Source organism: Mytilus californianus, unplaced genomic scaffold (assembly GCF_021869535.1).
Source record: "Mytilus californianus isolate M0D057914Y unplaced genomic scaffold, xbMytCali1.0.p SCAF_12, whole genome shotgun sequence".
Classification (NCBI taxonomy): domain Eukaryota; kingdom Metazoa; phylum Mollusca; class Bivalvia; order Mytilida; family Mytilidae; genus Mytilus; species Mytilus californianus.
Window position 1 is genome coordinate 54,465,157 of NW_026262604.1, and position 106,846 is coordinate 54,572,002.

General features: G+C 35.3%; 2 protein-coding genes and 3 long non-coding RNA genes across 6 annotated transcripts; 4 read left to right on the forward strand and 1 right to left on the reverse strand.

Moving 5' to 3' along the window:
• Positions 1-9,370: 9,370 nt before the first annotated feature.
• Positions 9,371-48,935, forward strand: LOC127722025 (uncharacterized). The gene is made up of 4 exons (XM_052228878.1): positions 9,371-9,458; positions 24,649-24,752; positions 30,282-30,360; positions 38,069-48,935. The coding sequence occupies exon 4, from the start codon at positions 38,099-38,101 to the stop codon at positions 44,585-44,587; it is 6,489 nt and encodes a 2,162-aa protein (XP_052084838.1). The 5' UTR covers positions 9,371-9,458; positions 24,649-24,752; positions 30,282-30,360; positions 38,069-38,098; the 3' UTR covers positions 44,588-48,935.
• A 5,663-nt stretch (positions 48,936-54,598) lies between these two features.
• Positions 54,599-90,028, forward strand: LOC127722027 (collagen alpha-1(XII) chain-like). The gene is made up of 6 exons (XM_052228879.1): positions 54,599-54,689; positions 84,420-84,486; positions 85,971-86,269; positions 87,065-87,359; positions 88,416-88,481; positions 89,866-90,028. The coding sequence occupies exons 1-6, from the start codon at positions 54,660-54,662 to the stop codon at positions 90,021-90,023; spliced, it is 915 nt and encodes a 304-aa protein (XP_052084839.1). The 5' UTR covers positions 54,599-54,659; the 3' UTR covers positions 90,024-90,028.
• LOC127722028 (uncharacterized) lies at positions 56,340-60,046 on the forward strand. The gene is made up of 3 exons (XR_007991608.1): positions 56,340-56,352; positions 56,530-59,148; positions 59,531-60,046. It is a non-coding gene; the product is annotated as an uncharacterized LOC127722028 (long non-coding RNA).
• On the reverse strand, positions 73,478-78,303 carry LOC127722029 (uncharacterized). Its single transcript, XR_007991609.1, has 3 exons — positions 77,999-78,303; positions 77,432-77,622; positions 73,478-74,583 (listed from the first exon to the last, which is right to left on the reverse strand). It is a non-coding gene; the product is annotated as an uncharacterized LOC127722029 (long non-coding RNA).
• Positions 90,029-95,805: 5,777 nt separating the features above from the next.
• On the forward strand, positions 95,806-97,580 carry LOC127722462 (uncharacterized). 2 transcript variants are annotated; one of them, XR_007991745.1, is made up of 6 exons: positions 95,806-96,029; positions 96,197-96,222; positions 96,390-96,444; positions 96,612-96,746; positions 97,081-97,112; positions 97,280-97,580. It is a non-coding gene; the product is annotated as an uncharacterized LOC127722462 (long non-coding RNA). The 2 variants fall into 2 exon arrangements; XR_007991746.1 differs by having other exon boundaries at positions 95,806-95,863.
• Positions 97,581-106,846: the final 9,266 nt, after the last annotated feature.

The window sequence follows — 106,846 nt, forward strand, 5'->3', positions numbered from 1 at the left end:
GCTGGAATCGCACCATGAAAGAGAAAATGTTCAAATATTTCTCGGCCAACTCTACACGCACCTACATCAATGTTTTGGATAATCTTGTTCGCCAGTACAATACCACCAAGCACCGATCCATCAAAATGACCCCTGTCGCCGCAAGTCACAAGGAGCATGAAAACAAGGTGTATTGGAACCTTTACGGCAGCATACTTCCCATGAAACCACCACGATTTCGTGCTGGTGACAAAGTCCGAATCACCAAGAAGAAAGGTACATTCGAGAAGGGATACACACCCCGCTGGACCGAGGAAGTATTCACCATTTCCCTAGTGTTGAACACTCAGCCGCCCACCTATCATCTCAAGGATTTTAGTGGTGAGGAAATTCAGGGATCCTTCTATGAGCCCGAACTTCAAAAAACTGATCAAAACATCTACCGCATAGAGAAGATCCTCCGCAGGCGAACCAAGAACGGGATTAATGAGGTGTTTGTGAAGTGGAAGGGTTATCCTAAGAATTTTAACTCGTGGGTCCCACAATCAGATCTACAATAATCCTCAACAACCTTTCCGGTCTCAACCTTGAGACTGGAAAGATTTGGAAAACTAAGCATGCTTCAATTCGACAAAAACCCTCAATGCATCCAAATCCGACTGTAGACGATCGTAAAGGGCTTTGGTGACGGGTTCATTGTCAGTTTCTGGGAGTGGGAGATTCAGCACGTGAAACTTTTGCATATCCAGCTCAGCATTTATCTTACCCCCGTTAGTTAAGGCACATTTTGACTTATCGACTTTACTATCTTTTAGAGTCATCACTTTTTTTGTGAGTTCTCCGATTGATGAGTCATACTCCTTTTGCATTCGCTTGATGGTCCTCTGCATCTGTTTACACTCAGAATCTAATTTATCAATATCTTTCATACCATCTTTCAACTCTTGGGTTACCCACCGTTTTGTCACAGCATCCGAGCTGTCCTTGGGATGTCCTAGGCTAGTAATGCGATTGTCGTTCATATCCAAATCCTGCAGCATTCGCCAAAGGGATGCGCGCTTTCTTGCATGAGATCCAAACTTATCCATTTATTTATAGAGTGAGAAGACCGCGTCCTCTAGCGACTTCCCCGCCGACAGCATATTCAACACGTACAAACAAAAGTGGCCACACACCACCGAGCCTCGCTGCTGTAATTCATCCGTGCTATATCGAATTTCAGGCTGTAAGTAGTTCACCATCTCGTCAGGCGGTGGCAATCCATAGGAGTCAAAGTAATACTTTACCGGCCCACGTTTATACCAGCAGGTCCAATGCGTTCCAGGACCTTCCCAGCTATCGTGATTCAAGATTCCACATTCGATGCGGCGCGGGCTGGGTGGTAGGGTATCTCGCATGAATACCCCTCTGAAACATGGGATTCCTAGGTCCTTGGTGGCTTTCACAAGGTCTACATTCGAAAGAGGTTTATTGGGAAGGGTTATGTTGTGCACGCGAATGATGCTCATTTATCTAGGTATGGGCCAAGTGCGGGATGGGCATCCGCACCCGTCAGAGTCTGCTAAGTGCCCTCACCCGTGAGTGATTCGATAGTGGCCGTGCGAGAGGGTGCTGATGCCGTCGGGGAGGATGTGACGCTTATCATCTTTGGCGGAGAGAGCGATTTTGTTGATCTCCTGCGCGTAGATCTGATGGAGATGGCTCCGGAGGATATTCATCGGTCGATGGATCTCTTGCTGGGTGTCCAGGCATCGCTTGTAGTCCTCGAAGGCGATGCTGCGCTTGATGACGCTCTTCGTGACTCCCTTCGCCTTCTTGGTGGCCTTACCGTCATCCATCCTGAAGGCGTATAGCTTCGCCCGGAGCCCCACGAAATCGGTCATGGTCTTACCGCCGCACTCGTCCTTGAACATCCCGAGGACCTTCTTATTCTTGCCGGTGGGGATGCCAGAGGGATGCTCAGGAGGATAGTTGGAAGTGTCGAATTTAGCCTCAACGTGCGGGGTGATATCCTGGTAGAAATCGTCGGTCTGGATCTCATAGGCCAAGCTGTCGGTGTCAGTGAAAAGCAGCTGGGCCTTATCGCCGTATGTCTTCTTCACGAATCCGTAGTGGAAATCGTACATCAGGAGCTTCGAGATATCCAAGATGCACGCTCCAAGATAGACGGGCTTATCGAATTTCAGCTTGGTCTTCTTCATATGGACGGCTGCTAGATTCTCGGTGAAGACGACGCGGCGATCGAAGTTGGGCTTGGCCACGAGCTTCAGGGCCTGCTTCTCGGTGGTGACCAGCCGGACGTCGACGCGCTTCCGAATATTCTCCATGGTTTTGCCAAAGACCGAATTATTCATGAGCTTGAAGAAGTCTTTTTCGGAGTCGGTCTTGGCCTTGGCACGAAGAGCAGTATTCAGATCTATGTAGTGCTTGAGCCATGGGGATTGCTTGAACCTGATGATCCGTCGGCATTTGGCAAGCTTCATACCCATCTCCAAATACATCTTGAGATTTCGATAGTGGAGCGTATATTTTTCACGCTTACCCAGGTGAGGCACTAGCTTGCGCACTTTACCGATCTCCACGTTCTCAGGCGCGAGAGGGTAGTCATTGTGGATGTCGTGAAGCTCTTCAGGATATTCGAGATCGCATTCTACCATGGCGCCATATTCGTGGTCGTCGGGATAGCTCAGGATCTCGTTGATCTCCTCCGGCTCAACCCACTCAAAGTCTCCTGTGGGAAGAGGCTGCGCCATCGCCCACCCGTAAAGATTATTGGCATCGAGGTAGGTGAGATACTTGGTGGGTTGGGAGCTATCGTAGCTCTCCATGTATGGGTTGTTAGCCTTACCTTGACGATGAGAGATCATGGCCACCCCTCCCCTGGTCGCCTGCTCAAACATCATCAGCATATCTGAATCAGAAAGAAGCTCCAATCTTTGCCCAGTGGTTTTGAGGGCGGCATCGTAGGACAATCCGGGGGATGTGAAATAATGGGCGGGATCGAGCCCATAGTTGGTCAAGCAGATATCCCTGAAATTCTCAAAGATGTCGGTCAGCAGTAGCACGTCAGTCTCGAGATAGAGGTCGTGATAATCGCGTAGGGTCTTACACTCAAAGGTCTCCCAGACTCTCTGAGCGTGTGCGTAATCCTTATCACTGATATGCTCTCCAGAGAGCGTGCTGAAGAAGGCTTCTTTAGGTGGGAGCTGAGTCTCTTCCAGCTTGGCTGGCCCATCCATATAATCGTAGGGAAATACCCCCTTCCGAATCATCAGCTCGTGACGATCGCCGAATCTCGCCTTCACGGTTGTGAATTGGTCGGGGGTGAGATTCTTAGCTAGGGTATCCAGGCTGCTGAGCATAAACCTGCACGAGTCGATGAACCTCATCTCCAGATCGCCCACCTGCTTGGAGAAGCTGATATACTTCTCGTCGGTATTGGGGATGCAGTTGATCTTACCCTCGGTGTGACCAAGCTCCTTGACGAAGATGTGGGCGTCGTACCCGCTCAAATTATGGAAGAGGATGGGGACATGCTTCGGAAGCTGAAAATCTAGATTGCACTGATTGTGTGCTGCACCGCGATATTTCCCGGTGAGATGGTCGTGGTCCCGAACCTTATCCTCTCCCAATTCGTCTCCGCAAATGTAGCAGTGCGTGCTTTCTGCGAAGCTCACCTTATCATCGTCAGTCAGCTCCATGGGCTTATTCTCCTTGTATAGCTTGGCGATGGCCTGTACTTCTTCCTCCACGCACTGCACGAATTTCTTTGCCGCATCCTCCCCGCAGTAGACGAACGGATCCTTGTAGTCTCCGTGAGCATATTTCACGTGATAGCAGAATCCTGAGGGTCGCTGAATTTGGTAGGCCTTCGTGTAGGAGTGGGATGGATCCGGTTGGCAGGTGTCGAGCTTCTCTGTGAAGCACTCAAAATCCGCGTAGATCGCGAAGGGGACTCTCATCATCTTTTTGATGCTATGGAAGGCTATGGTGGACCCCTCTTCCGGCATATCGATCCTGACAGCTTCCTTCTGGCTGCAGTACTCCATATGCTCGTCCAAGATATCCTGTCTGGTAAAATGGCACAAGCACCTACGGCAAAAGTAAGCTTGCCCATCGTGATTTGTGACCTGCGCACTCAGAAGACGTGATAAGCTCTTAATCCAGCAGTAATGCTGCTTGCCTTCGCGGGTCAGGAAGAGGAGATCTACGTGGGTGGGACCTGTATTCTTAGATATCCTGAGGGGGTAGATCTGAAGATCTTCTTCCTCATCTTCACCCTTCTTTACGCCATCGAATCCATAGACGTTGACGTTGATGGTGGGATTCTGCCTCTCAAATTTATCGATCGCCTTGAGTGAGACTGGGAAGTCGATGCCTTCGAATTTTAGCTCTTCTTCCCATTTCTTGTACTGAGCTACGCGGTAGGCATGATTGCTATCTACCTCATCCTGATGAAGGGCCGCCAGCACCGCCCACTGAAAACAGCGATCATCCTCATTTTTCACATTGACGATCGCCTTCTTTTTCGCGAGAGCTGATGGGGTTGATATGAAGGAGCCCCCCTTGAGTGGTCTGAATTGGTTGAGGTGGATTTCTAGCTTCTCGACGCTGCTGAAAGTCCACCCGCTCCCTTCCCGCATGTACTTTGCCATATTTTCCTTGACCTTCTCCATCATGAAGGCAATCTCCAATTCGAGGTCGTCAGATTCCGTGATCATTGTCGTGCGTGATCTGAAGGTAGGGGTGATGTAGGTATTTTCTCCGGTCGCAAGGTTGGTCTTCACCAGCTCTGCTAGAAGCACTAAGTGCACCTTCAATCCCTTCTTTTGAACGAGTGCATTCGAGATGGCGCTGGTGATGGTGCTCCGACTTACCTTCAGAAAAGTGGTCATATCGTGCGGCTTCGCGGGTTCGATGACGACCGTGCCAAATACGCCATTCAGAGCTTCCCGCCTATCGATGACCTTGATCTCATCCTCGACTGGAGCGTTTTTGATGTCCTCTTCCACCAGCTGGATCAGATCGTCTCTCTTGAGCTGAGAGTACTTGGTGAGGCCACGATTCTTTGCTAGCGCTTTGAGCTGCTTCTTGCTGAAGACTTCCTGGCGGGCAAATTTATGGGTGGTTTTCTCCTCGATGAGCTTCACCAAGGCCTCCTTGTTCTTCCTACTGACCCCCCTCAGACCCTCATCCTTAGCTATTTGACGGAGGGTCTTCATGGTCTCTTTTACCACCATCTTACCCTCGACTGGGATGGTCTCCTCCTCCTCCTGCTGGCGTGGTTGCTTACTATGTCTCCAGCAGAGGCCATCCTTCCCAGGCTTGCTCTTGCACAACTGACCCTTCTTCCTCTTGAGTGGGAAGCCGCAGGTGGTCTTCTGCTCCCCTGGTTGATGATGCTCAAATCGTGGCTTGGTGGATTGTGAACCGCAATTTTGACACTGATCGGTATGCTCATCCATATGCACTATGTTTGGAGCATTGCAGCACTGCTGCTGCCTTTGGGGGGATGGGGTGTTATCTTCCAAATCTTCTTCATTCTCCAGAAAGAAATCCATCATATTTCTTTCAGATGTCATATCTTTATTTATTTTAATCTGTGACATCCTTCCCTTTAAGGTATCATGATCCCCACTATCCTCTGGATCGACTTTTCTACCATCGAATACATATGCCATTCTTATATTTACCCTATGCTCAATGGGGGTGCCGTCCGTTTGCATTTGGCCGTCGGGGTTGGGGGTCCTATGCAGGATTTTCCCTTGAAAAGTGTGGGTGGTGTAGAATTGTCATTTTCATACTACTCTAGTGATTGCTAATAAAAGGAATGTAATCGATCTTGTACATGTTGGTCATCCGTTCCTAAATGCAAACATTAGATATCATTGTCCGACATTCGGAATAATAAAAATTGAGAAACCTTCTCAAACGTGCTTTAAGCGTCGAATTTGGCTGTACGATAGAGGGGATCTTAATTTATTCCGAGAAAAATTGTCCGCAGTCGATTGGGAAAATTTCATAAAAGATGGAAATAACGATGTCGAGCTTCTTGTAGAGACTTTTACACAAATTCTATTGAAAACCGCAGCGGAATCGATTCCTAATAAAATCATAACAGTTAGGAAGACAAATCCGCCGTGGATTAACAATTCTATTCGTCGCGCAATCAGAAAGCGAAATAGGATGAACAAAAGAGCGAGGAAGTCTAATCTTCCAGAGCACTGGTCAAAATTTCGAAAGTTTCGAAACAAGACCGTAAATCTAGTCCGAAAACAAAAACAAGACTACATCGACGGTCTCGTTGCGAAATTACGGTCTGACTCATTGAGTATAAGAAGTTGGTGGATAACAGCATCACATCTAGCTGGATTTAAGTCCAGAGAATCTGATATCCCCCCACTTCTCGACAACAATGATTTTTTATATAACGACATTGATAAAGCTGAAGCTTTTAATGCTTTTTTTGCGTCGCAGTCAAACATTTCTGATAAAACATGTCTGTTCCTTCTGACGATAATCCCCCTGTCACGTGTCTTGACAATATAATTCTTCAGGAGCATGAGGTGAAAGACATTCTTCAAATAACCAATGTTAATAAAACATCTGGTCCTGATGGAATTAGCCCAAGACTTTTGAAAATTGCCTCAGATATTTTAGCAAAACCTTTGTGCTATATATTCAATCTAAGTTTGACTAAAATGTATTATCCAATAGCATGGAAGTTAGCTAATGTTATTCCTGTTTTTAAGAAGGACGAAAGAAATTATATTGGTAATTATCGACCCATCTCATTGTTGAGTGTTATAAGTAAAACTTTTGAAAGATGTATATATAAACATATTATGAACTTTATAAGGAATCTCTTGTCGGAACACCAGTCGGGGTTTATGTTAAAAGATTCAACTCGTAACCAGCTATTATACTTGACTCGTGTTTTTAGTAAGGCCTTAGATGAGGGGAAAGATATCAGAATTGTCTTCTTTGATATAAGTAAAGCCTTTGACCGCGTATGGCATAGAGGTTTATTATTTAAACTAAAAAAGATGGGCATAACTGGGAATCTTCTTCTTTGGCTCAAAAATTATTTGGCTGACCGTAAACAAAGGGTGGTTATAAATGGGAAAGTGTCCTCCTTGGCAGACATTAACTCTGGTGTTCCTCAAGGATCAATTTTGGGTCCATTGTTATTTTTAGTTTTTATTAATGATATTGTAAATGAGGTTAATTGTTATATTAAGCTATTTTCTGACGACACAAGCATATATGCAGTTGTCGAAAATCCTCTGGTTACTTCTATTACTCTAAATTATGATATGTATCGAATTCAAAAATGGGCAGATGAATGGTTAGTGAAGTTTAACCCGAAGAAAACTGAATCAATGATAATATCTAGAAAAAAAGACCCTGATCATCATCCGTCATTATTTATGAATAGTAATGTAATAAAAACTGTCGAGTCACACAAACACTTTGGTTTACATTTTTCGAGTGACGGCAGCTGGAAAATACAAATTGATGGCATCATAGCAAAAGCATCTGTCCGTCTGAATATGTTAAGAAGGCTTAAGTTCAAGGCGGACAGGAAAACGCTTGAAGTCATGTATTTTTCATATGTTCGACCTATTTTAGAGTATGCCGATGTTTTCTGGGATAATTGTCCAGAATATTTGAAAGATCGACTGGAACAAATTAATTATGAGGCAGCACGTATAGTTACTGGGGCTACTAAGTTAACAAGTCTACAAATTCTTCTAAAAGAGACCGGTGGGAAACTCTCAGGGAAAGGCGAAAAAATCACAAGCTTATTTTGTTTCATCAGATGGCTAACAATAACTCTCCAGCCTATCTTTCAAATCTAGTCCCTACCAACTTTGGCCAATCACATCCGTATGGGACACGCAACGCAGGAAATGTGCCTCACATGCCTGCACGAACGAATTATTATCATAACAGTTTTCTTCCTTCTACTGTCCGTCTTTGGAACGAGATTCCAATTAATATCAGAAATTCTTCTTTATATATATTTAAGAAGTATTTGAAGAAAACTTGGGTTGTCCCAAAATATTTTTATAGTGGTAGTAGACTAGGACAAATTTTGCACACCAGAATTAGAACTGACAGCAGTGGTCTGAATGATCATTTGTATAGAAAAAAATTAGTTACTGATCCTTTTTGCAAATGTAGACAGCTTGAAACATCTGAACACTTTTTATTGCGTTGTCCGCAATACCAATTACTTAGAGAGTTTATGCTGAGTAACTTGTCATGTCAGCCTAATATACATAACTTACTGTATGGTATAATCCTTTGATGTCCGACATTGAGAATTCTGATAACTTTGTCATTATTCAAGATTTTATTCTTAAAACAAAGAGATTCGTGTGAATTTCATATACATGTATTGAGATATATAATTATATGTCGTTAATTTATATTTATAGTTATACCTGTGTAGTTTGATAGCACTGTAGTTCAGTTGTGAATTTGGTCAACAAATGCTTCTTATTTCATTTAAAAAAATATTTTTGACGCCATCCATCTATTATTATATTATATGGGAGAGGAATTTGTAAAAGTGAAAATTCACTTGTTTTCTAATCCCCATAAAAATTGTCATTTTGTAATGTAAACGTTATTATTTTCAAAATAAAATATTGTTTACACTAAAAGACTCATCAGTGACGCTCGAATCAAAAAAGTTAATAAGGCCAAATAAAGTACGAAGTTGAAGAGCATTGAGGACCCAAAATTCCTAATAGTTTTGCCAAATACAGCTAAGGTAATATATTTCTGAGGTGGAAAAGCCTTAGTATTCCGAAAATTCAAAGTTTTGTAATTTAGAATGCTGATTAGATATGATTACGATGTCTTTGGTCTCACTGATTGTTGTAGTAATTGTTTTTGATGGCCCCTAGACAATAATGTATACTAGTTCAGCAAAAATGGTCATCACACTAAACTGCGAAACATATAAATGAACCAAATTTTAAAAAAAAAACATACAAGGCTAATAAAGGCCAGAGGTTCCTGACTTGGGACAGGCATAAAAAAATGCGGCGGGGTTAAACATTTTTTGTGATATTTCAACCCTCCACCTATACCTCTAGTCAATGTTGAATAAACAAACACACCTGTAGCAATACCTCGAGCAATACGCACAGTCCGAGTCCGATGTTAGAAAATGTAACAGAAGAAACTAAGCAAAATGACAATGATGAACATAAATTAACAAAGGACTACTAGCAGTTACTGACATGCCAGCTCCAGAGCTCAATTAAACTGATTGAAAGATAGATAGGCCAGATATATTTTCCTGATATTTCCGGAAAAATCTGATTTACACCGGATTTGGTTTTTTGTTAGTTTTTAATTTGAGTTATTTCCCTTGTCTCATTAGTTACACGCGAAAAAAAAATGAAAAGAAACAGTGCATTTGACCGTTTTGACGTGACTAGCATGCAGAAAGCTTTTGAAAAGTAAGTTTTCATTACAGTCACCATTTTAAACAATGTTGGTTTTTTTCTAAATGCTTGTCATGGTAATTTAGTGGGTTAAATAAACAGAAACTGATCATTGTTCATCATGTTCATGGTTCACTACTCGAGACCACAGGAATCGGAAATTCTATCAATAAAATTCTGTAAATAATAAAGTCGACTATCAATAGAGCTTCTCTCTGTGTCGAGACCGACGCGGAGCATATACTAGACACGGCTAGGCTACATTATTGTGTCGCATAGTAGTCCAAATAATTATGCATCTTGAAAAGGCAATTTTAATTTCGTTGTGACGCCTTCCTAAGTCATCTACTGATCTAGGAACAAAAGGATAAATCTACATTCTGTACATCAGATTTACAGATAACATATTGACATCCTCCAGGGGCGGGTCCAGGTAAGGGCGTAATGGGCGTACGCGTTTCTCAAATTGACATTTCACCTTTTCTTGAAAATGTAGAATAGAATGTTGCTTTAGTCTTTGTTAATTGAACTAAATTCATATCATTTGTTGATTTTTACTGTCTAAATTTACATTTTTTCGTTTTTTTCTAATGTTTTTATTTTTTTATGTTATTTTTTTTTTTTGCTTCTTATTCATGTTATTCTTTTAATTTTTTTGGGAAAGAATCTTGAGTAAAAATGACAAAAATTCAAAGATAAGTTATTGACTAGCATTTGAAAACAAAACAGAGAATCCTTTAAATAATTATTTTTTTCAGTAAAAAAAAGTTATTGTACATGATGTGCATGGAATTCTATTGTTTGTTTGCATTATAATATGAATTATTATTAATTATAACTTATAATCATGAACATGATATGTGTAAAGGAACCATCAAGCAAGTAATTTAACAAGCCTGTTTCTTAACAAATTAAAATTATCAATATCAAGAATATCAATCCATTTACAATAAATTTTGTTAATAAAGTTGACTTGTATAATCTAATATCATGATTATTATTCAGGAAAACTACAAACATCATTATATGGTATAGGAATAAACTATTTTTGTTTATCTTTTATATTTTTCAAATCTCAAAACTGGAGTTGTGCATGAAGAACCACTAAAGAGACTTAAATTTCCCAAATGGCTACCTAGTTATTATAAAATTTTGATAAATGCTAATCATAATGAAAAATGTTCTTATCTCTGAATAAAGTAAATCTTATGAAAAGAAATTGCATTTAAAGAAAAAATTGTCTTGCTTTTTGAAACCAGAGACATATATACACATATATAATATGTCTCTGTTGAAACAATTGTAAACTTATAAAGTATGTTATCTTCAGTTTGGCTAATTTTGTCAGTTAACAGGCAAAATTTGTCTCCAGAAAAAAATAAAGTACACTTCCATATAGATTGTGACATTTTTATGGTCCATTAATTAAATCATGTTTTGTTCTGTGTATTATATTGTCGGAAAGTGCAGGACTGGCATATGCATGATACTTATTCTTGGTATACAAATTGCAAAAAATATTTCACTCCACTCAGGCCTTTTAGATAAAGTTAATAATTGCAGGGACTTGAATGAATTAGATTCTTTAAAGCCCTTGATTAAAAATGAAATTTAAGAAAAAAAATAAAAACATTTTTGAAAATGAAATAAAAACTTATGATGAAAACAGTAAACTCAAATGCTTCACTAAGAACAGAATTAGTGGTCATAATTTAGAAATAGAAGATGGTGGATACAAATTCCTATAAAGGATATAATTGTTTGTAAAATAAACATAACAACTTAGAGATAATCAATTTGAAAATTGCTTACCTTCTCATAATAATGTCTCTGACCAGTTTATGAATAAAATCTTGAATCTAAGAATAAAATTTTAACCAAGAACAAAAAGTAAAAGAAATGCTAAACCTCTATAACATGGAACATGTTTAAAATATTGGCTCCTTTATAAAAAAAGTCATTAGAACTGAGGGCAGACACCTAATAATTTTTTTCCATGTGTTTTGATTTCTTATAGAATTGTTATTTCTTTGCATTATAATGTTTTTTTTTGTTTTTTTTGTCAGAAACTTGATTAAATTGTAAAATGTTTATATGACAATAAAAATATTGTCAAATTTTTCTGTATTGATAAACATGTATTTATTCAATAGAGATATAATGAATTGCCTAAATTTTATTTCGAATAAGTTCTAAAGATAATCTTAAACATTTGTTAAACAATGTTGAAAGCAGTTTACAAGTATAAACAATTTTGATTTTAGAAAATTAATTTGAGAACACCTTTTCAATAGAAAAAGGCAGGCGATGTGAAAGTTTGCATTATATTAGAAGATGATATTCATTTGTTATTCACTTGCCAAAAAATACATGTAACAAATAACTTAAATTAAGAGAATTATTTAAAAGGTATACATGTTATAATATCAAAACAAACAGTCATGAGAAAAATTTTACAAATAAAAGTTAGGAAGCTATATGTTCAACTAGTTTTATTATGTCATTTTATTTTAGAAATTTCTTGTCATTATCTGATTATCACAGTTATTAAATTTGACAAACACATATATTTCACCTGAGACACTTTACCTGTAAGTTATATAATTTTAACACTTAAATGCAGTCATGATTTCCCTTTATCCTTGACTAGTTTTTGATTAATACCTTGTGTATTAATTAAGCAACAGGAGGTACAATGATGGACATTTAGGGCCATCATGGTGACCATATTTTTTATGGCCACCATTAGTAAGATAATGTCACAGGTAGTACTGTACTCTGATTTCTTTTTATACTGATTCCCCCATCCGATGGTGTGACTTGGACACCTTTTTTAAACAACCAAAGCGGTAAGTAAATCTATACATGAAATGGTTGTTTTGTGTGACACTTCCCCAATGGCCATTCTACATCTACCAGCATTGACCAGGGGGATACTCGCTATATATATGATACCGGGTATGTTCTGACAAACTGGGTTGCATTTTCAGCTAAATTGTTTGAAATGTTTTTTTCGCCTTGCATTGGAAGGGGTCAGATTTGACTATCTAGAACGGGGTATTATAAATACAATGTTACACTATTGTTTCAGATAAGGGTGAATGTTTGGTATCATTAAAACGTTTAAACCCGCTGCAACTGTTTGCACCTGTCCTAAGTCAGGAATCTGATGTTCAGTAGTTGTCGTTTGTTGATGTGGTTCATAGGTGTTTCTCGTTTCTTATATAGATTACACCGTTGGTTTTCCCGATTGAATGGTTTTACACTAGTCATTTTTGGGGTCCTTTATAGCTTGCTGTTCGGTGTGAGCCAAGGCTCCGTGTTGAAGACCGTACTTTGACCTATAATAGTTTACTTTTATAAATTGTGACTTGGATGGAGAGTTGTCTCATTGGCACTCATACCACATCTTTTTATATCTACTAAATTGAAAACAACGTTCAAACCTATGATTGCGTTGGATAAAAACCGCAATTTTTAAACATGTGCATGCACAACAAATTTCTTGGTAAAGGGGTCTAAATACAGCACAAACAACATTTTCCAAAAGACCAAAACAGTGAAAAGTTATATTTTAACAAAACGGGTATATATATATATATTTTGAAGTTTACCTTCTGGTTTATATGATCCGTTCATCCTATTTCGACTCTTTAAAATTCAAGAGTCTTTCCTGAATTGAGGTAAATTATATGGCCTTCCAAATACCGTTTCGATCCCTAACATCACTGAAGAGACCAGTGCTCCAGCTAGAAATCAAAAGGGGCAGGGTGCCAGTGGAGGGCAGGGCACTTTTTTATGAAAGAAAAAGGCACTGCTCATTTCTTTTGTCTACGTTTCTGTGTATATCACGAGTTCACATTCTTTTTACTGTATATGTTGTTAATAAAGATGCATAAGTTGTTGTTTTGATTATTTATTCTATAAAATTTGCATTAGAAAATGTAATTCATACGACATGTTCATAAAACATGTCAATACACATTCATACATCACATCACTATAAATTGATAGAGGCAAATTAACTTACTATTCTCCCTCCCCCCCCCCCCCCCCTTTTCCAAAAAAAAAAAACAACATAAACTAAACATCTCATAGTTTAGCATACTTGTAACAGAGTTGTCTTATTTCAAAATTTTCAGCTAGAAAATCTTTTTTTCAATGTTTGTGTTAAAGAATTATTTAGTCAAGCTTCATCAAGTTTATGTTATGATAGTTTAACTTCACACAACCCATTTTTGTAGGATTGCAGCTAACATCATCATAACAACTTCACTTACAAATTTCTTATTTGAAAATGTATAGAACATGGAATGCTAAAAGTATGATTATGAAAAATAAATTGCAATATATTTTTTTTGGTATGTTCAAAGACAGTTAATATCCTTAAGGTAACATTCTTATATAATTTTGTATTCAATTGACAATTTATTCCTATTTTTAATACTAGATAATATTTAAGGAGCACAAATTTGTAATACGCTAAAACAGGGGAAGTAACTCCAAAATTAATTTCTAACACGTTTAACGTTTGCTTGTTGTTCACAAGTTGAGATGGACGGCGTTTCTGTGAAGGCATAGTTGTATTTTGATGACTTAAATTCTATTCTAAAGTCATGGAAGTCTTCATTTATACACTCTTCTTGGAGATCGAAAATGCCGACCCAAGCTAAAAACACTCGCTGACACATTCATCAAATTTATGGTGTCATATATGTAATTTAACTTTGCGATAAGAAATCGATGAAACAAAAGGTAATTTTACCGAATACGAATACTTTATTTCTCATAAAACTACAATTACATAGTTATAGAGAACATACATGAATATAACTATAAAGTACAATTTTTGCATGCATGTGCGAACAATACAATAAAATTAACTTGGAGGACTGACTTTCACATTTATAACTTTGATAAGTTTACATAGTTTTTCTAATATTACAATATTTGATGAATTAAACAGTTGATCAAATTTATAGATATTAGGGTTTGACAAACAGTATTTCGGTAAAAATTTCTTTCTTTCCAAATTAAATGTTCCACAATTCATGATGTAATGATACTCGTCACCAATGTCGTTTGAGTCACAGAGACGGCAGATTCTGTCTTCTCTCAGTATACCCTGCCACCTTCCAGACTCAATCGGCAAGTGGTGACTTCCACATCTATATTTGCAAAATGTATGAATAAATTTGTAAGGCAAAGAAGAAAAATATTTTTTCAAATTGAAAATTCTTTTTAAAAATACGATAACATATAGTTTTAGGCGAGTCTGCAACAAAAGCAAAGCATTCTTGTTGGAACTGGTCTTTGAGTTTTTGCTCAATACATTTTGTCACCCATTTATCAACAAACTGTGCATTCCATATATTTGACATACCACAATTATCAAAAATATTTTTAACATATGACATGTATGATATCCACTTAGTTTCTATTCCGTTATCATTATAATATAAAAATACAAGTTTGTATAATATAACACAAATTTTACTTTCTTTTCCATTAAGAAGTCTACTCCAGAAATTAACCATTCGCAATTTTACAGACACGGTAATGGGGTATCTGCCAAGCTCTGCATACACAATGAAATTTGGAGTAGACTGTTTTAAATGTAAAATCATTTTACAAAATTGTAAATGTACACGTTCAAGTATATCTATATTTTCAAAACCCCATATTTCTGATCCATATAACAGTATTGGTAAAACCATTTTGTCAAATAAATCAAGTTGACATTCTATTGACAAATTGTTTTCTCTACCTTTTTTTAAAACACTATACATAGCTTTTGTGGCTTGCTCTTTTAAATATTTTTTATTTGATAAAAAGGATCCACTTCTAGAAAATAAAATACCTAAATATTTGTATTCTTTTACAATTTCAATATCATTGCAATTTACTGTGAACTTGAGATTTGCTGGCATTCTGCCACTCGAAAAGATCAAAACTTCAGTTTTATTTGTATTTATTTTCATTTTCCATTCTTCACAATATTCGTAAAAGGTATTTAACATGTATTGTAGATCAGTGCTATTTTCTGCTAATAAAACAGTATAATCTGCATATAAAAGTAGAAATAATTTCAAAAATACTGACAGCTCATTTTCGATATCTTGTGATATAGATTTTAAGCCAGTTATATTTTTCTGTTCAAAAAAAGTTTGAAGATCATTTAAAAATATAGAAAACAAAGCAGGTGAAAGGTTTTCCCCTTGCCGTACCCCCATCTCACAAGGGAAGAAATCGGATTTTTTGCCCCCATGTATAATACGAGATTTGGCAAAATCATACATATTCTGAATAACAGGAAAAAATTTCCCATTTACTTCATTCTGCAATAATTTGAACAGAAGTAAATTTCGCTGTAAAGAGTCAAACGCTTTTTCAAAGTCGATAAAAGCACAATGTAACCTTTTCTTTCCCAATTTCAATAATTCAAATAAAATATGTATAGTAAAAATGTGTTCAGTCGTAGAATAATCCCTTCTGAAACCTGCTTGGTTTTCATTTAGTATACATAATTCATCAAGATAATTACATAATCTTGTGTTCAATATTGAGGTAAAAAGTTTACCCAGAGTAGATAATAACGTTATAGGCCTATAGTTTTGTGGATCATTTTCAGAGCCTTTGTTTTTAAACAATGGAATTACATTTCCTATTAACCATGCCTCAGGCAACAATCCTGTGTCAAAAATAAGATTAAATAGATACACATAAACATCAATAAAAAATTCAATTGACGAACATATATACTCATTTACAATAAGATCATCACCAGGTGTCTTATTATTTTTCAGGCTTTTTATGGCCTTCAATATTTCATCTTTAGTGATACAAGCATTAAGAAATACATTTGATGAATTTTCGTTAACATCATTTTCTAATATGTATCGGTTTTCTATTTCGTTATTACCAAAACGGCACAAGGGTTTTTAGGAAAAAGGCGTTAGGGCAGAAGGGCGCGGATGAAGGCACCCAAGGCGCGGCTGAGGGCACCCAGGGCGCGGCGCCCTTCTATTTTGGGCTAACAAGACCACTGGAGACGTTAATTGTCGAAATCCGGATATGGTGTACAAATTTTTGCACCTCATGTTTGTGGTATACCATCTTTTCCACAAGTTTATTGTTTTCTGTTTGGTATTAAGTTAATATTAAGATCCATTTTGTTAGATCTGGTGATCAATTTATTTGGCAATCGCCAATGGCAGTCAGCAGGGTTTAAGAAGATCAGTTGTTCGACCTGTTAGTCAAATGCGTTTTGTTAAAATAGACTTTTTCACTTTTTTTGGTCTTTTGGAAATTGTTGTTTGTGCTGTATTTAGACCCCTCTACCACGAAATTTGTTTTACATGCACAAGTATAAAAATTGCGATTTTTATCCAACGCAATCATAGGTTTGAACGTTGTTTTCAATTTAGACTTAGGCCAATTAAAATTAATTGATAGATTTTCATCCCCGCCCGCCCCTCTGAAATCGTTCCGCCCCAATTTTTTTTATTTTGAAAAATTTACGATTTCCGGATTTTGTTCATTTTCGTTACCGGTAACTGTCGATAATTTCGTTTCATTAATAACATCCTGTTTCAAATTTTGGTTTTTGCATTTCTTTGTATGTTTGATTCGTTATACATGTATATACATGATAGAACCTTATCATTACACTTGCATATATGAAGAACACGTCACAAGAGCGTTTCATATCTAATAAAAAATAAAAAATAAAATCCTCCCACCCACCCCATTTTTTTCAAAAATTTGGATGAAAATCTACTAATTAAATTTACTTGGCCTTATATATATATACATATCAAAAGTTCAGAAAAAGCTATCGTTAAAGATTTAATTTTCATTTTTCATGCCCATTTCATATAACCTTTTAACTGAATTTACAACTTCCTCCAAAGATTTGATATCCACATGTTAATCAATACATGATTTGAATGATCCGAAGTCAGACTATTTTCACCAATTTGTCTATCATAGAGTCTGTTATTTATATATAATACTTCAAAATTTGATGCTAAATTGTTGAAATCCAGGAGCTTCTGACATTCCCCATGGACCCTATACCAGGGCAACCGGAATTACGCCTCCCGTTCATAAAATCCTGGCCTAGGACTATTGATATGTAAAGTAACGCCCTATACCCTAGAATTTGGAATTTCTCGTTATTGGTCTACTGCTGTTAAGATCCATCCAATCATTTTAATATACCGTAGTCGATTAATGGAGAGAATTTGGCATAAAGAATATCAAACCCTGACACTTTAACTATAAAATATACATGCTCCAAGTCAGCTGGAACCGTTACATTAGTGCATTTCACAATTATTTTATGTTTTTTAGCCCAAAAAAGATCAAAATTTTTTTTCAAAAGATTGTATTCTACACCCTCTCTTTCAAATATCATGGAAACACCCCTGTCCTCAATCCTCAATCTTATGGTCTTATGGCACAACTGTTCCCATTGGTGCATATTACGCCCTATGTGAATCTTCCTCCATGTATTTTCCTCCATGTACTTTAATTATATTGACATGATTAATGAATTCAGTGTTTTATGATTTTAATTGGTGCATCTCTTTCCCTGTTTCATGCTTTACCTAAAAAATAGTCATGTCTCAGTAATCTCAAGTTAAATCATTTAAGTAAATAAGATAAATGTCTTGACAGGTCAGCTTTTGTTAACCCCAAAATGAAGCCACTGTTTTTACTGTCATCTGTGGATAGCTATGGCTCAACGACATACTCATAAGTCTCCCATTACTACAGCAAACCTTTATTTATGTACAGACAAGAGTTTAGTTTGTGACTGCATGCACTACTAGGGCAATATTGCCATGCACTTGTGATGAATGTAACTATTAGCATGATAGATGTCTGAGCAAAGGCTTTAACATGTTTAAAGTGATTTAGAGTAGCTGTGATAACATCCTTTAGTTACAAATGTATAACAGGTATATTTTTTCTGTAATAACACAGATGTAATATGCATGATTGACAAACTATATCATCATGCTCATGTATATCTTTCTAAAGTTTAGTATGCATATAGACAATAATAATATCAAAATTATAGAACTTGAATACATACCAGTTTTGGGATTTTTAGTCAACAATAACAAATGTATGTTATTTTTCTCTAATAACTTATTGAAGTTATACCCATGACTGATAAGTTGATTCCTTTAATTTTATGCTAAGAAAATGAGCAGACTTGTTGGACGAATGATACCATATATTGTATAGGAAGTTTAGCAAAGTTTTGTCTCTCAAATACAGATCAAGTAATTGTGTAATTAAGGATGTCCTTTTGGTGCTTTTGAATAACACATATAAATACATGTACATTTTGTAATAAGATATAGCTCATGTAGTCCAAAGATGTCATTCATCCATTAACTTTTACAAAAATCTTATCCTCTGCAACTATTGGGCCACTTTGAACCAAAATTGGCCACAATCATCCTTGGGGTATTTAAGTTTTGGTGTGAAATGTAAGGCTAAAAAGCATGTTACAAATGTAACATGTGTAAGCATAGTCTTTTATCTAAAGAAAAAAATGAATGTCTAAGGGATATAAATCTACCTCCAAAATTATTTACCAGTAAATAAAAAAACATAAGTATTATCCCTGACTGACTGCAGTGAATGTCACAAATTTTTACTATTTTTTCACATTTTTTGCTCTTTATCTTTCAAAGTATAATAGATTGCCAAAAGGTCGAAATCATGACATTTTTAACCCATTTTATGATTTTTACCAAAAAATTACAATGTATAGTATTCTGGTGAACCTATATCATGTATAGGATGATAAGAAACATGGTGTTATTGGTGACTTGTGTTCTGGATTCAGTGATTCATTTTGTTTTTATGCTTTCAATTACATGTTCAAAACTAAAAAAAAAGGTCTTATTTTTTATTTGTGTAATTTTTTTGCTTGCCTTTGAATAGAGAGTGCAGTAACAAGTTAGAGACATAAATTTTCAACCAAAAAATTACTTTACAGCCTCTTAGTTTGTTTATTGATTCAAAGTTCTATTTCTATATACATGAACAGTAAGCTATAAAGGGCCCCAAAAAATTACTGGTGTAAAACTTTATATGTATATAGATATAAGAAGATGTGGTATGAGTGCCAATGAGACAACTCTCCATCCAAGTCAAAATTTATAAAAGTAAACCATTATAGGTCACAGTACGGTTTTCAACACGGAGCCTTGGCTCACACCAAACAGTAAGCTATAAAGGGTCCCAAAAAATTACTAGTGTAAAACTATTCAAACAGGAAAACCAACGGTCTAATCTATATAAAAAACGAGAAACGAGAAACACTTATGAAGTTATGAACCACATCAACAAACGACAACTACTGAACATCAGATTCCTATATATACCACATGTACCAAAGCACGGACTTTGCAAGGAACAGCCTGGGATTATGTGTGGGTCTCATTGGGGTCTAAGCGTGACGCGGGATTGCCGATTTTTTGTAAGCGTGACACATGAAAGACAAATTATTGTTCCGTGAAAACGGGAAATGAAGTCTAGCGGGACACGGGAAATTACAAAAAAAAATGAGAATTGCTTACGTACATAGTGTAAGCGGGATACGGGAATCTGACAAAACAGTAAGCGGGATCCGGGATCAGAACCCCCCAATGAGACCCCCTTATTTGTGAGCGCTAACTGACAAGTGTCTTTTAATTTGTTCTTTGCCCTTCTTATATGCATCATGTGCATAGTTGTAGTGATTAAATGTGCAATAGCTAATGATCAAATCTTGTTTCTTTTCAAACCAATTAAATGGTAGTTTAAAAAAATATTGTGCATGTAACATGCATGATGTCAATGTTATTGAAACATTTTGCAGCGACTTTAAATATATGTCATACATTAAAAATAACTTTTAGCATGTTTAGTACAAAAGATTTTTTAAAGATATGAATAATTTATAAATTTCACCACGATTCAACAATTTCATGAATTTTAAACATTAGAGTATTAAAGAATTTTATTAAGATTTTAAAAATGACATAAATATGTTACTGTGTATGACTTTATTACCATGACACTGAATTGATTTTGTAGGAAAGTTGAATTATTGAATATAGTGTTTATAAATTTATAAGCACTTAAATCATGTAAGATAAAGCGCGACTTCAATTTTTAGCACAGTCAAGGACATGCTTGAAATGTCTCATTTTGTCGAGCCTGCGAAATTTATTTGTAAAAGCGAGACATAGCGATCCTTGATTCCGCCGTCATCGGCGGCATCAACATTAAGGTTCAGTCTGTGGTAAAAGGTTTTTGGGACATTAATAACTTTGTAAAACCTACATGGAATTAGATAAAATTTGGACAGAAGCTTGTTTATGACCAAAATACAGTATCCAGAGCAAAATCATGAAAATTAAATTGAAAATATTTATTTTCATTTTTCCGTATTTTATTTACTGATAAATGGACAGTTTATTTACAGTTAACATTCATATTCAGTCTAAGGTTAAACTTTTTCAGTCATCAATAACTTTGTCAAACCTTCATGGAATTTGACGAAATTTGGACAGAAGCTTGTTTATGACCAAAATACAGTATACGTAGTAAGAGCAAAATTTTGAAAATATTTATTTTAAATGGACTTAGTTTTTTTTACATTTAAAAACAAATAGATACTGGGGTTAAAGTTTGTTACACATCAAATACTTTGTCAAACCTTCATAGAATTTAATGAAACTTTTTTATGATTAAGAGATAATGTCTGAAGCACTCTTTTAAAAATATATTTTCATTTTCAGTATTTTTCTGATAGATGGACTTTTTTTACAGTTAACATTTACTGACAGTCTGGGATTAAATTTTTTTGACATGATATTTAGTTTGTTAACCTTCATGGATTGTTATAAAACTTGGACAGAAGCTAATCTTCAAGACAAAGAAATGGTATCTAAAGAGAAAGTTTGAATCTTTTTTAACATTCTGTATTTTACTGATAAATGGACTCACTTTTTAAGTCAACATTACACTTTTACACTGACAGCAGCAATCATAGGCGAGACACAGGGTTCAGAGAACCCCTTACAAATTTTTTATTAAATTATTCAGTCTTCGATATATATATCGATCACGCTTCATGCTCTTTGCTACAAGCCCACCTGGTGAAATTTCAATCTGTAATTTATTTTTCTTGTTTGAATTGTTTAACATTTGACGTTTGTCATGTCGGCGCCTCTTATAGCTTAATTGCTATATTAGTATATATGTGGTATCATCTTCGCTAGCCAAGGGTTACGATCCACTTCCCTCCTCTCCACCCTTGGCAGATTAAGCCAACATTTGTGATAACAATGTTGCACCATCTATCGGTAGATTTAAGTCACGCCCATTCCTAATACATCATTCTTGACCAATTGTAGCACTTGAACTCTTCAATTTGGAGGTAAAAACAAGGTAGCGTCTAGATTCTACACACTTGGTAAAGCAGGAAACGAAAATATACGTTGACATTAATCATGTTAATGCATTTGTGCAAGAAACATACACAGGAACTTCTATTAGTTGATTTAAAACATTCAAATTGTCACTAAATATAGTCGTATGTTTAGGGATGTAAAGACTTGTTGCACAATAAGCACGTGGCAATTGTTTACATACACTTTCTACATTTACATGTGATCATGTTATAGACGCTTTTTGATTGGATTCAGTGAGTTTCGACTGCAACCAATTAAAATCATTACTTTGTGTCTCCGAAATTCTATCTCAATCCGCCAAGGGTGGAGAGGAGGGAAGTGGATTGTAACCCTTGGCTAGCGAAGATGATGTGGTATTGGTTTAGCTCATTGTTAAAGGACTACAGTGACCTACTGTATATGTTCATGTATCTATAGTTGAATACTTATTGTCATTTGGTCTCTGGTGGAGAGTTGTTTTATTCATGTTATTGGCAATCGACTACAACATCTTGTTATTTCCATATGTTTTTATGATCATCAATGATCATGATGATGTAAGAATTTTTTCTACAGTCCAATAGAATCTTTAAAAAAAAATTCCCAAACAGTAGACAGCAAAATACATGTAATATGTTCATGATGTTAAAGTAAAGCTTCATTTCTCAGTGGTCTGCAACACAGATCGATGTTAATTCTGATTTTGATAAATAATAATTTTTTAATGTTAATGTGATTAATCTGACTGGTTTTACAGAAATAGTTAAAATTAATTAAGCTGGTAGTCTTTTTATTTCTAAACAGAACTAGTCATGAGTCATTTTAACTCTACAAGATAATTACAAGAAAGTTTTCCTGAATATGCCATGTATGCTGAAGTAGTACAATATTTAATCAGCTTTAATAGTTAAACATTTTATTTTTATACGACCGCAAAAATTTTTTGCGGTCGTATATTGGTGTCACGTCGTCGTCGTCGTCCGAAAAACAGTTGGTTTCCGGACAGTAACTTTAGTATAAGTGAATAGAAATTCATGAAATTTTAACACAAGGTTTATAACCACAAAAGAAAGGTTGGGATTGATTTTGGGGGTTATGGTCCCAACAGTTTAGGAATAAGGGCCCAAATAAGCATTTTTGTAGTTTCCAGACAATAATTGTGTTTTAGTGTATGAATCTCTCTGAAATTATACCACAAGTTTCCATGCCACTAAGGAATGGTTAGTATTAACTTTGGGGTGTTATGGCTCAAACATTTAAGGAATTAGGGGCAAAAAAGGGGGAAAAACAAGGGTTTCCTGGTTAATGGATAATTAATATAATTTTAAAGCAGTGTAAGGGAGGTAATCCAAATACATTTAAAGAACAATTTTGTGTTTGTTTGAGATTACCTCCCTTACACTGCTTGTAAATTATATATAAAGAAATAATGTATTGTCTCTAGTTGATTAGCTGTCAATTTATCATTAGAAGTTACATGTACTACTAATTAATATCAATTTTAGCTTTGGTTATGTATGTCATTTTCTATTTTAAGACTTTTATGATGTATTTAAATGGGTTATTATGGTTGCAAACTCCATTAAAAATTAGAATGGAGAATATGACCATATCTTGAGGGAAAGATTTTTTTTGGAAAAAAGGGAAAGGGGGGAGGTGAAACAAAATGGGGGCGGGATAAGGCCAATTAAAATTAACTGATAGATTTTCATCCCCGCCCGCCCCTCTGAAATCGTTCCGCCCCAATTTTTTTTATTTTGAAAAATTTACGATTTCCGGATTTTGTTCATTTTCGTTACTGGTAACTGTCGATAATTTCGTTTCATTAATAACATCCTGTTTCAAATTTTGGTTTTTGCATTTCTTTGTATGTTTGATTCGTTATACATGTATATACATGATAGAACCTTATTATTACACTTGCATATATGAAGAACACGTCACAAGAGCGTTTCATATCTAATAAAAAATAAAAAATAAAATCCTCCCACCCACCCCATTTTTTTCAAAAATTTGGATGAAAATCTACTAATTAAATTTACTTGGCCTAATATATAAGATCTATAAGAAATTGTGGGAGGGGACAATTTTTTCTCATTTCAAATTTCAGAAATTAAAAAGAAAATTTCTTCAAATATTTGTTTTTTTTTTTTTAAAAAAGGGCCCGGGGTGGGGGTCAATAGGAAACAGCATAGTGTATTGCACAAAAGCAAAACAAAGTGGGTAAATTTTTTTTTGGGGGGGGGGTGGGGTCAATTCGCAACAGCAAAGTGTATTGGCACTAAAGCAAAAAATTAAATATAAATTCAAAATTATATAACCAATTATAAGTTCTTTGACTACAGTTGTTCTGTGTCAGAAACCTATTATGTGTCAAATATTTCATGTTTTTAATTACAATCCAAATTCAGACATGACTATCAATATTGTGTCCATTTTTGCCCCAACTGTTCAGGGTTGGACCTCTGCGGTCGTATCCAGCTGTGCTCAAAGAAGCAATTTATTCATGTTGTGACAGTGATCCATTGATTTTTTTTGTAGTATACAATCTGATATAGTCATAATCATGATAAAAGTAGTTAAGATATAACAGGTGTATTTCATCTCTCATTATCTGATTATAGGAATTAACAAATGTACATGTATTAAAATATTGTGATTTAAGAGTTTTCAATTAAATATTAAATACATGTACATGCAACATGTGTATAGTGTATAACTGTGGTGTAATTAAATTTCAGATGATCAAGAGAAATGAACATTAACCAGCAAACATTAAGTTCATTGACATGATTGATCTGTGAGAAAATCAACAAAGAAATGATTTAAATGGACAATATTTGAGGTAAAGTTCTTTATGTCATGTATGTATTACATGTGTACTATGACACCTTTTTAGCTCACCTGACCCGAAGGGTCAAGTGAGCTTTTCTCATCACTTGGCGTCCGTCGTCGTCGTTAGCTTTTTACAAAAATCTTCTCCTCTGAAACCACTGGGCCAAATTTAACCAAACTTGGCCACAATCATCATCAGGGTATCTAGTTTAAAAAATGTGTCCGATGACCCCGCCAACCAACCAAGATGGCCACCATGGCTAAAAATAGAACATAGGGGTAAAATGTAGATTTTGGCTTATATCTCTGAAACCAAAGCATTTAGAATAAATCTGACATAGGGTAAAACTGATTATCAGGTCAAGATCTATCTGCCCTGAAATTTTCAGACAAATCTGACAACCTGTTGTTGGGTTGCTGCCCCTGAATTGGTAATTTTAAGGAAATTTTGCAGTTTTTGATTATTATCTTGAATATTATTATAGATAGAGATAAACTGTAAACAACAATAATGTTCAGTAAAGTAAGATCTACAAATAAGTTGTCATGACCAAAATTGTCAGTCGACCCCTTTAGGAGTTATTGCCCTTAATAGTCAATTTTTAACAATTTTCGTAAAATTTTGTAATCTTTTACAAAAATCTTCTTCTCTGAAACTACTGATACAAATTTAACCATACTTGGCCATAATCATTATTAGGGTATCTAGTGTAAAAAATTTGTCTGATGACCCCGCCTTCCAACCATCATGGCCAACTTAGTTAAAAATAGAACATAGGGGTAAAATGCAGTTTTTGGTTTATATCTCTGAAACTAAAGCATTTAGAGCAAATCTGACAAGTGGCAAAAATGTTTATCAGATTTAGAATTATCTGCCCTGAAATTTTCAGACAAATCCAACGACCCGTTGTTGGGTTTCTGCCCCTGAGTTAGTAATTTTACAAAAATTTTGCAGTTTTTTGTTATTATCTTAGATATCATTATAATATCTAATATCTAATACTATTAATTATGATTTTAACCTTATTTTACATGATTTCCAAAGCATCAGTAAATACAGGTGAGCGACACAGGCTCTTGAGAGCCTCTAGTTATTTTCTTCATACAATACAGTGTTTTTTACAAGCTTGTATGTTCTCTTTCCTTTACATATATTTTTTCTAAAATATTTAATGACCTTATACATGTTATGTGCAGTTAGATGTGAAAATCTTCAAAAGAAATATGAAGACATGATATAGTAGATGTACAATCGAGACATTTTTTTCTTTTTATTTGTGATTATCAGATTATTGTACATTTGTGTATTTGACACAAAATTTAATATCATCTGATTCATAATACAGTATTTTTTTTACAAGTGCATTTCCTTTCCTTTAAAATTATTATTTTATTTTAACATTTATGACATTTTTAATAAATGACTTTATGTGCTTAAAACTTCATAATGCTGTCAGAAAGATAAGACACGCATAACAAGTTTTTAAATTGGAGATTACCCATGTTCTCTCTTGTCTTTTGAACATGTCTTTGTTTATTAGAAATTATTAGAACATTTTTGAAAGATATTTATATATGTTCTCCATGAAACAAATATATTTTTGAGCTTACTAGTGACTTGATTGTAAGGTTTTGCATACTATCTTGAAAACTATACTAACTAGACAAGCAGAACCTGTAAACAGCAAACTCCTTAGCTATTTTACATAACAACACTGGTTATGTTCTTCTCATATATTTTATGATGGTATGATACTAAACCCCTAACAGGAGGGATTGTGCTTGATTTTCATATGTTTCATATGATGAAGACATAATCAGTTTAATTGAGGTCTGGAGCTGGCATGTCAGTAACTGCTAGTAGTCCTTTGTTAATTTATGTTGATCATTGTCATTTTGCTTAGTTACTTCTGTTACCTATTCTAACATCGGAATCAGACTTCCTTTGAAATGAGTTTTACTGTATGTATTGCTATGTGTTTGTTTATTCTACATTGGCTAGAGGTATAGGTGGAGGGTTAAGATCTCACAAAACATGTTTAACCCCGCTGCATTTTTGTGCCTATCCCAAGTCAGGAACCTCTGGCCTTTGTTAGTCTTGTATGTCAAAATGTATGTTTTTTTTTATTTTGATTCATCTATATGTTTCAGAGTTTAGTGTGACGTCCATTTTCTCTGAACTAGTATACATTTTTGTTTAGGGGCCAGCTGAAGCCTGCCTCCGGATGCAGGAATTTCTTGCTGTGTTGAAGACCCATTGGTGGCCTTGGGCTGTTTTCTGCTCTTTGGTCAGGTTGTAGTCTCTTTGACACATTCCCCCTTTCCATTCTCAATTTTAACATCTACCAAAACAGACAATATATTGAAACTTTTAATTGAGTCTTCATAATCATGATAATCTTCAATTAGTTCCCTTAAACATGTAGAATGACTCTTTTGAAACCCAAATTTATAGCTATATTTTAGTAATTATCTTTTAAAAACTATAGAAAAAAATAGAAAGAAAATGTAATCAGCAAAAAAATTATCAATATTACATATATCATGTATATATATAAAATCTACAAAAAACTGCAAATATGACTTATCATCAGTTTTGTCTTTTATCTAACAATCTATATACTATACATCATTGCTATATCATGTATATGGGACAGGCATGGGGTAATGCAAATTTGTAATTGTAATGCATGGTAAATTAATGCATTACATTTTTCGAAGTAATTGCATGTAATGTGTAATTCGGCAATTTTACATGTAATTGTAATTTAATGCATTACTTTAGCAAAAAAGTTGTGTAATTTCATGCATTACATTGCATTACATGGCATTACTTTTTCCCTGGTACTATATATATATCTTTTAACAGATTGTTTGATATTTAACAAAAGCAGAATATAAGATTTCTTGATTAACTAAAAAGTTCTCATTTGAATATTGATTTTCTATTTATTTTTCACACTTTACCCACTTGTACCTAATCATAAAGAATGGGATTATCATTCTCTTACTTAGTTTTTTATTTCAAATTATTTCATATATTTTCCTGCATAAAAAGATTGATATTTGAAAAGCATTACTGTAAAAGTGTTCCATTGTTGTCAAAAGATCAGAGAGTGCATTGTCATAATTAAATAACAGACAATTGAACATTGTCATAAAACACTAATTAGTTTGTTTTACAATCAACAACATTTGGTCATAAATTAAGTTCTGTGTTTATTTTATAATTAGGAAAGAATTTCTCAATAAATATTTTGATTGAAATTAAAACAAATACAAACATATGTTTATAAAAGAAAAGTTCACATTAAGTTAAAATGAAGATTAAACTTCATCTCTGTCACTTCTTTTCTGAGAAACACAGATATGTATTATATATATTAAAACTTTAAAATCAAAGATAGAAGAGCAACCAACTCTGATAAGTAGTCCGAAATATCATTGGGATGATCCTATGGAAAAGGAGGCTACAGATGCATTATTTCAGTGTATTGCTGGTGATTTACATCTGTTTGCTACAATTGATAGCCAAAACTTCAAGAACGTTGTAAAACCTTGACCCAAAATTTAACATTCCAAGCAGAAAACATCTCTCGTCTAAACTTATCCATACTAAAGCCAAGGATATGCTAGAATCTTTTGTGATTTCATGTTGTTTTTCAAAATGCTTGATTTTTCTTTTCACTTAATAATAAAATTTAAAAATGTAAGGTGTAATTCAATGCATTACTTTGCAAAAGTAATTGTAATTTAATGCATTACTTTGATAAATACATGTAATTGTAATTTAATGCATGGTTTTGTCAAAGTAATTGTAATGTAATGCATTACATTGCAATGTAATTCGTCCCATGCCTGATATGGGAAGATAATGAACATTAAAAATCATCAGCAATTATGTCATTATGAATACAAGAAACAAAAATACCAAATATGACTGCAACCCCAAATCATTTTATAGAAACTTTTCTATTAAATGATGATTTTTAGTAAAGTTGAAAACAGTGCAGGTATACATAGCTTGAAAACTACAATACATGTAGATTGACAGAAAACCACAAACATCTACAATATCTATCTACAAAAATGGAAATTATACAAAAACAATTGACACCTTATTCTAGTTGTTGACCTTACATAACAATTTTTGTACCAAAAATTAACTTCATTGTGGTTTTTATTGCCCCGCCTCAAAGTGGTCGAGGCCATATAGTTTTACCCTTATCCCTCGTTCCATCATTCCACAACGAACAGTTATACAGATTTTTTTCTTAACACCTTCACATATTGAGCTGATATGTGAGTCTACTATGATGAGTTACAGATTGAGTTTACATTTGGTTCCGCTCTGTTGATTTTTGAGGAAATTACAGGCTTTGGACTTTGAAAATTTCGTGAAAATAACAATTATACAGACTTTTTTTCTAAACGCCTTCACATGTTGAGCTGATTTATAGTATGTGAGTGTACATGTAGTTTGATGAGTTACAGATGGAGTGTACATAAGGTTCTGCTCCCCTGATTTTGCAGAAATTACAGGCTTTGGACTTTGAAAATTTTCATGAAAACAACAATTATAAAGACTTTCATTCTCAAATTTCAACTCCTAAAAATGGCTTCAAGCTTTTTTTGTGAGTGGGGCCATTCGTGTCATTCCAACACATCTAGTTTGTAAAATGTAATATATAAGACAATTTTGAATGAAACAAATGACAAAATACAATGCACCTTTTTTTTTTCTTTTAAAGGTTTTGTCAATTTATCAGTAAAAATAAGAATGAACTGAATCAGTTAACTACTCCATCCAGAAAATAAGTAAAAGTCAAAATTGGTGCCAGTACCTGTAGAATGAAACTACTAGAACCATTTTCTATTGGCCTAAACTTTTAAAAGCTCAATTATGAATATCACAAATGTTACAATTCTAAGCATTAATCAATTAAGATCTGCTCATGAACACATGTTAAAAAAAACCAACATTTGTAGTTTAAAGTTTAAATGTCAAGGTTACATGTAATAAAGTATCTTTGGTGTTCATTTTTGTTGAATTTTCACTAGCACTTTGCACCGGTTAATCCCAGTTTTCATGACAAAACTTATTTTGACGCATACATCTACATCATAATGAATTCCGTGAAATACGTGAAATGGGACATTCTTTTCTGCCACTTAATGTTGAGCTGGAATCAGTGTCATAGAGCTTTCATGTCACACTCAAGATGCGTTAAACAATGCGCATAAACAATAGGCTGTTTAGTCTTTAAGATTATAAGTTATCTGCAGAGATCACTGATTTGAAGCTCAACATGAAGCTAAGTCTTTCTTATTTTTGTTTAAAAGATTTAAATTTTACATTATTAATATACATGTACATGTATATGACATAAGCAACTAAAAATGATTACAACCGAGTTGAAATATATATAGAAGGTTGTAGACATCTGTTACAATCACCTTGAGAAATTGTCAGCAATGATGGAGATTATATGCTGTACAGTGAACTCAGAAATATTGAGACATCTGTTATCTTTGGCAGGTTGTAATGGGTGGTGAGGTGTTAAAAAGACTCAACGGAGGAGAAAACAATTGTCAGTAATTGTCAACATTTGAAAAAGGTTTGTTTTCAATAAGTAAGAAATTAACTGTAATATTTATTTAAGGGGACAAATAAGATAGACAAATGTGTTTCTTGTACCCCAGCTAAATTAGAAATGCTTATTGATGATTTGCAAACTAAGAAGAAATAGGTCATGTAGGTTAGTCATGTTAGTATGGAATTATAAAAAGAAAATGATAAAATATTTTTATACTATTGTATAGTATATGTCATTTGGATTGTTTATAATCTACAAGTTGTGCAAATATTTATGCCCCGCCTAAGCTAGTGGAGGGGCATTAAGTTAAAGTTTACTGGTCAGTGCATCCATCTGTCCCATAAAGGGCTAAAATTTTGGACTTTTGGTTTTGATCAGATCACTCATCAGGATAAAACTTATATTTTAGTACACTTGTTCATTATGTAGTGAACTTTTTTATATATATATTTAAGACTTAAGATTTTACACTTCACTGAGCATGGAAATGTGAAAGTGTGTATCAGGTTAAAATTTTTGTTGAAGGTCAGTTAAAGTTTTGGTTTCAGGTCTATAAAAGTTTTGTTTTAAGGTTGGTCAAAGTTTTTGTTTAGGTCTGTTAAAGTTTTGGTTTATGTTCAGTTAAAGTTATGGTTTAAGGTCAGTTAAAGTTTTGGTTTAAAGTTGGCTAAAGTTGCAGTTAACATGGTTAAGGGTCAATTAAAGTTTTGGCATAATGACTGTTAAAGTTTTGGTTGAAGGTTGTTTAAAATTTTGGATTAAGTTGTTTAATGACCACATCTACATGAAACTTAGTACACATGTTCAGTGTAGAGTGAACTGTGTAAAATATATGCAAAAATAGGGTTTAACCCAGATTTTTGAATTCACTAAAATTGAAATGTGATAGTCAGTGATAGTATGAACAGGGGCAATGACCTACATAGCCAGAAATTAGTAGTACTTTTGCTAATTAATATTCATAATATGAAAATGAGAATTGTACCACGTGATAATAGTTTGAACTGGACTGGCCTTTAAAACACGGATAATAGTTTGAACTGGACTGGCCTTTAAATCACGGATATTATAATTTGCCCATCACAGAGTCCTTGTTTATAATCACTCTGATATTTCGGTAAAGTTGTCAGGCGGTCAAAATCAAAACAATGAACGAGGATTTAGTGAATTTTTTGTGTTTTCGTGAGTTTATTCTTCTTGAAATAGGGGCATTTTAACTTTACGTGGGAACCTAGAGTTCAAGGACTACACATACAAGGTTTGGACTTGCTTATTCTTTGGACATTCAAGTTTCAAGTTTCATCCGGCAACCTGTTTTTGTAATGACCTTGTTTGCCAATTTTCAACACGAAGTTTGCAAATTTGACGTTTCAGCCATTTTAGCCTGTATTTTATACTGCAATGTTAGAAGCCTCTTGCTTCGATTTTTAAAATAGCTCAGGAACCTTGATTTTTGCAACGACAGTCATTATGTTTCGTTTAAATGGTGTATATTGTTGTGTATATTTATTTGCTGTCCCCGCAACCTGTCTATCACTGAAATTAAAGTTAAAACAGACATTTTTTTTCAAAATTCCCTATCATTTCAATATAATTTCCGTGACCCGTATCTGAATTTTTAGTATAATATTCAAATAGGCAAAGTGGCGTTGATTTCTGGATATGAGCTAGCTATGTAGATATATTATTGTTAAAGTATCATTATGATAATCAGGATAATGGACAAAAAACTGTGAAGTGGAAATAAATGAATTTGTATACTTTTGAAAATATTACAATTAATACAACTGCAGAGACAAAACAACCACTCTTATAATTCACGTCCCTATAGAAATAAGGAGATGTGGTACAGTTGCCAATTAGAAAACATAACTGTGGATTCCTTTTTATCGTTGGATATCAATTTTCGTCGATTTCCTGGATATAGATTGATTGATTGTTGGTTGTTTAACGTCCAGTGGCAAATATCCTGGATATAGATGAACCACAAATTTGAATGTTCAACTAAGTACAAATTTTTTTTGGCCTGTATGTAGACTGTTGGCAAAACCACAAAATTGAATATCCATGAAACTACATTTTTTAATTAATCCACGAAAATTGGTATTCACGAAAATAAATGAATCAGGAGTATCCACATGGTTTAAATGATTTGGACGTAAGCAATCATACTGCCTTCAATGACGGTTAAACTCATACTGTATAGTCAGCTATAAAAGGCCTAGACTTGACAGAATTGTTCTTGAGTATGAGCAAAAGTTTGCAGAACAAAATCATTTAAAGCTGGAGGAATCCTTAATTTTTTTGAAATTGAACACCATTAATAAAGGCAATATATATAGTAGTATTTCAAAAGTCAATAGTTCAATAGTCATAAAATGATTTAACTGAAACAAATCCTGGGCATAAACCAAAACCAAGGGAAACACATCAACTATAAGAGGAAACAAAACGGAACAACAGTCAGGTGAATTACTGAAATAAGTGATTTATAAATCACTCATTTAAGTAGCAAATCAGAAATTCTGTGATTTTGTAGTTTTACCAAAATTTTAAACATACAGGTTTAGATTATATCTAATTATTAGTAAAATTGAAAAAAAAGAACCTTTTGCTTCTTTAAGTAGCAAGGTTCATGCCTTTGATGCAATCATTCATCTGTAAATTCTATATTTGTTGAAAAAATGCTATAATGAAGGCTTTACATAATGAACTAATATTTTCTTAACAGATTTTTCCCAGCAGTGGGAGTATTTTTCCTGTAAAATTCAAGGTTTCATCTTACAGATTATGTAATAAAATTTTACTGTTCGCGACCAAAATTTTACTGTTCGGGGGGGTTGAAATTAGTGGGGGTAATTGAAATAATAATACTTAAAGAGGTGATTTTTTTGGAAGAAAATAGAGGTATAATACTTAAACAAGTGATTTTCATGTCATTATCCCAGATTCAGTACAAGGTCATCACCTGACATGACTGGTCATCCTATAAACACAGATGTTGGTTCTGATAATTTTAGCAACATAATTAGTCCCTGGATCATTAATATTATATATTTAAAGCTACAATAAAATTAAATCACTTAGTCTAGTGATTTATTTGTACTACTTAAATAGGTGATTATTAAAGAAAGACAACTCTTACTTCCAACATTTCTGGAAAAATGTTACTTGAAATAGTGATTAAAGAAATCACTCATTTAAGTAATTCCCCTGACTGAACAACAGAAACACTGAACTGCTACAAAAACAAACGCAAACATACTTAGACAAGGACTATGTGATAACAACTGCCATATTCCTGACTTGGATAAGGACATTTTAAGAAAAAATGGTGGGTTGAACCTGGTTTTATGGCTAGCCAAACCTCCCGCTTATATGGCTATGTTAAAAATACTGCTAAAATGACAACATTACATGACAGGAATACAGTACAAATAAATTCAAGAACATTCAGGACAGAGAACAACATAAATAAATAATATAATAGTCCATTTCAACATGTAAACCACAGAATAACAACGAACACCTAAAATTAATTTACGACAGAACACAAATACAGCACAATAGAATAATGAACTGTGCGTCACACTAATGCATGCATGCTAAGTATCTGACAGTGGTCTTTTTAAGGTTTAGAAAAATATTTTAATGTGGTACTTTGAGTTTGATTATATCATGTATATAGGTGTACTGTATTGTGTTATAGATTGATCATTATGCTTTTTGTCAACTTAGGCAGAAAAAGGCTATATCCCAACAAAAACCGGTAATAAGTTTTTAAATATACATTAATTCTTCCTTGCATAGTATGTAAGTAATTTTTGTGTTCAAATCTGTACTCCTACCAGCATTTTGTGATTTTTTCATAGTTTTTGAAACCTAAAAAGGGTACCAAATAATGTTAAATGAATTTATAATCTAAAGAGCATATTTCTGTCAAATTTTTAATGGCTTGTATCTCAAAAACATGGACACAAACCTTTAATTTTTGTCTTGCCTGCGACTAAAGTTGCGGAAAGCAAGACAAAGGGATTGATTTATTAGAGACGGCTGCAGCAGTGGCGTCAACAATTGTTAAGTTTACTGTTTAAGTAATTTTGATAGGTACTACTTGTGATAGATCATTGATATTTTATATAAAGTTGCATTACTATCAGTACATATCAGTTTGACAACTATTTCGAGGCTCTGACCCCTAGGTCATGGTCCAGCAACTTTGAATTAACTAGCTATTTTCAATGTTTCTGCTGAGTATAAGTTAGTTTGATAGGAACTACTTGTGATAGCTAGGTCATTGATTTTTTTTTATGAAGTTGCATTATTTCAGTACATATCAGTTTGATGACTATTTTGAGGCCTTGCCCCCTAAGTAATTGTCCAGTGACTTTGAATTTATGAGCAATTTTCAATGTTAAGTTTTCTGCTAAAGCTAGTTTGATAGGATCTACTTGTGATAGATCATTGATGTTTTGTATGAAGTTGCATTACTATCAGTACATATCTGTTTGATGACTATTTTGAGGCCCTGCCCCCTAGGTCGTAGTCCAGTGACTTTGAATTAATTAGCAATTTTCAATGTAAAGTTTTCTGCTTAAGTGATTTTGATAAGAACTACTTGTAACAGATCAATGATATTTTGTATAAAGTTGCATTACTATCAGTACATATCAGTTTCTAGGCCCTGCCCACAAGATCATGGTCCAGTGACTTTGAATTAATAATCAATGTTGCTGTCCATTAGATTGTCTTTTCCTGAATTCTATGTGGACAGGCGAGACATATCTCTGTGTTAACAGTTTGTTGTTCTGTTTTATTTCCATTATCTATATACTATCAATTTATAGCAGTCTTTTAAAAAGCTTGTTATTTTAAAGTTGAGTAGCTAACATCCTTAAGAAGAGACAAATCAAGGTTAAATACCAAAAAGTGAGGGAATCGCATGAATTCCTAAAAAAAAACAATATTGGGTACATGTCAACAGGATAAACTAGTATTTCAGTAATTTATTACAGGGCAGCATTATAATTATTGTCCATTTGACATCTATATATTTGCAGAAAAAAATTCTTAAAAATCCATATTTTCAAATTTAAATTTTGTTCCTTGATCATGTTGATGTATGTTAATATATGATATATATACGAACTCTGACTATTAATTTCATAAATTTTGCTTTATGATTAAAAAAGTTTCTCATGAGGTCTCTATATTTAATGAATGGCTATTATTTATTTTGAATTTATTGAACCATAAAATTAATTTTTGACTCTTCACATTGAATAATTCGCGAAGTGGATTATGTAAAATGTGAAGAGTCAAAAATTAATTTTATGGTTCAATAAATTCAAAATAAATAATAGCCATACATTATAAATAAATTTCTATCAAAAATAACGCTCAAAGAGCTTTTTATATTATTTTTATTAACAATAACAACGTACACACATGTTGGCGTATGAATATACAACGTCAGAGTGGGCGTGTCGCCATAAAAATTGACAACATTGAAAATAAAGGTAAGACTTTTAACCAATCAGAAGACAGTAAATACACCAAATTTATTTATATTAATTTAATTTTTTGAAGTGTTGATGACCTGATGGAGTAAGTATAGATAGTGTAACAGCCTTCCAATCAAAACAAAAACAACATACATGTGCTTTAAGTGTTTGTTTCTTTGTATCATGTGACTTTACCTATCTTAATATTAAAGGACATCAATGAAAATCATCATCACTTTATTGTTTTGATTATTGATTTTATATCATTTCACAAGTAAACTTACTTATATTCATAGATGATTTTGGAAATGAAACAATGTGAAAGTTATTATTACTAGATCTTTTTTATTTCATTTTTTTATTCCTTATAAACGTTTTTTTTTAATATTGTCTTTGATTGAATGAATATTTCTATAACTTACAAAGGACTATAAGCGAGCTTTTCATGCTTTAATCATGGTGAGTTTCATAACAAGACAAAGAGGTTCTGAAAAGTTTATAAAAAAAAAACAGAATAAAATTAATATACATTTAGTTATTTATTTATTTGCAAAATGCACATCTTGGTAGCAAACAATTCAGGAAAATTATAAAAAATTTGATGTGAGTAATGTTTTTTTATACGCCTGTCAATTTTTGACAGGACGTATTATGGTATACAAATGTCCGGTGTCCGTCTGTCTGTCCGGCGTAAACATGTCGCACCGTAACTTGAGAAAGACTTATCCAAATTTCATGAAACTTAACATAGTTGTTTCTTATGATGGTCAAACAATCTGTATACTTTTTGGTGGAAATAAGATTAAAACTTTTTGAGTTATGGGACTTAGTAACTAAAACAGGTGTGTGTTTTTTTTCACATGTCGCGTCGTATCTCAAAAAACAATTTATGATTATTGCTTAAAACTTTACACACTTCTTAGTTATATTAACCTTAAGATCTGTATACTTTTTTGTGATGATTCAAAATTTTATTTTTGAGTAATTGAGTATTTCGTAAAAAAAGGGGAGGGGTTTTTCAGATGTCATGCCGTATCTCAAAAAAGATTTATGATTATTGCTTAAAATTTTACACACTTCTTAGTTATATTAATTTAAAGATCTGTATACTTTTTGGTTTTGATTCAAAATTTTATTTTTGAGATATTGATTTTTTTTTTTAAAAGGGGGGTTTTCACATGTCGCGCCGTATCTCAAAAAAGATTTATGATTATTGCTTAAAATTTTACACACTTCTTAGTTATATTAATCTAAAGATCTGTATACTTTTTGGTTTTGATTCAAATTTTATTTTAGAGATATTGAGTTTTTTGTAAAAAAAAAGGGGGGGTTTTCGCATGTCATGCCGTATGTCAGAAACTATTTATGCTTATTGCATAAAAATTCACAAACAAGACGACGGGCGTATCATGCGCTCATGGCGCAGCTGTTTATTTTCCTTGCCCTAAACTTAAACATAAAAAGTGGAAAAATCCTGTTATAAGTCATGTCTACTAACATAACAAATGAAGGTATACATATTAAAGAAAATAATATATATTCATTTTAGGAAAATTCAAAACGGAAAGTCCCTTATCAAATGGCAAAATCAAAAGCTCAAACACATCAAACAAATGGAAAACAACTGTCATATTCCTGACTTGGTACAGGCATAAAGTACTGTTTACTTGTTTATACTATATCTAATATTTTCTAAATAGGAAATGGACAATGCAGAATCCCATCATATATAGAACAATTAAGACATGAAATCTAATTTTGTTTGAAGGTCAGTTAAGGTCATCTTAATATGTAAATATACAAAGTCACATGGTACACAGAAACAAACATTCAAAGCACATGTATGTTGTTTTTGTTTTGATTGGAAGGCTGTTACACTATTCATACTTACTCCATCAGGTAATCAACACTTCAAAAAATTAAATTAACATGGAGACCTAAAGGGAAACTTTTTTAATTATACACCCAAAATTATGAAATTAATAGTCAGAGTTTGTATATCATGTATATATCATATATAAACAACAGAACACATTATTAATTTGAAAAAATGTATTTTTAAGAATTTTTTTCTGCAAATATATATATCAAATGGACAATATACCTATTCTTAGCGAAGTAAGTTTTTCTCAAAAATCTGTTTATACAAGTTTGAAAGTCCCATTGATTTGACAACACATATTTCATATCCTAGAATGATTGATATCTACATTGTTTTTTTGTAGGAGCAACAAAATTAGTAGCAAGTTTCAAAAATGGATAAGCCATACGGTTGCCACTTGTGTTACATTGGATTTACCAAGCCCAATGAACTGAAAAGTCATCTTGACAGTCACAAAAATCAGCCTATTGAATTCAGATTCAGATGTGATCAGTGTCCAGCTGCATTTATTAATAAACAGTATCTTATCCTTCATCAGGCCAGTGCACACACTGAACAGGACATCTCACAAGGAGAACAAACAATAAGTTCCGAAGAGGAAAAAGCTTATAAATGTGATCAATGTGATAAAAGTTTTATAAGGGTAGGTAATTTTAGAACACATATGCATTGGCATGAAAATGGAGAAGACCACTTCGAATGTAATCTTTGCAATAGGAAATTCCTTAATCGGGAAAATCTCCTTATACATGAGCGAGTTCATTCAGGAAATACTCCATATCAGTGTGGATTTTGTTCCAAAAGTTATTCAACTATAAAAAATCTACGTATACATCAAAATAGAATGCACAAAAACAGTAAAAAACATGCTTGTGATCACTGTTCCCAGACTTTTGTTTCAATGGTTAAACTAAATCAACACAGAATGACACATTTTGATAAACCTGCTGATACAGATGAGTTGTTAGGCGATATTTTCAAAAAATATTCAGAGCAAGTAGATATAAAATCTGAACAGTATGCTTGTAATATCTGCAACAAGAAGTTTCAACATAAAGGTTGGTTAGAAAATCACAAGAAATTACATGAACCAACAAGTCTTCTGTGTAATATTTGTGACAGATTGTTTGAAAATGCTTCTGATCTTAAACAGCATGAAATAGAGGACCATGTTACACACAGAAACACACCAGAACTTTCTGATGGAATGCATAATGAGCAACCATACAAGTGTGACATTTGCAACAAAGAATTCATTCGAAAGCCACTTTTAGATGCTCACTTATTGCAACATAAGCGCCAAAAGCCTTTTGGGTGTAACTTTTGCCCTGGAGCCTTTCAATTTGCTAATGAATTACGAATGCACTTGAGGACTCACAAGCATCCCAGGCCATTTTCTTGTAAGCTTTGCCATGCAAGGTTTGCACAGCATAACCAATTAAAAATTCACATCAGACATATGCATACTGGTTTGAGTGGGAATCAGCTGACAAGGTCACCTTCGACAGAAGATACATCAACAGAAGAAAATGAATCAGATGCTGTAACGGTCTCTGAAGCTGATTCTGAAACAGATATTTACGTACTTGCCAGCTCTGATGAACAGAACATTTCTACAGAGGATGAAGATACGGACAATGAAGCAGTCAAACATTTTCATCCAATGTCAAAAAGTTGGCAAAGAGAAACTGATGAAATGAATAAAGCATCAGTTACTTCCAAAAAAGGTCCAGTTTCATTTTTGCTTTTTGGAAAGCTGGAGGGTTTTAATCAGAGAAAATCTTTACTTGAAAATACACAAAGGTTGGAAGGAACAAATCCCAAAATTTCAACTCAGCCAGATTGCAGTCTGAATCAATACGACAAATTTGAAGAACATTTCGAACTATGGGAAAATGGAGTGAGTAGTAATATCAGGTCATTTCAAAATCCTCTGAATTCTATAAACCAGCCATCACATAGTAGTTTTAATCCATCAGGTGTTAGTGAATATGGGAGATTGAATCATGTTGGTGATCAAATGATAGATTTGCCGAAATTGTCTAATTATGCTGGAACTGATAATTTGCTATCTTGGCCATCACCACAACATATAACATTGTTTGAAAACATTGATATAAGTGAATTTTCTGACGATAGTCATGTACATGATGAAACTGAATCAAAACCTAGAAAAAGGAGACACTCTGGGCGTAGTATTATGTCTTCTGGAAGTCATGTTAGTTTGAGAGCTATAAATCAAGATAAAAGTATTGACATAACCAAAGAAGAGAATTTGAGTTATGATTTAATCAAGCTTGACCACACTAAAAATTCGAACACACCTAACATTTACCACAACAGTATTTTTAATAGACAGGATATCACGCCTAACGTTAATTCTGCAAAAGAAGAGGATGCAAAAAACAATGTTTCACATTATAGTCTATTGTCAGAGATTGATAAGCAGGCCACTAATGGCAAATTTAAGGATGATAATATTGGAAATAATCTTTCTTTTTCATCTAGGATGAACTACATTGGAAACAGTAAAGGTAAAAATCAGAATCTTAAAATTTGTGGTATGAATCCAAATGAGAATCTCATGGGACAATTTACTGTAAAGGGGTCAAGTCTACTTCATGAAAGTAAAACTGATAAAGAAAGAAAAATTGGACAAAACATTTCAGAAAACTTATTAGAAAAATATTTCTCTGGCAAAACTGAAATCTGTAAGCAATTTCGACCCAAACTTCAATCATATGCTAGTGTCTCTCCAAAGTCTACTTACAGCTCAGCTTATCCTGGTAACATTCAAGAAGATGACAAACAAAGCCCATTTAAGTCCTTCATTCAATCTTACAAAAAAAGGATCTTTCAAAAGTCAGGCACCAAGAAAAAGATTAGAAATGGTCATGAAAATACAAAACGATATGACAGTGAGGATGAAATAAGTTTTTCTATGCCAGACATTGTGAAGAAAGGATATTTTACTCAAAGTGTTCATAAAAAAACTAAAGAGTCTGACAGTGAAGTTGAAATTAGTTTTAAGAGGCCAAACATTAAAATAACTATTAAGTCACCAAAGGCAACACGTGAATACAGTGAGAATGTTGATTCTAGTGATAATGAAATTAGTTTTAGGAAGAAGAAAAAGCAAAAAGATGGTGTTTTCATTAAAGCCGATCAGAATGTATCATTTTTTATTGCCAAACCAATGTTGGGATATTGCAGTTCTGTTGATGAATGTAGTAGTGTAGATAATGACCTGGCTGATCAGACAACCATTGAAGATTGCAGTAGTATAGATAGTGATGACCATAAATCATTGAGTAGCCATGGCAGTTATCTTGCTGATGACAGCACGGTTCCTGGAGATGATGCTACACCTGAGAGGACACTTTCAGAAAATAGTAGCTCATCAGACCTAGAAAGCAATTCAACCCAGGATTATGTATCAGGTGTATGGGACCTTGATTATAAAGAGGAAAATTCAAGTGTTGAAAATACCCTGCAAGGAGCTAGTTTTATGTATAGTCCTATAAGCGGTAAATCTGATGATGGAAGCATTTTAGATGATGACAATTTGATGACAGATAACTGTTCTAGTTTAGAAAGTGATATAGAAATTGACATTCCACATCAAAAGTTACATTCTAAAAGATGCATGAAGAAGAAAAATATTTGGTTGAAAAGGAACTTTAAATTTGAGATCAGCAAAATTGACAACAAACCTTTTATATCAAATGCTTTCTATCAAAAGGATTCAGTTGATGAAACTAGAGCACTTCAATCAGCTGTCTCGAAAATTCGAAAAAAATATGGTGAAAATAATTCTGTATTGGAAGAAAAGGTTGCCAGTATTAGAGAAATGGTAAAAAATAGGTATTTCAAGATGAAAAAGAAATCAAGTGATGGCAGTAGTAGAGATAATAGCACTAAGAAAAAATCTCCTGCCAAGACATTCCCAACTAAAGTCTATGAACGTTTAAACATGAATCGAATAAGTATGAAGAATGAATCTCAGTTGTTAAATGAAAGAAGCAGAGAGAAAAACTATTCTTTTAATGAAACCCTTTCTCCAAAACTAGATATAAAACATAGTATTAAAGAACCGTCAATTAGGGCATTTCAGCCTTTAGTCAAGAAAAAGATAAGCAATAGAGATTCTCCAATTGCTGCAGTAGGACAAATTCCCATTATTAGGAGTCCTAGATACAAAACCAGATATGCGGAGTTAAAAATAGCAAAGAAAAGAATAAAAAAAATTTCAGATGTTGATACATTTGAGGACACATCACAATCTCAAGACTTCTCTATTTTGAGTCCATCCGATACTCTTGACAATTTTGTATGTAGACAAGGACTTTGTAATCATTCAACTCTGAACATTCCTGAAGATACTCAAAGTGTTAAAGGGTCTTCTATAAAAAGTCCACTTTATATAAAGAGTCCAAGGTATCCGACAAGATATGCATCACAAAGACTAGCTAAAAAAAGAATGGGGAGTGAAGGAGGCAAGACCTCCATAAGATCACTGAAGTCTCCAGGTGCATTTAGAATTACAAGTCCAATACATAACACTCAGTATGCCTCATTAGGGCCATTCTTTAATTTAAAAAGTCCAGTATATAAGACAAGATATGCAACTCGCCGAATTGCACAGAAAAGAATAGCGATTGAATCAGGAAAATTTACTGATTTCAACACAAGTCAGCTTCCAAAAGGAATTGTTTATGGACCAACACCAACATCAGTAGGATCTCTTCAAACAAAGAAAAGAAAACTATCAACAGAGAATGAAGATCTATCAATTGTTACAAGAAACATCAAAAGTAAGTCACAATCAACACTTAAAAGAAGAAGTAGACCAAGGAAAAAAGATGAAGCTGCATGTCGTAGGAAAGCGCCAAAACAAAAAGGTCAAGTTCAACCTAGAAAACGAAATCAGTTTACTACAGAATGTGAAATGGTCTGTCGAAGCAAACGTCCTATTAACAAAGTGGCAAAACAAAACATCATATCACAAAGTAATTTTGAAGCATGCAATAAACTTGAGAAGCTTAATGTTCAAGATGTAGATGCCACAATACCAAAAACCCGAAGTGGCAGACCTGTAAAATCTCCCGACCGATATAGAACTATTTTTGTAAGTGAATGTACTGTAAAATTAAGAAGGGTTCCACCACAAAAGTATACCCCATTTCAAGATATAAAAGAGAAAGAAAAGAAAAAGAGCAAAAGTAGGAAAACCAGAAACAAGTCAATAAAAAAAACACAGAAAGATTTATTCAGCAAATTGGAAAATATAAATAAAAGTATATATAAAGACAATAACATTAAAATAAGTGACCCTGGTTTAAATAAAAACAAAACAATTACAAGAGGCATGGACAGATATGAAATAAGAAACAAAAGTTCTGATAATATTGACAACGAACAAATAATTGAAACTCTAAACCAATCGGAGGGGGAATATTTTGGAATTGATCTAGAGGAGACAAGTATGAATAAGGATAGAGAACCTAAAAATATCACAAAATTGTCAAGAGGAAGGGAAATACAAGTTAACAACGCTGAGCATAGCATTAAAGAATTCGAAGATGTAACTACATTAAGAAGGGACAACAACATGAACAAGGAAAAACAAACGTTAAACTTTGAAATTATTGGTATTGAAGAGGCAGAAACAATACTAGCCAATCAAATTCGAAAACAGAAAGATGGAGGTCAAAGGGTCAATGTTGAAAGTATTTGCAAGAAAATCAAGAATAAGAAACACTTGAAAGCAGTTGCTAGAACTAATGAAGGTAACATAAGTAAACAACAAAATCTCAGAAAAACAGAAAGAAAGATAGATTCACTTAATGGAAATGAAATCCCAGTTTATAAGGGGGAAAATAATAAAATTAGCTTTCCAAACCTAAAAAACAAAACATTTTCTTCCAAAAGAAAGAGAAATAAACTTGGAAAAAAATGTACAAACCAGTTGATAGATAAGAAAAAAAGACTTGATAAAAATTATTCTTTGAGAAACAAGAGACGAGATAGTCATGACACATGTAGCATGGGTAGTATAACAGTCTACGAAGGTGTTGATTTAGACAAATATATTGGCAATGAATCTTCAGATTCTCAGGAAAATTTTACTAGAAAAGAAGATTGTGATATAAACATGTCTGATTTGAAATTGTTTGGAAGAAATTTAGACATTACAGGGAAGACAAAAACTGAGGAAAGAAATAAATATGAAAAACTTAAAACAAGTTCACAACAGGAAACATCAACTAGACCGTCGTCATGTAGAGAATTCAATGAAAACACAAAACAATTGATGAACAGACAACAGAGTGATAAAATCTGCGAATTAGAACAAGTTCTACCATACAGAATACAAGGATATAAGGCTGCTGTGTCAGAATTTGTGATACCAACTGTCGAAAATACTAGATCCAAATGTAAGGAACGTGAGAAGTTAATGAACGAACTACAAATGACATGTGATAATAAAAGACATGCAAGAGAGGACTTGAAAACAACTGTTGAAAACTCAGCAAGAAACATAGATTCAAATAGAATTGGAAGCATAAAACTGAATTCAGATGTAGGTCAAAAAGAAAAGAATACGGAAAGTGCTTTTCATTCAAAGAATTATGAAAATACTATTGACAAGGAAGCTGACAAAAATGAAGTTGTGAAACCATGTATCATACAGAAGTTGAAAGAAAAAATGGGTTCAATTGTAGCCGATTTGATGAATGATAGTATGAAGAAGAATCAAACAAAGAAAACATCAATACACAAGGAACCAGTTTATAAGAAAAACATTTCTGACAACATGGACAAAGCCGCCTATGTTCAGTTGCACAAACTTGATAGTTAAAATTGTTGCTTAACTGGACTTTTATTTATAATAAATTATAATGACCAAATGTGCATGGCATTTGTGCAAAAATATCTTCAGGGCTTTATAAAAGAAATACATGTTGCTGCTGATGCACAAAAGATTATTTGTTTTTTGTTTTTATTAACTGTAACAAAGTGTTTTGAATTATTATGTGATCTTGGTAGGGAGTAACTTTTCAATCAGCGATGCCAATACCCCTTCTATGAGCTCCACATGCTACGTGGAGACTCTAGACTTAAGTAAACATGGTAAAAGGATGTAAAATCTCAAGATAAATACTCAGGGAAAAAATGCTTTTTATATATACATGGTGTTGATGTGTGTTGATTTGTTTATAGAATGATTTTTTGTATTTTATATTGCTGCTAGGACGTTTGGTTACCAAGAGTTATGAGAGTATCATCTTCCTCATAGTCAACATTCCTGGTCTGCCATGAAATATTATTCATACTGTCATTTTCTGTACCAAGTCAGGAATATGACAGTTGTTTTCCATTCGTTTGAGGTGTTTGATCTTTTGATTTTGCCATTTGATAAGGGACTTCCCATTTTGAAATTACCTTGGAGTTGGGTATTTTTGTTATATTCCTTTTTTCTTCAAATTTATTTTTCATAAAATGTTAAAATCAGTCGCAATACTAAAGAAGAAAAAAATCATGGCATAATGGCCTTAGTAACATTTGGCACAATTTTTTTTTCTGGTTTTTGGCGTACTTTATTTGGCCCTTCTGCTTATTTGATTTTAATGCCAAAGATGAGTATTATATAGACAAACATGTGTCTGGCATTATAGATTATAAGGCTAGCATCATTGATGATATACATTTGGATTTACCTAATAAATGGACAACAGATAATAGCAAGTGCAAAATTTCTCTCCAGTGTTTAATATTAGTACTAATATTTTTGTTGTTAAATTTAATTTTTTACATTAATAACTAAATGATTCTTCACCAATTTCATCACTTTTGCTTAATAACATGTTACCAACAATGTTGACATGTGTTCAAGTAGAGAAGGTTAACAAGGTTTATTGTTAAGACCAATATTTAGGCATGAACTATTTTAAGAGGCTTGGGAAGTTTTGTTTGTTTTTGAATAATTGACTTGTAATTGATTTTATATATATTTGAATATTTAGAAAAAAGGGCAATTTTGTACTAAATATATTTGTGTGGTATTTATGTTTTATCAGCAATTTGTACATTTTCCCTTTGATCTTACTGCCTAATATTTTCAAGATCATGGACAGGACTTGATACACGAAAATATAAGGCAATGACGTCATGTATAAGTGCAGCGACGTCGCGTGCTCAAATCCATCCGCGTCAATTTATCAATGAAATGCACGCGACGTCATTCATACAACCAAACAACTATCCCAACGTTTTGTACGCGTAAAAGTAGTTTTACTAGCTATTTCATTCTACTTCATATTCTCAACAAAAAAAAACCTACAGTTATGACAAATTGCCGATAAAAAGAATAATGGCATTTTATTTTTTGATACTGACTTCATCAGCTCGAATATCAGCTCGCCCTAGCGGGCTCGCTTGATATTCTTGCTGATAAAGTCAGTATCAAAAACAAAAATGCCATTATTCTATATTTATACATCTTTTATATTAACCATGTTAATAGTATGCTAATCATTGTCCAAATGTTAGAATGAGATTATGTTATATTTGTCAATGTATGATACTGCACAGTGTGATTAATGCATGTTGCTACTCATTTTTGTATGAGATTTTTTTTCTTTTTTTAAATGGTTAGATAAATATATATATATATATATATTGATTTGTTATTTATATAATTTGAAATATGAATTTAAATGTGGTCTTGTAAATAGGTTTTATTGGTTTTTCTCTGCGAAGGGTTTTGAATTCCATTACAATTTTTGTATTTTTACACTTTCATATGATTTATTTTTTTTTATAAATATATAATTTCAAATACACTTGTATTTTGGAACTTGTAAAGTCACCATTGTTTGAGCTTTTTTTTTATTATTCATGTGAATTGACATTCAACATCTGTGGATACCTTATAGAAGATTAAAAATAATTAATGATCTCATTTTATTATGTTTATAAAAGTCTTTATTTTTTTATAAATTGTTTTTTTTGGTTTTAAGGGCCATTCCAAGTTTGATCAGAAAGTAAATTATACATACACAATGTAGTTAAGCAACATTTGGAGGAGGTATCTCCCTCATGCATGGCCTTGATTTCTTGTCGAGGTTTGGCTTCACTTTTGGCCCCTTTTTGGTTTGATCAGCTCTTCAAAGTTTGTACTACAATGTATTAGGGTTTGGGCTTTCAAATATTTTGCACTCGTGCATCACTGCAGTCAAATTGATTTTTTTTTGTAAAGTTTGCATGTCCATCAGACAGGGTTCACCTGACCTCGACCTTATTTCATGGATCAGTAATCAAGGTTAAAGTTACGTGATTGGGTCCGTTTCTCAAATACCATAAGCAGTAGGTTAAATATATGGGGTGTATGGAATGATTGTAACGGGTACATGTCAGTCTGGCAGGTTTCATCTGACCTTGCCATCATTTTTATGGTTCATTGGTCAATGTTATGATTTGTGTTTTGGTCTATTTTTCAAGTTCTTATATCAATAGGTCAACTATATTTGTTGTATGAATGATTGTAAGGTGAACATGTCTGTCTTGTAGGTATCATCTGACATTGACCTCATTTTCCTTGTTCATTGATCAATGTTTTTAAGTTTTTGTGTTTTTGTCTGTTTTTCAATTACAATAAGCAAGAGGTCAACAATTTTTGGTGTATAACAAATTTGTAAGGTGTAATTGTCTATCTGACAGGATTTATCTGACCTTTACCTCATGTCATAGATCTTTAAAAATGTTATGTTTATGTGATACTTTTTGCAAAGCCTTCATCTTTAAGACTTTCAGCATAAAATCAATAGTCATTAAAGCAGGCGAGACGTTTCATCTGTGCACTCTTGTTTTATATTACATTTAAATTTGAAAAATGGGTAATGATTAATAAGCTATTGAATGATTAGAACCTGTTTTGGCAGGGCAATTTTGAATATATATATATGGTCTTTCCCCTTTTCAATTCATTTGATAACACCATTCTAAAAGCAAGGTGTTAAAAACCATAGACAAAAACACTATTAGAATTATCCTAAAACATCAAAACAATTTAAAAATAAACCGGTTTTAAATTTTCCATTATTGCTAAAACATTATTGAATGACTGTCTGTTCAACAGTACAATATGACAAGGGCCTTTAGTTAATATACATGATTCATGTTTAATACTGGCACCTTTTCTGCACGTCATGAAGTTATTTTTTTAAGGATAATGGTCAATTTGATATATCCAGTATTTTTTATTAAGCACATTAGGCTTTAGAACTATAATATTACTGGATTGAACAATGTATCTATCATATCCATTGTCTTGATTTGCATAATAATACTGGAAAAACATTTTATATATACATATATCAAGTAGTTTTATTTGTTGATATTCTTTTATATTTGATATAATAATGCATAGTCAGATATATTACATGTTAGTTTTATTTTCTATTATTGTTTTTATTCAAACACATCTAGTTGTTCTTTTGATAAAGTCTTATGTTTTAAATGCCATTGAAAAAACTTGTTTGTTCAGGAAATTTGCTTTGTTTTATTCTAGTGCCGTTTATGTTTTTATTGCATAAATATACCATGTTTAGTAGAGTCTCATTTGTATTGCTATTGAATTTTATTTTTAGGATTGTTACATTTTTCTTACACTGTAAATTCAGAAATTATTGCAAGGTCTATTTTAGTGTGAATAATGCGACAGGGTGAGTATCGCAATAATTCAAACTCACTCTCTGATATCTGATTCATATATCTATATGCATATTTTCCGTAAATCGCAATAATTAATCTCACATTTTTGTCCATTTTTAAAAAAAATCACATTAATCAATGCACACAATAATTTCTGTATGAATAGTTGTTTTCTGATACATTTATTGATTCAATTGACCTGATATTTTTATGATATTAGTTATCTACAGAATAGATTATGGATAGGACAGTAAACTCGTGTCAGATCTTTACCAAGCTGTACCGTATTAACCACCTGATGCATTGTACAATCAACTTTTATTCTTATACATTCCAAGTTGCGTTGAATAATGGTTGTGATGATATATAATCTACTGAAATATTTTTGTATTTAAATTGTTGATGCTCAATATTTTTTACATGTAAATTGGCAATATCTTTGTCTCTATGTTGAATTTCTGTTTTGCCTTATGAATAAAGAGATACCATTATTATTTATTATGAGTAAAAGGACGTTAATATGTGGTATAATAATCAATGTAACATATATTCATGTTCGTAAGACTGTTTACACGACCTTGACCTCATTTCTTGGATCAATGATTAACATTGAGTTTTTATGATTAGGTCACTTTTGCAGATTCTGTAGAAATTATTTGTGTGTGGAATGATTGTAAAATGATTGTAAGGTGTTACAGTACTCAAAAGGCATGGTTCATCTAACCTTTAATTCATTTTCATGGTTAATTGGTCCATGTTTAGTTTTCTTCATGTCAGTTTCTCATTTTAAGATACCATCCGAAAAATTTAATTATTTGACTCTCAAGATTTTCTTGTGCTAATTAAATACCATCACTACAAATAAGTTTTCTTTCAACAACACTAATATCTAATATATAATACTATTAATTATAATTTTAACCTTATTTTACATTATTTCCAAAGCATCAGTAAATACAGGTGAGCGACACAGGCCCTTGAGAGCCTCTAGTTTTACATACTTATATTTACTGACTCCAGCAGGGAACTAATAAAAAAGAATATCAAACTATTTTAGTATTTTAATGGCCACACAGACAAACGGTACAAAGGGATGTAAACAATAAAATCAGTTGAAAAACATGTCAGTAGACTAAAGAAAAACGAAGAAAGACAAACAAAAGATCACAAAACACCATACAGTAAGGCCATTGAAAATTGAATGTTGGTTTCCCTAACATAATTTTTTTTTAAAGAGTTAACAGGCATGCAAAACTTTTTATTTGATTTAATATTTTTGCGAAAAATCAAACGAGGCACATATGCATGCAGTTTGGCTAAACAGAGATTTTTTTCTTGTACAGCTGACAGGAAATTCTTGATAAAAAAAGTTTGTTTGACATTATATCTTGTATCTTGATCTATATTGTGAAAAAAAACTATTTTAACTTTAAGAATGATAAATGAAACATTTTTGTCTCGCCTTGACGGAGTCAAAAAGCAAGACGTCGGCGGCGGCGTCAACAATGTATTAGTTTGTGATTAGGGCTAGTTTATGGTGAACCACAAGTGGTAGGTCAATGATATTTGGTGTGCAGTTGTATTAGCGTTGGCACATCTCATTGACATGGAGATTATTTGGCCATGCCCCCTCAGTCATGGTCTATTGACTTTGAAACTTTTGCTTAGTTTACATGTATTAGTTTGTGAGTAGGTCAGTTTATGGAGAACCACTAGTGGTATGTCAATGATATTTGGTATGCAGTTGTATAAGCATTGGCATATCTCATTTTCATAGAGAATATTTGGCTCTGCTCCCTTAGTCATGGTCTATTGACCCTGAAACTTCTGCTTAGTTTACATGTATTAGTTTGTGATTAGGTCAGTTCAAAGGGAACCATTAGTAGTAGGCCAATGTTAATTGGTATGCAGTTGTATTAGCATTAGCACATCTCATTTCCATGGAAAATATTTGGCCCCGCCCCCTCAGTCATAGTCTATTGACTTTGAAACTTTTGCTTAGTTTACATGTATTAGTTTGTGATTAAATCAGTTTAAGATAAACTGCTAATGTTAAGTCAAGGATATTTGGTATGCAAATTGATTGGCATTTGCAAGTATCGTTTCCATGGAGATTATATAGCCCCACCCCCTCATCATGGTTTATTGACTTTGAAACTTTTACATAGTTACAAGTTAATGTTTTTGTTTAGGTTTGTTTAAAGGGACCGACTTATAATAAATCAATTGTATTTGTTATGCAGTGTTAAAGTATTGCTATTTTAATTTCAACATTTGTATTATCAAAATTACAAAAAGGCGAGACATAAATTTGTGATAACAGTTTATTAAGAAATTATCAGACAATTGAAGCATCATTGAAAAATTTTGCGGTCGTATATGAGTATGACGTTGGCGTCGTCGTCATCGTCCGAAGACACATTGGTTTTCGCACAATAACTTTAGTTTAAGTGAATGGATCTCTATGAAATTTTACCATAAGGTTCAATACCACAAAAGGAAGGTTGGGATTGATTTTGTTAAGGAATTAGGGGCCAAAAATAAGCATTTTTGTAACTTCCAGACAATAACTTGTGTTTAAGTGTATGGATCTCTCTGAAATTATACCACAAGTTTCCCACAAAGGGATGGTTAGGATTGGCTTTGGGGGTTATGGCTCAAACCGTTTAGGAATTAGGAACAAAAAAGGGGAAAAAACTAGGGTTTCCTGGTTAATGGACAATTTAAAAGCAGTGTAAGGGAGGTAATCCAAAAACAAAATTAAACAATGTTGGATTACCTCCCTTACACTGCTTTTAAATTATCTATTTAAGACCTTTATGTTGTAATTAAATTGGTAATCATGGTTGCAAACTCCATTGGAAATTTGAATTGAGATTATGACCATATCTTGAGGGAAAGATTTTTTTTTTTTTGGAAAAGGGAGGGGGAGGGGGTAAAAAAGAAATTGTGGGGGGGGGGGGCAATTTTTTTTTTTCATTTCAGAGAAAATTTCTTCAAATACGCAACAGCATAGTGTATTTCACAAAAAAAAAAGGGGGGGTAATTTATTTTTTTTTGTATGGGGGAGGGGGGTCAATTCGCAACAGCATAGTGAATTGCACAAAAGCAAAAAAAAAATGAATATAGTTTCAAATCATATAACCAATTCTAAGTTCTTTGACTACAGTTATTCGGTGTCAGAAACCTATTATGTGTCAAATGTTTAATTACAATCCAAATTCAGACCTGTATCAAGCGCGAATGTTGTGTCTATTTTCGCCCCAACTGTTCAAGGTTGGGCCTCTGCGGTCGTATCCAGCTGCGCTCAGCGAAGCATTTTAAATTTACATCTGTTCAAAAAAAGAATTGATCCAGAGGGTAAAACATACCCGCAAGGGTAAGAATAAGCCAACAATCATTTTTGTATAGCCTAAATCAAAAGTTCAAAAACAAGAGCTAGAGCTGACCTTAGGTACTACGATAAGTAAGCTCCTCCACTGGTGACACCCATCGAGTTGTTCATGGCAAGTTAAAATTTGATAATCAGTCCCGATTTAAAGGAAACAGCTTCCACTTCGCTTCAATGGTGTCACTATTATTATTTTTTTTTTACTCTAATGAAATTGGTGGACACCCATCGAGTTGTTCATAGCAAGTTAAAATTTGATGATCAGTTGCATTTGGTGAAGTCCCAATGTAAAGGAAACAGCTTCCACTTCGCTTCAATGGTGTCTCTATTATTATTTTTGTGTTTACTCTAATGAAATTGGTGGACTAATTTTCATCTGTCTTTTAATATTTGATGAAGTCTGCCTTCCTAAGTGTTAATGTCAGTACGAATTTCTAATTGCTCAAGACCAGGAAAAGGGAAATTAAAAAGAAATAAAAGAACCGAGTTCCAATACCCCCCGAGTTGCACCTATTTTATATTTCCAAGATGGCATAAATCTTTTAAAAAAAGTCGATCGTCCACCATTATAGAACTTGTCCGAGATATTAACTTCTAGTATAAGTTTTATAAAACTCTGACAAGAATATATAGTACCAGTGAGAGCGCGAACGAGGCCATTTTCAATCAATTTAATATTTCCCAGGGGTATAACTCTTTTAAAAAAGTCGATCGTCCACCATTTTCGAACTTGTCCGAGATATTGCTGATATTAACTTATAGTATAAGTTTTATAAAAATCTGGCAAGAATTGTACCCGTGAGATGGCTAACGAGGCCATTTTCCATAAATTTAATATTTCCAAGGGGCATAACTCCTTAAAAAAAGTCGATCGTCCACCATTTTAGAACTTGTCTGAGATATTGCTGATATTAACCTATTATAGTATAAGTTTTTTTTAAATCTAGCAAGAACTGTACCCGTGAGAGCGCTAACAAGACCGGACGGACACATGGACGGACGGACGGACGCCCAGTATTTCCATGTCCACCGCAACGCGTTACGCGGGAGACAACAAATTAAATAATACTTAGTACACAGTAGTAGAATAACATTGGAGAACTTGCCGAGGCGGACTTATTGGACCTTTGTTAGGGACAGGTTCAACAAAGTGTTTATCATCCGAAGTAACAGAACTAGCATCATTCATGTTTGAATATCATTTACAATTTTATTATTATCTTTTCGAGTAGGCAAACAGCCATGAAAAAACGATAAAATATAATATCGATTTTACTATCACGTGACTCATGATTTGGAATTGAGTTTGGGAACAAACATACATCTATTCTACAACAATTCCACAAGGATCCCAACTCAGCTTTCCAAGTCAAGGCATTCTGTATAACTATATGTTTCGTTATCAATAAATTATTTCAAAATAGCGTATGCGTATCGACTAATCAATACATGCATGCTATCTAGATTTTCGTATAAATGTCCAAGGTTTTTGCCTTGCACTTAGTCTCATTTTCAAAATGAGTAACTTCTTACGTTTTAATGTGAAGTTTCTCAGTCAATGAAATTCGCCTCGGTATCTTGTGAGTTTTACTACCAGTGGGTTGTGGACTAAAAATCTTGAAAGTGTATAAAGTTTGTTAGCTAGTGCTTTAACGCTGCCAACCCAAGGATGTGTAAATCCCTGTAGCCAGTATTTTACTGTCATATTTATCTTAAAATCGATTTTTCTAAAATGTTCATACAATTTAAAACGCGAACTATTTGAACAAATATGCAATCTTTTTGTAAGAACGTTTTTGATTTGTTGATCTTCAAAGTGATGACTCCAAAGGTTGACTGGGCTATAGAAATGTTGTCATCTGGTGTTTTCCAATCCAGCAGTAATCCTGGATAAAAAGGTACTTTCATTTGGCTGGACAGGACATTATAAGTTATCTACGTTCATATCCGTAGATATGGATATTTTAACACCCTGAGGCGCAGCCGAAGGGTGTACAGGGTACTGAAGGGTGTTAACATATCCATATCTACGGATATGAACGTAGATAACGAATTTATCCCCGGTCTTAGTCTAAATCTTGCGATTTTTAGAGAAATTCGACCACAAAGTTTAACGTGAAAGCAACGTTTTTTTTTCATTTTTTAAATATCTTTTATCGAAATTCGAGAATTTGACATATTTTTAATGGGGTGTAGGGTGTACCTTTGTACATTGTAATATTTTTAACATAAGGACAACATTTTCTGAGTTCTTTATTGTTGATATTATCTTCTCTTGAGATAAATATTAAGTGGTAAACGTTGTACATACTAATATATGGATACTATATTGCTTGAACAACAATATGTATGCCGAAGTGTAAAACTATCCATTAACCAAAACCATTCATACTTACTCTTTCAACAAAACATACTCTTTTTCGTTAGTGAATATCAAGGTTTAATCAATTGAAGCCTTGGCCAGCTGCAGATCTGTTAATCATTACGGTTGTGATCGACTACATAGTACAGAAAGCAATTAAGTTCGTCAAATTCTAAGAAGATTTAATATTTTCTTGCATTTTCCTTTGATATGCCATTAATATTGAGTTAATAAATACTAACTCCCCGCCTCCTTCGGATTTTATTATTACGCTTTGACAAATAATTCACGTGTTTACTAAATCTTGTTTATGAACAAAATATCTATATTACATATAACATCAATGCTTTTTCCAACGAGCTGTCTTTTCAACATAGTTTGGCTTCCAAAGGGCCTACCATTTTTGCCGGTGCTGTTACGCATTTATCGGACGGGAAGTTAACACGCATATATCTGTATAGAGATATGGTTTATTCAGCATATATTTCTATTATTGTAAGTAATATATCGTTTCTTTAATGGTAAGCTTACACTTAAATATACATATTAACAAAGCGACAAAGGACCTCAACAAGAATCTGATGTTCAGTAGTTGTCGTTTGTTGATGTGGTTCATAAGTGTTTCTCGTTTCTCGTTTTTTATATAAATTAGACCGTTGGTTTTCCAGTTTGAATGGTTTTACACTAGTAATTTTTGGGGCCCTTTATAGCTTGCTGTTCGGTGTGAGCCAAGGCTCCGTGTTGAAGACCGTACTTTGACCTATAATGGTTTACTTTTATAAATTTTGACTTGGATGGAGAGTTGTCTCATTAGCACTCATACCACATCTTCTTATATCTATACACGATGACATTTTTATTTAATAGGCAAGTCATGCATGTGGTAATCAAGCTTTTTTTATTCATTTCCTCGGAATTTGCTTTTAAAACTATAGTGGCGGATCCAGGGGGGGGGGGACCCCCCCCCTTTTTTTTTAGACGATCAATGCATTTGAATGGGGACATATAGTTGGAACCCCCCCCCCCCCTTTATCCTGGGTTTGGAACCCAACCCCCCTTATATAAATGGCTGGATCCGCCCCTGAACTAGCCTTTTCATTATCCGTAATGAAACTAGTAGATCAATTTGAGGTACTAGTATTCATATGTATATATATATTCAAGTTAACGCTTCTTTTTCAAACTGAACATTTTACTTAGCAATATTAAGGAACCCGTCGACATAATGTCATCTTGTTTTTGTTAGATATTAGCAATCACGGTGATGCATGTCTAGTGAATATTTTATTTGTTTTGCTTCGACAATCTCGGAAGTAAAGTTAATATGTATACAATGATGTTTCCCTCCCTTGTAATTTGGTTAAGCCATGATACAAGGTTCGATTCACAGTATCCATTTTTATATCGGAATATCACCACAAATACATTACGGGGGAATACTTTCCGGAAACTCCACCAGTAACAGATTGTTGACATCATGAAACAAATTGCTAACGCTATAAAATATTATTGCGTTACAATTTTTAGCAAAAAACAAGTAACTTTTATGAAAAGTTATGGAAGGGGAAAAGGGTTGCTGGTAATTTTATCTTTATTAATAAAACTCAATTCAATATAAAGACAGGCGTACCACGTTTTTTCTAATTGAATAAGATATGTATTAGGAGGTATAACTAAAAACCACAATATCACATAAGGTTATCACGTTTTTTCGAGCTAGCGAACAATTATGAGAATACATACAATCTTAAACAAAAACGAAAAAACTAACTTAAAACAAAAGGGAAACCATACTTAATATATAAAGAATACAAAGCTTTTCTTTCCTAACTAAATAAATCCACATAAGGCATTCAATAGACAGCTGGATTACAATGACCATAAGTTAACACAATGACACAATGCATTTTTAGGGAATGGGGGTGCACTTTACGTTGTTTGGTCCGATTAATAGAGATTGTGACAGGTTAGGCTATATAGGTGTTTGAGAGGAGATAGTGCCGCATAGTTTAGGAAAATCTCCAGAGTGGTTTATGTTCGAAAATCTTAAATTGTGGTAGAAAAAAACTGAAATTAACAAAATGAAATTTGGGTATAGGACATTTTAAGTTAATTTTTGACCAACTTGAATAGATTGTTACAGGCAACGACTATATAGGTGTTTTAGAGGAGACATTTCTGCATCGCTTAGGAAAATCTCCAGAGAGGTTTATGTTCGAAAATCTGAAGTTACGGTAAAAAAACTGAAATTGACAAAATAAGATTAGGGGGGTAGGGCACTAAAAGTTAATGTTGAACCAATTTATAGAGATTGTAACGGGCAACGACTATTTAGTTGTTGTAGAGGAGACATTGGCGCATCGTGTAGAAAAAAAAATCTAGATCACTTTATGTTCGAAAATCGGAAGTTAGGGTTAAAAAACTGAAACTTTCAAAATGAGATTGTGGGGTTGGGCACTCAAAGTTAATTTTGGACCAATTTATAGAGATTGTGACGGGCAATGACTATAAAGGCGTTGTAGAGGAGACATTGGCGCATCGCTTAAGAAAATCTCAAGATTGGTTTATGTTCGAAAATCTGAACTTACGGTTAAAAAACTGAAATTGTGAAATTGAATAAATGAGATTAGGGAGTAGGCCAATTTAAGTTAATTTTGGACCAATTTGAAGAGATTGTGACGGGCAACGACTATATAGGTGTTGTAGAAGAGACAATGGCGCGTCGTTTAAGAAAATCTCCAGAGTGGTTTATGTTCGAAAATCTGAAGTTACAGTTAAAAAACTGAAAATTTTATTGTGAAATTGACAAAATGAGATTAGGGGGGTAGGGCACTAAAAGAAAAATTTTGACCATTTTAAAGTGACTGTGACGGACAACGACTATATAGGTGTTGTAGAGGATTTGTGCATCGTTTAAGAAAATCTCCAGAGTGGTTTATGTTCGAAAATCTGAAGTTACGGTTAAAAAACTGAAAATTTTATTGTGAAATTGACAAAATGAGATTAGGGGGGGTAGGGCACTAAAAGAAAAATTTGGACCATTTTCAAGAGATTGTGACGGAGAACGACTATATAGGTGTTGTAGAGGAGACATTGGCGCATCGTTTAAGAAAATCTCCAGAGTGGTTTATGTTCGAAAATCTGAAGTTACGGTTAAAAAACTGAAATTGTGAAATTGACAAAATGAGATAAGGGGGGTAGGCCAATTTAAATTAATTTTGGACCAATTTCAAGAGATTGTGACGGGCAACGACTATATAGGTGTTGTAGAGGAGACAATGGCGCATCGTTTAAGAAAATCTCCAGAGTGGTTTATGTTCGAAAATCTGAAGTTATGATTAAAAAACTGAAACTTTTATTGTGAAATTGACAAAATGAGATTAGGGGGGTAGGGCAATTTAAGTTAATTTTGGACCAATTTCAAGATATTATGACGGGCAACGACTATATAGGTGTTGTAGAGGAAACAATGGCGCATCGTTTAAGAAAATCTCCAGAGTGGTATATGTTCGAAAATCTGAAGTTACGGTTAAAAAACTGAAAATTTTATTGTGAAATTGACAAAATGAGATTAAGGGGGTAGGGCACTAAAAGAAAAATTTGGATCATTTAAAGAGACTGTGACGGAAAACGACTATATAGGTAGTGTAGAGGAGACATTGGCGCATCGTTTAAGAAAATCTCCAGAGTGATTTATGTTCCAAAATCTGAAGTTACGGTTAAAAAACTGAAATTGTGAAATTGACAAAATGAGATAAGGGGGGTAGGCCAATTTAAATTAATTTTGGACCAATTTCAAGAGATTGTGACGGGCAACGACTATATAGGTGTTGTAGAAGAGATAATGGCGCATCGTTAAAGAAAATCTCCAGAGTGGTTTATGTTCGAAAATCTGAAGTTACGGTATAAAAAACTGAAATTGTGAAATTGACAAAATGAGATTAGGGGGTAGGCCAATTTAAGTTAATTTTGGACCTATTTCAAGAGATTGTGACGGGCAACGACTATATAGGTGTTGTAGAGGAGACAATGGCGCATCGTTTAAGAAAATCTCCAGAGTGGTTTATGTTCGAAAATCTGAAGTTACGATTAAAAAACTGAAACTTTGATTGTGAAATAGACAAAATGAGATTAGGGGGGTAGGGCAATTTAAGTTAATTTTGGACCAATTTCAAGAGATTGTGACGGGCAACGACTATATAGGTGTTGTAGAGGAGACAATGGCACATCGTTTAAGAAAATCTCCAGAGTGGTTTATGTTCGAAAATCTGAAGTTACGGTTAAAAAACTGAAATTGTGAAATTGACAAAATGAGATAAGTTGGGTAGGCCAATTTAAATTAATTTTGGACCAATTTCAAGAGATTGTGACGGGCAACGACTATATAAGTGTTGTAAAGGAGACAATGGCGCATCGTTTAAGAAAATCTCCAGAGTGGTTTATGTTCGAAAATCTGAAGTTACGATTAAAAAACTGAAACTTTGATTGTGAAATTGACAAAATGAGATTAGGGGGTAGGGCAATTTAAGTTAATTTTGGACCAATTTTAAGAGATTGTGACGGGCAACGACTATATAGGTGTTGTAGAGGAGACAATGGCACATCGTTTAAGAAAATCTCCAGAGTGGTTTATGTTCGAAAATCTGAAGTTACGATTAAAAAACTGAAACTTTTATTGTGAAATTGACAAAATGAGATTAGGGGGGTAGGGCAATTTAAGTTAATTTTGGACCAATTTCAAGAGATTGTGACGGGCAACGACTATATAAGTGTTGTAGAGGAAACAATGGCGCATCGTTTAAGAAAATCTCCAGAGTGGTTTATGTTCGAAAATCTGAAGTTACGGTATAAAAAACTGAAATTTTGAAATTGACAAAATGAGATTAGGGGGTAGGCCGATTTAAGTTAATTTTGGACCTATTTCAAGAGATTGTGACGGGCAACGACTATATAGGTGTTGTAGAGGAAACAATGGCGCATCGTTTAAGAAAATATCCAGAGTGGTTTATGTTCGAAAATCTGAAGTTACGATTAAAAAACTGAAACTTTGATTGTGAAATTGACAAAATGAGATTAGGGGGGTAGGGCAATTTAAGTTAATTTTGGACCAATTTCAAGAGATTGTGACGGGCAACGACTATATATGTGTTGTAGAGGAAACAATGGCGCATCGTTTTTAGAAAATCTCCAGAGTGGTATATGTTCGAAAATCTGAAGTTACGGTTAAAAAACTGAAAATTTTATTATGAAACTGACAAAACGAGATTAAGGGGGTAAGGCACTAAAAGAAAAATTTGGATCATTTAAAGAGACTATTACGGAGAACGACTATATAGGTGTTGTAGAGGAGACATTGGCGCATCGTTTAAGAAAATCTCCAGAGTGATTTATGTTCGAAAATCTGAAGTTACGGTTAAAAAACTGAAATTGTGAAATTGACAAAATGAGATAAGGGGGGTAGGCCAATTTAAATTAATTTTGGACCAATTTCAAGAGATTGTGACGGGCAACAACTATATAGGTGTTGTAGAGGAGACAATGGCGCATCGTTTAAGAAAATCTCCAGAGTGGTTTATGTTCGAAAATCTGAAGTTACGATTAAAAAACTGAAACTTTTATTGTGAAATTGACAAAATGAGATTAGGGGGGTAGTGCAATTTAAGTTAATTTTGGACCAATTGTAAGAGATTGTGACGGGCAACGACTATATAGGTGTTGTAGAGGAAACAATGGCGCATCGTTTAAGAAAATATCCAGAGTGGTTTATGTTCGAAAATCTGAAGTTACGGTTAAAAAACTGAAATTGTGAAATTGACAAAATGAGATAAGTGGGGTAGGCCAATTAAAGTTAATTTTGGACCTATTTCAAGAGATTGTGACGGACAACGACTATATGATGTTGTAGAGGAGACAATGGCGCATTGATTAAGAAAATCTCCAGAGTGGTTTATGTTCGAAAAACTGAAGTTACGGTTATAAAACTAAAAATTTTATTGTGAAATTGACAAAATGAGATTAAGGGGGTAGGGCACTAAAAGAAAAAATTGGACCATTTTAAAGAGATTGTGACGGGCAACGACTATATAGGTGTTGTAGAAGAGACAATGGCGCATCGTTTAAGAAAATATCCAGAGTGGTTTATGTTCGAAAATCTGAAGTTACGATTAAAAAACTGAAACTTTTATTGTGAAATTGACAAAATGAGATTAGGGGGTAGGCCAATCTAAATTAATTTTGGACCAATTTCAAGAGATTGTGACGGGCAACGATTATATAGGTGTTGTAGAGGAGACAATGGCGCAATGTTTAAGAAAATCTCCAGAGTGGTTTATGTTCGAAAATCTGAAGTGACGATTAAAAAACTGAAACTTTTATTGTGAAATTGACAAAATGAGATTAGGGGGGTGGGGCAATTTAAGTTAATTTTGGACCAATTTAAAGAGATTGTGACTGGCAACGACTATATAGGTGTTGTAGAGGAAACAATGGCGCATCGTTTAAGAAAATCTCCAGAGTAGTTTATGTTCGAAAATCTGAAGTTACGGTTAAAAAACTGAAAATTTTATTGTGAAATTGACAAAATGAGATTAAGGGGGTAGGGCACTAAAAGAAAAATTTGGACCATTTTAAAGAGATTGTGACGGGCAACGACTATATAAGTGTTGTAGAGGAGACATTGGTGCATCGTTTAAGAAAATCTCCAGAGTGGTTTATGCTCGAAAATCTGAAGTTACGGTTAAAAAACTGAAAATTTTATTGTGAAATTGACAAAATGAGATTAGGGAGGTAGGGCAACTTAATTTAATTTTGGACCAATTTTAAGAGATTGTGACGGGCAACGACTATATAGGTGTTGTAGAGGAGACAATGGCGCATCGTTTAAGAAAATCTCCATAGTGGTTTATGTTCGAAAATCTGAAGTTACGATTAAAAAACTGAAACTTTTATTGTGAAATTGACAAAATGAGATTAGGGGGGTAGGGCAATTTAAGTTAATTTTGGACCAATTTCAAGAGATTGTGACGGGCAGCGACTATATAGGTGTTGTAGAGGAAACAATGGCGCATCGTTTAAGAAAATATCCAGAGTGGTTTATGTTCGAAAATCTGAAGTAACGGTTAAAAAACTGAAATTGTGAAATTGACAAAATTAGATAAGGGTGGTAGGCCAATTTAAATTAATTTTGGACCAATTTCAAGAGATTGTGACGGGCACCGACTATATAAGTGTTGTAGAAGAGACAATGGCGCATCGTTTAAGAAAATCTCCAGAGTGGTTTATGTTCGAAAATCTGAAGTTACGATTAAAAAACTGAAACTTTTATTGTGAAATTGACAAAATGAGATTAGGGGGGTAGGCCAATTTAAGTTAATTTTGGACCAATTTCAAGAGATTGTGACGGGCAGCGACTATATAGGTGTTGTAGAGGAAACAATGGCGCATCGTTTAAGAAAATATCCAGAGTGGTTTATGTTTGAAAATCTGAAGTTACGATTAAAAAACTGAAACTTTTATTGTGAAATTGACAAAATGAGATGAGGGGGTAGGCCAATCTAAATTAATTTTGGACCAATTTCAAGAGATTGTGACGGGCAACGACTATATAGGTGTTGTAGAAGAAACAATGGCGCATCGTTTAAGAAAATATCCAGAGTGGTTTATGTTCGAAAATCTGAAGTTATGATTAAAAAACTGAAACTTTTATTGTGAAATTGACAAAATGAGATTAGGGGGTAGGCCAATCTAAATTAATTTTGGACCAATTTCAAGAGATTGTGACGGGCAACGACTATATAGGTGTTGTAGAGGAGACATTGGCGCATCGTTTAACAAAATCTTCAGAGTGGTTTATGTTCGAAAATCTGAAGTTACGGTTAAAAAACTAAACATTTTATTGTGAAATTGACAAAATGAGATTAGGGGGGTAGGGCACTAAAAGGAAATTTTGGACCATTTCAAAGAGATTGTGACGGACAACGACTATATAGGTGTTGTAGAGGAGACATTGGCGCATCGTTTAGGAAAATCTCCAGAGTGGTTTATGTTCAAAATCTGAAGTAACGGTTAAAAAACTGAAATTGTAAAAACGAGGGATGGCGTACCTTAAGATGATTGAAGACCAATTTATAGAGATTGTGACAGGCAACGACTGTATATGTAACGTAGAGGAGAGATTAGAGAAGACATTGGCGTAACTATTTAGAAAAACTCCAGAATCGTTTATGTTTGTAAATCTGAAGGTAGGTTAAAAAAAATAGGGGGGGGGGGTTACCTTGTATAATGGAATGATGTTACTTTTTATACTTGTATAAAAAAGTACATCAATATTTTTCCCGCTATCCGACAGTATGTATACACCGTTTACAACACACTTTGTTGAAATCAACATTCTTTTGAGTCGGTAGTCCACAAACACGACAATGAAGTAATTATTTTTTTTTATTGAAATAACAGGGTCCTAAAACTTTGACAATGTCATTTTATATTCTTTTTGCATATCTCTTTCTGTCAACTCCTTCGCCATCCACATAAAACATGGATGATTGTAAACGTGCACATTATTACATATTTGTATACTGCACACAACATAATTGATAATAATGGTCCCCAAAAATGGAAAGAAATATAATACAGTCCTATTAATTTTATTTTACTAATAAAAAAGAAGTGATTGCTGAAATAAAGAAGTAATTTGTCTGAAAGCTTTGGAATTATCGTGTTGAATGACCAAACCACACCTCTTCCCTTTTTTCGACGAGTCAACGGTCGTTAAACGTTCTACGGGTGAACGTACATTTATCTCCGAGCTTCGTTGAGTATAATAGGGTAATAGCTAAACTTCTGATAAACTTTGTCAAATTATTTGACTGAGACAATTTCATTTTTTCACAAAATAATGGAAAATATGAGAGAACAGTAATACAAAAACGAAATTTAAAACACAACTTTGATTTGAATTTAAAATTTTAATAGATGTTTATATCAATGTTTATTGTTTTGTCTGTCCGAACTCAGCATCTGTCAAATTCATAAATGTTATGGGGACGATACGCAAGTTTATGGCAAGAGTTGATATATAGATGTTCGTCTGTGGTAGCTAATAACGGTTTATTATCTTTCTCGTGAATTAACTAGGTTGCACGTGTTCCAATTTAAGTGTTTGTCAACTTTTATGTTAATCAGTTGTTTCTAGATTTTAGAAGAATTAGCTGTGCGATATCGAACTTTTATTTTTTTAGAAAATAAATATATTTACATTTACTCGCGTGTGAAATAATTCTAGTGAAAAAAATATAACAAAAAGGAATTCTATAACCTATCAATATTTTTAGCTTATTATGCCCCCGCCGTAGCGGAGGGGCATTAAGATTTACCCTTGTCCGTCTGTACGTCCGTGCGTCTGTACGTCCCAAATAATGCCAATGCTAAATATAAGGTAAAAGTCCAAGTCATCCTTTTCCCCCCATTAAAAAAAACATATATCACAAAAAGGAATTCTATAACCTATCAATATTTTTAGTTTATTATGCCCCGCCGTAGCGGAGGGGCATTAAGCTTTACCCTTGTCCGTCTGTACGTCCGTGCATCCGTACGTCCCAAATAATGCCGATGCTAAATATAATGTAAAAGTCCGAGTCATCCTTTTCGCCCCATTTAAAAAAAAATCATATATCACAAAAAGGAACTCGATAACCTATCAATATTTTTTAGCTTATTATGCCCCGCCGTAGCGGAGGGGCGTTAAACTTTACCCTTGTCCGTCTGTACGTCCGTGCATCCGTATGTCCCAAATAATGCCAATGCTAAATTTAATGTAAAAGTCCGAGTCATCCTATTCGTCCTATTTAAAAAAAAAGATATAATTTTTATCACAAAAAGAGACTCGATAACCTACCAATATTATTTAGCTTATTATGCCCCCGCCATAGCGGAGGGGCATTAAACTTTACCCTTGTCCGTCTGAACGTCCCTGTGTCCGTACGTCCCAAAATTGGTTTCCATTCTCTTACTTTAGTTTGCCTCAACCAATTGTCATAAAACTTTTACACAATATATAGATATTAGAAGATGTGGTATGAGTGCCAATGAGACAACACTCCATCCAAGTCAAAATTTATAAAAGTAAACAATTATAAGTCAAAGTACGGTCTTCAACATGGAGCCTTAGCTCACACCGAACAGCAAGCTATAAAGGGCCCCAAAAATTACTAGTGTAAAACCATTCAAACGGGAAAACCAACGGTCTAATCTATATGAATAACGAGAAACGAGAAACACTTATGAACCACATCAACAAACGATGCTTATTACCACAAAACACAGATCAAATTTTAATTTTGGTGGCGTCACTTTTACCGTTCTAGAGTTATACTCCTTTACAAATAGAAAAATTGCTGAAATTTTCATTTCCGTTCTCTTTAACTCCAATTTGTCTCAACCAAATGTTATTTTGTTCCATAACTTATGCTCTTCTGACTTAAAGTATCAATTTTAGATCGGTTTTTATGTTAGAATTTCACCACCCTACAGATGGCTTTATTACACATTTTTGAATATTCAAAAAGAGCTTTCTAAGGATAATTTTATATTCAACGTGTATAACTTCAATCGATGTTTTTACCTTTGACGTTTTTTTTAAACTTTTATTTCCCGTCTTACGAAAAGAGAAGAAGTCTGTTTGTTAACATTTTACACCATATTCACACGAAAAAAACATGATAACACTCGAAAAAGACCGATCAATTCACGCTTTAAAACGATCAAGGGCACAAAATCGTCTATTTTGTCGTCGTGAAGTTTTCTTTTGATTTTTGTCGAGCCTGCGACTTTTGTCGCAAAAGCGAGACATAGCGATCCTACATTCCGTCGTCGGCGTTGTCGTCGTCGTCGTCCAGCGTCGTCGGCGGCGTCCACAAATATTCACTCTGTGGTTAAAGTTTTTAAAATTTTAATAACTTTCTTAAACTATCCTGGATTTCTAATAAACTTGGACAGAAGCTTGTTTATGATTATAAGATAGTATCCAGAAGTAAATTTTGTAAAAAAAAATCCTGTTTATCCGTATTTTACTCATAAATGGACTTAGTTTTTCTGCCAGTTAACATTACATTCACTCTGTGGTTAAAGTTTTTCAAATTTTAATAACTTTCTTAAACTATCCTGGATTTGTACCAACCTTGGACAGAAGCTTGTTTATAATCATAAGATAGTATCCAGAAGAACATTTTGTAAAGAAAAATCCTGTTTATCCGTATTTTACTCATAACTGGACTTAGTTTTTCTGCCAGTTAACATAACATTCACTCTGTGGTTAAAGTTTTTCCAATTTTAATAACTTTCTTAAACTATCCTGGATTTGTACCATACATGGACAGAAGCTTGTTTATGATCATAAGATAGTATTAAAAAGTTAATTTTGTTAAAAAAATAATCCTGTTTATCCGTATTTTACTTATAAATGGACTTAGTTTTTCTGCCAGTTAACATAACATTCACTCTGTGGTTAAAGTTTTTCAAATTATAATAACTTTCTTAAACTATCCTGGATTTGTACCATACTTGGACAGAAGCTTGTTTATGATCATAAGATAGTATTCAAATGTTAATTTTGTTAAAAAAATAATCCTGTTTATCCGTATTTTACTTATAAATGGACTTAGTTTTTCTGCCAGTTAACATAACATTAACTGTGTGGTTAAAGTTTTTCAAATTTTAATAACTTTCTTAACACTATCCTGGATTTGTACCAAACTTGGACAGAAGCTTGTTTATGATCAAAAGCTAGTATCTAGAAGGAAATTTTGTAAAAAAAAAAAATCCTGTTTTTCCGTATATTACTTATAAATGGACTTAGTTGTTCTTCCAGTTAACATTACATACAGTCTGCAGTTAAAGTTTTCAGAAGCTTCTTACAATCAAAAGATAGTATATAGAGGAACATTTGCAATAATTATTTCCCCATTTTTGTTGAGCCTGCGACTAACAGCAAAAGTAGGCGAGACACTGGGTTCCACGGAACCCTTACGAATTTGTTCGTATGAAACTGAAATGTAATCATATGTCAAAATCTGTAAAAAGCAAAAGTATTGCTGTTTATACAAGTATTACTTTTATTTAAAGTAAGTTCTCTGGGGTAAATTTCAGCAGTATGATTAGGGAATTCTTTATTATTTGAAGCAAAAATGCCATCAAGGTAACGGTAAGCGTTTTTAAATGTATCTATTAAATGGAATTTAGACGAATCTTCACTTAGAAATTGGCCATTAACTGAAATTCATAACAATACAGGAACAAGTTCTGAAGTAAAGTATCATAAGGATGAAAATTAAGAATTGAAAAAAAAACCATTTGGTATTTCAAAAGTAGTTTTGTAGATAAATTGACTTGTGATTACAATGTAGATTTCAATCATTCCAATAAAGAGTTGGACCAAGTGATACCGGAGCGGACTGTTGGTTGCGAAATTGTCTAAAATGCAGGTTGCGGGTTGCGGGTTGCAGGTTGCAGGTTGAAGGTTGCGGGTTTAAGTATTAGATATACAACGAGGGCATTAGCATGAGAGGGTGTATCTAATGATCAACATGTGTTAAAGGCAGGGTATCCAATTACGTTAAACAACATTCTGCTGTAAATAAACTTACACCTAACAATAGAAATCTATCACTTTACATTAATCATAATATCTTGAGATGTAAATGCACTTAATTGGTCTAACACCCTCAGAGTTTATCTAATACATACACTTTCTGTTCGAAAAGAGAAAACTGAACAAATATCTGGGTAAAACTTTCAACAAATGCATAGAACATACATACTAAAACATCAAGACTTGACACAGTTTTTATATAGTGGTTAAGACTTATTGCCTTTAAACGGCTAGATGTACATACGTATATCATTGTATATATTTTTAATGAACGGTGTTTCTGAATTTTTCAGCGAAGTTCTATTGCATTCTTAGCAAGGGTCCTTCTCAAAAGCCTACCTATTCAAAAGTCTTGTTTTCAATTGATGCTCCTTCAAAGTTAAAATTAAGTTCTAAAATGGTGGACGATCGACTTTTTTTAAAAGAGTTATGTCCCTTGGAAATATTAAATTTATGGAAAATGGCCTCGTTAGCGCTCATACAGGTACAATTCTTGCCAGATATTTATAAAACTTATACTTTAGATTAATATCAGCAGTATCTCGGATAAGTTCTATAAAGGTGGACAATCGGATTTTTTAATAAGATGATAAAATTATGCCACTTGAAAATATTAAATAAGTGCAACGCGGGAGACATTGGAACTCCTTTTTTATTGAATATCAATCAAAACAATATTCATCTCTTTGAAAAATATGCCAATGTTTCTTAAAAGCTCTGTTAAGAATTATTACTGCAGGGTTATATATTTAGTTACCATGCAGTGCAAGTGAAATTTCCTTTTTTCTAAAATTATTTGACAGAGTTTACTGCATCTTTTAATCTTGTGTTTCACATCTGTAATGTCTTACGCAGTTTGAAACTTTAATATCATAACCTCCTCTATCTATAAGTTTATTTCGCCAAAGTCATAAAATGTTGTTGAGATCAGTCTCGTTGCTATTTATACTATTAAATGAGAAGACCTCATTTTGTGTGTCGCTTCTCTTCCTTCCACAATAAATAAATCATCATGCCTCTGTGTCCTATAGGTATCACGCATAGTCGCATTTGTCATCCTCGCTTATGATTATTCAGTTTGGGTTATTTTGGGAGGAAACAATAATAAAGGCGTCCCGATAATATTTTCGTCATCGGACGGACTCTTAAGTCATAGACAAGACTTCCGTTTAGGACTCTTAAAATTACATATAATTTTCATAAGTACTTGGGAACAGGACAATTATTTTCGCGTTTTCTGTATACTACATGTACTATGATAATGCATATACTATAAATAAAGTGTATTTGCTATTTACTATCAATTCCAAGTCTACTATCCACGGCGGTCACTGCTTTATTATTTAGAGATCTAGAGAGTCTCTATATAATATATCAGTGACCGCCCTAGATAGTAAACTTGGAATTGATAGTAAATAGCAAATGCACTTCATTTATAGTATATGTATGTTCATAATATACAGAAAAACGCGAAAATAATTAAAATTAACAGAAAAACAAAAAATAACGGACTTTGGAAAAAAGGGGGAGGGCTAAAAAAAAATTGTAATGTCCCCATGTACATGTACCTATGACCTTTCTAATTTGATACCGTTTTTGAAATTCTCCAGTCATAAAATCTTTTACAAAAATTCATCCTACAACAGATTACATACTTTCAACCACACTCTAAAAGCCCGCGATTTCGCGGGTGTTTTCTAGTTGTTTCTTAAGTGACGACTTGTTTCACTTGTTATTACAATTTGAAAAGTATGTCTAAGATGTGCACTTGTAATTGGGAGATACTCATAAGACATGCAACCTGAAATCAAGGACACCACTCGATTTAAAATGCTCCCCTTTGTACACCTCAGTATCTAAGTACGTCACTTCTGTATTGGAGAAATTATACGTAAACTTAATAATCGTGTTTTGCGAGGTGTTTTGTCTCTTTCTGACAAACCAGTCAGTAATGTTGGGGAGGCCAAACAGAAATGTATTCTCAGAAAATGGCTGTTTAAGCAGCTGAACACACTTCTGTTTTAAAAGTTGTATTTTTTGCTCACCTTGAATAAAGTTTTATAAAAATAAAGTTACTGTTTGACTTGACAGTTGAGAAACCAGATAACTGCTAGAGATAACTAAAAGTGCTAAATCACCGAGTAAAGACCGACAAATAGAGGTGTCCCTTCTGTTTTGGCAAAAAAAAAGCAATTAATTATTTAAAGCTAATAATTTCTTAATATTAGCCTCAAAGATTTTTAATGTCCATTGAAAGGAATTTAATTGTTTATATAACTAGATTAAGACAGATTAATGTGTCCATAGAACCTGTTCAGCCTATGTCAATTTGAAGTTTTTATTACTTTAACTTCACTATAGAATCAATGTTAAGAACTATTAATAGCAATTGAGCAGTACGATTAGCACCAAAAGATACATTATGTATTATTGTCATTTTGTTTATTTTCTTTGGTTACATCTTCTGACATCAGACTCGGACTTCTCTTGAACTGAATTTTAATGTGCGTATTGTTATGCGTTTACTTTTCTACATTGGCTAGAGGTATAGGGGGAGGGTTGAGATCTCATAAACATGTTTAACCCCGCCGCATTTTTGCGCCTGTCCCAAGTCAGGAGCCTCTAGCCTTTGTTAGTCTTGTATTATTTTTAATTTTAGTTTCTTGTGTACAATTTGGAGTTTAGTATGGCGTTCATTATCACTGAACTAGTATATATATTTGTTTAGGGGCCAGCTGAAGGACGCCTCCGGGTGCGGGAATTTCTCGCTGCATTGAAGACCTGTTGGTGGCCTTCTGCTGTTGTCTGTTCTGTGGTCGGGTTGTTGTCTCTTTGACACATTCCCCATTTCCATTCTCAATTTTATTATGTATGTGTATTAAAATTATGATTATTGAATTTGAAGATTATGATAAAAAGAAAATTAAATACTGACAACTGATAACTGACAAGACACTTTTACCACACAGTACTGTAAGAAATAATTGTAAGGACAAGGTTCACTTATGGCACAAAATGGCCTAAAATATCAACTTTATCATAAAACACCAAAAGGTTCACAGTTCAGTACGTAAATTGGTCTTTTTCAAAAACCTTACTGCTAAATAAATCTGTTCTTTTCATAAAAGTACATACTATTCTCCAAAGTAGGCCCATTTTGGACATTTTGTCAAAATATGATGATCTTGTGCAATTTTCAGACCCAAAAGCTTTAGGAAACCCTTGGCCGCCACCTACGATCCAAAATGTTTTGTAACTAAAAGATTCCAATTTTGCGGATATAGAGTTCATCAATATAAAAAAAATTTGGATCGTGAATGGCGGCCAAGCTTAATTAATTAAAAAAATTACCAAAATTGACCTTTAATACAAATAATGTTTATTTAAGGGGTCATAGCTTCATAAAGTTGAAAGGAAGGTGCAAAAAAAATATATTTTTGTCTTAATAGTATTATCACAAGTATTTCTATAAGTTTTAAGTTTTTTGTCCCGATTTAAAAAACATCAAAATTTTAACCCTTCGTGAGCCTTCTCCTTTATTAGTCATGGGGTAGATTTTATATGTATTAATTCCCCTAATATGACCTTTTTACGTATATAATATTTATATGTGTGACCTGCAACCCGCAACCCGCAACCTGCAACCCGCAACCCGCAACCTGCAAAATAGCACTTCCCGTTGGTTGCAGGCTGCAATCGGCAAGTCAGTTGAATATGAAGGAGGAAAGAAAATATAAGTGTTTCACCAAAAACATTATATATACGGGTATATAAGGTTCAATTTGTGAATATTTGAAAAATGTGTAAGAATGGTTCGTATTTTATTTCCTTTATTAAACTGAACGAAGGTTTGAAATTTATTTGAAATTGATTCTTGATGTTATAAAACTTATATGTATGAGTGCCATTATATGAATTTAACTATTATGAGACAAATAACAAATGATTTACCAGCGGTAAAATTTTAGCTGGAGAAGTTAACTCGCTACGGATAAATAGCAGAAAATGTAGAAATTTCGAGAAATCACACATAGCGATGTGTACGAAACAGAACCTTTTCAGGAAAAAATACACGACTTTATCAAAATTCCACTGAAAGAATTGTTATGAAAAATAATGACCATAACGCCGGAGTATTTTTCGTTGATTTACTAAGTCATTTAAAAGTGTGCAAAGTTTGCTACAATTCCATTACGACCTTTCTTAAACTATTTATGTTAAATGTTTCGTTATTTGGTTATGTTATATTAAATTTGTAATATCACTTTTCATTCAATGTGTGTGTCCCCCCCCCCCACCCACCCCTGTTTCTTTAATAAAACATGAATTGAAATTTAGAGACACATGATAGATTATCATGATCATGATAATGATTATAGAAAGCCATTTAAAACAATTTACCAAATCTCTAAGGTTAGAATTTTATTGTGTGAACCATCAAATTTTAAGGTGGATTAATTGGTTTCAGTGACAGATTTCCTCTTACAATATTTTATAACAAGTTTAATTGTTTCAAATGAAGGATTTATGCCCATCTGTCCAAACTCATTAAAACAAAAGTAAATAAGATGTAATAGTTATTCAGTATCCCTTTGCATTTTCATCCTTAAATTAAATGAAGTAATTAAGAACTTGTATCTGTCAAGACCTATTGTTATTGTTATTGTAAAATGAATGAGTATTCATTTGGTATAAATAAAACCAAATGAACTGCAAATGTCAATCATTAAGCAACCCAACAAAAAGTAAATAAATAATAAGAACATACATTTCAAATATTAACAGAATTATACATTATATAAATAACACATAGCTGAGAGGGTTATTGAGCAGATTGTTATCCCGAGAAAACATTGTCAATTGAGGCGAAGCCAAGGTTGACAGTGTCTTTTCGAGGGGTAACAATCTGCTCTATCACCCTCTCAGACATGTGTTATTTAATTTATTATACTGAATGTTCTGTTATTACTGTCGATTAAATTTCAAATTCAAAGTAATAAACTATGACGTCTTGTACATAACAACCATCCGTATTTAATAAAGCGCACACTTGATCAAGCGTCTCCGTGAAGGATAATAGAGTATTTGCCATAGGATAGAGTCGTATTTAATAAAGCGCACACTTGATCAAGCGTCTCCGTGAAGGGTAATAGAGTATTTGCCATATGATAGAGTCGTATTTAATAAAGCGCACACTTGATCAAGCGTCTCCATGAAGGGTAATAGGGTAAATTAACACCCTCGTATTAGCCAATCAAAATATGGCATTTTGACGTGAAGTATAATAAAATTAAATGTTTAGAAAAACCTCATTTAATTCCATTCCCATTGTTAATTCTAAACGTAGAATGAGAGGAAAATATTTATTTGTTTGCATGTATATGTTCACGAATACGTAGTAATCTAAAGAAAAGGGAAAACGTAAGCATTTCATAATTGTGACTTTCAAATTATGTCTATTTTTGTTATTGTAATAAATAAACCATTTTCGGCCACTTGCTCTCTTCTGTTTCCGTATGTTTTTTCTTTATTATTTTGTGATATTTATTTATTAAAGATATGTTTATTTAGACAAATTACGAATTTTGAATGAATACTACAAAAAGAGAGATATCGAAAAAAGAAAGCACTATCAAGCCCATTCAAATGCTTAATCAAATGATCACTTTAAAATTACTGCCAATACTACTTCAAGTGATCTGAAATATTATATTGTACATGTCAATAAATGTCTGAAGGTATATAAATTGTCACTTTGATTAATTGGAAAATAATTAATTTTAAACATTAAGGATGAGTGTTGGTCTATTTTTCAGGATTTTAAATATGCATGAGTCAACTTCCACATACAGTTGAGATCGTTTTGTGGTAATAAGCATTGTGTCTAAGTTTCATAACATTTGGTTGAGGCAAACTGAAGTTAGAGAACGGAAACGAAAATTTCATCAATTTTTCCGTTTTTGTCAATCTCACAATTTCAGATTTTTAACCGTAACTTCAGATTTTCGAACATAAACCACTCTGGAGATTTTCTTAAACGATGCGCCATTGTCTCCTCTACAACACCTATATAGTCGTTGCCCGTCACAATCTCTTGAAATTGGTCCAATATTAACTTAAATTGCCCTACCCCCTAATCTCATTTTGTCAATTTCACAATAAAAGTTTCAGTTTTTTAACCGTAACTTCAGATTTTCGAAGATAAACCACTCTTGAGATTTTCCTAAACGATGCGCCAATGTCTCTTCTACAACACCTATATAGTCGTTGCCCGTCACAATCTCTTGAAATTGGTCCAAAATTAACTTAAATTGGCCTAACCCCCAATCTCATTTAGTCAATTTCAAAATTTCAGTTTTTTAACCGGAACTTCAGATTTTCGAACATAAACCACTCTGGAGATTTTCTTAAACGATGCGCCATTGTCTCCTCTACAACACCTTTATAGTCGTTGCCCGTCACAATCTCTTGAAATTGGTCCAAAATTAACTTAAATTGGCCTAATCCCCAATCTCATTTAGTCAATTTCAAAATTTCAGTTTTTTAACCGGAACTTCAGATTTTCGAACATAAACCACTCTGGAGATTTTCTTAAACGATGCCCCATTGTCTCCTCTACAACACCTTTATAGTCGTTGCCCGTAAAAATCTCTTGAAATTGGTCCAAAATTAACTTAAATTGGCCTAACCCCCAATCTCATTTAGTCAATTTCAAAATTTCAGTTTTTTAACCGGAACTTCAGATTTTCGAACATAAACCACTCTGGAGATTTTCTTAAACGATGCGCCATTGTCTCCTCTACAACACCTATATAGTCGTTGTCCGTCAAAATCTCTTGAAATTGGTCCAAAATTAACTTAAATTTGCCTACCCCCCTAATCTCATTTTGTCAATTTCACAATTTCAGTTTTTTAACCGTAACTTAAGATTTTCGAACATAAACCACTCTGGAGATTTTCCTAAACGATGCACCAATGTCTCCTCTACAACACCTATAAAATCGTTGCCCGTCACAATCTCTTGAAATTGGTCCAAAATTAACTTAAATTTGCCTACCCCCCTAATCTCATTTTGTCAATTTCACAATTTCAGTTTTTTAACCGTAACTTAAGATTTTCGAACATAAACCACTCTGGAGATTTTCTTAAACAATGCGCCAATGTCTCCTCTACAACACCTTTATAGTCGTTGCCCGTCACAATCTCTTTAAAATGGTCCAATTGTTTCTTTTAGTGCCCTACCCCCCTAAACTCATTTGTCAATTTCACAATAAAATTTTCAGTTTTTTAACCGTAACTTCAGATTTTCGAACATAAACCACTCTGGAGATTTTCTTAAACGATGCGCCATTGTTTCCTCTACAACACCTATAAAGTCGTTGCCCGTCACAATCTCTTGAAATAGGTCCAAAATTAACTTGAATTGCCCTACCCCCCAAATCTCATTTTGTCAATTTCACAATAAAATTTTCATTTTTTTAACCGTAACTTCAGATTTTCGAACATAACCCACTCTGGAGATTTTCCTAAACGATGCGCCAATGTCTCCTCTACAACACCTATATAGTCGTTGCCCGTCACAATCTCTTAATATTGGTCCAAAATTAACTTAAATTGGCCTAACCCCCAATCTCATTTAGTCAATTTCACAATTTCAGTTTTTTAACCGTAACTTCAGATTTTCGAACATAAACCACTCTGGAGATTTTCTTAAACGATGCGCCGATGTCTCCTCTACAACACCTATGTAATCGTTGCCCGTCACAATCTCTTGAAATTGGTCCAAAATTAACTTTAATTGGCCTACCCCCTAATCTGATTTTGTCAATTTCACAATTTCAGTTTTTTAACCGTAACTTCAGATTTTCGAACATAATCCACTCTGGAGATTTTCTTAAACGATGCGCCAATGTCTCCTCTACAACACCTATATAGTCGTTGCCCGTCACAATTTCTTGACATTGGTACAAAATTATCTTAAATTGGCCTACCCCCCTAATCTCATTTTGTCAATTTCACAATTTCAGTTTTTTAACCGGAACTTCAGATTTTCGAACATAAACCACTCTGGAGATTTTCTTAAACGATGCGCCAATGTCTCCTCTACAACACCTATGTAATCGTTGCCCGTCACAATCTCTTGAAATTGGTCCAAAATTAACTTAAATTGGCCTACCCCCCTAATCTCATTTTGTCAATTTCACAATAACATTTTCAGTTTTTTAACCGTAACTTCAGATTTTCGAACATAAACCACTCTGGAGATTTTCTTAAACGATGCGCCATTGTCTCCTCTACAACACCCATATAGTCGTTGCCCGTCACAATCTTCAAATTAGTCCAAAATTAACTTGAATTGCCCTAGCCCCCTAATCTCATTTTGTCAATTTCACAATAAAAGTTTCAGTTTTTTAACCGTAACTTCAGATTTTCGAACATAAACCACTCTGGAGATTTTCTAAAACGATGCGCCAATGTCTCTTCTACAACACCTATATAGTCGTTGCCCGTCACAATCTCTTGAAATTGGTCCAAAATTAACTTAAATTGGCTTAACCCTCAATCTCATTTAGTCATTTCACAATTTCAGTTTTTTTGACCGGAATTTCAGATTTTCGAACATAAACCACTCTGGAGATTTTATTAAACGATGCACCAATGTCTCCTCTACAACACCTATATAATCGTTGCCCGTCACAATCTCTTGAAATTGGTCCAAAATTAACTTAAATTGGCCTAACCCCATAATCTCATTTTGTCAATTTCACAATTTCAGTTTTTTAACCGTAACTTAAGATTTTCGAACATAAACCACTTTGGAGATTTTCTTAAACGATGCGCCAATGTCTCCTCTACAACACCTATATAGTCGTTGCCCGTCACAATTTCTTTAAAATGGCCCAATTGTTTCTTTTAGTGCCCTACCCCCCTAAACTCATTTTGTCAATTTCACAATAAAAATTTCAGTTTTTTAACCGTAACTTCAGATTTTCGAACATAAACCACTCTGGAGATTTTCTTAAACGATGCGCCATTGTCTCCTCTTTAACACCTATATAGTCGTTGCCCGTCACAATCTCTTTAAAATGGTCCAAATTTTTCTTTTAGTGCCCTACCCCCCTAATCTCATTTTGTCAATTTCATAATTTCAATTTTTTAACCGTAACTTCAGATTTTCGAACATAAACCACTCTGGAGATTTTCTTAAACGATGCGCCAATGTCTCCTCTACAACACTTATATAGTCGTTGCCCGTCACAATCTCTTGAAATTGGTCCAAAATTAACTTAAATTGGCCTACCCTCCTAATCTCATTTTGTCAATTTCACAATTTCAGTTTTTTAACCGGAACTTCAGATTTTCGAACATAAACCACTCTGGAGATTTTCTTAAACGATGCGCCAATGTCTCCTCTTCAACACCTATATAGTCGTTGCCCGTCACAATCTCTTTAAAATGGTCCAAATTTTTCTTTTAGTGCCCTACCCCCCTAATCTCATTTTGTCAATTTCACAATAAAATTTTCAGTATTTTAACCGTGACTTGAGATTTTCGAACATAAACCACTCTGGAGATTTTCTAAAACGATGCGCCAATGTCTCCTTTACAACACCTATATAGTCGTTGCCCGTCACAATCTCTTGAAATTTGTCCAAAATTATCTTAAATTGGCCTACCCCCCTAATCTCATTTTGTCAATTTCACAATTTCAGTTTTTTAACCGGAACTTCAGATTTTCGAACATAAACCACTCTGGAGATTTTATTAAACGATGCGCCAATGTCTCCTCTACAACACCTATGTAATTGTTGCCCGTCACAATCTCTTGAAATTGGTCCAAAATTAACTTAAATTGGCCTACCCCTAATCTCATTTTGTCAATTTCACAATTTCAGTTTTTTAACCGGAACTTCAGATTTTCGAACATTCTTTAAAATGGCCCAATTGTTTCTTTTAGTGCCCTACCCCCCTAAACTCATTTTGTCAATTTCACAATAAAAATTTCAGTTTTTTAACCGTAACTTCAGATTTTTTAACATAAACCACTCTGGAGATTTTCTTAAACGATGCGCCATTGTCTCCTCTTTAACACCTATATAGTCGTTGCCCGTCACAATCTCTTTAAAATGGTCCAAATTTTTCTTTTAGTGCCCTACCCCCCTAATCTCATTTTGTCAATTTCACAATTTCAATTTTTTAACCGTTACTTCAGATTTTCGAACATAAACCACTCTGGAGATTTTCTTAAACGATGCGCCAATGTCTCCTCTACAACACTTATATAGTCGTTGCCCGTCACAATCTCTTGAAATTGGTCCAAAATTAACTTAAATTAACTTCAGATTTTCGAACATAAACCACTCTGGAGATTTTCTTAAACGATGCGCCAATGTCTCCTCTACAACACCTATATAGTCGTTGCCCGTCACAATCTCTTAAATTGGTCCAAAATTAACATAAATTGGCCTGCCCCCTAATCTCATTTTGTCAATTTCACAATTTCAGTTTTTTAACCGGAACTTCAGATTTTCGAACATAAACTACTCTGGAGATTTTCTTAAACGATGCGCCAATGTCTCCTCTTCAACACCTATATAGTCGTTGCCCGTCACAATCTCTTTAAAATGGTCCAAATTTTTCTTTTAGTGCCCTACCCCCCTAATCTCATTTTGTCAATTTCACAATAAAATTTTCAGTATTTTAACCGTAACTTGAGATTTTCGAACATAAACCACTCTGGAGATTTTCTTAAACGATGCGCCAATGTCTCCTCTACAACACCTATATAGTCGTTGCCAGTCACAATCTCTGGAAATTGGTCCAAAATTATCTTAAATTGGCCTACCCCCCTAATCTCATTTTGTCAATTTCACAATTTCAGTTTTTTAACCGGAACTTCAGATTTTCGAACATAAACCACTCTGGAGATTTTCTTAAACGATGCGCCAATGTCTCCTCTTCAACACCTATATAGTCGTTGCCCGTCACAATCTCTTTAAAATGGTCCAAATTTTTCTTTTAGTGCCCTACCCCCCTAATCTCATTTTGTCAATTTCACAATAAAATTTTCAGTATTTTAACCGTGACTTGAGATTTTCGAACATAAACCACTCTGGAGATTTTCTAAAACGATGCGCCAATGTCTCCTTTACAACACCTATATAGTCGTTGCCCGTCACAATCTCTTGAAATTTGTCCAAAATTATCTTAAATTGGCCTACCCCCCTAATCTCATTTTGTCAATTTCACAATTTCAGTTTTTTAACCGGAACTTCAGATTTTCGAACATAAACCACTCTGGAGATTTTATTAAACGATGCGCCAATGTCTCCTCTACAACACCTATGTAATTGTTGCCCGTCACAATCTCTTGAAATTGGTCCAAAATTAACTTAAATTGGCCTACCCCTAATCTCATTTTGTCAATTTCACAATTTCAGTTTTTTAACCGGAACTTCAGATTTTCGAACATTCTTTAAAATGGCCCAATTGTTTCTTTTAGTGCCCTACCCCCCTAAACTCATTTTGTCAATTTCACAATAAAAATTTCAGTTTTTTAACCGTAACTTCAGATTTTTTAACATAAACCACTCTGGAGATTTTCTTAAACGATGCGCCATTGTCTCCTCTTTAACACCTATATAGTCGTTGCCCGTCACAATCTCTTTAAAATGGTCCAAATTTTTCTTTTAGTGCCCTACCCCCCTAATCTCATTTTGTCAATTTCACAATTTCAATTTTTTAACCGTTACTTCAGATTTTCGAACATAAACCACTCTGGAGATTTTCTTAAACGATGCGCCAATGTCTCCTCTACAACACTTATATAGTCGTTGCCCGTCACAATCTCTTGAAATTGGTCCAAAATTAACTTAAATTAACTTCAGATTTTCGAACATAAACCACTCTGGAGATTTTCTTAAACGATGCGCCAATGTCTCCTCTACAACACCTATATAGTCGTTGCCCGTCACAATCTCTTAAATTGGTCCAAAATTAACATAAATTGGCCTGCCCCCTAATCTCATTTTGTCAATTTCACAATTTCAGTTTTTTAACCGGAACTTCAGATTTTCGAACATAAACTACTCTGGAGATTTTCTTAAACGATGCGCTAATGTCTCCTCTTCAACACCTATATAGTCGTTGCCCGTCACAATCTCTTTAAAATGGTCCAAATTTTTCTTTTAGTGCCCTACCCCCCTAATCTCATTTTGTCAATTTCACAATAAAATTTTCAGTATTTTAACCGTAACTTGAGATTTTCGAACATAAACCACTCTGGAGATTTTCTTAAACGATGCGCCAATGTCTCCTCTACAACACCTATATAGTCGTTGCCAGTCACAATCTCTGGAAATTGGTCCAAAATTATCTTAAATTGGCCTACCCCCCTAATCTCATTTTGTCAATTTCACAATTTCAGTTTTTTAACCGGAACTTCAGATTTTCGAACATAAACCACTCTGGAGATTTTATTAAACGATGCGCCAATGTCTCCTCTACAACACCTATGTAATCGTTGCCCGTCACAATCTCTTGAAATTGGTCCAAAATTAACTTAAATTGGCCTACCCCCCTAATCTCATTTTGTCAATTTCACAATAACATTTTCAGTTTTTTAACCGTAACTTCAGATTTTCGAACATAAACTACTCTGGAGATTTTCTTAAACGATGCGCCAATGTCTCCTCTTCAACACCTATATAGTCGTTGCCCGTCACAATCTCTTTAAAATGGTCCAAATTTTTCTTTTAGTGCCCTACCCCCCTAATCTCATTTTGTCAATTTCACAATAAAATTTTCAGTATTTTAACCGTAACTTGAGATTTTCGAACATAAACCACTCTGGAGATTTTCTTAAACGATGCGCCAATGTCTCCTCTACAACACCTATATAGTCGTTGCCAGTCACAATCTCTGGAAATTGGTCCAAAATTATCTTAAATTGGCCTACCCCCCTAATCTCATTTTGTCAATTTCACAATTTCAGTTTTTTAACCGGAACTTCAGATTTTCGAACATAAACCACTCTGGAGATTTTATTAAACGATGCGCCAATGTCTCCTCTACAACACCTATGTAATCGTTGCCCGTCACAATCTCTTGAAATTGGTCCAAAATTAACTTAAATTGGCCTACCCCCCTAATCTCATTTTGTCAATTTCACAATAACATTTTCAGTTTTTTAACCGTAACTTCAGATTTTCGAACATAAACCACTCTGGAGATTTTCTTAAACGGTGCGCCAATGTCTCCTCTTCAACACCTATATAGTCGTTGCCCGTCACAATCTCTTTAAAATGGTCCAAATTTTTCTTTTAGTGCCCTACCCCCTTAATCTCATTTTGTCAATTTCACAATAAAATTTTCAGTTTTTTAACCGTAACTTCAGATTTTCGAACATAAACCACTCAGGAGATTTTCCTAAACGATGCGCCAATGTCTCCTCTACAACACCTATATAGTTGTTGCCCGTCACAATCTCTTTAAAATGGTCCAATTTTTTCTTTTAGTGCCCTACCCCTTTAATCTCATTTTGTCAATTTCACAATAAAATTTTCAGTTTTTTAACCGTAACTTCAGATTTTCGAACATGAACCACTCTGGAGATTTTCTTAAACGATGCGCCATTGTTTCTTCTACAACACCTATATAGTCGTTGCCCGTCACAATTACTTAAAATAGGTCCAAAATTAACTTGAATTGCCCTACCCCCCAAATCTCATTTTGTCAATTTCACAATAACATTTTCAGTTTTTTAACCGTAACTTCAGATTTTCGAACATAAACCACTCTGGAGATTTTCTAAAACGATGCGCCAATGTCTCCTCTACAACACCTATATAGTCGTTGCCCGTCACAATCTCTTGAAATTGGTCCAAAATTATCTTAAATTGGCCTACCCCCCTAATCTCATTTTGTCAATTTCACAATTTCAGTTTTTTAACCGGAACTTCAGATTTTCGAACATAAACCACTCTGGAGATTTTCTTAAACGATGCGCCAATGTCTCCTCTACAACACCTATATAGTCGTTGCCCGTCACAATCTCTTGAAATTGGTCCAAAATTAACTTAAATTGGCCTACCCCCTAATCTCATTTTGTCAATTTCACAATTTCAGTTTTTTAACCGGAACTTCAGATTTTCGAACATAAACCACTCTGGAGATTTTATTAAACGATGCGCCAATGTCTCCTCTACAACACCTATGTAATCGTTGCCCGTCACAATCTCTTGAAATTGGTCCAAAATTAACTTAAATTGGCCTACCCCCCTAATCTCATTTTGTCAATTTCACAATAAAATTTTCAGTTTTTTAACCGTAACTTCAGATTTTCGAACATAAACCACTCTGGAGATTTTCTTAAACGATGCGCCAATGTCTCCTCTACAACACCTATATAGTCGTTGCCCGTCACAATCTCTTGAAATAGGTCCAAAATTAACTTGAATTGCCCTACCCCCCTAATCTCATTTTGTCAATTTCACAATAAAATTTTCAGTTTTTTAACCGTAACTTCAGATTTTCAAACATAAACCACTCTGGAGATTTTCCTAAACGATGCGCCAATGTCTCCTCTACAACACCTATATAGTCGTTCCCCGTCACAATCTCTTAAAATTGGTCCAAAATTAACTGAAATTGGCCTAACCCCCAATCTCATTTAGTCAATTTCACAATTTCAGTTTTTTAACCGTAACATCAGATTTTCGAACATAATCCACTCTGGAGATTTTTCTAAACGTTGCGCCAATGTCTCCTCTACATCACCTATAGGCAGTCGTTGCCCGTCACAGTCTCTATGAATGGGTCAACAATCAACTTAAGGTATCCCCCTTTTTGTTTTTAATTACAATTTTTTCAACCTAACTTCCGATTTTTAACATAAACCATCCTGGAGTTCGTCTTAATAGATACGCTTATGTCTCAGCTGCATCACCTATGCAGTCGTGTACCGTCACAATATCTATAAATGGGTCAAAAATCAACTTAATGTATGCCCCCTCCTCCCTTTTCGTTTTTACAATTTCAGTTTTTTAAACTTAACTTCAGATTTTTAAACATAAACCATTCTGGAGTTTGTCTTATTAGATACGATAATGTCTATGTTACCTTTACAGTCGTTGCCTGTCACAATCTCTATAAATTGGTCAAAATCTTTATGGTATCCCTTTTGTTTTAACTTTTTTATTCGTTTTTGTTTAATATTTTGAATATTCTCATAATTGTCCGCTAGGTCTCTGTAATTGTTCGCTAGCTCGAAAAAAACGTGATTGTCTTATGTGAAATTGTGGTTTTTAGTTATACCTCCTAATTGTTCGCTGGCTAATTGTTCGCTACAATTGTTCGCTAGCTTGAGTCAAGTGTAATAACATGCATGTTTTGTTAGGATGTAAAATGCGGGCATCGCCAAAATGTTGGCTGACGAATGCAAAACATTTCCTAGAATTTAATCGAAAAATCATATATGAACACAGCAAGGTGCAAATAATTCCTGAAAGTTGAAATTCAATGCTATAGAATATAAGGGTATATCACTTTAATCCTAAAATGACAATCCGTATTTTTTTACCATATTGGATGTTAGACAATTTGATTGCTTTATCAGTTGAAAATGATAAAACTGTTATTATATAGAAAGACACTGAATATTTAGCCGATTTTCAATGCTCTTCAAATTCGTACTATATTTGGCTTTTTTATTATTTTTGTTTATTCGAGCGTCACTGATGAGTCTTTTGTAAACTAAAAGCGCGTCTGGTGTACAGAATTTTAATGCTGCTATCTATGATTTTGGGTTTATTCATAGTAAAGTTTGCACAAACTGATAAGTAACATTGTTGATAAAGTTGCCTCTATTTTGTAAAAAACAACAAAATTGTTATATTTAAATTTATGTTATTTTTTAACGCCATTTTGTCCAAGGTTAGAGTTGTCTTTTTGACATTGTTCCTACATCTTTTTTATTAATATAGTATCTATATTGTGTCATAGATCAATGATCAAACTTATTCGTTCAGTGTATTTTTACTTGTTTTTATTCATATGTCTTTTTGATCGAGTTAAGCTATTTCAATTGATATTTTATTGTGTGCCTTCTTATGTTGTAATGTTACACTACTGTTTCAGGTTAGGATGAAGGTTGGCGCCTGTTAAAACGTTAAAACCCGCAGCATTTGTATGCACCTGTCTTAAGTCAGGAGCCTGTTGTTCAGTGGTTGTCGTTTGTTGGTGTGGTTCATAAGTCTTTCTCATTTCTCGTTTTTTTTTGTATAAATTAGACCGTTGGTTTTCCTGTTTGAATTGTTTTACGCTAGTTATTTTGGGGCCCTTTATAGTTTGCTGTTCGGTTTAGATAGCCGTACGTACTTTGACCTATAGTTGTTTACTTTTTATACATTGTGACTTGGATGGAGAGTTGTCTCATTAGCACTCATACCACATCTTCTTATTTATATCAAACCAATCACTCTTTTTATATATAAAAACTGTGCATTGGTCTATATATGTTTCTTTCTCCTCATAATGGAATTGTTCGTCCGCTGTTATAATATGCATAAAAAGTATAACAAAAATACCGAACTCTAAGAAAAATTCAAAAAGGGACAGTTCATAAAAACTGACAAAATAAAACGTTACTGACTTTAACAACCAACGGAACGAATGGAAAACAACTGTCTATTTCTGACTTGGTACAGGCATTTTCCGAAGAAAATGGTTGGTTTAAACTGGTTTTATAGCTAGCTAAATCTCCCACTTGAGACAACAATCTCCCACAACACAAACAGACATAATAGGTTAATGCATGTGTTTAGTCCTACTACCTAAAAAGATATACATAAATAGGAATCCAGTCAAAAAATACTTATTGTAAAACATATAGGCGATTCAGATTTGATGACATGCTTCGTTCATTGAGATTCATCAACATTCGAAAACGGCGGGACACAAATGACATATATCAAAGCTTAACATGGTAGAGGTTATATCAACTAGAGGAATCTCTATACTTCAGCCCCATCAACTAGAGGTTACAATTTTAAGCTTTTCAAGAAACGGTGAAGGACAATATGTAAAAATGAATACCTCATATCTATTCGGCAAATATCACCAATGGACTGACTGGCGTTGAGAAATGTTGTCATTCCTTGATTTCTCCAGTCTGGCAGTAAATAACTATGCTAAAGAGGGCGTCTTTTCGGGATGTACGTGCTGTATTGTCGCGCAGCCACATACTGTCAGAATAGGAAAGGAAAGTAGGACGCACCCTGCACGGTCAGGAACCTTTCAATAACTCTTGGACGGGTCCAAATGTACAAGGTACAATTTCTTCCCAATATACAACATGATCTTATTTTTCAGTAGCAGTCGAATTTCCCAGCCTTCGTCCTGGTCGACCCACTTTACAGAACTTACATGCCTACTGGATAGTTTGTTAATGTGCCTGGTCCTAAATATGCATGATATGTTTTCCACTGGAGGTTAAGCAAGCAACAACAAAACCGTCACTCAAACTTTAATTAATATTTCCATAGTAAAGTTTCTCATTTCACCACCTGTTTTCTTTGTAGATATGTTCATTTAGTCTGTGTATCGGTTTTCCTTTCAAGTTGCCACATCACATTCAACCTTCTCATCGTAAGTATGTCCTCTTAGAGTATTGCATTGTATTGTGCTTAAAAACAAGCGGGAGCTAAAGCTTTTGATAAAAAGTGTATCATTTTTGGAAAGATTATAACTTTGGTTCCGATTCTTTCCTATTGCAACCTCTCTAACCAGGATGTAGCCGTGTTTAACACTTCATCTACATACATTGAAATATAGTTCCCAACACGTCTAATGTTTATGTCTTAAAGGCAAGTTAATGGGATGATGATTCACCTGTAACCTTTTCATGATTTTTGACTAGCCGTCATCATGGTATTACTTAATATTTAATACTTAAAAACATCTCAATGGGATGATGATTCATCTGTAACCTTTTCATGATTTTTGACTAGCCGTCATCATGGTATTACTTAATAATATTCATTTGACCGCGTGTAGCTTAAAAGTTCAGTTAGATTTAGGGAACGCTATATTTGTTTTAGAAAAAGGGTTCTATCCAAAATAATTTATTATAACTCGAAGAAAAGCAAAAAACACAATAGCTATATGAAAACGACAATCACGAGTCCTCAAAGCAATACAAATAAATGTATAGATTAAGCTACACAAATCTCACAAAGTGCCAGGAGTGAGGTATGATAATTTGCAAAGTTCTTTAACAGATATCAAGATATAGAGTGTTCAAAATTATCTTGGTTTTTAACTACACCAAATCGAATGACATTTATAAAGCTTATTATCAAACTACTCACGCACACCTCTCTGTTCTCCCAACAAGGTTACAATTTCGTCCAATTACCCGCATTGGAGCAGTTTTGGGCCGATTCGCTCCTAGCACATTTATTACGTTTAAATGTTCAGGAATCGATAGATTTAAGTTTACAAAAAAATATATTTAAACGATATAAATTTATTTTATGTCGGATATGGTGTGATAGTTTTGATTCGAAATTCACGAAAATTTCAGTTTTCAGTGTAAGGCAACAATTTATTTGGATAAAGTTCAAGATGAAGATCGAGATAAGAGTAAAATAGAAAATCTCCCATGAAATAAATTTCTGTTGACGTGAATATGGAAGAGATTCATTCTGTATCATGGGTTTTTTTCATGAGTTAAGTTATTATGTTTAATCATGAAACATGCAAGTTTTGATTTATATGGTCATATTTGTAAATTAACTGATTACAAAACTATGGATTGTATAACCCATAAATAGATTACCTCAGCTGTACATGTACTTGACAATTTTTTAACCTTTCGGAATTTTCGGTCCTCAATGCTCTTCAACTAAGTACTTCATTAGTATGGACTTTTCCCTTTTTTTATTCGAGCGCCACTGAGGAGCATTTATTAGACGAAACGCGCGTCTGGCTTACAAAACTATACGCTTGGTATCTTTGACAAAGAATTTCAATAAGACAGAAACACATAAACATAATTAACCTTGGAATATCTATGAATATAAACATTTTGTTTACATTTCTATAAATTTACACCATTTTTGTTTTTATAGCTAAACATGGGTGTGATATTTGTGCCGATATAGTCTTTCTGTTCGACGACTCTTCATCTATACCAGTAGCAGATCCACACGGATTCCATAAAATGAAAGATTTCATGGTGGCAGTTGTCCAATCGTTCAGTAATTTTGGTCCTCCAAATGGGGTCCAGGTTTCCGTGGTATTGGTAGCCCACACTGTCAGAAATTATTTTTACCTTAACAACTTCACCCACGAAGCAGACATAGTGCACAATATGAAAATTTTCCCCGAAATTAAAGGTAGTGCCACGGCGATAGGTGAAGGATTAAAGGTAAGTATCGCCGATCTTTTGTCTGTCACATTCCTACATCACTTTAGTTAAAGATCATATTTTGTAAATATTGTTTAATCTCTTTCAGCAATGAAACGCTTAAGTAATGGTTCTGATACAAAAAAATCATTGAGGGTGTTGCTAAATTCCATTAAGTAGGTGGACATTACTTTCTTAACAACCGACTCAAAAATGCCAAGTATTCCGCTTGGCGACCCTTATCTTATTGTTTTTACTAAACACCCACTTGCGTATACTAAAGTATGAACTGAGATGAATATTCACCAAAAGAAAAATCCATAAGCGCTTCTTCAAAAAAAGATAGTTTTTTGGTTTTTTTATTTTTATTTTTTTTAAATCTAATGCCATTTAAAGGTTGATATTGGATCTGTATTCATTGGTTAAACATCAAAATTAAAATCTTGATACGATTTGACGTTAAGTCGAAATACCGGTTGAAAAAATAACAATGAAAAATTCGTTTCTGATTAATGTCGTAAACAACAGTGAAACCAGAGTGTTTCTATAAAAAATGTAATAACAAAAATACCGAACTTAATGAAAATCAAAAAGGGAAAATTCCATAATAGCTAATAAACCAAACGTTCGACTTTATCAACAAACGGTGCGACTGGATCAACTATCATATAAAAGCATAGATAAAAAAATAAATAAATAAATAAGCAATGGATAACGCATTCAACCCTGAATATCTAATTTATTTCGGATAAGAGTGTAACTATACCGGTGGTATCAGTGTTATACATAATTGCATGTACTAAATCGTTATTACAGTTTGTGCGAGAGAAAAGTTTCCTACCAAAATTTGGAGGAGAACGTCTATGTGCTGACAAATTTCTCATACTTCTTACTGATGGAAAACATAACCTTGGAGCCCTGCCAAAACCACAAGCTGAGGCACTGAAGGACGAAGGTGTTACCATATTTGTAATTGGTGTTGGACCGAAGGTGTTGATGTCGGAATTACTCGCTATCGCCTCGAAACCAGAATATGTTTTTAATGTTACTGATTTTAACCAGTTGGCTGCTATTAACGATAGAATTGTAGATGATGCATGTAAAGTGGCAAGTAAGTCGTTTCTCAGTATAATAGACGACCTTCACATTCGTGCATTTTGCCGTACATGTTCTTATGTCACAATGCTTATGTTAGTACATCACAGTAATGGTTGATTGTTCAATGACGTCATGAACTTGGGTCAACCGGCGTAACTTATTCATTAAACAGAACTCACAAATGGTCTAGAATTTTAATCTTAATGTGAAAAATATATCTCAAACCAAGGATTTGTATAGTGAGACTATACAAATCCTTGCTCAAACACAATAGACTATTTTCATATTACTGACTTTTGACTCCGGATTATATAATTTGTCGACTGGTTACCTTGGACATCATGGTACCAAGTCAGGTAAGAGCAAGCTAAAGAAGTAGAATCACGCGTTCAATCGGTACAATTTTGGGGCAAAATTATTCGCTTAACATTTTTTTTTCACTTCAAAATCATCGGAAAACAGTAAACTTTCCCCTCAAATTACACCGATTATATGTTTGATTTTACTTATTTTGGTTGCTCTTACTTGACCGAGTACCATGATGTCCAAGGTAACCAGTCGACAAATTATATAATCCGGAATCAAAAGTCGTTAATATGAAAATAGTCTATTTTCCCTTTACTTGTGACTTACTTTTAGCTTTTAAATGATGTATATTACTAGTATGTATGCATTAATTAGAATGGACAATTCCCAGGAACTCGCCAAGTTATATTAAAATGAGCTCGAGTGCTTGCAGGGTGCTAAACGTCCAGTGACATATATATGTTATGCATACTCAGGATGAAAACACATCAATTGACCGTGCTTGTAATCATGGTGCTTTCCACGCTTAAACTTCATACCAAATGCATTTCGGTCAACGCATGTACATACCAATATTACACATAAAGGATCTTACAAACAACCACACAAACATGCAATAAAGTATCGATCATATACCCAACACTAATACAAATCGAAAGGATTTATATCGGTCTAACCCATATGAAATAAAAGCAACACCATACTATACTGAAAATGTTTTTTTTTTTGTAATAATGATAACTCTTTTTTTTTATTAAAACAGAAGACAGCAAGCTTACCCCACAGCCCTGTAGCCTGGAACAGATTTCAAAAACATTAATTCCTTATGGTAAATTTCATTTCTTTTTCTTTCCACTGTTGTATACCTTTTGTACGCATAGATAGAGATGATCAAAATTATTGACCTTGTCCTTTACTGTGTAGTAAATGGTTTTATTTCGGCTCAGTATAGCATTGTTGTGGGTAACAGATGATTTTACTTTTGTAGACGAAACGCGCGTCTGGCGCAAATACAAAATTTCAATCCTGGTATCTATAATGAGTTTATTTACACCTGCCACAGTACAAAAATTCAGATATTTCTACGTCTTTTTCCGTTTTGACTGACAAATTTGGGACAGAATTGACATTTTTATGAATGTTTACATTATACCAATGTTTACGGATAAAATCGTTTTTCAAACATATTTTAACAAACTATAACAACGTGTCCAGTAAAGTTTTCCAAAAGCACTTGTTGAACCTTTTCGCATGGAGTGGCTCATATATAAAAGATGATCGTCTTGACTTTGAGGATGCCAATTGCACATATTATCGGTCTAATATCTTGAAAATATCCGGTAAAAACTTGAAATTTGCAGAGAAAGTCTGGATCTACTTAAACAAAAATGCATCCAACGAAATTATCAGGCGAAAAGTTATTGGATTTTTTACCCATTTGATTTGCAATCAAAAAAGTTAACTATGAAACTGCTTACTTTAGGGTGGCATGAATCAGATGCAGATACAACAAGTTCCAAAGATCTTTCAGACAAACTCTTTCCTCTTGCAATTGTACAAAAACCCATTTAACTTTTCTTCCCTTTGCAGTATTTTGCATAACTTTTAGGAGTTTGGGGTTTTTAATACTCTTCAACTTCGTTTTTGATTCGAGCGTCACTGATGAGTTTGTTGTTGATGAAACGCGCATCTGGCGTGCAAAATTATTAGCGTTGTATCTTTGAAGAGTTTTACAATGGCTGGCTCGATATCACTGCTTGTGAATGTTTCGTCCTCCCGAAAGTAGCATTCAATACTAGTACATTCTACAAAAAGACATATCAAATAATGTATCAGACCACATTAATATACCCGTATGTATGACAACAGATAATTTACGATTCATCCTGCAGGTTTAAAATTTAACTACATTACCTATCCATATATATACAAGATAAAACGATAGACAAAATTATGAAATATCAGGATAATGTTTTTTGTTTGTGTAGAGAAAAAAAACATATGATGCAATTTTTGTGCGCACAGACAACCTCCAATACTTAAACTGTTTAGAAAGTCCCCCCTACAAATGAGAGTACAAAATATCTGATTAACAGAAAGGCTAAATCTGTCTAAGGTCAGCTCTGCCTTGTGAATTTTCATTCTTTTATCTTTTATGCAATAACATGCATAATTCTATGACTTATCTTTCATTAAATATTTGTGTTTTGTAGGTTACGCTTTAGTACCTGTGTTTTATCCGTTAACAAAAAAGAAAATGTCATGGCCTCCAGCATTTCAAGGACTTGACCAGCTTGACAATGAGCACCATCTACCTTGGTTGACACACAACGAACATAGTCACAAACACGGAGGACGGTGGGATAAATGAACAAAGGAAGAGAGCATATGATAAAGATGTATATTAAAATTAATAATTTGTACTATATGTTTTACTTTTCATTTATAAGTTTCCAGCGTTTAAAAATTGTACTTAAACTTAAGTAGCAGTAGATAATATTTCTCTAAAAACACCACACTTGTATATATAATGGAAAACAAAAAATTAAGATATAATTTCACTCTTCTAAGTAATTATTTACTAACGACGACTGTGTGTAGTGATTAACTTTATGCCATCTATGCTTATTTTAATATGGGTAGACATTATATTTATACCCCCGCTTTAAAAAAGTGGGGGTATACTGTTTTACCTCTGTCTGTCCATCCGTCAGTCCGTCCGTCAGTCCATCCGTCCATCCGTCAGTCCGTCCTGCCGTCCCATAAATATATTCGTCGCATATTTCTCAGGAACTACAATACAAGGATTTCTGAAATTTGGTTTCAGGGTTTATATAAGTCAGCTATACCGTGTGATACATTTTCAGATTCATCACTCAACAACTTCCTGTTAACCGAACACTTGTATCATTTTACACACGATAGCCAAGTTGAAAATTTTCGTCACAATTTTCTCAGGAACTATAATATAAGGATTTCTGAAATTTGATTTCAGGGTTTATATAAGTCAGCTATACCGTGTGATTTCCCCGACCTTCATCCCGGACGGCCTCTATTACAGGACTACAGTACATGTTGTATGTTGTATTTATTGTTAATTTTTCTCGTCTTGAAAATGCATGTCATATTTTCCACTGGACGTAAAGCAACCAAATCAATCAATCTTTTAAGTGCTTAAGTGTAATGTGCCCACTTAGTAGACGTATTAGGTGAAACACTGTTAAACTGCTACTCGTAATGAACTTTACCTCAGATATGACAAAAACGAGATACCGGGTCAACGTCAAAGAGACAAGAACAATTACAACAGTAGTTTTGTATGCCCTGTATTATGCAACTAGGAGTTATAAATGCATAACGTATATATTGTTTAAGAAATAATTCATGGAAGCCATAGATTTGTTGGAAATTTACACATGGCCTGGGCCGTGATATTCGAATTTTATCCTGAGCGTTAGCGAGAGATAAAATTAACGAATATCACGGCCCAGGCCATGTGTAAATTTATAACAAATCTATGGCTTCCATGAATTATTTCGATTCTAATAGGACAAATACGGTCATTAAAAAACTGAAGCGGGGGTGGGTTCGCCGTGTGTGTGGTTGTTCCTTTTTACTCCCTGTTAGATAAAGCTATAACATTCTAATAAATCTGTAGCTTGCATGAATTATTTCGTAAACAACCGCCAGAAAAAAATGTGTTTAGTTCTTTTAATTATCAAATCCTACATTTGCCATTTTTTATTAACTTGTTTTTCTCGTAAGCTACCGTCAAATCCTTAGTTGACATTTCGTAACTAAGGAGCCGCCATGTTGACTTACTGAAATTCGTTAATATGCAAATAATGCAATAGGATAGAAAATAAAACAAACCCTACCACAAAAATTCATTTTAATGCAATTTTATACGAACTTCGATGGTTCACGTAACGGAAAACCTTCAGCTTTAGCGATTTCATTTGTATAACGTCATGTTTTGAAATGACTTAAATGCGCCAAAAGCATTAATGGACTTTCGCGGAATTTTATTTTATTTTTGTTTTATAGATTTCTCTGAGCTCTAGTGCATTAATTCTTTTTGTTATGCATCCGAATAAGAATAGAAGTCTGTAGTCTTTTTTCTATTGCAATTTTTAAAACAATAAAATCGGAATAGCGTTTGCAAATAGGTTCCGATACATGTGGATTTACGTAGGAGGTATTTTGTAACATCCATTATTATGTATATCTCTGAGTCTGCGCTAAGTATAGATATATCGAGTATTTTATCACGGTGTTGTTTACAAAGCGAAAGCAGCACGTCATATTAGAATAGTTGTTTAACATCCAACTCGCCGTTTCGTAAATGACTATGGATAATCTCGTTGTTCGTACACCAAAAACTTTACGTCATTGGTTAAATTTCCGTTGTATAGGACGTGTTTAACTAATCATAACGTTTTGGTGTACGCTTTTGAAAATATTACCCAGAATACAGTAGATTCTGATACGGCGAATTGTAAAATGTACTATACGCAAAATATATATAAGGTACCGAGTTTTTTAAAACCACAATAACAAATTAAAGTATGCAATACTTTTCGCTAATGAGGGTCTGAATGGAATGTACAGAATAGAGAATAATGGACAAAAGGTGAAGAATATAGGGTGAAATAAATACAGAATTGGGGAAAATAGACAAACAAATAATAAAACGAGAATAATTGGTAAAATAGAGAAAAAATAGAGAGAAAAAATGTTTAAAGAATTAAAGCATAAAAAAATGAAAGAAACACCATCCAGACCCTCACTGTTGGTTGTTTAAACACCATCTTGACCCTCACTGTTGGTTGTTTAAACACCATCATGACCCTCACTGTTGGTTGTTTAAACACCATCCAGACCCTCACTGTTGGTTGTTTTAACACCATCCTGACCCTCACTGTTGGTTGTTTAAACACCATCCAGACCCTCACTGTTGGTTGTTTGTTTGTATTTGCTGCATCCTGACCCTCACTGTTGGTTGTTTGTTTGTATTTGCTGGTATTTGGTATTACTTGTATAATGCACTTTTGTAGATAAAGTTGGTGTACTTGTATTCTCTTTCAAGGTTTTTTTCAACCTAGAAAATAAATATTTGATTGACACTGAAAAGAACATTCAATTGAAATAATTCTATAATAATAGTTTTATTAATAACTATTATCAAGCTATCTGTGACAAAGAAGTATGGTGGTACCTAACATTACTTAAACTTCTTATGTCTTATTAGAACATCATGTGTCAATCTTATCTCTATAGACTAGGTCAAATAAAGTCAACAAAAGGAAACATGAATTTAATAATATGTAAGTATTTACTATAGATAATATCGAAAATTTGGGGATATACCTAGGGACAAATATATTATTTTAGGTCGACAAAAGATCAGTAACGTCGTGGCAAAACACGCACAATCGTGTATGGTTGAATTCAGCTAAAATGTTCCGAACTAAAATAATTTTAGTTCATTTATATGTTTTGGAGTTTAGTGTGACTTCCATTTTCACTGAATTAGTACACACTTTTATTTAGGGGCCACCTGAGGACCACCTCCGGGTGCAGGATTTTCTCGCTGCGTTGAAGACCTTTTTGTGGCATTCGGCTGTTGTCTGCTCTTTGGTCGGGTTGTTGTCTCTTTGACATATTCCCCATTTCCATTATCAATTTTATCAAACTACAACAACCGTGCCAATATTGAATGATTAGATATATAGGGTGCAAATGAAATCCGTTCAAACCGGTGCTAGGGTCGTCAGGCACTTGGCAGTGAAATGAACCAATTTTTTATGAATGTTGAGGCCTCGATGTGACTTTGAGATGAACAACAGTAATAATAACACTGTGTTTTTGCTTTTTGTTTTTTCTTGTGCGCTTTTTGTGATCATATACACTGTATTCTTTCTTTTACACCACGTTAAAATAAAAAGATTAGCGAATTACATGCCAACACTTTGTTTTAGTTATTTGCAATTTATCAGATTTAAGATTTCATTTCACCTCAGGACCGTACACCACCACCTCGTGTACAGCAAAATGGACGCCGCCAGGTTTTATTCCAGAATGGATAATGTACATGTAACCGATTATGTACCGGCTTCCCTTAAGAGTAAAGACAAGACGGGGGAAACACATATGCGTTATATATGTATCTATAATCCTGAGACTATCCAATGAATAAAGGATGCTTGTTCGCTATATACTTAGATTGCTTGACTGATGGCGGTGATTTAACGCCTGGTTAGTAAACATGGTATTTGTCGGAGAGAACAGTTTGTTATAAAATTCACCCAATTAAATGTATGACATACTTGCCAATTAATAGTGTTATTTAAAACAATATAATTACTATTATCTAAAATTTGCAAAGTGGTAAATATAATTTTATCTTTTGTATTGGATAAGTTATGCTGAATATATTTTCTAGGTCTCGTCTGCTACATTATCTTCGGTTCAGGAAATGCAGGTCAGTTTATATTTGTTTTATGTTAAACATATTTTAGTTTATCCATAAACAACTCTAATAACGATTAAGTGGGTTTTTTCTATTATATTCTGATCCTGTAGTTTTGGTAGTATTTATAGGTGTTTGCTTTTTGTTTGGAATTACTTTTTAGTTAATTTGTAACGTCATATTAGATAAAACTATTTTCATATACATCAAATTAAAAAAAAAATGAATAAAGGTATTAATGAAAAATTAATATACCAAGGAGGCATATAAAAGGGTCTGTGTATTCTTTAATTTTTATGCCATTTTTCCCTATTCTTTATACTTTTTGACAATTATTCTGTATACTTTATACTTTAGCACCTCATTATTATCTATTCTTTTATTTTTTGTCAGTTTGTCTCTATTCTTTATATTTTTTGCCCATTATTCTCTATTCTGTAAACCCCATTCCACACCCTCATATAAACATCCAGAGAGAGTGATGGACAGAAAACGCCGTATCTGTACAAGGAAAAAGACTAAAAGACGGAACTTTACACATAAAACTAAAGAATAAGTAATGCAGCAGGAATCCAATCATACATGTGTAATACCGCGAACTCAGATACCGCGGAATGGTAAAATGTTCTTATGCTTAAATGCGTAATGTGACATATAAAAATTGTAATACGGCCCGCTGGAGTCAAAGAGTAATCAAAACATAATAACACCATTATACAAAACACAATGTAAAACGTTTAAGATTTGTAAGATTACCTTACAAGTGTCGAGGTTATTTCCAACTTCACTTAAAAAATCAAGAAACCTTTAACATCAGTATAGATGAAACATGTATAAGAGTCACATTCTTAACCAGACTCAAGCTAGCGAACAATAAGCCAGCGAACAATAAGGTGTATCAAGCTAGCGAACAATAAGCCAGCGAACAATAAGAAATACGCACCAAACTGATCTTGCCTAAAAACCGAAGAATTGCAATAACATGAAACGTTCTTTGAAATCTAATGACAATCATTTCCAGTAGGAAGACGAAATGCAATACATTTTCAAAAAGACTATTAATTGAAAACTGTTTATTTATTTATTTATTTATGTATATATTCAAGACAACATAATTGTTCTTGACCACAGGACATCTCTTGTAGGATTTTCAAAATTCCTTTTAGGTTCTCCTCTCCCTTTTTTGATTACGTTTGAGTAGAAACGGTTTGTCTTTATAATCATGATGATAGTGAATAAATAAAAAAATTACACCATACTTAACTAGTGTAAAGATAAAATTAAAGTACAGAATTTTGCAGTCAGAATTATAAGTTGAAATAAAAGCTAATAAATATCCACAGTTTTCGTTAGGAATGATTGAAAACTGGCAATTTATTTATTACATTTCAATAGGAAATGTGTTTTATGTGACAATGACACACGTGACACGATATCTGAATGGATATAAAGATTTAAGCTACTTTAACCGACAAAATTTTCAAATCAAAGCTTTTCAAGGAGGCATATTTAAAAAAAACTCGGGAAACAGACGGAAAAAACCGAAATCAGAAGAACAATTTCTTTACACTGATTTAAATTAACAAGAAGAGGATGCAATCACAACAATACAAACTATTTCATTTTAACATTTGAATTATAATCGGGGAAACGGTCCAAAATTGGGATAGGGTGACCCAACCCCCTCCCTTCTTTAATTCATAAAAAAGTCCCTACGGCAAAGCTTTTGTCCACACTAGGTACAAATGATAGGCAATTGCCTAAGGTTGCCTGGACCAAAGACCCAGGTGGGTAAAGTTACGGAACTTTTTTAATTGAGGTCCAAAGTTGGGGTAGGGTGAACCAACCCCCTCCCTTCTTTAATTCATAAAAAAGTCCCTACGGCAAAGCTTTTGTCCACACTAGGTACAAATGATAGGCAATTTCCCAAGGTTGCCTGGACCCAAAGACCCAGGTGGGTAAAGTTACGGAACTTTTTTAATTGAGGTCCAAAGTTGGGGTAGGGTGACCCAACCCCCTCCCTTCTTTAATTCATAAAAAAGTCCCTACGGCAAAGCTTTTGTCCACAATAGGTACAAATGATAGGCAATTGCCCAAGGTTGCCTGGACCAAAAGACCCAGGTGGGTAAAGTTACGGAACTTTTTTAATTGAGGTCCAAAGTTGGGGTAGGGTGACCCAACCCCCTCCCTTCTTTAATTCATAAAAAAGTCCCTACGGCAAAGCTTTTGTCCACACTAGGTACAAATGATAGGCAATTGCCTAAGGTTGCCTGGACCCAAAGACCCAGGTGGGTAAAGTTACGGAACTTTTTTAATTGAGGTCCAAAGTTGGGGTAGGGTGAACCAACCCCCTCCCTTCTTTAATTCATAAAAAAATCCCTACGGCAAAGCTTTTGTCAACACTAGGAACAAATGATAGGCAATTGCCCAAGGTTGCCTGGACCTAAAGACCCAGGTGGGTAAAGTTACGGAACCTTTCTAATTGAGGTCCAAAGTTGGGGTAGGGTGACCCAACCCCCTCCCTTCTTTAATTCATAAAAAAGTCCCTACGGCAAAGCTTTTGTCCACACTAGGTACAAATGATAGGCAATTGCCCAAGGTTGCCTGGACCCAAAGACCCAGGTGGGTAAAGTAACGATACTTTTTTGATTGAGGTCCAAAGTTGGGGTAGGGTGAACCAACCCCCTCCCTTCTTTAATTCATAAAAAAGTCCCTACGGCAAAGCTTTTGTCCACACTAGGTACAAATGATAGGCAATTGCCCAAGGTTGCCTGGATCCAAAGACCCAGGTGGGTAAAGTTACGGAACCTTTTTAATTGAGGTCCAAAGTTGGGGTAGGGTGACCCAACTCCCTCCCTTCTTTAATTCATAAAAAAGTCCCTACGGCAAAGCTTTTGTCCACACTAGGTACAAATGATAGGCAATTGCCCAAGGTTGCCTGGACCCAAAGACTCAGGTGGGTAAAGTTACGGAACTTTTTTAATTGAGGTCCAAAGCTGGGGTAGGGTGAATCAACCCCCTCCCTTCTTTAATTCATAAAAAAGTCCCTACGGCAAAGCTTTTGTCCACACTAGATACAAACGATAGGCAATTGCCCAAGGTTGCCTGGACCCAAAGACCCAGGTGGGTAAAGTTACGGAACATTTTTAATTGAGGTCCAAAGTTGGGGTAGGGTGACCCAACCCCCTCCCTTCTTTAATTCATAAAAAAGTCCCTACGGCAAAACTTTTGTCCACACTAGGTACAAATGATAGGCAATTGCCTAAGGTTGCCTGGACCCAAAGACCCAGGTGGGTAAAGTTACGGAACTTTTTTAATTGAGGTCCAAAGTTGGGGGTATGTCACCTTTTTAATTTAATTCATAAAAAAAGTTGCGCACCATACATTGATAGATAATATAGTTCTCAAGCCTTTAACAAAAAGAAAAACGAAATCCGCTTTTTCAAGAAAAAATCAATTTACAAACACTTTTGTCTTGAAAGGTAATCATTTACATAGTTTTTACATTGTCTATACGTTTATTCTACAAAAAATGTTATTTTAGGAAGTACGGAAAGCCATTTCACACAACACATAATTTATAGTTGAAAAGTTGATAAAATAACAGGGAATGTTGTTTACACTTTTATATGTAAATCGGGAATGGACGGTCTCTGCTGGAGACATAGGAAGCAATCGCGCCAACAGGACGATGACGAGAACATCCCAATCGTAGGCAAAATTGTGGTAAAAGAGACCATGAAGGCATTCCGTCAAATAGCTAAAGATAAGGGTCTGAGGGGTCCAGCAGGATGTCGAAGAAAAAGTTGGTCAAACTAATCGAGGAGAAAACCAACTGAAAATTTGCCCGCGAAGAGGTCTTCACAAAGAAGGAGCTGAAGGCCATCGCCAAAAGACGTGAAATCACCAAATATTCCAGACTAAGAAGAGCCGCCCTAACCGACCTGGTGAAGAAGGATATCGAAAATGCCCCATTGGAAGACGAGATCAAGGTAGTTGACCGACGCGATGCATTGAAAGGAGTTTTTGGCACAGTCAGAATTAACCCGCTCCAGCAGCATGATTTGGAAACGTTTTTCCAGGTAAGTCGCAGCACCATCTCCAGGACAATCGAAGATGCCCCCACCCGAAAGAAGGGCTTGAAGGTACAGCTAGTGCTGAAAGTGGAGCTGGTTAAAACGAATCCCGCGACTGGGGGGAACACCTACGTCATTCCTTACTTCAGATCAGCCCAGACAGTCATCACCGAATCAGCAGACCTCGACTTCGAGATTGCGGTTATGGTAGGGAAGATCAAGGAAAGCATGTCAAGGTATATGCGTGAGGGTAGTGGATGGACCTTCGCCCACATCGAGCAGCTAGAGATCCACCTGAACGAATTTAAGCCACTTATGGGCAGCTCCCACATACCACTCCCAAAGCCACTCGCTCAGAAGAAGGCCGTCATCAACATCCAAAACCAAGATCAGGAGTGCTTCCGCTGGGCCATTCTCTCAGCCCTACATCATGGGGAAGTCGATTCGAAGTCTACACACCGCGTAAGCCAGTACAAGCAGTGGGGGGGGGGGATGAGCTAAAATTCGATGATATTGACTTTCCAGTATCCCTCAAGGCGATCGATAAATTCGAGAGGCGGAATGCAGAACTTAACATCAACGTCTTTGGCTATGATGGTCTGAAGAAGGGTGAGGATGGAGAAGAGGACCTCCAGATATATCCCCTAAGGATATCCAAGAACACCGGCGCGCAGCACGTAGATCTCCTTTTCCTAACCAGCGATAGCAAGCATCATTACTGCTGGATCAAGAGCACACTCTGCCACATTTGCGATGGCGCATTGGGTGAGGATAAGGTACGGGATCACGATCACCTCACGGGTAGGTATCGCGGCGCCGCACACAACCAGTGCAATCTTGACTTCCAGCTCCCCAAATACGTGCCCATCGTCTTCCACAACCTGAGTGGGTACGACGCCCACCTTTTCGTGAAGGAATTAGGATTCGGGGAAGGGAAGATCACCTGCATCCCCAACACCGACGAGAAGTACATTAGCTTCTCCAAGAAGGTGGGAGACCTTGAGATGAGGTTCATTGACTCCATGCGATTTATGCTCAGCTCTCTCGAAGCCTTGGCATTGAATCTTACTAAGGACAAATTCAACGCGACGCAGAAGTGCTTTGGCGACCGCTCCGAACTGATGCTTAGGAAGGGGGTATATCCCTACGATTATATGGATAGGCCCGCCAAGCTGGAGGAAACGCAGATACCGCCCAAGGAAGAATTTTTCAGCAGACTCTATGACACGCACATCAGCGATGAGGAGTACGAGCACGCGCAGCAGGTCTTCGAGAAATTCAGCTGTCGGACGATGCAGGACTATCACAATCTCTACCTGGAGAGCGACGTAGCAATATTGGAAGATGTTTTCGAAGATTTCAGGGATATGTGCATCAAACACTACAAGCTCGACCCTGCACACTACTTCACATCTCCAGGGCTAGCTTACGACGCGGCGCTAAAATTTACTGGGGTCCGACTGGAACTCCTCTCAGATCCGGATATGCTGTTGATGTTCGGAAATGCGACTAGGGGAGGTGTGGCCATGATTTCCCATCGACTTGGTAAGGCTAACAATCCGTATATGAGCAATTACGATCCAGCACAACCCACCAAGTATCTGACTTATCTGGACGCGAATAATTTGTACGGGTGGGCCATGACGCAACCCCTACCTACAGAATGTTTCGAATGGTTGGAATCGGAAAAGATTGAGGCCGTCTTAAACTTCCCCGACGATCATAGAGCTATGGTGGAATGTGAACTAGAGTAACCCCATCACCTCCACGATGATCATAACGACTACCCTTTGGCGCCGGAGACCATGGAGATCGGTGGGGTGCGTAAACTGGTGCCTCATCTAGGCAAACGTGAAAAATATACCCTTCACATTCGTAACCTCAAGTACTATATCTCCCAGGGGGCGGTGTTAAAGAAGGTCTACCGCATCATTGGGTTCAACCAATCTTCATGGCTCAAACCGTATATCGACAAAACACCGAACTCAGAGCCGTGGCCAAGTCCGACGCCGAGAAAGATTTCTTCAAGCTCATGAATAATTCGGTCTTCGGCAAGACCATGGTAAATATCCGCAAGAGGGTCGATGTCCGGCTGGTCACCAACGAGAAGCAGGCGCTGAAGCTCGTGGCCAAGCCCAACTTCGATCGTCGGGTCGTCTTCACCGAGAACCTGGCAGCCGTCCATATGAAGAAGACGAAGCTCAAGTTCGATAAGCCCGTCTACCTGGGATATTTCGAAGATCCTGATGTATGACTTCCACTACGGATTCGTGCGGAAGATGTATGGCGACGACGCCCGGCTGCTTTTCACCGACACCGACAGCTTGGCCTACGAGATCCGAACCGAGGATTTCTACAAGGATATCGCTCCCCACGTCCAGGAGAAATTCGACACGTCGAACTATCCGGCCGACCACCCCTCCGGAATTCCGGTCGGTGCAAATAAGAAGATCATCGGCATGTTTAAGGACGAGTGCGGTGGCAAGAGCATGACCGACTTTGTGGGACTCCGGCCGAAGCTGTACGCCTACAAGATGGATGACGGCGCCGCCACCAAGAGAGCCAAAGGAGTCGCGAAGACCACCATCAAGCGCAACATCACCTTCGACGACTACAAGAGATGCCTCGACACGCAGCAGGAGGTCTTCAAGTCCATGAATATTATCCGCAGCCACCTCCACCAGATCTACACCCAGGAGATCAACAAGGTCGCCCTCTCTGCCAAGGATACCAAGCGCCATATCCTACCCGACGGCATCAGCACCCTCGCCCACGGACACTATCGAATCCCTGACGCCCGTAACTGAGGTGAGACCCTTTGCAATAAGCAGGCTCTGACGGGTGCGGATGCCATCTCTCCTCTTCTGCACTTGGCAGTCTTTGACGGGTGTGAATGCCCATACCTTAATAAATGAGCAGCATACGCATGCACGACATCCTCCTCCCCCACAAGCCCCTGTCAAATAAGGAATTGGAAAGAGCCGTCACAGCCCTAGGAATCGCAAGTTTCAGAGGGGTGTTCATGCGAGATACCCTACCACCCAGCCCGCACCGCATCGAATGTGGAATCTTGAATCACGATAGCTGGGAAGGTCCTGGAACGCATTGGACTTGCTGGTACAAGCGCGGACCGACAAAGTATTACTTTGACTTTTATGGATTGCCACCGCCTGACGAGATGGTAGACTATTTACAGCTGAGATCCGATACAGCACCGATGAACTGCAGAAGCGAGGGGATGTGGTGTGTGGTCATTTTTGCCTGTACGTGTTGAAGATGCTGGCGGCCGGAAAGTCGCTGGAGGACGCAGTCTTCTCACTCTATAAATAAATGGATAAGTTTGGATCCCATGCAAGAAAGCGTGCATCCCTTCGGCGAATGCTACAGGATTTGGATATGAACGACAATCGCATTTCTAGCCTAGGACATCCAAAACAGCTCGGATGCTGTGACAAAACGGTGGGTAACCCAACAAATGAAAGATGGTATAAAAGACATCAATGACATAGAGGCTGCGCTTGAAGCAATCTCGAAAGAGCTCGAGGCGATGAAAAAACACCTGAACGGTCTCGAGAAAGATGTGGCGAAGTGTTTGCCTATGGCCGGCGGTATGATGAGTGGTGCCCTAGATATGCAGGGACACTCGATCGTATCGTTAATCTTCCAGAGGGGTGGCGGCACATGAACCGGTGACCAAAGGATGGTATGCAAAGAACTATGTGGATCTAAGCATGGCGGTTCAAGAGAAAATCAACACCATCGAACAGAAGGTGAAGTCTTATCACACGACGGACAGGAGCCGGCGCGAATTGGATTCCATATCTAATGAGGACCGGCGTATCGACAGAATCAAGGCGGAACTCATGAAATTATAAGGTAACACAGCAGGGTTTTCCTGTCCTATGAATTAGGACAAGAAAACTTGACTAGTCTATTGCACATCTGTGGCTTTGACCAAAGAGTTGAATTCTGTGGGATATCCCTTCCATTTAACGTTAAGCACTTTCACCCCTCCCCGGGTTCTCCGGCGCAAAACCTTCTCGATGCGGTAGATGTTTTGATCGGTCTTTTGAAGTTCGCGCTCATAGAAGGATCCCTGAATTTCCTCGCCGCTGAAATCCTTGAGGCGATAAGTGGGCGGCTGAGTGTTCAACACTAGGGAAATGGTGAATACTTCCTCGGTCCAGCGGGGTGTGTATCCCTTCTCGAATGTACCTTTCTTCTTTGTGATTCGGACTTTGTCGCCAGCACGAAATCGCGGTGGTTTCATGGGAGGTATGCTGCCGTAAAGGTTCCTATACACCTTGTTTTCATGCTCCTTGTGACTTGCGGCGACAGGGGTCATCTTGATGGAGCGGTGCTTGGTGGTATTGTACTGGCGAACAAGATCGTCTAGGACATCGATAAAGGTGCGCGTGGAGTTGGCCGAGAAATATTTGAACATCTTCTCTTTCATGGCGCGATTCCAGCGCTCAACCACACTCGACTTCTCCTCATTCTCGATGGAGTAGAGCTCAATATCATGCTTTTGAAGCAGCTGCTTTACATCCTTGTTGTAAAATTCAGTGCCTTTGTCTGTCCAAAGCTTCTTGGGCTACGCTCTTTGAACACCGCTTGAAAGGCATACCGCACCGTCACCCCCTTCTTGATCTTGAGCGGTATCAACCAGCCATATTTGGAGAAGACATCGATGATGCTCAGGATGAACTTATTTCCCTTGTTGTCCCTAGAAAAGGCACTCATATCAACAAGGTCGGCCGCCCAGGTCTCATCCACACCACCCACTACCACACGGCGTTTTTGAAACTTACGTCGAACTGGTTTGTGCAACTCCTCAGCTAAATCATCGGTCCAGCGAACTTTTATTTTTTAACACCCAGACCGAATCGAGCTTTGGTACCGATGATGGGTCCGACGATGCTGCGGTCCATGCGTTCGCGTGTGGTAGGGTTGGGAATGGTGTTAAGCGAGGCTAGCATAGCTTTGTCACAGATGGAGTTGCGTGCGGTTGTATCCTTGTGCTGGGCATAACAAAGATCGTGGTGATATGCAGCCTTGTCCACTCGATTAATGGGTTTTGACCAAGCCTTCGGGGTGCCATCGGGGAGTAGTCGCTTGCTAAGTTTAGTCCCTGGCCCGGTGAAGTTGTGTCCGGGCAGATGCATTTCCATGGGTAATCGGTTGATTAGGTTGTTAATGAACCCTGCACCGGTTGTAGCAACAAACTGAGACTTCTTGGTACCGCACACCTTGCAGTTGCTAAACTTCCTCCGTCGCCCGTTGCTGGTAATTGTTTCGCCAGGGTTAACTGTGTCCGTCTTCCTACGACATTTTACGCAGAAGATCATCGTTATTTTATTTAAATAAATGAACGTCGAAGACATTTCCTACAGTGCCAACGCCCCCAAGAGGAGCAATCACTACCTCCTTCCGCAGCGGCCGATCAGAGGGTTGATCATTGGGAAGTCGGACTGTGGTAAAACAACGCTGTTGAACAACCTACTCCTGCGCGATGGATGGCTCGACTATGATCGATTGTACGTCTTCGGAAAATCACTTCACCAGCCCATCTACCAGCTGTTGCAGCAAGCGCTGGGAAAAGGCTTCCCTAAGGAAGATATTCGAGACCTCCTACAGTGCAATAGCAAGTCACCCTACTCGTTGATCGATGTGGTCGACGCCTTACCACCACCACGACACCCGAGTGGTATCGACACTTTTTTCTTCGAGCAAGGGAGCGATGTACTAGACCCCCGGGAACTCGATCCGAGCCGCAAAAACCTCATGGTGTTCGACGACTTGATGCTGAGCAAACAGAACACGTGTGAAGACTACTACGTGCGCGGTCGCCACAACAACGTCGATTGTTTCTACCTTTGTCAGAACTACTTCAAACTACCCTGACAATCGATCCGAGAAAATGCAAACTTCCTCTGCCTCTTCCAGCAGGACGCAAAGAATCTCGACCATATTTGGCGCGATCACTGCAACGACCTTACCAAGGAACAATTTGACGCTCTGTGTAAGCATTGCTGGTCCCAACCCTATGGATTTGTAACCATCGATCTCACAAGCCCCAAGTCAGCAGGTAAATACCGATGCAAATTAGATGAGTTCTATGAGTTATAAAATAAAAACAAAAAGGATCACTTGCAGGAATTTTTCCTGGAGAATCAACGGGACTTGGATCGGGAGTTTGAGAATGCTCCCAAGCCCTCACGACGACCCCCTGAATGCAAGCACGATTGGGACTCAGTCGATATGACAAGTATGTGTTGGAAATGCAGTGTAACAATCATCCGCCCGATCGATAGCAGTGGAGGTGATTTCGACGCATGGAACTCTGGCCGTCTGTATGGTAAGGTGGAGCGCTTTCCTCAACCCCAATGCCCTACCAAGACGATTCGATGCCATCAGTGCACATACCCATGCCGCCCTAGTAAAGACCTATGGGGTAGACACTTTAATCTTGCAAAGAAAAAGGGGCCGTAGTGGATACGGTCGATACTCCTAGCGATTGGGAAAGGCGTCTGAACCTTCCCCCAGGCGCTTGGGAGCGTTTCTCCGAACGCTTAAGGGCGATCGACCCAACGCTTAGGGGCGATCGAACCAACGCTATGGAACGTTCACACCAACGCTTAGGGGCGTTCAAACCAACGCTTATGGGCGTTCGATTCAACGCTTAGGGGCGTTTAATCCAACGCTTAGGGGCGTTCAACAGCGTTCGATCCTATAAATAAATGACGTTTATCAAGATTACCGACCCTAAGCAGCGTGAGGCACTTGCCAGGGAGTTGCAAGACACTAAGCGGAAGATTCAAGCCAGTAATATGCAGCATCGTCTCGACAAGATTGGACTCAGCCGAGACCTTTCCAAGGTGTTTAAGCCTGTGATTGAGGCTCAGCGGGAAGCGGCTTCAAAGATTACCAAGACGATTGAAGATCTTCCTGCAGCGGTGCCAGCCCTTCCTCCCCCACCAGCCGAGTTTGCTGATCCGCTACCCATTGTATTTGCCACAGACACCGTACTTGGACCCTTAGCTCAGCAAAACCTCAAACTCAGTACGACTCTGGAGGCTGACCATACATTCTGATTGAGGGTGGAAGACAACACCTACATGATCGGGAATTCACGACTTCGTCCAACGCTATAAATAAATACATTATGTCTAACATTCTTACAATCACCGAAGGATTGACCTTCGACGAAAGTCTCCAGGAATATCAGGTTCGAGAATACGAACCACAAGCCGGTGCCCAGCTGAACAATGCCGGTGCTGAAATCCGAATCAACATCGAAACGCAAGTTTGTTCCTACACCCCGCCGAGAGTTATCTCGTGGTGGAAGGTCGACTTCTCAAGAATGATGACACAGCATATGCCGATGGCGATCTTGTGTCGCTCACCCATAATGGTATCATGTATCTCTTCAAGAGCATCAGTTACAGGCTTTCCGGTCAGCAGATCGAACATATTAACGACCCCGGCATCGCCACCACTATGCTCGGAATGTTAACCTACCCCGACGACTTCTCCAAATCGCAGGGTCTCAACCAACTGTGATTCTTCCACCGATGCTGAGGCTGAGAACACTGGATTTGCAGCCCGCCATGGAAACATTATCACCAAGCCCACCAACAAAGGATCGTTTTCGTTTGCCATCCCCCTAAAACATATTTTTGGATTCGCAGATGATTACAACAAAATAGTGTACGGGTTCAGGCACGAACTCTCACTCGTTCGCGATTCAAATGCTAATGCCATTCTGAGAACAGCTGCAGTCAACGATCCGGCAAAGATTGTCCTGAGTAAACTATCGTGGTTCGTCCCTCACGTCACCCCCTCAGACGAAAATAAGATGCAACTGTACAAAACCATCCAAAGTAAATCCAAGATCCACTGTGGATTTCGCATGAGACAGTGTGATTCCCTAGCCGTTCCCCAAGCCTCACAGTTTAACTGGCGCCTAGCTGCCAAGAGTGGTCGCGAAAAGCCTAGATATATCATTGTTGCCTTCCAAACCGACCAAACCCATAATGCTTCCGTTTTCGATCACTGTCGATTGCGAAATATCCATGTCACCCTCAACGCTGAACGTTATCCGGCAGTCGACTATAATGCAGTTTTCAACGAAAATAGGATCGCCAGAGTGTTCAAAGAGGCCTCTGACTTCAGAAAGAAATTCCACAACATGGACAGTCTCCTCAGTAATGGTGGTATTAATCCCTCCGATTACATCGACTTGTACTCCTTGTTTGTAATCGATGTGAGTCATCAGTCTGAGCGTCTCAAAGAATCTACGGTAGACATTCAGATCCGGGCCGAATTCGCCCGCAATGTTTTAGCCAACACCGAGGCGTTTGCACTTGTTATTTCCGACAGAATCCTGCAGTTTGAATCCGATGGTCAGAAGATGAACGTCGTGTACTAAAGAGTAAATGGATAAAATTCACCTACAACTCCTCTTTACCAGTCGCCCCGCCGAAGTCTATGCGATCGTAGTGAAGGCTGGTAAACAACTCAAGGAGCAGTATGACGGTATCGAAAAGTGGACGCAAAAATATGTGACAATGGTCTACCATAAATAAATGGACAACACATTGTTGCAGCAAATTGTTGATAATACCGAACCAAAGCATGGGTTTT

Coding starts and splice junctions, on each gene's coding strand:
- LOC127722025 (XM_052228878.1), top strand. CDS start 38,099: ATGGATAAGCCATACGGTTGCCACTTGTGTTACATTGGATTTACCAAG.
- LOC127722027 (XM_052228879.1), top strand. CDS start 54,660: ATGGTTTATTCAGCATATATTTCTATTATT. Junction 54,690..84,419: donor CAGCATATATTTCTATTATT/GTAAGTAATATA, acceptor TTTTCTTTGTAG/ATATGTTCATTTAGTCTGTG. Junction 84,487..85,970: donor TCACATTCAACCTTCTCATC/GTAAGTATGTCC, acceptor TTGTTTTTATAG/CTAAACATGGGTGTGATATT.